The sequence below is a fragment of the Glycine soja genome, chromosome 7, assembly GCF_004193775.1.
Source record: "Glycine soja cultivar W05 chromosome 7, ASM419377v2, whole genome shotgun sequence".
Taxonomy (NCBI): Eukaryota; Viridiplantae; Streptophyta; class Magnoliopsida; order Fabales; family Fabaceae; genus Glycine; species Glycine soja.
The window spans coordinates 3,481,619-3,593,471 of record NC_041008.1 but is presented as its reverse complement, the minus strand read 5'-3'; the positions used below and the strand labels follow the sequence as shown (position 1 = coordinate 3,593,471).

Sequence of the window (111,853 nt, the reverse complement as noted above, 5' to 3'; positions counted from 1 at the left end):
TTGATTAATAGTTAAATTATAAATATTTATTTCTAAAATTTAAAAATTAACAAGAAAGCAATTAACGTTTTGTTTTGTGTATTTCATAAATCTTAATATATACTATTAATAGAGAAATAAATAATTTTAAATTTAGGTATGATTGTATGGTTATAACTTTCATGATAATTTTTGTTACTGTAATGATGAATTTTAAAATAAAATTATTCATGATGTAATAATAATTTTAGCTTAGAATCAAGCCCTCCTCCTCTTGTTTTGTATATAAAAGGAAACCAGTCAATAACACTTGTAGAAATTTATGGTAAACTAAAGCAAAACTACGAATAAGTGGTGTTTCATTTTGAACTACGGAACTGAAAGGGACTAGGTAAATTGATTCTTATAATAAAAAAGGACCTCCTGTGTCACACTAAAGCCACTTGACAGTTAATTGACTATTCTTGCTGCAACTTGCTATTTCGTATTGTTTTCATTTTCCATTCTTTGCATTGCATCATTACCAAAGTTGGGAATGTGATTAAAGTTGATGGGACCACATAATTAACTAAACAAAAAGGGCTGTATATTGGCTGCGTTAATCTGGCAATTGGTGTCTCTCAACATGCAACTTGTGAAATAGTTGCAATTGCCATAAGTAGTTAATTCCACGTTGAGTTATTGGTCAAGTTTAGGCAGCTGAAATGAAATAATTTTCAAAAAAATATTGGGCAAAATGGAGTGCCCCACAAACTTTTTTGCGATTAATATGACCAAATGGGAATTTTATAGACGTCGTGGGCAAATGCCTTCCGACAACACAAGCAAATAAAATATATGACTTTTCTTTTCCTTCCAAATACGATAACCTAATTTTGAAAAAAATTAAAAAATGGGACTGCTGCAGATAAACTAAAACTAGAAAAATAGTGAGACTATGTGCAGGAATTTTATTTTATTTTTTCATTTGAATAAACTATAAATTGTTAGTGTGCTGATATGACTAAGAACTCCTCCAATCTTATTACGGGAGTTGGAGAAAGAGCATGATGAAAATTGACAAGAAGGATTCGGCATAACAAAAGGAAAAAATTACTTAGTATCCCGTGCAGGTATAGTTGGTGTAATATATTTTAATTTGTTTATGTAAGGGCAGACTTTACTGTAGTAAAATAATTAATTTTTATTTATTTAAAATATACACATTTAATTTATATATACAAAAAATAGTCATTTAACTCGTTTAACATATTGAATATTTTCATTTGATATAGACGTACGAATATATTTATTAAATCAATTTATTCTTTTAAATATCAAAGTAGTATTAATATTCGTTAGCATATTTATAGTTCAATTTAACCATTATAGAAAAAAATAAAAGGATTAGAATGATAACATGCAGATATACAATAATGAAGAAAATATTTTATAAAACACACACAAATGATCTAAGACTACGCATTTAATAAGTGCTGTTAATTTTAACTGTTTATATTAGATATGATCAAAGTTAGCTATTTCTTTATAGAAAAAATTAACTAATTTTAATCCTATATAAAACCATGTTAAGTTATAAATGTTGATTACTTTTTCTTATATAAATGGTCAAGATTAACTCTTCTCATCACTCAGAATACTTGTATATACTATTTTATGTTATTTTTTTAGATTTACATCTGCTTAGGGTATAATTAAGGAGATGCCCCAACCCTTTTGAGCACCAAAGAGGGCTTTGTTTTTCCATAAAGGATCATGTGGACAAAAATGTTTGTTGGCCGCTTGAATCTTTGGCTGTTCACCATTATACAATTAACGAGCAAGATTGTGTCTTATAATTAATTTTCAAATCACGAATTCTAGTTTAGGGTGCAAACTGGTTTCATCCGTGCATAAAAATTTGGAAAAAATAATATTATAGTAATTGAATTGTATTTAAACATCATTTTAAATTTTAAAATATTGTTGAGTATTGATCTTACAATAAAATAGTTTTTTGTTGGGTCGAAACATGATATACAAATTAATATCAAACATTCTATACGAAGTCAAATGAGAACTTAATATGTTGAAATTGAAAAAGCATTTAATTTCCTAATATAGTGATGAGGAATATATATATATATATATATATATATATATATATATATATATATATATATATATGTGTGTGTGTGTGTGTGTGTGTAAATGGTTAACAACTACTTAATGTGATAAGAAAAACAGTTCACATGAGCATCGTATAACGCACTAGTTTCATATAGGAGCTAGATACTTCATGCAAGCTATGGCTATGAGTGGTCCACGATTCACATGTGTAACTTTTCCTTCTAGTTACAAAACAGTGTGAACGAAGAACATGGTGGTATCTTGTTCAGAATTCAGCTTAGAGGGGTTTCTACTAGTCCTACTTGGCCATATGGGCACTTCATGGGGGACCACCACCCTAGAGTAGAGAATAGATATATGTATCCAAGGACTATTGGTCTTTCTTTGTCATTGCCATAACTCTCTTGTGCTTCAACACTTGCTGGTCCCACGGGATCATACATCATGTCTAGCTTATTACATCACATCACATGAGGGCGTCTTATAAGCCAATACTTTTCAAAATATCACTCTTATTCAAATTATACATAAAAGAGTAATTTGATTTTAGTTCCATTTTTCTAAATTCGCAATCTTTTGTGTTGAGAGTTATCAAGTGCCTGTTTGAATTCCCATTAGAATAATTTCAACTTACATTGTAAAATAATATGACCTTTGATACTTCTACAATGAAGTAGCATTATTTTTCTAACGTCAATACAAATATGCACCAAACGAACTTGATTGTTTGTAGTAATTCAATTACTAAATCAACCAATCAACAGATAAAACTATAAAAGTGAATTATATTTTTTATACATCATTTTTAGTTTATTTAATATTGACCCATTTAATTGGCTATTCAATTTTACAACATAATAGTATATGAATTCCTTCTCAAATTTTCAAGTCTTTAGTTAGTGTAAAAAAGCAAGTACTTTCTTATTTTCTTATGAAAAATGATGAAAACAACCATGCCACAGTTTGCCAAGACAAACAAGGACAAATTTAGGTGACAAAATTACTACACGGAAAGTACTGTAAATGCTAGTATTCTGTTTTTTCACCTTGCAAGCAATGGATGCTGACTACATTTCAGTGTCCCTACTTCAGACGTTCAAAGTGCTAAGCCTAATCTTTTCTAGGCTTGTAGCCCATGTTACTTTTTTTTTTTTTGTTAAAATTTAAATTTAAATTCTGTCAAAAAAAAAATTACATTGAAATATATATTTTCCTCAAACATAACCTATTTGCAAAAGTGAGCTCCACGTACCACTTTTTTTTTTCTCTTTCTGTATCAGACACTGACAATTTAGAGCGAGCAATCAATTCTCCAAGCTGTTAAACAGCCTGACAACACAGTGGGACCCACACTCTCATCTCTCTCCTTTCAATATTCAGAAACTCACATAAAAGGACTTTCACTTTCACAAAGAAGCTTCTGGACACACCATCCCATGAAATATCTACGGCACCATGGAATCTCAGCCCTACATCACCACCCCTAATCCTTATACCACGCTCAAAACCAACAACCTTGGTTTAATTATTAAATATCATATTTGATTTTAGAGATTCATTCTACATTGACTAGAGAACAGAGACATAATCAAAATAATATATATATGTAAAAGACGATTTTCGCCTTATAAAATAGTTTTGTGAGATTTACTTGGACAATAACTCAAATTTTATGTGTTTGTTTACTTTACTGTTTGAATGGACGATTTCAAGACACCATTTTGTGAGAAGTAATGTTTTTTTTTTGTCCGAACGTCCATTTAGGAGATACATAACCATACACCATACACATTATAAAATGGTTAAATTTAAAATCTTTCTATTGTTGTTATCCCCACAAATGTTCAATTTTAGAAATTAATTTTAGGTTCAAGACCTTCATTCAGTCTTGCGTGTTGAAAATCACATAATAATTAGTGAATCAAATTAAAATATATAAATGAACAAGACAAATCTTTATCTTATAAATCATTGAATTAAGTTTAAATTCACTTTTCAAGAACATGTTTGAAGATATGTTATAAAATTAAGATTGAGATAAAAATAATTTTGTCATCAAAATTTTGTTTTGCATTTATTTTGCTTTTACATTAGAATACACATTGCAGCATTTTCAACTGGAAATCAAGAGTGGATTAACACTTTATTCCCAACGTTGATTAAAATAATGCAAAAATAAAATAAACTATATAAGGTGCAAGGCAGGGTCCGGGGTTCTGGAGTGTTCATGAGGCCTTTTTTGTGCTCTTCACCTTTCACTCCACGGAATCAAAAGCAAGTGCTAAGAAGTTCCGTGTTCCTATTCTCAAACCTGTAGCACCAAACCCAAGTTGTCATCCAAGTTTTATAATACTACATATATTATTATTATACGATACATAACAATAGTATTAATATTGTTGTGATTGTGTGTGATTTTTGGTGTAGTCCTTTTTTCTTATATTAAGGTGGTACGGAGCTTATATGTGTTGATTCAATTCGTCGACAAGAAACCTTAGTTTGATATTTGATTGGTTCTGTGGAGAGTTTTCCTTTGGTGTGGTTGGTTTGTGCTGTTTTTGGTTGGGAATAGGAATGGCTAATGAAGGAAAGAAAAGCAATAACTTCTATTCGATCTTGGGCTTGAGCAAGGAGTGCACTGAATTGGAGCTAAAGAATGCTTATAGGAAACTTGCAAAGGTTAGAATTGAATCCAAATGCTTCTTTTTTCTGATTTTTTTCTTTTCTTCTCAGAACCACGTTTCTTCAAAATTCACCCTTTAATTTTAATTATGTAGTAAGAAACAAGTTTTGTTTGTTTGATGGTACAGAAATGGCACCCAGATCGTTGTTCAGCCACCGGGAATTTAGAGTTAGTGGAAGAAGCTAAGAAAAAATTTCAGGAAATTCGGGAAGCCTATTCTGGTAAATGCCCTTAGAATGCTTCCACGATTGAACATTGACCCATGATTCACTTGCTCATTTTCTCCTCAAAATTGAAGAAAAATTGGAATTTTTACACTTGTTTGAAATTTCATCTATGTGCTGTTTATTTGGTCTAAATGGTGTTTTTCTCTGTGACAGTTTTATCTGACGCCAACAAAAGGTTAATGTACGACGTGGGAGTCTACGACAGTGATGACGACGAAAACGTAAGTCACTTACCTGACACCATATCATGGCATACCCTTCTGTTCATCCCTCTGTTTCAATATGTTGAAGAGAAGCAGCATTAGTTTGACCCCGTTTTTTCCACAGTAAAGTAACCAATTTGGCTGGGCATCTATCTATCTTTTTAATTTTGTTATTCTTGGTGTTCTAAGGGTAAATCTTGCTTTTTTGTTCATTTATTCTTTCAATGAGGATCTGAAATTTAACACATTCAGTTAATCAGAATAGTAATATATGTATTGAGAGTGTAAATGATCTATAAACAAGATAAGTTTGTTGTTTTTTATAATAATTATTTAAAAGTTACACCAAAAATCATTTCTGATTGTTTTTTTGTCATGGTGCATAGATATTAAGTTCTAATTAGAATAGGTGAATGAAGATAAGAATAGTCATTTGATTTTGTTAAACCATGTTTAAAATATGCATCCGACATTTGAACAGTCAGGTTTTCATCCAATGGCAATGATTCATGAATCATGATTGTGTGAATGAATGAGTGTAGGAAATCCAGGTCAGGGGTATTTTTGTCATGCAGTCTTGTCACGTTTCTGTTTTCTGCACCGTCCATGTTTTTTTTTTCTCCCTAGTTCATGTGAAAAGAGGTATCTTCTTAGGGATTAATAAGAATCCGATCTGTCCTACAAATGCTTGGCTCTATTCATTGGGATTGCCACAAAGGCACAAGCTTTTTTATAAGTCAAGTCAATTTGTGTGTACAAATTTACACGGGCATGTTGCTTAAAGAACTCAAAAAGAGGGGAATAATTCATGGAATCCTGTTTGGTTGGGGGGGTGGAATTGGATCTTGTTTCCACCATAGGGAGGAGTGTTCTTGATCCAATAACTTTGATGACCTAATCATACAATGAATTTCCTTTTGCAGGGCATGGGGGACTTCTTGGACGAAATGTTAACAATGATGAGTCATACCAAATCAAATGTGAGTCATCTAGTTAGAGGCGTGTTTGGTGATAAAGCTATGCAATTAAAATGTTGTTTTATATATATTTTAGTTTAGTGGATAAAGCTAGACATAACATAGTGTCCGCTTTTGTCAAATACTATGTGAGTGTGTAGTATGTAGTTTATAGTTTTTCTGTTGTCCTGAATGGACCATTCCAGGGTCATGACTCATGAATCCACCTTTTTCTTTCTAGATTTGGGGCCAAATTAGGTATTTTGTTGTTGGTCCAAATGCTACGAAAGTTGGAAGGCTATTATTGAAGTTTCTTGTTGAACCATATCATACCAAAACAACAAAAACTTTGAATAACAACGTGCTTTCCATATTGGTCGATTAAAATTAACTCTTCACATACTCTTCTAGGAATATTTGTAACTATAGGTCTTAGAATTCCATACAGTTTGCTAGTTTTGAAAGGAACATCCTAGGTCTGATATTCTGCTGAACAGTTTGTTAAAAAAGTTTATTGGGGGCATAGACAATTGATAAATTTATGTGTAAAATAACAGGAAAATGGAGAGGAGAGCTTTGAGGAGTTGCAACAGCTTTTTGAAGACATGTTTCAAGCGGATATTGGATTGGATGGAGGCCCTTCTCTTGCTTCTTCTGATTCCTCAACTTCATCTGCTTACATGACTTACAGTGAAAGTTCTAGTTCAAATAAACGCAATTCCTCTGAGATGAATTTCGGGAAGGCAGAGAATTCTTCTGTCTTTGATGCCAGTTACCAGAATTTCTGTTTTGGGGTTAGTATATGCTGCATTTTTCATATTTTTCTTTCAATATATCATATATCATCCATGGCATATACATATTGATTATGAAAAGTGAAAGGTTACACCAACAGTATATAGAAATTAAACTCAACAAGTATTTTGCATGATTTGTTCGGTGTATGTAGCTATATGCCAAGAAAGTGTTAAATTGGTTAAGGGAAAAGATAGGGAAAAGATAGTTTATTCATGTTGAATCTTTAATTAGAGTCTTTTAATCAGTGGTGTCTTTTATGTTGTTCATGTCATCAAGGTCGGTCATGTAAACTATCATTACCAATGAGTGAGGATACAAAAACAATGGAATCTGTGTGAGGTATGTGAAAGTGGTAAGTGATTCCCTCTAATCTTCTGCTTATACTACAATGTCATTTATCTCGGGTTCTTTGGCTGGTAATGAAGCAATTCATATGTGCATCAGACATTACATTACATGGCATACATAATATTTCATGCATTATGATGCGGCTTTAAGTTGACTCGGTATTTTCTTGATCTTGGTGTGAAGACAGGTGAACCAACTCCAAGATATAAAGAAGGGAAAGGGGGGAATTCTAGGAGGAGGAGGTAGAAGTAGACACAGAAGTGGCAGAAAGCAAAAAATGTTCTATGGCCATGATGTTTGATCTAATGACTACCCTGGAATTTCCACCAAGTAATGACCTGCAACTAAAAATTTGGGGGGGGAAGGACTAAGGAAGAGCATAGTTTATACAACGGCCATTGTAACTTCCTGCCATACCATGCAAAATCTATGGTACTGGCACCTTCAATCTCTTGTTCCCAAGGTTGCAATTGTACAATCATGCTAGTGCTTTAAATTGAAATCAATTGAAAATCCATTTAAGCCTCTTTCATTTATGCAAATTGCCACAGTTCAAAAGTGCAATATTAACCATTTATTGAAGTAATTAGGCACAGTTCTTAATGTTAACTTCTATTTGAAAGGAATATTCTTTTTGTTAAGCCTAAAGTAGACAAGGGAAAGAAAGGATAAGGAGGATAACACAACACAACCGAAACTAATTCACTTTGATGTTTGACCAAGTCACCATTTCATAGATGTAGAAATGCATTGTATTAAAAGATATTTTCCAAACTTAATGCAAACATGTGGAACTAATGAAAAGATGAATCTAAGCAAAGGAAAATGGCAGGTGGTGGATATTAATTCTATAAATGGATTGGGCCTACAGCACGTGGAGAGAGACCCCACATGGAGCTGGGTACAAATAAATTGTCAATTCAAAATAAAGCAGATATTCAGATAGACACTTCTAGTTCACTTTTGGGTTTGAAAGCATTTGGGGACCCCAATTCCTAGCAAGTAGCCAAGTATTTTTCATTGCCAGAGTTGTGATTTGTGGGTCCTTGATGCACAATAATTGGCTGGCTTTTGTTACACAAGTTGTGTAACTTGTGCTTAACATAGAATCTGGATGGGCGTGCATAGTTTCCAAGTATTTGAGCAAAAAAGGGAAAACCACGGCACCCACAACTTGTAGTGTTGTCATTCTCGTTGATTGGTATTTGGTAGATGTTACTTAATGCTATGCTCTGGATGTGTCCAATGAGGGAGTTCAATTTTTTTAACTTAAGAATCACGATTTCAAAAAGGAAATTCCATGTTTTAGTGAAGTTTTTTTCATCTAAGAGAACTAATTCTTTTTTTCTTCTAAATAATAATTCTCTCAGAGTTAATAAAAAATTTTCTTCCTTCAAAATCACTATTAAGATGTATTGCAATAAAAAAAAACTACTAACAAGTCATCCCCTAGTTGTGGCAGGGGAACACAGTTTTAAAGACCAAAAGGGATCACTTTATGAAAGAGAATCCTCCGTACGGACACAACCCACAAGTTGAATGCTACCAACATTGATTGGTGGTGCCAAATTGCTAGAAAATGATCGACCCCAGCAAGCAAGAGTGGTTGCTATTGCGATTGTCCCTTTATGCATTGATAAATAAACCCTTTACATTACTCAAAATGTTTTTTAATTTTTAATTTCGGTCAGGTAACTTTTAAGCCAACTTGTGTATTCTTCAATCAAATGATTTCTCTTGTATGGTCAAAGACAAGTCATTCAATTGATAAAGAATTTTTTTTATATATATAATAAGAAAATATTTGGAAATTATATTTGACACCTAAGTAATTTTGTTCTCAATGGATCGGTCCATTTAAGATAGAATGATATTTCAAGTTACCTTCATTCCTAAATTGAGGATCAAACCTTTGTCATTAGTTATCGAATTTCAATTATGATTGATAAGGATTTTGCTAATAGTTAGACTCTGAGCCGTTGACACGGTTATGATAAAAACAAGTGATTGCATGATTAATTATAAGATGCTCATATATCACTAAAACAATCTGATGGGTTGTGATAAGTGAAGTTTGAATAAATATCTTAAATTTCATTATTTTTTAGTAGGATATATAAACTTATTTTACAATATAAAAGCAAAAGCTTGATCGTAACGAATTAAATGTTCTCTCTTAGATAAATTATTATATATTTTTAAGTTTAGTCACTCAATACCATGTAGTATGACAATTTAATATGATTCGAATAAGTTTAAGTATTCTAAGAGGTTGGTGGGGAAAAAAAAGGATCTTGTATATGATAGGTTACAAGTTCAATTCTTCACTTTGAGAGGATTTTCCTATCTTGAATTGAACGCCATTACCTCTTCCTAAATTTTTAATACTAAAAAAATAATTTTAAGTGAAATGTATACTTTTGGTTTATTTTTCAACAATTATCGGAAAGACAAAGTTTATCACTAAGTTTCTCAATCTTTCCCAGGAAAACATTACGTTTGTTAAATTTTATATGTCCATTTCAGAAGATAGCATTAAATAAGAAATGTAGTTTTTATTTTCATTTATATTATTTTTTAACTTCTTATTATGATTTCTATAATTTTTCTTTTATTTATGACGAGTATGTAAAATATTTAAGAATTTGATAAAGATAAAGGAATAAATAAAATAATAATAATAATAATTAATATTTCCTTAAATGAATAAAAAAAAGTTGGTAGATAAATAAAGAAAAAAAGGTGATATTAAACTTTAAAAATTGGTGCATCAAGAAATACTTTATTCCCAATTAAACTACTTTACTAAGAAATAAGATTATTAGGAAATTTTATAAAATATGTTTGATTAGTACCTAAATTTTTTAAAAATAATAAATTTATTATCAATTAATTTGAAAATATTGAATAAATTTATAGTCAATTATTATTAAAATATTTAATTTTCACCAATAAAGGTGAAAAGGATTTTATTCTTAATTACACGTAAATTAATATTTTAGAATTTTTTTTGAACTCACTAGTCCACATAAGTTTTAAGTGCTTCAAAAATTGGCATCCCGTCAACAATAGGGCACAAGCGTAGTACACACAGTGACACAATCCACGCACTGTAAGCCTTAAGATAGCCCATATTTGATGTGGACTGTTGATTGTTTCTTCAAGTTCCCAGCTGGCAGATAGACCCAAAAATGAAAAGGGTCGTCAGTTAAATTATAGGGCCTGTGCTTCTTGCACCGCAACAATATCAGCCTGCACCCCCTTTTTCTTTTATTATTTTCAAAATTCCAATATTAGCATTTTTGGAATACCTATTCCAAAATATAAAAAAAAGAAACATTTAGGGATTATGCAACCCATAACACAAGGAAAAAAAAACTGTTGTTATGAAAGTTGCCCCGAAAAGGGAGGACGAAGACTTTTTCCTATGTCCTTAAAGTGATAAAATCGGTCAGTCTATTATGCTATATATTTCGAGTCTATTTAAAATGAGTCAAGATGGGTTAACCTATATTGAGTTTACAAGAAAATTTAAGCCTACCTATGAGTAGGATAGCAAGTTGGCTCACTAAAAAAAGAAGAAAAATCAATGAAAAAAATCTTTTTAAAAAAATTATAAAAATAATAGTTTTTGAATTTTTGTTAGCCATTGTTTCTATTATCCGTTCACATAATAGTCAACTTTAAGAGGAGCGCATATTTTTCATCAACCATCTTATAATCTACCATGTATGGGTTGCTAAATCAATTTTTTTAACATATCTTTTTAAATACATCTTTTATTTTTTATGAAAATTAAAATTTATTAAAAACAATATAATTTATGAATACGATTGATTTAAGTATAGAATAAGACATAAATAATTTGATAATTTTCAATAATTTTCAATTAATAATAAAAATGGTTTAAATAACATTTTGGCATGTACAAAATAGCATTTTTTTAATGTGGCCCTTTAAAGATTTATTTATTTTTTGTTATAATTGATTTTAATTTTTAAAAAGTAAAAAGTTATATTTTAGTCTTATGTAGAAGACAACCTTCTTTTACCCTTTTTTCCTACATATGTTAAACAGGTCTGCAGCAAGATGTATGTTATTGTGAAAAGAAACAATTAGAAACAAAATTGAAAACAACCATGACAAGACTTCATGCTAACCTTTCAGTCAAAGAAGAAAACATGTCCGATATATTTTAAGGTTATAATTCACAATTGAACACACATAAGCAACTTCACTAGCAATATTCTCACCCGCTGGGCATAGTCTAACCAGAGTATGAGATGCTTGCACCTCCTAGCTTCACCCTCTTCACATGTTCCTGGCCCTATGGTTCACGACACAAAAACAAAGTCGTCCTCTCTAGACCAACGAGGTTGACGAGTTTAAACATTGAGGACTTTCATATAAAGAGCCATGAATTCGTGATCTCTAGACCAACGACGTCGATGGGTTTAAGGTTTAAGAGGTTTTTTGGTATAGGATGAAATAAAGAAAGCAGGGAAAAAAACAAAACTGAAAGACATCGCCAATAGCACAACTCTTGTAGTTGTAGGGATACTTGAAATAAATATCCATGACGTGTCCATTTACGGACACAAACAACATATCACAAATGTTGCCACCAAAGTTCTACTCGAACTAAAAAAATTTCCTTCTGGAAGAAAAATCCGTGCACTTTGTTTTCCTGCATTTCCCTTTGGGAGAGCACGGAGGACACCCTCTTACCACCTCGGGCATTTATGCTACATTGAGGACTTTCTTACGTAGAACCATATGGAGTCATGCTCTATAGACCAACGAGGTTGCCAGGTTTAAGGTTTGAGAGTTTTGTTTTTGGAAAAAGATGAAATAAAGACAGCAGAAAAAGAATAAAACAAAAAGACATCATTAGCAACATAACTCTTGTGGTTGTAGGTAGACTCGAAATAAGTACCCATGTTGTGTCCGTTTACGAACATAAACACCATATCACAAATGTTGCCACCAAAGTTGTACTCGAACTCAAAAATCTTTCTTTTGGAGGAAAAACCCGTCCAGTTTGTTTCCTGCATCAATATTTCCCTTTGGGAGAGCACCGAGGATGACTGGTTTACACATTGAGGACTTTCTTACGTGGAGTCTAGGGCTGCTAAAAAGAACCAGTTTTGACAAATAACCATAATTAAGAATAACTTGTATTTATAACTGTAACCAGTGTTTATAAAAAGTTATATTCATGTCTTAAGATTTTAGGTCTAACTCAATCCTAAAAGCTAGTTCAAGAGGTAAGGGTTGCATTTCATTTATATGTTTTATTTTTAACCGATGTGAAATTTATGTTTTTTTTTAACATATTCTCTTACATCAAGCACTTCTTGAATTTTTTGGTGTCTGAATAACTAATAGTTGATGAATCTTTTTTAGTGTCCAAATATCATCTTAGAATGTTAAAGTGCATGTGAGTTTAGGTCTTACTCAATCCTAAAAGTTAGATCAAGAAATGAGGGTTATTCCTCACTTATATGTTCTAATTTGATTCTCGTGAAACTTGAATTTTTTTCAATAACATAACCAGATTTTAAAGACAATAATCAGTTATAACGTAGTTATTTATTAGTTATACTTATCGTTATTTTGTAAATGAAGGCTTTTCATGCACCGCTATGTTTCCCTCTCTTTTTGTGAAGGAAATCTCGACCCCTGTAGGATTCGAAAATAGGCTTCTACAGTCATCTACCAAGCCAGGGAATAACTTTCTCTCGATCAGGTTCAATTTTTACCAGCATTGAAATAATTCCAGACAATCAGTGTCATACTTCACCCCTTTCAGGCATAGCTCCTGCACTGTACTAATGGCCAACTTAAAAGCCTCTGCTTCTCTCGTTGTATGCTCTACTTCTGTGAATTTGGTCGCAACAGCTAAGACTTTGCAATAAGCCCAAAGTGTCTTTTGAATAAGTTTCTTTAAAAGCACTTCTAAAATAATAAAATAATTTTTTCTATAAATTAAAATGATTTTTTTATTAGCTAATCATTAATTAGTTTGTAAAAAATTTCTCATACAACTTTTCTTAAAGACAAGAGTACGACTTAGTTGGTAATTAATTAGTAAAAAAAACTCATTTTAACTTATAAAAAAATTTATCTTCTATTTTCTTCTTCTAAAAGTATCTCAATAAAAATTTACTCAAACAAGTCTGATCAAGTCTTGTTGCTATGTTCCTTCTCAGTGACGCATCAAAGTTGATTTTATAGATCCTCTCTAGTGGAGGTCTCCAAACTTCCATCTGTTGAGTTTTGTATATAAACATAGTGATGGATCCATAAAAAATTGGGCAAAATAATAGTTTAATATTTTTTCAGAAAAAAATAATATAAACTTCATTAGAGGAATATTAGAGAAATTGGAAACAATAAAAATTAAAAAAATAAAGTGAGAAAAATTAATATTAATTTATTTTCTCTTTTATTTTTATAACTTTTTACATTCATCTTTTTTTTAAAAATTATCTTATGAGACGAAAAAAAATATTTATTTAATATATTTAAGTAAAAAATTTACTTTGTGGGTAAATCTGGCCCTCTCTCTCTCTCTATATATATATATAATATAAAAGATTTTGATATACTGCAACACAATTCTTCATATATAAAAAGAAAGAAAATATGAAAGTTAGGCTTGTTAACTGGTTTTCAATTCCAAAACCAGTAATTGAGGGCGTTAATTTGATGATGACTATTTAAAAACAGTTATTCCTTAAATTTAATAAAGCAAACTATTATTTATTTAAAATAATTCGAACTGAAACTTGCTATTTTTTTCTTTCTCTAAAGCATTCGAAAGTCTATTATCTATTCAATCTTCATCGTATTTAACATATAATGTTGAATTCATAGTTTAGATATATAATTACAAGAGAATTTTGTATCTCATATCAATCCTGTCATTATTTTAGTTGGGTTACCCTCTCATAAAAAAATACTTGTAATTTCTACCGATATAAATCCAAGAAAACAGATTGAAACTGGTTTGGAAGAAGAGAAGTGTAAAATAAGCTACTATAACAATGACAATAATAGATTATTGTGGCTTTAACGATCATATATTACCTAATTGAGTCCACCTCATTGGAGGAAGCAACGACCCTGAAATGTTACGGTATAGTATTATTATTATTATTATGGGTCCATTCATTGTCATAGACGCAGAAAATATAATAAAAGGCTTATGTGGGGTCCTTTAAGATGGGGAGACATTTACGAGTAAAGCCGGAAGTGACTCCAGCAGACATCAGTTTACTCTATTCTGATGTTAACAACAGACCCAATAGGCCAATACCACATAACAACAAGGGTCGATCCATCCGATTCTGAATGTTTTATACAAAGTTCTAAAGTGAAAATAATGACTTGATGAAACTTTCTTACGCCAGAAATCAACAATCTAGGTGTCCATGAAAAGCCTTCGCTTACAAAAATCAAATGCACTAGATAATGAAAATTTAACGCGTGCTAATCTATGATAAGATCATTAAGGAATCTCGAATTAATATATGACAACTATAACGCTGTAATTGTAAACATGAACACAAGGAAAAGTATTAATAGTTTAATACGCATAGTTTTTATATATAAACAAGAATAATTTTTAAGATAATTATTATAAGAAAAATAGGAGAATTCTCTTTAATTAATAGTATATTGCTAGCACTTTTCTTATTCTAACAGCATACAAACTCACGTAAATATCAATTAACGATGAGTAGATAACACTCCTAACAAAACTTTTATATTATAAGTGCATATTATTATTTATTCATTAAATTTAACACTTTACGAGTTTACCTATTTAAAGTGACAAGTACATAATATTTAGGAATTGTTTGAGGATATGATAAGATTATGGTGCGAAGGTAGGATAGAGTTATCTCACTTACATTTCGTGGGAACTTATCCGATTGACGTGTAGGTGTAACTCAAATGTTCAGTTGAAAATTAAACGGGCCCCATCTGTTTCTACTTTCTTGGTACTTCACTTGACTCAGTCTTCTTAATTTAATATTTTTACTGTCTTCTTCCAATTATTTTGGATCTAATTTGTTGGCGGCTAGATAGGCTAGTTCTCTTCTTCCAATTATTTTGATATTTCACAAGTCTTGAGTCCATTACAAAACTAATATTTGATTCGAAATTTAGTCATTTATTTAATTTTTTTTAAAATATATTATATGAGAATTAAACCTAGATTATTTTTATATTTCACAAATTGAAGTATATGGATTGAATCCTTGGCTCAATGCTTAAGACTATTGAATCAATTTCACTATTTGTTTTAAAGTTATTAATTAATCCTTATTATGAGAATTCTTGTGGCAATTTCCAAGTCCTTTCCTTCCAATTTCTCTTTCAAACCATAGCATATATTCTATTTAATTTATTTCTTCACATGCTTCCCAAATGCATGTGATGAAGTCAAAAACCAACGTATGCTACACGTAAGTCTCTCAAGAGCTTTATTATAATGTCAATAATATGAACACAATTCATCAATTATTCACAAAAAAGAAAAAAAGATCAGAAAGAAAACACAAGTCATAAAATATAAATGCATATTTGGGATTATAGATTAATTTGCAATGTACAAAATTAGCCTGAGCCAACATAGCAACGGGTATATATTTTGCTGGCTGAAAAGAAAGCCGTGTTAGCCGGAGCTAAGTTTACACACTAACATATATAGCTGTCAATAATTGATTAATTAATTCCAATTAAACCTATTAAGTCTTCGTTCTCATCCTCATCCTTCTGTTTCTCATTATAAGTACCTTCACACGCTTGCCAAACGCACACTAAAAAAAAAAAGAAAAAAAAAAGTCTTAATTTGTTTCTGGTTTTCTCTGTCGTTTCGTTCCCTTAATCTTTGATCTCTGAGTTACAAGTTATAACAAAAGAAATAAACAACACATATAAATATTTGTTAGAAAAGATATATATGATCATGGGTTTTCTTCACAAACTATGGGACGAAACGTTGGCGGGTCCAGCACCGGAAACGGGTCTGGGGAAGCTCCGAAAGTACAACTCGTTCTCCGGCGGAAGCTCCGTCCGGTCAACGGTGGCGGAGCATGTTCCGATAAGTCGCAGCATCACCATTGTTCGCTCCCAATCTGGTTTCGGAACCACCACCACCACCTCTGCTCCTTCTGCGCCTACCACCCCTCGCACCCCCTTGACTCGTAACACCTCTCTCTCTCTCTCTCTCTCTCTCTCTCTCTCTCTCTCTCTCTCTCTATATATATATATATATATATATATATATATTGGTGATTGTCTTCTCAGAATGTTTCTTTTATTTTCTTCTTGTTTGTATTAGGCTTTGTTTGCATGAACGGACAAAAGACAAAGAAACTGAACCTTTTTATGATCATTTTAAACGAAACACAAACACTAACACAATCTTTGATATATATATATATATATATATATATATATATATATATATATATATATATATATATATATATATATATATATATATATATCATTGTGACATGGAAAATATTGATAATCTGTCTCCATTAAAAGTGGATTGAGGCCGAGAGAAGAGAGAAATACAAAAAAAGAAAGAAAAAGACAAAAAAAAGTGATAAAAAGAAAGAGATGCAATGGAAGAAAAAAGAAGAGAGATACAAAGAAAATAAAATAAAAATATGATCGAAATTAGAGTTTTATCTCAATAATTTTTTAATCAAATGTTTATTTGTCAAGATAAAAACTTTAATTCTTCTTATTAGATAGCATCACTAAAAGCAAGGGAGTGTGTATTTTTTATCATCTAGTTTAGTATTTACAAGAAAATAAGAAATTATAATAAAACCTTTTTTACAAGTTAAAATAATATATTTTTATAAATTCTCTCAACTAGTTTGCGAAGCATATAATCTTCTCACTGTAAGTATTGTACATTTTGGGAGAAAAAGTTTATGCATGATGAAAATATTTTTTTCCTAAACGCAAACCCTTACTTTGCAATCTTATTCTCTTTCTTGTTTGTCTTTTTTTAAATATGTATGTTAAATTACCATAAGTATGTATTTGTAATTTATAGTAATAAGAAGTAGTTGAATTTGGCAAAAAAAAAAAATTGTTGAATTTCTTCAATTAAATCATCCAGAGATTAACGTAACTTTTTAAGAATTTACTTTTAGTAAAATAGTTATGATATCATACCATGAAAAAAATCCATTATTAAACTTTTTGTGACAATTTTTTAACAAAAGAACAAAATAATTTGCAGCGGAGGCACCAGGCGGTGATTTCAAGAAGCTCACGAGGAGAAAATCGTCAACAGTGGAGAGTGCCGAGAATAGAAGTCCGACAATTTACGATTGGTTCTCTAATTTTTATTTTTATTTTTATTTCTACACCCTTTGAGATGACACATATGCCCTTTGCATTTACATGCCCATTTCTTTTGTGTCTAAATTTTCTTCTTGTTTTATGGTCTGCAGGGTGATTATGAGTGCTTTGGATCGTTGTTGAGAGGGGAAATGAGATGTTTTGGCTTTGAAATTTGAATATCATGAGGCAGAGGCAGAGGGATTACGTTTAATTTCTGTACAAACGGCAACACAGATTCTAATTTCCAAAAGGGAATCATCAATCATATCATAATATGCATGGCACCTTATTATTATTATATAGTATATGTAAATATGAGTACCTACCAATAAAATGGCTCGGATGATGCAGGGTCTTTTCAGCAGATTGAACCAATGCTTCATGGAATTCTGAGGATGTAAAGGAGTAGAAATCCAGCTTCTGTATATTAGTATATATGGTTTTAACTTGTTTTTCCTTTTGAATTTTTTGGCTGTTGTAAATACGAATTCTGTACTCTGAAATCTCTATGATCAGTTGAAATCGATGAAGCTAGAAAGTAGTTATTATATTTGTTAATTTCTGCTTTTGTTAGTCCTCTGGTGCTTACTTAGTGCTTTATGTTACAAACTCAAAATATAACTACTTTGGATTAAAGGCTATTCTTCCATATTTTATCTTTCCATTTGGGACCTATGTAATGTTTAATTTCATGAGAAATTTCAGCGAAATATCTTCATGCATACATACTTGACACTCCAAAGGTTGAGCATGTATAAGCTATAAACTCAAATAGATAACTGTTAAATGAAAATTTATGGCCTCAAGCAATCAATCTTTTCAATTCAAAAGACTTAAGAGCTAGCCACTTTTATTCGAGGAAACTAAGTAAATGTGGAGATGTGACAACCCACTTGAAATTAAGCATTCTATTGAATCAATTTTTGTCAAAATCTAAAAAGGATAGTGATGAAAGCTATGATGTGAACGCAGCTTGGCTTAGGTTGAAGCATTCGTCACCTTCTCAATCAGATCAGCAGCATCTTGAACGGTGGAGATGTTCTCAGCTCCACCCTCTCCAATGGAAATGTCAAATTTCTCTTCCAAAGCCATCATGATTTCAACCTGTTCAAATACAAGCATACCAAAACATATATGACAATGCACTTTATGCACAGATTAATACTTATTTTATATCATACATGAGACACAACTATAGAGTAATGTTAGAATTTGAGGCCTCACGGTGTCAAGAGAATCAGCACCCAAATCTGAAAATTTAGTTTGGGGAGTCACAGTGGCTTCATCAATAGAAAGCTGCTTCGCAATTGTGCTTTGTACAATTTGCAGAGTTTCTAGTTCAGCCTTCAGCCAATAAATGGAACACATTAATTAAAGGAGCCTACAAGAGACATTGGAAAGAAGTATTTAATATCATAAAATGAGTGAAATTATTACCGTGGAGCACGAGATTATAGTGTTAATGCCACCAGAGAGTGCAAATGACGTTTTTGTTGCCCTTTTTAACTGGACTTTGTTCACAAGTTTTAGCTCACCAAACATAGAGCTTCCCTACATAAGGAAACAAATTATATGAACCACTTATGATTAAAAAAAAAATATTTCCTACAAGACCACATATATCTTTCATGATCGATTCTAATCAAATTAGAATGGATCATTATGAGTGACAACTCTTCCTTCAAATTTTTGAAACATTTGCATATTCAGAACTCAAACTTTAAGAAAACTAATTTGAACCAATGATGATCGACTTGCCCCTGCAAGATAGAAACTTGTTTTTGCTAAGTAAATGTTTATCTTACCATTATGGATAGGTTCTTAATTTGGTGAGTGGTTGTTCTTCTGACCCCAGAATTGAAGGAGAGAGTAGCCAATGAAATTGACGAAGTGGACAGAACAGAAGCCATGACTTATTTGGGATAAACTAGAAAAAATGTAACTCTAAAGAGGCAAGAACCTTTTTGGCTATATTCTAATGCAGATGTTATATGATTCATGCCATTGAGATTATATATAACAATTTAGCTCCAACAGCTAATAGCTTATGAGTTAGAATCGATGACTCCAAAGGAAAATTGTTTTGAGGAGCCAAGAATTAGGCGGAGTGCACCAGAAAATGTGTCTTTTACAGATGGGGTATGGATGATTGAATTAACCAGGCCATAATGCTTTATATAACTACGCTAAATACTAAAAAACCAAGAAATTTCCTTTATTGGTGTTTTCATGGTGCATGCCGGTGCTTCTAATTTGTCTGCTTTGGAACTGATCAACACAATGTCAATGTGACAAGACAATCCAAACTTCGTATTCCAATTATTTTGAACTCCTATTTTTTTCATTTATTCCTTTATTATCCGAAAAGTCACAGTAGTCCAAATTAATTTGAGTAAGTTTGATGAAATTATTTAAGGGAATAGAAGTATTTAAGTTTTTTTTTGGTGGGTAGGTATCTGAAGTTCTTAACACTTGTTTTTTCCTGTACAAGTGTTAACAACATTACCTTAGGTCCTTTCAATAAAAAACAAATAATCAATTAATTAAGAATAATAAAAATAATTTAGTTAAATTTAATTAGAGTTTAATAATGACTATACACATTGTAAAACTATTATACATTGTCGTTCAATCACAAATTATCATTGATATATGACTAAAGTATATAATTATTGTCAAAATTAATAAATTTATCATATATAATAGTTTGTGATCGGAGACAATATAAAATCATTATATAATATTTTAAGATACTAGTATGTACCAAAAAAAGTAACAATGTATAAAAAAGAGAATAAATAATCAATTTAATCCCTAAATTTGTATCTTATTATCATTTTAGTCTATGAAATTAAGAAAAACTCAAATAAGTCCAAACCACAAAAATTAGTTAATTTTGTGGATTTATTTAAGTTTTTCTTAATTTTAAAGACTAAAATGATAACAAGAGAAAATTATGGAATAAATTGACCATTTACTAAAAAAAATTAACACACTTATTTTAAAAAAAAAAATGTGTCTTATTGAAGGAATAATTTGTCCTCTGTAATGTAACTTATACATGGTTAATATTGAAGACACTTAATCAGAAAGAAAAAATATTGAAAACACTTGATGAGGGATGAGTGTGTGTTATTAGTAGACTTTACACTAAATTAAAGGTGTAGAATAAAACTAGTAATAATATATTTAATAATGAGTCTATATTTCTTGTAACTAAGAAATAAGAATTACATCTCTTTGTTTCTTATACAAAGGATAGAAAGATAATATATATTTTTTTAAACAAACTTTATTATTAGCTTAAATTTGTTAAAAATTATAAAATTATGTAATTTTTAATAAATTTTAATCAATAATAAAAAATATATTTCAAAATATGTTAGAAAGCATATTATTACTTACTAATATTTTTCTTTTCATTCACAAAATTTAAAATGTAATCTTTACTTAAGAAAAAATAGCTCTTAACTCATCTTTTCAATTTATTTTGATGTATAAATTAATTTCTATCAAAAAGGCTTTGCTTAAAGAATTGAAGTCCAATTTCACTTGAATCATTAATGGTGAGTTTTATTTTAGTTTTGTTCTATATGAAAATTTGATTGTTTCCTCTCTCTCTCTCTACATATATATATATATCATCTTTGAAGGAAAAAAAAAAGGTTGTCTTTTCCATGCATTGATGCAGACCTCACATCCACTTTAAGCTATTGTACAATCTCTGTGGGATTCTGCTGTTGGAAAAACAAATCACGACTCAAACGGTGGACCTTTGTCACATAGTGGGCTTAATTATAGGTATGGATGTACCTGCGTTGGTTTTAATTGAGTTTGAAGAATTTTATCATTCAACTTAATCAAATTTAATTTGTTTGTCAATAATTTGGATAAAGTATAATTTAAATTAATTTGTTTGTGAACGATTTGGGTTCATGAATTAAAACATTTAAATTTATCTTTTATTTTTTAAAATTCAATATTTTTTATAAGTTAATTTTTTTATTAAATAAAATATAGAATATATTATTTATGTGTAGTCAAATTATAAAAAAAGTTCAATAGAAGAATTATATTATTGTCGTTATCATCATCTAAGTAACATGCTATGTTAAACATGAATTTAAAATTAAAATATAATAAACATGCTCAAATATTACACCTATTAAACCTAATCATCTAAAAACTAAAATAATTATATCATAGTTTAAAAATGTCAATGTTCTCAACTAGTTAAATGGGTAATACAGTTAAAACTTAGGTAAATCTAAAATAGTTTAAAATAAATTAAAAAATTAAATAAATATTTTATAACTAACTAGGAGTTGAATCCATTTTGTGAGTAATTGAGTGAAATCATGAAAACTCAAAAAATGAGAGGCAATCTTACTCTTAATTGTTAAGCAAGATATAATAGTAATTTATTTTTTAAAATTAAAAAACATATATTACATATAAAATTAAATAATAAGTTAATATAAATTACGAATTAATGGTCCGGATTCACATGTCAGCCCGTTTAATATTAAAACCTGTAACATAAACTAAAACTCAACAAATTTAAATAAATTGGATCAAATTTGATCTAAACACATAAAATATGTAATCTAAACTATTTAAATTTGTTTAGGTGAATCTAAATTTACTTATAATTTATACCCATAAACACTCTAATTATAGGTCACCACGGTACCTCTTCTCAGATCAGAGATCCTCGTCTCGTTACATATTTTTCTTTTACTATACCATGAAACAAAATTAAGTAAGTAAAACTCGTCATTCTTTTTTGAATGATAAAAACTTGTCATGCTTGTCGGTTAGTTTTCTATTATGGCTATATATTTCAACTTCAACAGTATATCATCTTCCACCAGACAGTGTATATGTTCGTATACCTCGAGACATTGACCACAAAAACAGAATCCTCGGTAAAGAACCCAAATTTTATGGGAAACTAATGAATTGTGTGTGCATTAAACTATAAAATAAATGCAATTGAGAAAAATTGTAACACAAGAATGAAAAGTTAATGTCACCAAAGGAAGAAAACTGAAGAAACGTTATAATATTCTTTATTTTTTTTAACGATGCCAACATTAAAAAGTCGTGTATTTTTTTTAATGATGTTTATAAAAATCAAAATCATTATTAAACTCAGTTAGATTTCAACCTAAATTTAAAAATTGATTCAATTAAATTCAGCCTAAACTTATAAACATATAATTTTACTATATGAAATAATCAATCCACTAACTAGTACATGCTTTTTTTTAAAAATGATATAAGATTTATCTTCTTTATTCATTATGTTGGATAAGATATTTAAATTAGTTTTTAGTTTTTCTATTAGCTAAAAAAATTATTTAACTATTGATAAATATTTTTTTAATAACTTCTAGTATTTTTAAAAATAAAATAATATTTTTTAAAACATTATCTTTTAATTTTGTATATTTTTTATTTTTATCATCAATATATTTATTTAATTTTCTAATTATATTTTTTAAATAAATCATAATTTTATTATTTTTCTATCGATTTATATTTTTCAGTTACTCCAAAAACTAATTTTATTAAATACTTATATCTTAATAAAGTAATTTTTCAAATTTCAAATACCAATAACCAATAAATCTTTCACCTTTCAGATAACATTTTAGTTAATTTTACGGAACATAGTCATTTTCTCATTGTCTAGATAACTCCTTATTAATTCTATATAAAAAAGACAACAACTTATTATTCTAATGCGATTATAAGTTTATAATAATTTGCAGTTTGTTTTAAACTTTTTCTGTGTGCTGTGTTTTATGTTAAAAATAAGGTTCAATAAAAAAAAACGAATAGAATGAATAAATAATTTTTAACTGGGCCGTAAAATAAAAAATAATGATTGAATTAGTTTATAATTTAAAAGTATTGAGTGTGATATTATGTAATTTTTTCAATAATTTAGATTAAATTGAGAAATACTTATAATAATTGACTTATAAAATATTTGATACTAATATCTATAATTGTAGATGAAGATAATTATCTCCTTGAAGTACATATTTCTTTGAATAATTTTATCTTTAAACTACTCTTTAAATTTAAATTTTTTTTCTAACTTATGTTAACTTTCCTCTATTTTTATATTATTAGTTTTTATTTATTCTATCATTTTTTATTAACTGTTTTTATTTTTTATTTTTTTATCATTTAAAAAATTTAGAAAGATAGTCCCCCTAGTTGTTAATAATCATAATAATATAATTAGATAAGATAACTTTTATCCTCGTTCAATCATATCATTTTCTAAAAAAAATCAAACAAATTTCAATTTCTCAAATTAACTTGCTTGATTACAAAATATTTATAATGGAATTCACCAAAAAATATTTACAATATTTTTTTATATAGAGTGAGATTTACTCTATGAAACTAAATTGATAAGCTCAACCAACCTCATTCCAATATTCATAGACATTTAATTTCAACCAGTCTCTTTCCATTTGGAATTTGGATGAATCCATACCATTTTATTATCAAAAAGAATCCATACCATTTTCAATTGAGATGAGGATTGGGAAGAAAAAAGAGGTGCAGACACCACTCTACATACTTTTCTTTTTGTTGTTGATTACTCTACACCATAGTTAGGCTTAGGCACACCTACGATACAAATTACTTAACGAGAAACAACTTGACGTCATGCCTCTAAACAACATTCAAAGCTGTTATCTTACCACTTTTCCTACGTCATCTTTTCTTCAACCAGCTACAATTTTCTTTCCTTTCTTATCCTTCTTCTCCAATCCTCATAAATAATTTTAAAAATTCAATTTAATTAACAATTGACATGTTAAAAAATCAACAAAGATTGTGCAGTTGATAAGTAACCAATTCACTTCTCAAAAAAAGTGAATTTAATTTTTAGTGATCTTGTACGTGAGTAGGGACAAATATCTTTATAAAACTTATCATGAATTTTATCTATAAAAAAAATTATCATGTTAAAAACGTTCCATAACTATGAATTTCCCGTCAACAAAATTTCAAAATTAAATGAATTTTGTTTTAAAAAGAAGAGTAATATGATTCCTAAAAAGGGAAATTAATAAATGAAGAGGGTAAATTGGGCATATCGGCGGAGACCACGGAAGCAGGTTAGTGTTGTGTTTATCGTCAAACTCGTGAACCAGTGACACCAGACAATAACAGAGAAAGGTCCACCAACTGAGCCGGTGACGGAGTTTCACCAGCCTCCAATCACATTCCGCCACGTCATCCGCCCTTCCTCAGCCCTCTCCCCACGTGTCGACGGTCACCGTCAACTCACCTCTTCCGTCAAACGAAACCCGAAAAAAGGTTCGAAGCCAATTTTCTCCGAAATTTGTTTAAAATAAAAACCAAAAAAATGAACAATGCACGAAAAGGCGTCGATATATTCTCGCCGGCCAAAATTAAAATTAAAATTAAATTAAATAAAAACCCTAGCTTCGTTTTTCTCTTTCTCTCTCTCTCTCTAACTACTCTGTTTCTCTCTCTACGGTAGATCGGCGGCGAGGAGGATATGGACGACGACGACGAGATCCAGTCGCATCCTTCGCCGGCGAGCGGATCCCCTCCGTCGTCGCCGAGGGCGAACGGTCGGATAACGGTGACGGTCGCGGCTCCGGCGCCTCAGGCGCCGCCACCACCGCCGAACAGTCTGGCATTAGCGCTTCCGATTCAGCAGCCGGCGAAGGGAAACGGCGGAGGAGGAGGCGGCGGCGGCGGAAGGGAGGATTGCTGGAGCGAAGGTGCGACGGCGGTGCTGATCGACGCGTGGGGAGAGAGGTATCTGGAACTGAGCAGAGGAAATCTGAAGCAGAAGCACTGGAAGGAGGTGGCGGATATCGTGAGCGTCAGAGAGGATTACACGAAGGCGCCGAAGACCGATATCCAGTGCAAAAACCGGATCGACACCGTTAAGAAGAAGTACAAATCGGAGAAGGCGAAGATCGCCGCCGGCGCCACCAGCAAGTGGCCGTTCTACGACCGACTGGAACAATTAATCGGTCCAAGCGCCAAGATCCCCGGCGTCGGCGGTGCCTCCGGCACCAGCGCTGCCGGAAACAGTAATTTACAACCGCAGAAAGTTCCGTTAGGAATTCCGGTCGGCGTTCGCGGCGGCGCGAATCAGTTTAACCATCCTCATAAACAGCCACAACCGGTTCCGTTGAAGAACCAGAAGATTCAGTTCCGGCGCCGCGGTCCTCCGGTGGAGTCCGATTCGGAGGAGCGAGACGCGTCGTCGCCGGCGTCGAGCGACAGTTTTCCGCCGGAGAGTTTCGAGAGGAAGAGGCCGCGGTTGATGAGTTCAAACACCACGAAAGGAAGCGGAGAAAGACGGAAGGCGAAGGGTTGGGGAAGCGCGGTGAGGGAACTGACGCAGGCGATTCTGAAATTCGGCGAGGCGTATGAACAAGCGGAGAGTTCGAAGCTGCAGCAGGTGGTGGAGATGGAGAAGCAGAGGATGAAATTCGCAAAGGATTTGGAGTTGCAGAGAATGCAGTTTTTCATGAAGACCCAGGTAGAGATTTCGCAGCTCAAACTTGGAAGAAAAGGTGGTAACCCTAGCAACAACCACCATGGCACCACCAACAATAACAACAGCAATCATAACAATAATAGTGGCAGTGAATGACCGAGGGAGGGATAACTAGGTTAAGGTAGATTCGAATTGCATTAGCTTTGTGGTGTATGAGTTTAGTTGTTTATTATTATTATTATTATTATTATTATCCCTTAATTGTTGCAGTTAACTTAAGAGGGATTGCTATGCTGAACCCTCAACAAAAATGAAGTGTGCTGAATAGTGAATAATCTAATCTCTTTGCAGCAAATGTATCAGTTGTCATGTGTGACACCATTCTAAGTTATATCAGTATGAGGGGGATCATATTGTCATTCATAGCTCTAGTTGGATTTAGATAAATTGTACATAGCTTGGAGATGAATTCCTGACCTGTTTCTATTCTTCTTTGCTACACCCAATTAGAGATACTGTTGATTGACCACACCATCTCAAACTGCGGCTCTTTGAACAGAAAAGGAACTGTCTTATCAAATGAGTGTAGGCCTGATACTAAACTTTTACCACTAAATTTGACTACATTTTAAAGTGAGAGATACACTTTTGAATTCATTAGTCAACAATTGAGATTACAATAAAATAAAATATATGTAAATATACAATAATTAAATGAAATTGTTTAAGTATTTCATCTTTAAGAGTGATATAACAATTTCCATTGACAGTGACAGTTTTTCTATAAATAAATAAAAACAATCTTTCTGTAATTTAACATTTATTTTATTCCCTGTTTTTGTGTTTATCTTCATATTTCTCCTATCATCATAAAAAATTGTTATAAAAAAATAATTTCCCGTTTATTTGTGTGTGTGAAACTGTGTTACTCCTATACACAGTGCATTAAAGTGATCTTTGCCTCGGACATGACCTTCAAATTCAACACAGCATTAAGAGAATACCTAACGCTAAGTCTGGCTAATCTAGGAACATTAAAGACTATTATGAAGGTTTTAATGACTAATTCTTGCAAGTTTAAACTCTTGTACTCTTTGATGTCCCTAACACTATGCCTAATTTCAACGTTTGGATTCTTTTGAATGCGGCCAATCATATCAGTTCGTTGCTCAACGTTTAAGCCCATGTTTTATCTCATAAGTGCTGACATGCAGAGAAATATTGAATGATAGGAAGATCGAAATTGTATTTTTGTGACGAGACCAAAGGTCTTATTCAGTAGGTGAAGTAAAAATAGAAATAAGTAAAAAGATGTCCAAATGACTCGAGTTTATCACATCGTCATGGTTTAATTAAAGCTTATATTTAAATTGGATTCTGGTGGATTCATAAGACCAGAAAAAACAAGTTTCTGAAGTTTTGATGTTTTCTATTGTTATTTACGATCAAAATGTAGGCACTTATTGTAGCTCTAAACTCTCCCATGTAATTTATAATAGCGCACGAGCATCTGTACCAATAGACAGAGTTGTACTTCACACTTCTGACTTCACAGTGCCTCTATGTATTTAAGATTCATTTAGTCTCTGTCAAAGGTGAAAGTCTCAGTACCAAATAGACAACGTTTCTGCATGCTGGTTAGATCAAACAAATTGCTTTGGTTAAGTTGTAGAAAAACCTTCAAATCCCTATCAATGATGAAAATTTCAATACCTATTATGTCCCAATAAAGTACATCCTCATAGCTATATATCCGCATACAAGAAAGACAAATAACTCAAAACCACCAAACTAACAGTAATTTTCTTAGTATTTTTATATAATAATTTATGACTAAACGATAATGTAAACTTTTTTAATGCATTGCCAATACATACGCTATTTACTCATTTTATATTCTTCTTTCATCCTTATTTGAATATTGCCTTAAAAATCATTTTTCTATTTTAAATGTGATTTTTTATAGCACCAATTACCATGCAAAATTATAATTTTAAATAAAGAATAATACTAAGAACTGTACCTCAATTTTGTGTCAACTCAAATTAATCTTTTTGTTTTCTTCTTCCTTTTTGGTTTAAGGAAGAAAATGTCTTCTTGAACCATCTTGAAAACACTACCCCAAAAGCCTCAGGGGTTTAAAACACAAGGCTAAGGCGCTTAGCCCTTTTAGAATAGGTAGGTATGGTCCAACTCAGAAGTTTAACGTGCCACAGTTGAATGACTAGGAGCTCCAAATAACACTTACAAATTTATTAATTTCATCACTGCTACTTTTTATTAATTTCATCACTACTACTAATAATAAGAATATAAGATAAAACTTGAGTATTAGTATATCATCTAGGTATTTGTGATATTATTCTTTGACCAAAATTAGTGTTTTTCTTTGCTAATCCTTGCATTAAAGTTGAATATAAAGTTAGGTGAAAGTGAAAGTTTCTTTTTTTTTTATAATCCGTGAAAGTGGAAGTTATTAAAGTGAAATTTAATTAGAAAATAGCATCACATCAACACTTACCCAACAATTTTAATAAGATGAAACTAGGTATAATACCTTGTGTGTTTGTGATTCTATTTTCCAATTAAAATTAGAGTTTTGCATAAATTATTTTTTATGTGTATTGTAAAGATCCAAAAAAATCACTAACACTTTATAAAATATGATGAACAAGATTTAATTAAGGACTGATTAGACTACGGTTGAACACCATCAATTTCGTAACTGAAAAATTATTTTGACTAATTTTTAAATTATGAGTTGACAATCCATATTCTAAGATCATGAATCACTACTAAGAAAATAATTTTTTATAATGCATTTTCGATGATGATTCTCAAAAATCATCTTAGTATATAAGATGGTGACGATTTTGTAAATAAGAGATTTTTCAATGAAAACCCTTTTGCAAAAACATTCTTAAAAATTAGTATTTGATAAGGATCTCTCAAAACCATCTTAAAATGATTATCATTTCAAGACAATGTTTTAAAAATTATCTTAGAAGGTTGTTATTCTAACACAATTATGTAAGAATTTTTACAAAAATAATAAGTCAATTTCAAAAGTTTAGCCAATCACTTGTTAAGAATTATAAAATAAAATCCTTGTTTGAGTTAGCTTAGGTTTGGGTACATTTTACAGATCTTCAAATAAAAACACCAAATTTTTTATTGCTAACGTAACTCCATAAAATGTTTGGACATTTTGCAGTATCTGCTTAGGACCCTTCAGCAACTAAGGAGTGAAAATGACATAGCTCTTCAACGGGCCAAGTTCGTGTAAATCTTTAAAAATTCATTTAATAATTTTCTAAAGTATTTTGGATGATCTAATTGTGCTATTTTTTTCCTAATGCTTTAAATAAGTCTAGGAGACATTAACTCTGAGATTGAGGTAATTAAACAAATCATGTTATATTTTATGTTAAACACTAACTTCTTAATTACGTCATGTTTACACCAACGTATACGAATTAATATAATCCATTCTTCTTCTAAAATAAAACTTTTCTTTTCATTGCAATTCACCAAATTATTGTTGAAAATCTCTTCTTAATCAGGAACTCCAACAAGAAGTTAATAGGTTATAGGAGCAACTTCAAATGGTCGAGGAGCAAATAAGGTTCCTTGACAACAAAATTAGTTCACACTTAATTTTCATTTTAAAAATATTATTACTAGCTCATATAATATTTGTTTATACTTTTATGCTTTTCAATAATGTTTTTAATGTTGGAAGGATAAATACAAGTTATATGCAACATTAGCAATTATATCAGCTCATTATCTACTGTCATTAACTTGTGCTAACTTTCAGAGTCATTTAGATGTGTCAAACAGAAAACTTTGTAAAATTTGTTAATGATTTCCTGGGTCCTCTATGTATTTTGGTTTTTATCATATTCTCTAGAATTTTCACTATGCATATTGATTACCTTTTTATTATTTTATTAGAATTTGCTCACTAAGATGAGTCAAAAACTTTAATTATGATGAATAAAAATAAATCAAAATTTGACTGCTTATTTAAAAGAAAAACAAGAAAAGGGAAGTTTTTATGTAGGACTCACAAGAAAAACTCCTCCCAAATTGACTTGAAATAAAAATCTTTTTTATTTTTTTTACTAGTTTCTTAAAAAAATTGAGTAAATAATTAAAACAATAATAACTTTATGTCAATAAAAATAACCGAGCAGATGATTTTTCTTTTATACATTTTTTTTATTTCTTTCCTTCACTCTTGTAAGCATTTAAATAAGTAAGTATTTTTTTCACACTTTTTTTTTATCGATCTAAATAGCCTATATTATATTGATATATATCATTTCTATTTATTTTTCTGGTACTTTATTTATTTGTTATACTATATCTCATTCACTTCTAACTTGTAATGCTAACAATACATACAATGACATGTATTGGTATACCCCTACATGGTGGCGTCTAAGGTTTGTGATTTATGATTGCGGTGCACCCTTCAACTTCAATCGTTGGTATAAGATTTTATGATTTGAATTTGCTCACTAAGATGAGACACGTTGCATTGTGATTGGGGGGACAGATTCGTTTGCAAGCCAAATCAATAAGACAGAAGTTCCTCTCCATCCATCTATTCATCCATAAAATCGGCTTTCAAAATAGAATAGAATTTTTCACATTTCACACCTCCATTGCTATTTGGTAGTATTTCAACAAACAACAAACAAAGTTACACGCATCACCATTTTTTACTTTCTATTAAGTAAAAGTCCTTTTCTAAGTGATATATTTTAAAATTCAATCTTAAAATATAAGTAAATTTACTTAGAAATCGAGTTGGTTTTTATCATGACTAGCTTCAAACACGTGGCCAAAACTCAATTTCCCATTTCCATCAAGCATTATGTTACATTGTTAATTACTTCTTCTCAAACTCAGAATTATATATCATCCTCTTCCTATCCCCTAACAATAATGTGAAACACTTCAGGCATTATTTGAATTTAAGAAATGATTACGTCATACTTAATGTGTGAACCGTGATTTACGTGCACCATTCATTATAATGAATGTTAGTAGAGCCTGAATTATTTGATAATTAGCAAGTAAAATGTGATGAGAGTTAAGAAATTCGAAATACGTAAGCGCAGCATTAGTGGATTTCAACAGAAATTATAGTAAGTCATTCATTCTATGATAAAGTTTTGTCGTTTTTCTTTCACAATACGATTTTGATCTTATTATGAAATTATTTTTCCATTTCTTTTCATTTACAAAAGCTGGTTTTCTCATGTTACTTTATTTGTTATTTGAAAAATCTAAGAAGCACTAGTTACATTTTAATTTTAAGTGTAAGGCAGCATTGATAATGATTGTTTTTTTTTTTTTTTTCATTTTAAAGTATCTGTAATTCAATGTAATTACATAGCAATCGAATTATTCAATGATTTAGTTAAAGAATGTGAAACCAATATGATGTGATTAAGATGACCAATAATCAAATACTAAGAGAGAACTTCGTTGTGTATAATCATTTCACTTTGACTGAAGCATTATTGGGAATAATACATGTAATCTATATTTAAGAAAATGATCTTATATCTTAAATATGTGGTTAAAGTTTTGATTCTTAGATTTATGTGTATGAAAAAAAATCTAATTTCTCTCCTCTCAAAAACAAAAATAATAATGAAAAGAAAAAAAAAGTCATGCACCGGTAATATAAAATAATTTTATATAATCACAAACAATTAAGGATAATAAGTTTATAATTGAATGAAAATGTAAAATTATTTTAGATTATGAGTGTATAAATATCAAACTTTAATGAAAATGCTAATTATATGTTATTGCTTCATTTTTCAAATAATAAAATAAAATTATACGAGTTTTATGGCAAAATATTTAAATAATGAAAACACTAATTTTTATGTTATTTATTCTACGAATCATTAAATATTCAAATATATTGTTAATATAATAACGAACGGTATATAGATAGAAGAGGACGTGAAATGGAAGATACTGAATTTGAAAACGGCAAAATCATATCATATGGGTATTAAAGAAAAGCATTTGATTTGATTGGTGGAAGACTTGAGAAGTGTTTGCGAAGTGAAAAGATAGATTATTTACACTTTCAAACAGTCTCAGAAGACCCTGCAATTAAGTTAATTAACGTATATCACTGTCATTTTCTGCTAAAACCAAATTATTATGTAAACACTTTCAAGCAATTCAATACAATACAACAGTGTACGCTTCACACAGTGTTGACCACGGCTTAATCAAAACTACCAAAATGTCCGTTTTGTCCAATACATGCGTCTATTTCAAATACTCAAATGATGGCAACAATAAAGTAATTAAAAGGGTGAAAATGAAACACCCTATGCCACGAAATTGAATGATTATTAGTATTATTATAAAGTTAGTATATGACAAAAATTATGGGAAATGCAACCTGGTTAATGTTGGCCAATGATCCAAGGCTAGGGAAGAGTGTGAATGATTCGTTTTTTAAATTTATTTATTTTTTAGTTACAGTTTTCGTTTTAAAATTTAACCACCAACACCATTACTTGAACAATAAATTATCCGAAGAAAAAACAACCTCGGATATTTCATCAGTCAAGTTGAAGTCTGCCACAGTTAATCATCACCATTTTTTTCATCACAACACAACACTCTTTTTTTCAATTGAAACCTTGTTATCTGCTAATTAGGATTATTACGTTAACGTTTGATTTACAAATTGAAAATGTAACAAGGTCAATGTTTTTGTTTTTATTTTTATTTTTGTCTGAACATTGTCATTTTCTCTTTCTACTGAGAGAGAGGGTGTAGAGAGAGAGTAGAGGGGGATTTGAAACGAAGGATGAGTAAAGCAAAAACCATCTTTTTCATTGTGGGGTTTTCGTAAAACTCAAAAATTTAAAAAACCAAAAAAAAAGAAGAAAAGAAATTGAGAGAGAAAAGAAAGAGGCTCATTTCCTCCACAGTGAGACACAAAAAGGGAAGAACAAGAAGAAGAGAGAAAGAAGAACATAAAAGACAAAGGAGCCAAATGCTGGTGCCCTTTTGAACTCTAAATTGGAGGATCAGGTCACGCAATCGAAGATCTCGGACCTCCATATATACCCTTCATATTCAATTCCACGCTCCTTCCACATTTTCACTCCAAATTTTCCAATGTAAATATGATTAGGGTTTGTTCACTTTTGTTGCTTATTTTGCAGCATGTGTATTTGTTTGTGTGTAACCGTGATAATGTTTTGTTTGACTCTGTTATTTATTTGATTACTGTGTTTTTTTTTTTTTGGGTAAGTTTTGGGGTCTGGCTTAGTTGCTATTGGATTTTGGGTTTATTTGGTATCTATGTAACTTTAGTCAAGTTCGGTCTTTTGCTGAATCAGATCTATTCCTTATAATTTCTTTGTGGCAAATTTGGGTTTCTGCTTTGTTGCAAAAGCTTGAACTTTGGGTCTTGGGTTGGGATCTATGGTGTGCTATGGTTCTGTTAATGGTTGAAAGAAGTGGGATTTACCTAATGTGCATCTGGTTTGTTACTTGATTTTGTTCAATTTTCAACTTGATTGAAAATGTAGATTTGAAATGTAATGCAAATAGGGAAATGACCCACTGAACACACTTGCTCGTCTGACACAGAATTTGGCAAAAGTTTTCTTTTTCTTTTACTCTTTCTTTTTATGTTTTACCTTGCTTATGCAGACTCTACATTCTGATTTTGGGATTTCTTGTGTGCAGTTTTGTTGATTATGGTTGGTGCCAAATGGAAACGATGGTGAAGATTGTGTTTGCTTACGTGAAATGATCCAAAGAGTGATTGAGTGTGGTGTTACCTTCAATAAGGAAAAATGAAGTCTGACACGCTTCTTGATTATGCTGTATTCCAATTGTCTCCAAGGCATTCAAGGTGCGAACAACTTGGGATTTTCTAGTTGTTGTTATGTACTTTTCTCTGTTGATTAGAGTTTGTAATCATGTTTCCTTGCTTTTCTTTCTATTAATGGGGCAGATGCGAGTTGCTTGTTTCAAGTGATGGACACACTGAGAAACTAGCATCAGGATTGGTGAAGCCATTCTTGACCCATTTAAAGGTTGCAGAAGAGCAGGTTGCTCTAGCTGCTTCATCAATCAAGCTTGAAATCGATAGACATAAAAATGCTGAGACGTGGTTTACAAAGGGAACATTTGAGAGGTGAAAAATGCAATGAAATGGGAAATTTATTTATTTTATTGGATTTGATGCCTTTGTATGCACTGAGCATTATGGCTTTCTTTCTGATTTGATTGGTGTTGGTGCTTACAGGTTTGTGCGGTATGTTAGCACGCCTGAGGTTCTGGAAATGGTCAATACCTTTGATGCAGAGATGTCCCAATTAGAAGCAGCACGAAGAATATATGCTCAGGTAATGTCAGAGATATGATCAAACAGAGAAGATTGGTGCAAACAACTGAACAAAGCAACCACTTTTTTTCTTTCTTTTGTTGATATCTGGAATGTCTTTTATTTCAGGGGGCAGGAGATCAGCGTTCAGATCCACAAGGTACGTTTTCTTTGCAATTAGACCTATAACCAAAGACAATTTGGAAATTAGAACTTAATCTTTTGATTGTGTTACCACTTATTTACCTACCACTCCGAGGAATTTGTCTTATCAATATTTACCACTCTTAACTCTAAAGATTAATAGTTGTTTGTATCTTGTATCAAACAACTAGTGTCCTCTTTAGTTATCTAGCTGGCTTTGTCTGCATGGTCAGTAATACGCTCTCTTCTCTGGAAGGGTTTTCATCCATGTTGCATTTCCCAACTGCTTACCATGTAGGCATGGAGAGAAAAAAATAGTGTTTCCTTTTCTGTGTACAAAAAATGAAAAACATTGTACAGTTATGACTTTTAGTTATATTGGCTGGCATTATATTGTCCAAATTTGGAAGTTTCATCATTGCCAAAGTTCATTACTTAATCTTCACATTTCTTTCACTTCTATTTCCCCTTTGAGCATATTAAAGTAAGGCCAGTTGACGAATGCTGGACTTTACATTGTTTAATGTTTACCATTAAATGGAATTGTTATTACCATTAAATGAAATTATTATCATCATAGAGTCTTGAGGCTATATTTATGTGCTAGCTACTGGTTTTAGGTATTTGGGCACTTCCAAAGTGTTTTTCCTTGTCTGTAATACTTTGTCTAATTATAGCCCAATTTGGTGATAGCCTATACTGCATGCCATCCTGATGGAGGTTCTAAATCTGAATAGATAGAAAAATGAAGTTAAGTGTAGCCAGAGAGGAAAGAGAAAAAGTAAAAAAACCGTACTCAGTTCTTAATTGCCCCAACAGAATTGCGTTATCAACATTGTTGAGAGCATGTAAAAATGGGTTAAAGGTTGCAATATTGACACCTAGCATAGAAGTAGAAATGAAGAATGAAATTCATGCTTGAAGAATCGGCTGGGCTTAGACATGGAGAAAAAAGAATGATAAAGTGTCTTAAACAAGAAGAAACTCTATGATTTGTCTAGTCTGAGAAAAACGTTTTTCTGTTTTTACAGGCAATTACGAAAATGTCACGTTGCTTTTACACTTTGGTTCTTGCAATATAGGAAATGATGAACTATTTTCACCATTTCCTAGGCAAATCTTTCAAACAAAATAATTATTCATGAAAATAGAAAATGCTTTTTGGTCATATTATTTCTTGAATGATTGGTAATGATACGCTCACAATATTTTTGTTCAATTTTCTCCAGGTGGGAATGGAGCAGGAGCCATAACAGTGGCAGATGCAACCACGTAACTTTTTCTACCCTCCTTCATTTCATATAGCCACACTACATCATGCACAGTTGAAATAAAAGGAAGTTTATGATTGTTGAAATAAATAAATAATGTATTATAGTTTTGATTTGTTGGTACATATGACTTACTTGCACAGAAAGGAACTCCTAAGGGCAATTGATGTACGATTGAGTGCAGTTAGGCAAGACCTAACCACAGCATGTGCTCGTGCATCAGCCTCCGGTTTCAATCCCCACACCGTTTCACATCTCAAACATTTCGCAGATCGATTCGGTGCTCATCGCTTCAAGTAACTAACTAACTACTACTAACACTTTTCATTTTCATTCATAATCATCTAAGTAGTAATTAATATTAATTATAATGTTATTAATGTGGTTGTTTAATTAATATTTTAATATGTTTTTGTTTTTTTTTTGGCGGTGTAGTGAAGCATGCACTAAATACATGTCACTGTACAAAAGAAGACCGGACCTTATCAGTCACTGGCCAGGTGGCGATGACAGGGAACTCCGTTCATCTGTTAGTTCTGACATGTCCATCGACAACGACGATGGGCCCAACCAAGCCCAGGACCAGGCCCAACCCATCGATCCACCTAAGCCCAAGCCTATTTCCAACTTCGCTTCGCTGCGACGTAGCAACACCAGCGTGAGCTCGAAAGACGAGACCAGCGACACCCCCACCAAAGAGGAGACGGAGTCGCCGGCTCCGGCTCCAACGACTGCTCCGTCGGGGCGGAGGCTGAGCGTGCAGGACCGGATCAACCTCTTTGAGAACAAGCAGAAGGAGAATTCCGGAGGCAGGGCGCCGGAGCTCCGGCGCCTCTCCTCCGACGTGCTGCGCCGGTGGAGCGGCGCTAGTGACATGAGCATCGACGGCAGCGGCGAGAAGAAAGACTTTGACAGCCCCTTACCCCCGCCAGCATCCTCTGTTTCTGAAACCAAGTCCGTTGTCGTTTCTGAAGATAAGGTTCGAATCGACAAATCGGAGAAATTTGTGATAACCGATCAAGGGTCTTCTCAGGAAACAGGGAAAGTTTCAGTTTTTGATGAGGACAAGAATGGGGGGTTTAAGGATCAGGTGGGTGGTGGTGTTTCTGAGGCGACATTGAAGAAGGGTTCATCCGAGGTTGTTATTGTTGGTCCTATGTTGTCTTCTGGGGATGATGATGCGAAGTTTTATGGTGGGATGAAAAATCATGTGGTTGCACCGTCACTTATTAGGGGATCCCGAAGTCATTCTCGATCTCTATCAGCACAGTTCGAAGGTGGCAATGGACTCAAATTTAGGGATGTTTCTGTTCGTGTTGATCAATCTTCACCGAATGAGGTTGAGGACTCTTCTTCTTCTTCATTCCCTAACAAGGAAGAGGATTCCCAAATCCCAAAAATGAAGTACCAGAAACCATTACCTGGTAGAAATGAACAACAAATAAGCACGGCACAAGGTAAAAGGGATGGTGCTAATGAAAGTAGCAAGATGAAACAAGTTTTGGAGACTCAGGATAATGCACGCGCAACCTCAACCCCACCTTTAGAGCAGCAACACCAGAGGGTGAGGCAATCTAAAGGGAATCAAGGGATGCATGATGAGCTGAAAATGAAGGCTGATGAGCTTGAAAAGCTTTTTGCTGAGCATAAACTGAGGGTTCCTGGGGACCAGTCTGGTTCTGTGAGGAGAGTTGAGCCAGCCGATGTGCATGTGGAACAGTCACAATATAGAAGAGGTGGAGTAGGGGAGTCGACTCCTCAGTTGCCTTCCAGAAGCAATGTGATTGAAGTGGCTGCGAGTTCTAGCAATTTGACAAGCTTTGATGCTAAGTTGGTTACTAAGATGGTGGATAGTCAGAATTATGGTGATGCTTTGAGGCAAAACTTCTCTGATCTTAACTTGAGTGAAGATTCTAGAGGAAAGTTTTATGAAAAGTACATGAAGAAGAGGAATGCTAAGCTTCAAGAAGATTGGAGTATGAACAGAGCTGAGAAGGAAGCTAGGATGAAAGCCATGCAGGATAGCCTTGAGAGGAGTAGAGCTGAAATGAAGGTCAAGTTTTCGGGGTCTGCAAACAGACAAGATTCAGCATCAGGTGCTTACCGTGCCGAGAAACTTCGATATTTCAAATCAAATATTAAGAAAGAGCAGGTATTCTTGACTTGTTTTATGGTTTTTGTGATGGCTGCTGAATTTTAATCTTCTTGAATGCAAAGTTTGCTTTTAAATTATAAACATGAAATTCCATTTTTGGACAGCATCCAATAGATTCCCTTCAAAATGAAGATGATGAAGATCTTTCTGAATTCTCAGAAGAGAAGACTTATGGTGCTTCAAGGCAAAGTAGGAAATTTTTTCCCAACAGACATATATCTTCAGGCACACCTCGTACAATAGCTGTGTCAGTCTCCCGTTCATCTGGTGGCAGGCGAAGAGACGATCCTCTTGCTCAGTCTGTTCCAAACTTTTCTGATTTAAGAAAAGAAAATACAAAGCCTTCTTCTGCAGTTAGTAAAACAACCCGCACTCAGGTAAGGACCTATTCCCGTAGCAAAAGCACCACTGAGGAGATACAAGGAGTAAAGGAAGAGAAGTCAAGGCAAACTCTGTCGTTACGGAAAAGTTCTGCTAATCCTGCAGAGTTTAAGGATTTGTCACATTTGAACTCAGATGGGATTGTTTTGTCTCCATTGAAATTTGATATGGGCGAGAGTCATCTAGGCCCTTATGATCAATCACCTAGGTCTTTCCTTAAAAAAGGGAATAACATAGGTTCAGGTTCTGTCGGCAACGCTATCCGGATGAAAGCATCAATGGTATCTGATACTCAGAAAAATAAAGAATTTGATGACCTTGAATTTGATGAGGAAGATTCTTTGCGGATGGCCACAGAGGAACAGGATGACATTGAAACTATGGCTATCAAAGATGTTGCTTATAATAATAATGGAAAGGTGAGTCTGAGCCAGGAATCTGGTAAGTCTGGTAATTCTGGATCTGAAATTGGTGATTCTACTAGGTCTCTTGCTCAGGTAGATCCTATTTCAGGGGGCGAGATGGCTACTGGGTTTCCATCAACATTCAATGGTGTAAGATCTCTGCAGGACTCTCCTGTTGGAAGTCCTGTGTCATGGAATTCGCGTGTGCCTCATCCTTTTTCGTACCCGCACGAGTCATCTGACATTGATGCTTCTATAGATTCTCCAATTGGAAGCCCCGCATCTTGGAATTCTCATTCTCTTAACCAGGGTGACAATGATGCTGCCCGAATGAGGAAAAAATGGGGAAGTGCTCAAAAACCATTTCTTGTTGCTAATTCATCCCAAAATCAACCCCGCAAGGATGTCACTAAAGGTTTTAAGCGATTGCTGAAGTTTGGTAGAAAAACTCGTGGATCAGAGAGTTTGGCTGATTGGATTTCTGCTACAACTTCTGAAGGAGATGATGATACTGAAGATGGCCGAGATCTGGCCAATCGTTCATCAGAAGACTTGAGGAAGTCAAGAATGGGATTCTCTCATGGTCATCCTTCTGATGACAGCTTCAATGAAAATGAGCTGTTCAATGAACAGGGTAATCTATTCTTTCCTCAGATTTCTTTTTATTGATCAACCTGCTTGGTTATTGCTTAGTCTCTAAATATTTAAGTGCAAACCATCTTTTATTTTATTTTATAATTCAGCCAATGTCTTGTCTATCCTACTATTAGGAAATGGATCCTTTTCTATTCATTGATTTCTTTCCATTGTTGGTTGCACATTTAGATAAATGACTCTTATCCATAAATATTGGTCTGAATGAACAAGGAAAATCCCAATTTACCATTTTGGATGGGGAATATGAAGGGACACGTTCTGATTTATTTTGCACCCTTATTTTCACACTTGATCATTTCCTTGGTGATAGTGTATTCAGATGTAGACTGAGGGTTATCTTATCATTGTGGATCATGGTTGAGTAGATGAATTATATAGACAATACTTTTTGTCGATTCCTCCATAGGACCATATCTATATTTCTCTCAGCATGTGTTTATATTACACATCTATACTCATACATACACAGGAAGGGGCCATTTACTTTAGGAGCAAATCTTATGAGACTCCACTTAATAACTTTTTATAGAATATGAATTTAACAAATCTAACTGAAGGATTGTGTGATATTATTATCTTGATGGTTGTTGCATACTAAAGTTTAGATAAATTAAACATTATTGGTGTATTATCTTATAGTGGGCATTTACTTATATTTTTAAGAGTAGTCGGTGTCTTTTGAGCATGCATGTTCATGTCTGCTCTTTATAACTTTCATTTTTGTTTAATGGATAAAATAAAAGTACAGTCAATTTTTAATTGATAATTTTCTTAATTCCTGCAGTCCAATCCTTGCAAAGCTCTATCCCTGCACCTCCTGCTCATTTTAAACTGAGGGATGATCATATATCAGGAAGTTCATTAAAAGGTGATCCCTGGGTAACATAATGACAATATATTATAGGTCATTTTTTCATCCATTTTTGGTATAGTTTCATGTGTCAGGCTGATGAAGTAGTTGTGCAAGTTGTGAGGAATTCTCTAAAAGTGTCCTCTTTCTTTGCATTTGATTGATTTTTGTAGTTCATTCTGCATTAGGGGGCCAATATCTTGGAATTGTTCATTGTGTCTTGCTAAGAATGTAACCTTGACTCAAGGGAAAATAATCTTATGCTATTGTTAATAAAGACTTGGGATTCACATATGCTTTGGATTTCTTTTCATTGATTTCAAGAATGATAACCGTTTATTTTGCTATAGATTTAGTATCTTTTACACGATATTATAGTTACAAGTTAACTTCAATTTGTGCAGCTCCCAAATCATTCTTTTCACTATCAACTTTCCGAAGCAAGGGTAGTGACTCGAAACCCAGATGAAATTTCACTGAGTTGGCCTGGCAAGTAATTTGGATCATCCTCAATGGTAGGGGGGTGATATTAAATATGATACAGAAAAGAGAGGTAGGCTCGATACAATGATCTATATGAAAGATATATGAGATGGGGGTTATGTATATTTTCTTGGACTCATGAGGTTTTCCCCTATGATTTAGTTAGTCATGGTTGTGTTGATATATGCTGCATACTGTAGTCAATGAAGTGTCGCCTATTGGTGCAGTGTCATTGTAATTTTGGCAGTAGTGGCACTCTTTCGCTCGTTTATTTTGATTTACTTGTGTGATGTATATCAGAGTTGAACTCATGTTAGAATGAATCAGTACAGTCAGAGTTAAGAAGAGTAATTTGATTGCGGAGTAAAACAGTAGCTTTCAAAAGATTATTTCCCCCTCCCCTTGAAAAGAGCAAATAAGAATGATAGGCTACTTATCCTTTGCCACTTTACTGTTACTTTTAGCTGTATGAACTTTCAGCTATTAATTAATGCTCATTTTCATGATATAGTTACACGTTACTACATGTTAATCATCACACAGTAAATAAAATTTCAGCTATTAATTAAATACACGTTACAATGTGATTCTGCATCCATTACTTTTTGCTTTGGGTCTTGTGATTGAACTTGTGAACATGGAACTATCCGATAGAAGTAATGAACAAGGAAGAACAATAATCGCATTCCTTTTATTATATTCGTTTTTGGATACTTAAAATCAGCTTCTTTCTTTTTTTCCTCCCACCCTTTAGATTTGGTCCCAAAATTTAGAACCGGTTTTGATTTTGATGTTCTTGCACGAGATGGAGTGATATTTACTTGTAAACTCTTGTAATGTTCAGCTCAAACTTGCTTTTAGTAGTTTAGGTTGCTCCCCCATGGTTTTTTGTTAGTCCTGTTGAGTTAGATATACCCTACGTTTGAAATTGTGTAAATAACATTACGTGGTAGACATCAAATCATTGTTAACGGCACATTTCTATTAACTTCTTATTCTAGTTTTACGATAACAAAGACTTAAAAGTACAGCTGACCTCCGAAAAGAAAGATACTTTGGCTTGTACTTGACGTTAGTTTGTGGCAGTGCATACATGAATTGAATCATGCACAAGCCAAATAATTCTGAGAAAGTGCACAAGGCTTCCAGTAAAGTAGTTCTCTTTCTTTTAAAGCGAAGTTTGTTACGAAATAATGTGCATGTTGCTGTTTCAGGTAGTTAATACTTCTAACTAGTAACTATGGATAGGTTATTGGTTAAACAAAAATAAAAATGAATAGGTTATTGGGAATTTATCAAATGTTTAACGGCAAAGAAAGAGAAAAAATATGATCATGGCTCATGAGAAATGCAAGGACATGACTGTCGGGTTAGTTCAAATTGGACAAACATTATTTACCACAAAAAAACAATAGCCGGACCAACGTTAGCCGGCACAATCTCTCTTCTAGGAAGCATTTCGGCCAATCAACAACAAAAAGAAGATACCAATGTGGTTATTTGATTTTCTTGGACTATACGTACTATATTACTATTATTTATGCAGCAAAATAATGCACTTGGTACACTACCTTGCTCTCCAAATTCCTCTCCCTACAGTACATTTGTCCAAGTTAATTTTGACTTATCAGATCTGCTGGCATCGTGTGAAACTTACAACAAAACTTATCGTCCCTGAAAAGTATACTATCCTTTGGAAGTTTCACTATAAGTTTCATTATAATAACAAGAATAATAGAATATAGTTGACTTTCCTAACACCGTGAGTCAAGAGAAGATGTTTATCAAACTCACGAGTTAATTCACTAACTCTTACAAGTTTACTTATCTTCTACGAGTTGACTCGTGTGTAAATTTTCTTCTTAGTAGACTTTGAATAAACTCTAAGTAAATTCAGTAGATTCTTGAGTTTATCACCAAGTCAATGAGTTAACATGTTAAAAAAATTAGACTGAAATGTAAGTTGTGTTGGGTTATTTTATGTTTATTTAGTACTCAACATACCTTCATGTGTCGATTTCAAATAAAAAAAATTTCACATTTAATAACATCAAATCCTTGTTCTCTAATAACATCAAACCTTCGACAAGAGTTATCTATAACTTAACATTTGCTAGTTATTATCTAGTAGTGATGTATTACTAGACTTAGTTATTTAAGTATTGTGAAATTTATAATTTATTATTTTATTTTATTATATTGTTAAAACGTTTAATTGGTATGTCATTTATAAATATTTTGTTATTATCACGAGTTTACATAAACTCTCGAGTTTGATAAGGTACAACAGAATGCTAACATAGTTCTATTCTATGCTCCAACTTTGGTTGACACTAATACTTACATGCATTTTTTTTTTGTTTTTGTTTCTGGCACTGCAGATGGCCCACTTCATTCATCATATATTTACATTCATATGTGGCTACGCAGTTGGGTTTAAAAGATCATGGAAAGTCTCTCTGGTGGTATTCTCAGTCACTCCATTGACTATGTTCTGTGGAATGGCTTACAAAGCACTTTATGGTGGCCTAACAGCAAAAGAGGAAGTAAGATATAAAAACACAGGCACTTTTTGATGTTTTATGTCTTAACATTTTGTTCATTCGATTTTTTTATTTATTTTGGATAAAGGCTTCTTATAGGAAAGCTGGTAGCATTGCGGAACAGGGCATCGGTTCAATTAGGACAGTGTTTTCATTTGTTGCAGAAAGGCAATTGACTGGAAAATATGCTGAGCTACTGCAAAAATCAGCTCCAATAGGGGACAGAGTTGGTTTTGCTAAAGGTATTGGCATGGGTGTGATCTACTTAATAATGTATTCAACATGGGCATTGGCTTTCTGGTATGGCTCTATATTAATTGCCAGCAATGAACTTGATGGAGGTTCTGCTATTGCTTGTTTCTTTGGTGTCAATGTAGGGGGAAGGTGTGGCTTCTTCTCTCTTTAACTAAGTACAATATACACTTGATTTGGAAACCAATACATTTAACTATACTTTTTATACAAAGAAATGATTCTTCAAGTAGTTTGTTAAGGACTACATGGACTTCCTTTGTTTAACTAAAGTTTATGAGTAAACAATATATGACTGTGTAAAGAGGTTTTATATTGTTATCCAATTACAACTCATCCTGTACTATAAGTTTGTTGGCTTTTACAACAATTACCTTAAAAGTCATAGCAATGATGATTTTTGATTGATTTATGGTGTAAATATTTTACACTGATATGCAAATTAAACTCACTTTCTTTAACTATTTTTTTTAATTGACAGAGGGTTGGCACTGACACTTTCATATTTTGCACAATTTGCTCAAGGGACTGTTGCAGCTAGCCGTGTATTCTATATCATAGAGAGAATCCCTGAGATTGATTCCTATAGCCCTGAGGGAAGGAAGCTTTCTGGTGTTCGTGGAAGGATTGAGTTAAAAAGTGTTAGTTTTGCATACCCATCTCGTCCTGATTCTCTTATATTTGATTCCCTTAACTTGGTATTACCATCTTCAAAAACTTTGGCAGTGGTTGGTGCCAGTGGTGGGGGAAAGTCCACTATCTTTGCTCTCATAGAGAGGCTTTATGACCCTATTGAAGGTAAACAAAACTATATGATGATTTGCAAAAGATCTTGTGAAAGATAAGGAAAGTTAATTGTACTAACTTTGTTGAATTTCAATATCTTTGTAGGGATTATTACCTTGGATGGTCATGATTTGAGGACATTGCAAGTAAAGTGGCTAAGTGCTCTTTGCCACATCTATTCTGGACTGCGAGTGGACAACTACTCTTATGCCAAAGCTAGTAACATGCTTCTGGTGCAGTCTCAAACATAAGGACGGTTACCACATTTTCTGCTCAGGAGCAGATAGTTAAGTCCTTTGAAAGAACCCTGTCAGAACCTAGGAGAAAATCATTAAGTTCACAACTTCAAGGTCTTATGTTTGGGTTGTTTCAAGGTTCCATGTATGGAGCATACACATTAACTCTTTCGTTTGGTGCATACCTTGTAGAACACGGCAAGGCAAAACTTGGAGAAGTGTTTAAGATCTTTCTAAATTTTCTGTGGAACAACTTGCTGGCTTGGCACCAGATACTTCTATGGCGGCTACAGCAATTCCTGCAGTTCAAGATATCATAAAACGTAGGCCACTGATTGGCAATGATAGAACAGAAGGTAGGATAGTAGACAGATCGAAACCGTTCAACATAGAATTCAAGATGGTGACATTTGCATACCCATCTAGGCCAGAAGTGACTGTGTTGAGGATTTCTGTTTAAAGGTCAAAGGTGGAAGCACAGTGGCCTTGGTGGGACCAAGTGGATCAGGGAAGTCAACAGTCATATGGTTGACCCAGAGGTTCTATGATCCTGATCATGGAAAGGTGATGATGAGTGGTATAGATTTGAGGGAGATTGATGTGAAGTGGTTGAGGAGGCAAATAGCTTTGGTGGGTCAAGAACCTGCATTGTTTGCTGGGAGCATAAGGGAAAATATAGCATTTGGGGACCCAAATGCTTCATGGACTGAAATTGAAGAGGCTGCAAAGGAGGCTTACATCCACAAGTTCATCAGTGGCCTTCCTCAAGGATATGAAACTCAGGTAATAATTCTATGCAGAGGTAGAGTTTTCTGATGCTAGTAATACACTCTCTAACACATTTCTTCTAATGTATTTTTTACTATAGGTTAATATAGTGAAAATCATTAAATAAGTGAGACCTAACAAATTTAGTAATTTTCACAAATTTCAGCCAATAATTAAAAAATGTGTCCAAAAGAGAGTATTGCTCTAAATCATAATTTGTTATGCTGCATCACTTATTACTCAATATTTATTATGTACTCGTTGAATTGTATTAGTAGCTTTACTCTAAATCATAAGTTCATACTAAAGTTCCGCCAAAAAAATAGTCCATACTAATTTATGCTGCATCACTTTTTTACATGATTTTTCCAACACCTTTTCCTATTAGCAAAGCATATGATTTATTTTTTTAACAGTAGGTTGGTGAAAGCGGGGTCCAGTTATCAGGTGGCCAGAAACAAAGAATTGCTATAGCCAGGGCCATATTGAAGAAATCAAGGGTGCTTTTGCTTGATGAAGCAAGCAGTGCCTTGGACTTAGAATCAGAGTAGCACATCCAAGAAGCCCTTCAGAAGGTTACCAAAGAGGCAACAACCATAATAGTTGCTCACCGTCTTTCCACAATCAGAGAAGCTGATAAGATCGCAGTTATGAGAGATGGGGAAGTGGTGGAGTATGGGAGCCATGACAAGCTCATGGCTTCAGGTCAAAATGGCTTGTATGCTAGCCTAGTTCGAGCTGAGACTGAAGCCAATGCCTTTTCTTGATCCTAATAATATGAGCCTGTAACATTATTGTCAATATATATAGCAAGTCTGACACAACACAATGGCCCAATGGCCAAAATCAATCGGATAAAAGTAGAAAAGAAAGAACCACTTTAATTGGTTTGGGCTGTTTTGAAGAGTGGATCGTACAACAATTTATTCTATGGATCAGCTTTCTTCTTTTTCAAATAAACAAAAAAAAAAATGTACCATGTGCCACTTGATTATGTAAATTTCAAAAGAAAATACCTAAAAGTCTTTATTTACTTTCTTTTATAGCACTCTTTATTGATTATGGTAAAATAATGACAATGCACATGCAATTATGCATGCTCAATATGGAGGGGGCTAATAATGATGCAAGTGAGGCCACGCAATAAATGGGCATGAGCGTATTCTTAACTCTTTCAGTGGTTACATTGCCTCTAACTAAAAACGACATATGACCAGATTGAGCCCCACCAACATCATGTAGTCTATAATATCCATTAAATTGCTAACCAGGTTAGCAGGCATAATTCTTTGGTAAAGAAGCTAATTTATCATTTCATGTCTCACAAAAAGTGCATCATATTTCCCACGCTAAAGTGTGTTGTTGTTACATGATTTTCAAGCCAAGAGAATTTGATGTTAACGTGCCTGCAATAAAAGGTATTTATATAATCTTGGTTAAGCCACAGGAAAAGCAATCAGAAGCATTCTATTTCCGAAGCCTACTAGTTGTCCTTTGTCCTTTCTGGGTTTGCAGAATTTCTTACAACCCTGTATCAAACAAGGCATCTTTGATTCTTCTCTCTCACACTTCTTTTGGCACTTCATGCTTCAACTCTGACTTAGGTAACATAATATATGTACATATGCAAACACATACATACATATTCACATGCAAACAAACACACATGTATATTAAACTCTTTTTTCCCCAATGTTTTGCTGTGTACTTTTTATTTTATTAGTGAGGTGAAATCTTGATGCTTAATTTTCTTGTTTTGAATATCACATGATAAGATTGACAATTTCAGTTAGCTACATCTTTGCAACAGTATTTGGACGTTTAAGAGAGTTAGAAAACTAAAATTGGCTGGATTTGTCTACTTAAATAATAGGCTTACAACCCATATAAAAAATGAGTCAATTTGCACAGAATTATAGAAGTGTCTACCAAAATGTATTAATTTTATTTGATATGCAGCTCCTTGCCTTCAATATACCAGACATGCAATTTTATTGAGCCCTGAATAATATAATCCATAAGACAGAAGAAAGTGAAGAGGCATGGCATCCCTCATTCCTGGAGTTCTACTGAAGCTTCTCCAAAGTATGGATTCTGATGTGAAAGTTAATGGGGAATATAGATCAGTCCTTCTGCAAGTGATCAGCATTGTGCCTGCAATAACCGGGTCTGAATTATGGCCTAACCAAGGTTTCTTCTTGAAAGTCTCTGACTCTTCTCATTCAACTTATGTCTCACTCTCAAAGGAAGACAACGAGCTTATCTTGAATAACAAGTTGCAGCTTGGTCAATTCTTTTATGTGGACAGGATAGAGGCTGGAACACCAGTCCCTATTCTTGTTGATGTTAGACCGGTCCCTGGCCGGCACCCTTTTATTGGAAATCCTAAGGATTTAATGCAACTGTTAGAGCCATCAGAGGGTCCAGTGCAATCTGATCATAATCATAGAGTTAATCGCTCGAAATCCATGAATTCAACAAAATCCAAAGAGAGCAAAAGTCCAAGGCAGAAGATTGTTATTAAAGAGGAAAAAGCTGCCGTTGCATCCAGGTACATGCGAGGTGTTAGAAGTCCAACCTCAAATGTGAATGTGCAAGATGCTAATGAAGAAAGAAAAGGAAATGATTTTGAGAATGGTGTAGATAGTAAGAAGGTGGCATCTGCAAAAGTAAAACTTAAGAAATTACAGGTCAGGTATGATTCTTATCTTGGATTTGCATTTTTTAAGTCTCAAGAATTTATGGTTTTAGAATTTGGCCTTTATATAGTTATAGTGTGGTCTGGATTTAAAAGCAGCATGGCAACAACTATAACTGGCCCCTAGAATGAAAATTGTAAAGAATTTAAATAAACAGAATAACAGATGACTTTTATAACCAGTTGAATAAATTATTTGACCAAATACTATACTTGTTTTAACCAATAACTTACCTATTGTTAGCCGCTTAACTACCTATACCTAGTTGCAACAATGTCATAAACCTTGTTCATTATAAGCAGATTTCTAGTTAAATAAGTTTGACATGTTTTTTGGTGAATAAATAAGTTTGACATTTATAATGGAAAGTGATGTACAGTGTGTCTCTAGCATTGCTCTCACAAGTAAGATTTTTCTCCAACAATGATTAAATAAGTCAAAGCTGCGGAAGTACACATTACCATAAAGGGAATATTCAGTTAGACAAAAATGTAGTGTGACATAACAAACATATGAAGAATGAGGATAGAAAAAGTAATTCCATTATCTTTATTTTTTGTTTGCCCTGGAACTGAAAACAATTCAGCTGCAAAGTTCAATGCTGAATTGTATACTATGCTAAATAGGTAATAATGAAAATTAAGATATTGATAATGATTGGTTTTAGCATCACAGACACTCTCAGTGAATACAACTCGTAGTCTACAACTTGAAATACCTTCACCAAGGCAAAGGGTTGCTCAATCTAACATCCAGGAGAATGTCATGTCACCTAAGCGCATATCTGCCAAACGTAATTCTACTAAACAGGAAACTACAAACTTGAATGTTTTGTCCAGCAGTGAAGATAAAAGCTATAGCACAGAGGCAATTCCATGGTCCTCTTTGCCAGCCAGCCTTCTGAGGCCTGGAAAGGTGCATTGCAATTTTCTCTCTCCCTCTCTGAATGATAAATATTATTATCAGCATGCTAACTAACATCCCTATGTTGAACAAATTAAATCAAATTTCATCTCATATGTCTTGTTTAGTAATGCAATGCTATCTCAGTCGTTAAATGAATTTTTGTTAACAATCATACAAATTTCCACATTTTACTAGGAATTGCTTAGAAGGAAACATCTAGCCTCACAGGTTGCTGTTGAAGCTCAAAGAGAAGTTACTGCTACTGCAGTCCTTGTCAAGTTTTTGAGGTATCTTTTAAACTTTCGGTCTTAATTTTAGCACATTACTTACTCAAAATTTAGCTACTTAAGGAATTAAAAAATTGGTTGCCATATTTACTGATATATGTTGATACCTTGGGATCACCCAAAAATTATAAAGATAGTGGTATTAGACTTTTGCTGACCTTTGGCCCTACATGGCACTATGCCTTCTCAGCAAAGGTAATATAGACAACTCAGCAAAATCTAACACAAACATAATTTTGGCAAATAAGTCAAACTGATTTGTAATTTTCTTTTTATGTAGGAACTAGAATATAATTTTTTATAGGGATTAAATTTTAAAAAAATGGTGTCAAATACAATGCCTCTTTCTTTTTCAGTATGTTTGCCAACATCTGCGCTTCAGCTGCATCAGAGAACCCTCATGGCACACTGAATAAGTTTTTTTCCTTCCAAGAACTCATGGACCAGTCAAATTTTACAAGTACAACTCCACACAAAGATAAATCACTTCAACTATATAAATTTTCTTCTCCTACAGAAACAGACAAAACTGACAAGAAATCAGATTTAGTGCCCGGTAAAAGTTCATCAAAGTCTCCAAAATACTCACCTGAATTATCCGAGGCTGAGAAACAAGAATGGGTAACAGGAAATGGTCTAAAAGAGATAAATGAGCTGAGAGAAGCCCTTTTGATTGAAACAAGATCATGGTTTTTGAAATACTTGGAAAAAACATTGGATGTCTGGTTTTCCACAAGCTCCCGAGACAAGAGGGGGAAGATGAGTAAGGACAGTGCAGGGAGGCAAATGGAACATGCCAATAATATAGCTCTCACCTTGTCACACCTTAAGCAAGCAAATGAATGGTTGGAAAAACTGAGAAGCACTTCAAACTTGGAAAATGATGAGCTGGTGGAAACTGTTGACAGATTGAAGCAAAAAGTTTATTCTTGTTTGCTTCTACATGTTGACTCTGCTGCATTTGCTTTGGAAAACCGAGCTTGATTCTAGGACAGTGATATGTTTTAAAGCAATATATTCTATTTAATGTTGTTTATAAGTTAAATTATCTTATTTGGTTGAACCAGGCATGGCTAATGGAAGCTTGGCCGGCTGCTATTCAAAATGTAATGTGATATCATATCATATATGGCCAATGGAAGCTTGGCCGGCTGCTATTCAAAATGTAATGTGATATCATATCATATATGTATACCATCTGTGGCAAGAATAAGAAAGACTATATTGAAGTTAATATCAATTTGCCTTATAATGACAAGAAATAACAGGCGTTCAAATAAAGCCTAGTTGTTACATGATTTACTGATTGACACACCTTGTAAGATGAAATCAGCTACTTGGATCATACAATGTTATTAGACTTGGTTAAAAATCAAAGTTTCAGCGAGGTTATTTACCAGAAATCCCTCTTGACAACTTCCTCTCAAGTGTTCTCTTGGCCTCTTTCTCCTCTTCACATGATTAAAACCCATACAATCTACTTTTTTTTTACTAGTGACAATGTTTGAATTAAAAGTGGGAATCCAGAAATCAAACAACATTTGCTTCCAATTGGAATCTTAATGCATGCACACATAGCAATTGGAAAATATTACCTTGTGGCTGACAAATTGATTTATATAGAAACATGTTATGTACTTCTAGCAATAGATATTTGGGTAAGAGAAAGAAACCATGCTGGAGAAGTAGGACACAAGCTCAAAACTTACATAAATCAAGCATGTGCCCTGCTTCTCCAGCGTGGTTCGGCCTCCCTCATTCTTTTATTCTATGAGCAGTGGCTTAGAGAGTTGATCTGAGAATATAGAAACATGTTATGTACTTTGATAGATATTTGCATGATAATGTGACACACAAGTTTATGTTGGATTTTATAAACAGAAGAGGTAATGATTTTATAAAGTTGAGTTTGTCATGACTTGTATATATATTATTATGTTGGTTGATAACCATTTTCTTGATGACGAGGGTGGTTCAACTTGTAGTTTTCTTATATTTAAAAAAAAGTTTATATTATATCTCACGCTAATCATCACAGTTTAGTTCATTCGTTGTTGAAGTTTGGCAGCCAAATAAGAGTTTTTTGAGCGCTTATTTAGTTGAAAGGAAAAAGTCAGATGTACCAAATGCCAGCAAAAATTAGCCTCCCTACAGTGTGACAGACCTACCCACTAACGCCTTACAACAGATGAATTCTCAATTACACATTTTATTTTATGGCTGACTAATAATATACATGAAAATTAAGAAATAAAAACCTTCAACTGAATAATATACATGAATGTTAAAAAATAAAAACCTTTAATCAGATTTTGTTAACAAATAAAACTGAAAGAACACAGAAAATCACTGCATCGTCTTTACTATCTGGTAGTTGTAACTGAAACTTACAAAAGGGAAGAAAAAATTGGTCATTTGCATGCAAAGTTTAATATCTACAGCCGCACCTGTCTTTTTTGTGAACGAAGAAAACTTAAATACAAAATTTTAATACAAAATTTTTAAAAACATTTTTATTATAAGTATTAGATTTTTTTCTTCTAATAAAAATTAAATAAATTTTTTTTAAAAACATTTATACTATATTCTCTAGATGTGAAGATTTTAATCATATATTCTTTTTATTACTATTTTAATTATGTATTTTTATTCATTAAATATTTATAAAAGTATTTTGTGTTAATAGAAAGAATATGTTTATAGAAGTATTTGTTATATTAAAAAATACTTTTATAATGGAAACGATATATATAAAGGAATTAAACGGTAAATAATATGAGAATAATTAATACTATTAATTAATATTTATATAAATGCTAATATATTAATTATACTTTTGGTTTTGTTAAAGTGTATGAATTTTATCATAAGTAGTAAAGACTAAAACGAAAAATTGAGTGTGTCGAGTTACAGGAAATTTGTTTGTACTTGCGTTGAAAAATACTCAATTTGTAAATAAGAGAAGATGAAGTAAAATAGAAATAAGAAGAAAGAAAGAAATTAAATTTAAAAAGGCAAGAATAATAAAATAAACAAGAGAATAAAAATGATTTAAGGATGTAATTATCCTGGGGACTAGCATCTCCAACTATCCTTGATCCAATATTAATGTTTTATCTATTAACTGCTTTCTCAATTTTTACCCATGTTTGCTAATATGTTCAAGAGTGATCCTTCATGATGAAGAGTCTAACTTATGTATTGTCTCCCAAATCTATTTGCAAAGATTAAATCATAAACCACATTAAGTATGAAGATGTATGCAGAGGCATAACAAAGTTACTTTATCCTTAGTAATGTAATGTTGAGATGTTATTTTTCAATTTTTTAGACATTACCATTTTCCAATGTATAATCCCTAAAAACATATGCATGAATGGCCAAATCACATAGAGATGGAGAGAAGAAAGAGACAATAAAAATTAAAATTGCATTAATAGATAAGAAGAACATTTACATTACAAGCGCATTGGCTGCTAGTAAGAAAAGGAAAAATGACTAAGAAGGAGAGTTTCCCCCAAGAGAAAGACCCAGACTTTGGATAGCTTTAAGACTCGGTGTGTCTTTTACTTCTGCTTTCTCCTCCTTATATAGACACCAAATAACTTAATTTTCACACTGACTTCGTACTTAATGTGGACTTTCGCACTAAGCGTGTGTTTGGGCTTTGTGTTGGATTTTTTCGTGCGCTAAGCGAGCTGTCCATTTTTTTTAAATTTTTCTTCAATGTTTTGTCTTCCATTCTTTGCCTCAAATTTTCTTCAAAGCACTTGAATTCTTCTTTTCTTGACTTCTACTAATAGAAAATAGCAAAAATATTAGTTTTTTCATTATTTCATTAAAAGCAATAATAAAATAAAGAAATTACACTCATTTATTAGTCAAAATTAACTATCAAATTAGTTTATATTTCGTAGTTATCAGATTTCTCTATTTGGAAAATTTTGATATTTCAATTTTAAATTGCTTGATTTTGATCTCTCATAATTTTAAATGATACTTTTGGCTTGTCCTTTAACTAAAATATTCTATAAACTTGGTACATATGTTTAACTTTGTGCTTTTTTGTCACCTTGCATGACTAACTCCGATCAAAAATTGATTGATCAGTTTTATTGAGATACTTTCTGACGATCATTTTTTTTTTATCTATAAAACTAAAATTCAAAATTTTAGTTAAGCATTAATTAGCTTAATTTCACTCTGATCAATATCATATAGACCAACTCTATCCTTTTGCATAGGAAGTTGTCTTATCACTCTAGTTGTAGCCTTTTGTCTTTTTAGCTAGGTTGGAGAGTTGGACCACTTGGTAAATTCTTCCTTTTTAATTTGTTTCTTCAAACACTTAATGAAAATTCAAGCTTGTTGCATTCACCATTTTACTGATATAAATTTGAGATTCTTCGAGATCTTTTAAAACATGTTTGTTACAACTTTTTTCATAGAAAGACAGTTTTTTTTATTATTAAAAAACACTTTTAAGAAAACATCTATATAAAATTAAAATTACTCTTTTTATTTTATTCTACTAGCAATTCATTAGTTTGAATGAAATTGAGTTTAGTCGGAAAAAAATGTCATTAAAAGGAAAAATTCTACTAAAAATAGTTAGTAAAATTTTTTGACAAAAAATAATTATCAATTAAGTTGATAAATACCCCCACACCAATAACATAGTTAAAAAAATATTAAATTTTTATCAATATAAGTTATACATAAAAAGGAATAGTATCTCATTAAATCATGAATCTATTAATGTTTTTATAAATATATTAATAGTATATTCTTCAAATGTTAAAATTTTAATTATATATTAATTATATTAACGATTTAATTAATTTTTTTATTCTTTCTACTCATATTATTTCTAACATTTATAAATTATTAATTGATATTTTGTTAAAAAAATTATCAATGGAAATAATATATTAAAGGAATGGTATGTAATTAAAATATCATTCTATTAATGCCTTCATACATATTAGTAGTATATACTCTCTAAATGTTAAAATTTTAATTATATATTATTTCTATTAATATTAATATTTATATAATAAATAGTATAATAGTATTTTATGCATATATCTCACCATAATTTCAATATTTTTTTAATCTTTTAATTATCACTTTAGAAATTAAAGTTAATAAAATTATATTATTATTGTTGTTGGAACAACAAGATCCAACTACAATTTGGATTCTCTCTAATAAAAATGAAAATTATGAATTTTCACTTCATTTTGACCGGATTTAGAGGAGGGAAGGAGAGAAAAGAAAGAAGAAGGTAAAGAGAACAAATAATAAATGTAATAAATAGCGTGTGATTGCTTATGCGTATAAAACATGATATTATAATATTTTTACCTTCAATATTGATGAAATACACGGAAGTTATACGATAAGAATTGTTGATTATGATTTTGATTTTTGGCTTGTGCGTATAAAAAATAATATATTGAAATATTCTATCAGTATTCTATTAGTAAAAAATGTTCAATTGTAGTTACAAATATATAATATGATAGAAAATGCAAAAAAAATAAAGAAAAAAAAAGAGTTATTCAATTGTAAATGAGTAAAATAAATATTTATTAATTAGAACTCAGTCAAAATCTGAATAGTCAATTATATTCTCTCCCTTCATTAATTAGTGTTAAATGACCAATCAGCAGTTGCAAATCTGATGCATTGTATTGCCTTGACTGGGAAAACGCTAAGCTACACTTGAGAGCTTCCCAGCTGTAACTTGTTCTGCTGCCTATAAATTTAACTCCAATGCACTGTAAATCTTCACACCAACCAAAATCACTTTTCTCTCTCTAATTTCTTCATAGTAAAGCATTACTCAAATTATGTCTGTAGAAGCAGATTCTTTAGGCATGGAAGGAGACAATGACACATGGAAGGAGACACCACAAAATCATCTCATGAAAGAGAGAACAGACTCTCTCAATCTAGAGGCTGGTAGAGTTTCTATGACTTCAACCCATTTCTCCAAGGTTAATTTTTTTTCTCACCACCTTTTTCTCCCTATCATTCTCTCTTTTAGCATATAGTACATTATGTATACATAACTTTTTTTTTTAATATAAAATTATATCATCTGTTTGGAAATAGATTCCGTGCATTCACACGTTCATGAATCGAAACGGTTTACTGAAAATGAAATAATTTGCATCTCAAATATATATTTTTAGATTTATCGAAATACAATAGGTGTCATTTGAATAAATTTCGATCCTCCCTTGTTCTCAAATAGTTGTTCAAGTCACTTTTGTCAATTGTAATCAAGGAATGGATCCTCTCACTTAGAAAAAAAAAAAAAAACTTATGGTCATGTGTTATGATGCCAGACCATTTAATCTCTCATCTATATTATAGAAGCATAATTATATTTTAAAAATTTATTGAAGGAGTAGGAATTCATGGAGTGGAAATGTCACTGCAAAGAATGCATTTCCCAAGAAGTAATCATGACATTTTATAACTATTTAGATAATAAAAATCAAATTTTGTGTGGTACTGTGTACAACTTTTGTATCCCATATAATCCTAAGTTTCTGAATGGTGATTATTAACAGTTGGATTGGAGGACTACTCTGAGTTTAGCCTTTCAAAGCATAGGAATTGTGTATGGTGATATTGGCACATCCCCACTTTACGTGTTTTCAGGCATCTTCACCAATGGTATCCATCACAATGAAGACATTCTGGGGGTTTTGTCTCTCATAATCTACACCATTGTGATCATACCCATGATTAAGTATGTCTTCATTGTACTGCATGCTAATGACCATGGCAATGGTAAGATAGAGATACAGGACAAAATTTTCACAATTGATGTTTATTCACAAATTAAAATTTAATCTTTAATTTTGATAATTGTTCTCATATGGATGTTATTCACAAATTAAAATTAATATTTTACTCAACTCTTTTTTTTTTCTTTTTAATTCTGGTTAAAGGGCAATGACTTTTTTCTTTTACAAAGAAATGATGTTGAATATTTCTAATTCTAAATAATAAATACCCTCCAGTCAAAGGTGGACCCAACTACTTTCTATTTCCTTAAAAAGCTGCCAATGCTATGTACATTTTCCTACGTTTTCAGATTTGGGATTGAAATTTGTCCTTAACCTATTTAATCATAACGCGGTTTCTTTTTCAAACTAGGTAAATGACAACTCAGTTCAAAATAAATACTAACATGATTCCCTTGCATTAATTAGGTGGGGCATTTGCACTCTATTCGTTGATATGTAGGCATGCCAAGGTGAGTTTAATTCCAAATCAACAACCAGAGGACAAGAAGCTTTCACATTACAGACTAGAAACACCATCTCATAATCTGAATAGAGCCCAAAAGTTAAAGCAAAAGCTTGAGAACAGTTATTTTGCTCGTGTTGTGCTTGTACTTGTAACCATGCTGGGGACTTCCATGGTCATAGGAGACGGCATTTTTACTCCATCAATTTCAGGTTAATCAATTATTTGCTAGCTTTCATTAATTTATTATAGTATTATTCATTTATGTTTGTTAAATAAATTGAAGTAGTGAATTACTAGTATTAAATGAAGTAAAAATCAAGACAAATGGATCCTTAATTAACGACAAATACTAGTGTGAGTCACATTACTCACATAATGACGTGTTTGTATTAAATTCATCTAAATAATAATAAAAAATAACTTTTTACACAAAAAAAGTGATATAAAAACAGTATAATATGAAAACATATTTAATGACATTGACCATTTTGACCATTTAGATTTTGAATGGAGACTTGTCATAAACATATTGTTCAAATGTGTATGCAGTTCTTTCTGCAGTGAGCGGGATCAGTACCTCCTTAGGTCAAGGTACTTGTATTATTAACCCTCTACCCTTTTTTTTTTTTTTTTAAGTTTATTGTAATTAATGATAATCATTATAATATTTTAATAATTTATTTTTTCAGAAGTTGTCGTGGGGATCTCTATAGCAATATTGATCGCCCTTTTTTCTCTGCAACGATTTGGCACTGACAAAGTAGGATCTTCATTTGCTCCAATTCTCTTGGTGTGGTTTTCATTCATTGCCGGAATTGGCATCTACAATTTATTTAAACATGACATTGGAGTATTACGTGCTTTCAATCCAAAATATATATTTGACTTTTTCAAACGGAACGGTAAACAAGGATGGCTATCATTCGGTGGAGTCTTACTATGCATCACAGGTGAGTAGGCAGAGTAGCATATTGAACCATCTTTTTTCATTAATATTTTTAATTAGTTAAGTTGCATCATTCTTTAAGTTTAATTCTAACTAATGTAAATGTATGCATAATTATAGGGTCTGAGGCAATGTTTGCTGACTTGGGTCACTTTAGTGTGCGAGCCATTCAAGTAAGTAAAAAATTTTGGAATATAATATACAGGACCTTCAGCTTCTGGCATATTAAAGGTTAATGATTGTTGCACGTCATTTCCTTTATATTATATATCTGTATTTCTTAGACAAGGATTATTAGTAATAGAAAAAAAATGTTATGCAACAGTTTTTGCTAAAATCACACAAACAGTGACTTGTCAAATCTCATTTTATATTTTTCTAATTTTTAATCAATGAGTCGAAAATTATAAAAACACCCACATGAGTGAAATTGTGCAGACACTCTTCTTACTGAATAGCCAACCTCTCATTACTATTTGTTATTGTTGTGCAAAACTCACATGACTTTTAAAAGGAAACAAATAAACCATGACAAAACAGTGTGCTTTTTCTATCAAAATAAAATTATATTCTGAAATTCAGTTTTGTTATAATTAGAATTAAACTGATATTATAATGTATGTTGCAGATTAGCTTCTCTTTTGTTGTATTTCCTTCAATACTGATTGCATATATTGGACAAGCTGCATATCTACGAAAGTTCCCTGAGAAAGTGTCTAATACATTCTATGCAAGTATACCTGGTACATCTCTTAAATTTAAAAGATCTATTGATACATTTTTTTATAATATAATCCATGGTTTAATTGGAATTTCCTTTTTTTTATTCCCTACACTGTCAATAAAATGCAGACCACTTATATTGGCCAACATTTGTTGTTGCTGTTGCTGCTGCCATCATAGCCAGTCAAGCAATGATTTCAGGAGCATTTTCTGTTATATCCCAAGCACAAAGTCTGGGTTGTTTCCCAAGAGTTAAGGTTGTGCATACTTCCACTAAGCACAGGGGCCAAGTGTATATTCCTGAGGTCAACTTCATGTTCATGATTGCATGTATTGTAGTCACTGCTGCCTTCAAGACCTCTGAAAAAATGACTCATGCATATGGTAACTACACTCATAATCTCCCCTCTCTCACACACACTCACATCATACATTTGTGTACTTAAAAAAAAAACTCTAAGCTTTGTTGTATTAGCACAACATGACAAGAGGCGAAGTTTTATGTTTAATGCAGGGATTGCAGTAGTTTGTGATATGCTAATCACAACAATCTTGGTTTCCCTTATAATGCTGGTTATATGGAAGAAAAGTATATGGGTGGTTGCTCTCTTCTTGCCAGTCGGTTGCATTGAGCTTCTTTATTTATCATCACAACTGACTAAATTCACAAAGGGAGGGTTTGTTCCTCTTCTATTAGCTTTCTTCTTGACAATATTCATGGGAATTTGGCACTACGTGCAAAAGGAAAGGTACATGTTTGAACTCAAGAACAAGGTTTCCTCCGAGTATGTGAGACAACTGGCTAACAACGCAAACATAAATCGCATACCCGGAATTGGACTTTTGTATTCTGAGCTTGTACAAGGCATTCCCCCTATATTCCCACACTTCATTGCTAGCATTCCATCCATTCATTCAATTGTGGTATTTGTTTCCATCAAGGCTATTCCTATTGCAACAGTTGCATTGGAAGAGAGGTTTCTGTTTCGACAAGAATGGCCTAGAGAATATAGAATATTTCGTTGTGTTGTGAGGCATGGTTACAGGGATGTGCTTGGGGATCATGTGGTGTTTGAGTCACAGTTAGTGCAACAACTGAAGGAATTTATAAGACAAGAGAGCTTCATGGTTGAGTCTGAGGGAACAACAACTGGTGAACAAGAGCCTATTCCTGCCAACGAGGATGAGATGGCTGACATGCAGCAAGGTTTCAGTTCCACTATTAATGTTACATCAGCTCAAGAAGGAAAAGCTAGGACTAGTAGTTCTTCTGCTAGTGCAAGAGTAATCCCAGATCAAGGTGCTATAGTTGTGTCTCGTGCCTCTTCAGATTCAGTTCAACCACTTGGGGTGACTAAGGGAGTTGAAGAGGAGATCAAGTTTATAGAAAAGGCAATGGAGAGTGGTGTGGTGTATATGCTGGGGGAAGCAGAGGTAGTGGCAGACCCAAAATCATCTATCTTCAATAAGATAGTTGTCAACTATGCTTATAGCTTCCTGAGGAAGAACTTTCGCGAGGGGGATAAATCGATGGCAATCCCTCGTAACAAACTTCTCAAAGTTGGAATGACATATGAAATATGACATGACATACTCTATTATAAATAATTAAGATATAATGAGTAAGAGGGACTACTTGCCTCAGCTTGTTGCAGTGTCTAACTAAATAGTTTGTATTTGTTTTTAAATGTTATGGTGTATGGCAATGTTTTCTCAACTCCATGTGAAGGCCTATATCCATTTTAAGATTCTAGTGTGAGTCTCTGTAGGTAAAACATTTTAAAACCACCACTTAATTATCTCATTAGAAGCTCTCTAGATACACTTGACTGTGTTAATTAAGGTTTATGTTGAAGTCTAATCCTCTATGGCGTTCCTTGTATAAATTTTTTGTTCTTCTTTTCTGTCTTTTAGCATATATGTTAGAATTTGGAATTTTTTCTAGATGTCATTTTAGATATTTCTACATTCCAGTAAATTTGGTTAAAGTTGCGGGTTGATGATATTTACTTTTGCAGCTTAGTCATGATTACTTTTTGCTCTACCCGTTACCCAATAAAAGAGTTTTTATTTTTATAGCTTGTGTTGTAACACTTCATATATATGTGCAAAATTGAATATATACAAGAGCCCGGTTTCACTCATTTTTTTCTTTGTATGTGTGTAGTTGTTGGTTTCTTTGGTTTCTTCTGATAGTTTGATGTTCAGTTCGATGTATAGTTTGTTTGAATTTTCAGTCTAATAGATGATATTGAGTCTCGTAATATGATATCAAGAGTTTCATTGATCTTATAGGATTTGTGAAGGAAAAACCATAGACTATAAGGGAGAGAAAATAAAGTGAGGGAACCAATAAGGAAACCCATAAAAAAAAACCCACTCAAACATAAAAATGGCTTCTACCCGTAATTCTTTGCCTCCGCCTCCTATACATATTTGCAAGTAAAAACTACCATCTGTGAGTTGTGAAAATGAGAACTTAGTCTCAGAGCTTAGAGTTTATGGGATGCGGTGGAAAATGGTAGCAATTCACCTCTTTTACCAAACAGCCCATTCATAGCTCAGATAAGAAATCATCAATGGTGAAGTGGTGGAGGAAGGGAGAGCACTTACCATTAAACATATAGCACTAAGTGATGATGTATTTATCAAGGATCCTGAATCTTGAGACTGCAAAAGAGACTTGGGACAAATTGAAGGAGTTCCAAGGAAGAGAATGAAGGGAATTAAAATACAATTTAATTAAATTTAAATAAAGTAATTACTTTTTTCATAATTCATATTTTATTTTAAATATATTTTTTTCCAATTATATTTTGAAAAAAATAATTTTTTTAAACATGCATATCAATAAGTTAAACTAAAAACATTTTAAGAAAAATATTATTTAAACAATGAATAACTAATTCTGGTTGTGCAAAATGCAATTTCTTATAAATAAACATTATTTTTCGTGTTGAGAAGTAAATATATTTACTTAACCAATTAAACATTTAAAAATTGCAAATTAATACCATTGAGTCATAATTTAATTCTAGTGAACAATATACCCTTTGAAGACCACATGTTGGTCAAAAGGTGACAATTAACTTGATCCTCCTCAACTTTAATTTTTAGACCTACAATGACGGCCTTAGAACCTTAATCCTTGTGCATGTTACTCCAACAGCAATTACTAGGCCAATCTAACTGGGTTTAACTTGCTCCACAATTAGCCGCCACATGGGATAACCCATAATAACAACAAAAAAATGCAGCACAATTGCAACAATGAATAGTTGCATAATGATGAAAAATGTTGCCTGCAAAAATGACAATCACGTAGGAGAGAGAGAAAGAGAGAAGAGAGAGACGAAAAGCGAGCAAGAGACAGAGAGAAGAATTATGAATTATTTTTTTTTTAAGAAACTAGGAGTATATCAAGAACATAGGAACATAGTCCGGATAGCTAGCAGATCTTATAATTAATAATTCTTAAAAGGGTATTATTTAGAATATTTGAACAGAAAAGTAGTACGTATTTGCATGCATACAATTGAAAACCTAAAGAAGACGAAATATTATTCTACTAATTTTTCTCTTACGATCATATATATAAACTTTCAATGCGGCTCTGGCCTCTTAACAGATCTTTCTCCTTCTCACGAATCTTCTCAGTATCGGCTTTGAAACTTTCAACGGCAAAGCTGAAAGTATCTCTAAGGGTTCGTTCCCTGAACAGCAAATCCTTCAAGGCTTTAGAGTTGAGATGGGAATTAACAGTGGTGAGAGAGTGCTCGAGGGATCGAATCCAGCCAAGAACCGTCCACAGAAAATCTGCCAAGTTCATGCAGAAGATCCAAAAGTCGTCTATGATTTCCGAAACAATATATGCAACGCTTCACAATACGCAAGACGAGTGCATGTAGGCGAGTTTGGCCTCAGTGTCGAAAGAAACATGCAAACGCACGTTGCGCTGGGCCGTGTTCTTGTTCTTGCTCACAGCTCAGCCTCAATCATAAATCTCTCGTCTTATATATTCCTCTTCAATTGTTGCACTAATTGAAACTCAAACACCAATTGATCCCCCAAGCACATTTTGGTAACCTATGAAGCACGGACACCCAATCCTTTGTCGTGTCCGGTGTTCGGTGTTCGGTGTCCGACACGACACCGACACCGACGCCCATGTCCGGATTGAATTTGATGTGTTTGACAGGTGTCCACATGTCCGTGTCGTGTTCGGTATCCGTGTCAGTACTTCATAGCCCTGTTAACAATATAATGCGGCAGTGTGCCTCACAACACAACGAAAATATTCTTTAAGCATTATCATATTCGTTCATAACCAGATGGGTTGGGTTTTGTATTTACTCATCATGGATGCGGAATCTGGGAAGCGACATCGATGGCACCTTGACGATGATGATGTGAAACCAGCGATCAATGACAGCAGCAGCACTCTATACGTTTGTTAACAACTTCAAAGAGTTATCCTAACAACATGAATACATGACCCATGGAAAATGTGTTCACATGGATGGTCTAATCAGGTGAAGTTATAGACGTGTGTTCAGTTGTTCTGCAAACATATATGATCATATAAAACTGTCTCTCCATTATAAATTAAAAAAATTACAACTAAATTCAGCAGATATACATTGAAATATTGTGAAACACTATATATTGTGAGTAATATGATATATAATTATATATTATATAAGTCATTAAAGGATATGTATAAGTTATATTGTGTTCTGTGATTTAATTTAAAGTTATATAAATCACAATATTTTCTAAAAGAATTTCACGTGGAATATATATAAACTCGTCCAATAATATGGTTTTTATAAAGTGAAATAGAAGAGTTATAATGAATGAATTTGTTAAAATAACTGAAAGAGGTTTTCCTATAATCTCGACAAATAAAATGTGCCAATACTTAACATTTGCACACGTTTGCTGTGTTTCTGGTCAAACATTTTCTTTTTGAATAAACAAAGTGCTCGAACACATATCAAAAATTGCCAAACCGTCCAGATGCAATTGCAATCACATCAAAAATGTCTTTGGCTACGAAGACAACCAAACTCGATCCACCCCAATAGAAAAAGGAAGACATTCGGGATGATCGAACGACGAATTTTTTTACAAAATTAGGTGTTTTTGAATAATTATTTACGTGTAATATAAAATTTATTTACATGATAAGAGTGATTTTTTGTCATTAGTTTTTCGAGAAACACTACCTTGAGTGGTGTCATTATTTTCTACTTTTTACATCTGGTTATAATATAAATGATGTAGGAAATATATTTATACAAATATTTATAGAGACAAAAAAGAAAAGGAAAAAAAATGGATAATAACACGGTTGATACCATAAAAAAATAGAAAATACTTTTGTGATATATTATATAAATAATATTATTCTAAAAATAAATAGCGTATAATTAATGATAAAAAAATACAAAAATAAAGACACAATAAATTGTGTTTGGGACAATGCTCTTAAAAACAAAACTAAACTCCGTTGATCATATAAACAAAACTATTCCACTTAAAAAAATGCATGTATTATTCAACATATTTCTTGAGAAATAATAATTTTTTGTTCTTTTTTTTACAATATTTGAAGAAATTTTTTCTTCTTCTCAAACGTAAGAATAAGATGACTGTTTTATTTATTTTTTTATTGTTGAAAGTCAGAGCTGAATTTTAAACTGGTATCATTTACGGCGTACTGTTTTTCCTTTAGATTTAAAACGACGTGGCATTTGCCCAAATTTCTAACACGCCATTCTCCTCCTCTTCAATCCTCTGTTCATCCGTCGATCGGCTCGGCTGGACCATCCTTGCCGCCGTTTGCCGCGGCATCTCCGGCCACTCTCTCTCATCGCCATTCAGGTTTCTCTCCCTTCCATTTACTCCAACCAATTATTCTTTCTTCTTTCGGAAATTCAAAATAAAGAAGAAAAATATAAAACCTAATGTCGTTGTTTCCTGCCTAGGACCTAATTAGATGATTTAAGCGCGCAAGATCTGGTTGTCGTATTTTAGGTTTCCTTGCCTTTTTGTTTTTTTTTATCGCGATTTGATAGATCTAGTTCGTGGATCATAATTGCAATGACGATATGTTAGCTCAATTGGCGATGTGAGTTGCTACATCGTGCGCGGTGCATCGGTTTATTCTATGAATTCGTTTGGTTTAGGCAGCAATCACCTCTCATTGTTGCACTGCATGCGTTTCTCCAATTTTTAAAGGTGGATTGGTTATGTTGTTTCTTGTTTGATATTTTTGAATTTGATGAATATCTTTAGAACTGTGAAGTTCTACCCCGAAAGGGAAATAAATTTGAATTGTTTGATTTGATTGCTTATGTTGACGGATCAAACTAGGCTAGAAATTGTGGTATTGTGATTTAGTGGGCGTTAGGTGCTACTAGTATATGAATGGGGGTTAATTATTAATTATATTTTTAGTGGTCTATTTAGTATTCAATTATTGGATGAAGGGAAGGAAAATAAGGCTTGTGTTTTACAATTATAGTTTTTATCTGGCTCGAATCTGACTGACTTTGATTTGTCTCTGTCTCTTGGTTTGGTGTTGTAGTGTATTTTGGTTTAGTTGCAAAGTTTTAGAGTTGGATTGGAAGATTGTGAACTAAGAAAGATGGTGAAGTTGACTATGATTGCCCGTGTTACTGATGGTCTTCCACTAGCTGAAGGACTGGATGATGGTCGTGATCTTAAAGATGCAGAATTTTACAAACAACAAGTCAAGGCTTTGTTTAAGAATCTCTCAAGAGGACATTATGAAGCATCAAGGATGTCAGTTGAAACTGGCCCTTATGTTTTTCAGTATCCTTATAGAATCATAGATATTGCATAATGCCATAATATGTAGGTGGTAGTAAAATTAGAACTTGCGTACATATTTCCCTTATCTTGTTTAAATACAATTCAGATGGTGCTTTTATATATTATATGCGTGTGAAAATTGGGATACTATCTTGTTGATCCACAACCTTTCTTCCTTAGCAAGTTCATTAGTTACTTCCTTGTCTTCAACTGTTTTTTGGGATCTATCATTTATGTGAGTTACATTTATTTTTTAGAAAAATTGGCATTAACTTTATTTGGAAGAGTTTCATAGCCTAAATTGACCTTAACAGAGCCTTAGTTATATTATAGAAGGACGTGTCTGTTACTTGACAATGTGTGATCGTGCATACCCTAAGAAACTAGCCTTTCAATATCTTGAAGAGCTGAGGAATGAGTTTGAGCGTGTTAATGGGTCTCAAATTGAAACTGCTGCTAGACCTTATGCCTTCATTAAGTTTGGTAAATATGGCTTTCTATATTGTCATATACCATTATAGCATTATTCTCTTTTTCCTCTGGTGCTTAATCTACCTTTTTCTTTTCTTTTCCTTTTAATTGTTTAAAAGATACATTTATGCAGAAGACAAAGAAACTTTACCAGGATACACATACTCAGCGCAATATTGCAAAATTGAATGATGAACTCTATGAAGTCCACCAGATAATGACTCGGAATGTGCAGGAAGTTCTTGGTGTTGGTGAACAGTTGGACCGTAAGATATTTCTTGAATTCTCTGAATAATTTTAGTTTTATCATTGTCTGCTGATTGCTTTGAATGTAACATCCAAATTTGTTGTCACAAACTACCCTAATTTGAATATAGTATGGGAATTGAGGCCTCTATTATGTATGCATCCATTGTAGTTGGCTTTGCTTGATTATCAGACACTTGGCTGGAGAAGAGATAAAGTTGCTGAAGTTTACAATGTCCAAGCTTCTTCTGTCCTTCTAAACTTGCCTATTAGATTTTCTGATAGAAATCTTTATTAGTTATCTCACAAGTTGCGGTTATTATCTTCACTTAAGGGATGATTGCTGCGTTAAATTAAATTAAAGGCTAAAGATGTATTTGGCCTCTTGATAATTTGGGAAAAGCTTCTGTAATGGAAAAGCAATCAAAGTGTGCCCCATTTAATGTTAAATTACAACATAAGAAGATTTTGAATAGGATATTAGTTTTATCCTTGCAACATTAATTTCAAATGCTTGCAATCTCCTGCTCCTAGTTTCTTAGCCTGGACATGAGGATCTTATAAAGATTTTTCTCAGAAACTTCTACTAAGCTTTCCTAGTTCCACACTTCCACCTCCATTATTCTGATAGATGATCTCCTCTTATTTCCACTTCTAATGCAGCTTAATTTTTGTTTGTATGTTGTGGTGTATTTGATGGTTTAACTTGTGAAGTTTGAAATTTATATTCTATTTGATTTCAAATTCTAATTTGCAGAGGTCAGCCAAATGTCCAGTCGCTTATCATCAGAATCTCGCATATATGCTGATAAGGCTAGAGATTTAAATCGGCAGGTTAGTCATTTTATGTTTTCCTTCATCATCCGCATGATATCTAATTTTTTTGCATTTTTTGGTAATCTACCTTTTTTTATATTGGATTATGACATGTGTTAATTTGACTTACCTCTGAAATACCATGCTGCAATTGGAAATTGCTTCCATAATTTAGATAGCATCAAAGAAGCATGCAGTGTGTGGATTTTTTTGTCTTAGTTAGAATGTCTGCTGTTATGCATTTTCTATTGGCTTTTGCCTAAATACAGCAACAAATTTGAAACACGACACTTTCTGTACTTTTTGGTGATAAATCTTTCCATTAACTTGATGAATCATCGTTCACGTACTGGGGCTGTATTTTTGTTTTTTAAAATGTTCAACACTTTGAAATTTAAGCTTTTTTTGTGCTATTGTTAGTTTGTGTAACCTATGGTTAATATGTAGTATTTTGTTGTCAAATAGAATTATTATAACCAGATGGTCTATCATCAAATGACATATATTGGATCAGTTGATGGTCTTTTTTATTTGTAAACTTTCATGAACAGGCGCAGACTGCCTATCCCTGCAGATAATGTATAGGTTAATATAGTGAGTATCTATAGGGTTTGTAAATGCAAGTTAGAGATATTCCTATATCACTATAATTTGGTTAAGTCATTCCTTGTTGTTTACCATTTCTCTGAAATCCCGATGATATTGTGCAGTGTGCATTTCTTTAATGCAAAACATTAGTTATTGTTAAATGATAAGTTGATGATTTTGAAGCCAATATAAGTATAACCCTGCGTAATGTTAGGAAGTGATTATTTGCGTTGAAGCTTCTGGCTTATATTTGGATTCTAGTTATATTCAGCATTGTGAATATATAATTTAAAATCAAATATTTGCTGTAGGCTTTGATTCGGAAGTGGGCCCCTGTTGCTATTGTTTTTGGAGTTGTCTTCGTACTTTTCTGGATCAAAAATAAACTATGGTGATCGAGCTCAGTATGACATTTAAAACATGGATTGCGATGCTGTGGCTTCTTGCTTTTCTCGCATGATTGTCCAGATTTGCACAGATTGGTGAGAACCCTTTATGCATAAGATGATGCCGACCTTTTCTTGACAACTTTGGTTTAGAAAAAACAAAAAAGACTATCCTTTGTTACATCTGGATCAGTCTTTCTGGAACAGAAACCTTTGACCTTTATAGTAAGGAGCCAGGATATGAGAAAACTTTATCCCCGTGGGGATGCATATAGGCATTTCTTCTTTATAATTCTCAATTATTTTCAGGATTATTGCGTTAATGAATTACCTCTTGGATTTTATTGTTTCCGTTTGAGCCGCTGAATGAGTATAATGATAGTGAGTAGTGTGGAATACTTGTTCTAAAACGGGGAAAGTCTATTTCATTTCGTTTTTTTACATTTTACCATAGTCAGGATCTGAGCTTTTAGAGACAGTTTGAATGGAAAAATTTAATAAGATAATTCAATTTTTTAAAGAATTTTAATTATTTTTCAGTGAAATAAGATGTTTTGATAAAAAAATTTAAAAGAAATTAAGATTTCAGTATTTTGTTTAGATATTTTAATTAACTTAAATAATAGGATTTCAAATTCTTTCAAAAAATGAAAGAATTTGAAATTCTGTTGTGAAAAGGAACATGTTTTCGCACACCTTCATCATTTTCAACTGTTTTTCCCTCTTCTCTCTCTTGCAACATTTAGGATATGACGTCTTGACGAGCTCTGTCAGTATCGTCTCAGGCTTCTCGACGCGCATGATGAGATTGGAGCCGCCTACCTATAGGTTGCGGCAGAGGTTGAAGACGGAGTCGATGAGGAAAGCGACACGGTAGGGGCCAGTCTTGTTGAAGTCGGATGCCGACTTACCATAGTCGGAGGGGTTGAAGCAGTATACGAGAAGGATGGAGAGGGGAGTCGTTGTTGGCGGCGACGAGACACTCATTGTCGAGGAGGTGGAGGTCGTTGTGGAACCATACGAGGGCAGCGATGTTGGAAGGGTTGCAACGGCGGTGGGGAGAGAGGGACGTGGAGGGGATTGATGGAGATGGTGGATTTGAAGGAGGTTTTGGAAGAAGCAGAGGTGGTGGAGAGAGAAAGGTGTGTGAGGAATGAGGCTTGGGTTGGGACTTTGAGCTTGCTTGGTTGAAGGGTGGTTGATGGGATGTTCTTGGTTGGACTAAAGGAGAAAATAGTGAAGAGAGAGAGAGAGAGTAGTTGCTTCATGCCCTGTTTCGGAATCCATTTTAGTTAACTCAACTCAACTCAAAGCTCTTCTTGACTTATGCCTTATATGCTATGTGGCTTCCATGAATTATACCATTATCATACTTTTTTTATTTTTTATATTTTTCATCTCATTTTTTAGTCTTATTTATAGATTAATTTTCATTTTTAAAATTGTTGAAGTGTATCTATTTTAAGTTTCTCCTTGTTAAATTATTATTATTTTATTTTCTAAAATTACTAAAATAAAATAAAAAATTATAACTAATTTTACTTCTTTTTTTATTACAGGCTCAATCTTGTAATACAAAATTGAAACAATTTGTTTTTCTTCATTTTTATTCAAATATAAAATTGAGACTGTAATAAAAAATTTAATAGGCTCAATTTTTTAAATTGTTTCTATCCTATTTTTATAACTAATTTTGCTTTTTTTTTTATTACAGGCTCAAGCTTATTTTTACTAAAAAATTGTTTTATTCAAATATAAAATTTTAAAAAATAATGCATTTGATTATTTTATCAAAATAAGAAATGTTAAAAATGAAGAAATTTAATTTCTTTCTTCAATCATAAAATTTTAAAAATAAAGAAATTTAATTTTTTATCCAAACACAGAATTTTAAAAATGAAAGAATTTAAATTGAAATATTTTAAATTCTTTAGAATTTTAAATTTTCCCATTCAAACACACTTTTAGTGTTTTGTTACATTTATATAAAAAGGTAAGTTCATCAATATTTTTTTAAAACTAATGTTGATACATTTAAATGAATTGTTGTAAGATTATGGTTTGAATCATGCACTAATTATAATGAGTAATGTGGAATACTCATTAAAATTGGTACGTTATATTAATACTTTTCCTCTTTTATTTGTACAAAATTTTACATTTATTTTTTTATTGTTTTTAACTATTCAAATGAAGAAAATTAATATATTTCTTTTTTTAATATACTAAGACAACAAAATGATACATATAATTAATAAATAAAAAAACAAAATGATGCATAAACACTTGTACAATATATATACACCGCAATTTTATTCTTAATTCTTTTATATCTCTGGCTTTTTATTACATCTTAAATTTATATTTTTTTATCTCTATTTCACTTTAGGTGTTTAATTACACATTAAACTCTTTGTCCTTGCAATTAAAAAGTAACAACAAAGCCCTAAAGTCAAGACCTAAGATTCAAATTCTTTTTTAAGTTATATTTATTTATATTAATTAAAGTATAATAAGTTTTTTGTAGTCTGCATTTCATGGAACCCTTTTTTTAATCAGCAAAAGAATTTCATTATAACTAGGTGCCAAAAGTAATAAAATATTACAAGAATCTATAATCATAGCACATAAGTATTTATGTATAAAGTTTCGAGATAAAAAGAACAAAAAATATATGTAATAAATAATATGATGCGACAAAAAAAATGATATAAAAAGAATATAAAGGATTCGCAGAATATTGTTTGTTTTGTGTGAATGTCTAACAATCATAACTCTTTATTTATTCAAATAATACGTCTTTTACTTTATTTTCTTTTTCATTTTATCTCTCATATTTCTTTTCTCCATATTTCATTCTACATTTATTTAGTATGCATCGGTAATCTAATATTTTTTACACTCTCATATAATTATAAATTATGTATACTAAAATTAATGACTTTTGTAATGATTATTTTAAAGGTGATATATAGAATAATTTTTAATTAAATAACTATGTAATTTATTTACTGAGAACATATTAAAAGCAAACTCTTTCTTTTCTTATTAAACATAGCATGAGTTTTTTATTATAATTAAAAAAGCATTTCTTTAAGATGAAAAAGAACTTTTTTTTTATTTACTACCTCGAATCCTAAAAGCTATGTGAATAAATATCGAAGACAGAAGAGATAGATTATAAAGTTTAATCGAGGCTTTTTAAATGAAATCAGCTATTTAACTGTATAATAATAATAATAATAATAATTAACAATAAAAATAAATAATAATATACTACATATTATATTATTAATTATTAATCTAACTAAAATTTATTTATTTATTTATTTTTGAATGTCTTGGCAATTTCAAAAACCGTGGCATTGCAACACTTTTCTATTGTGCTCCACCTTTACATTGCTGAAACTCTGAACAGAGAGAGTTTCATTCATCAAGGACGACCAAATATTTACCTCCGGAGCTGCACGAAATCACCACCGAATCCGACTCGGATTGCGACTGGGACGATTCGGAAGAAGACCCCGATTTCCACTTGCTCGAAGAAACTCAGCAAGTTCTCAAACCTCTCACTTAAGCACAAGGCAAAAGCGGGGTAATCTCATGATTCCTTTCCACCCCATTTTTAAAAATCGGATTTTTTAGCCTTATTTCGTGGCAATTTGGTGTTTGCATTGTTTTCGAAGATAAGGATCTAGGTGAGGAGGTGAATGCATCTGCTCATGATGGAGACACTTTTGAGGAAGTTCAAAAATTAATCCAACGTTAATCATCTTCTTCATTTTTAGTTTTAGTGTGAAGAGGGAAATAATCTTTAGCCGTTTTTTGCTTCAAGTTAGATACATACAACACCTTTAAGTAAACAAGATTTCTCTTAAACCCTTTGTGTTGTTACTTAAAACTTAAAAGTGGAAATAGAATATTATGTCTGTTTTTTACTGTGATATATTGTATGTGTTTAAGCTTTTCTATTAAACATGTTTATTTCTCAATTGTTTTGGTTGGCAGTGGGACGGTTAGAGAAATTGAAAGTGGATGAATGCAAGTTGTATCCGAGGAAGAATGGTCTTAGGCTAACTGGAAACAAGGACACACTTATACAACGCATAAAGAAGCATTTAGAGTAATTAATATTTTGTGTGCAATGAGTTTTTTGTTTTTGCTAAAGAAAATTGTACGATTTCTCTGATTCTCCTTGGGATTTCAGGATTTTAAATGGAGGGGTGAAGAAGTATCCACCTTCAAGCTTTGTGTTGAATTGTAAAGGTGAGCGTACTTATTTTTTAAAAAATATGTTGATGTAAATTATGCATTTCAAAAAATTAAGATTACTTGTTCAGGTTAACATAATAATTGACCAAAACAATATTCATTGTCCAGTCCCACTCTACTAGTATTTTTTTTTAAAAACATTTTATTTATAGGTCAAATTTCTAATTGAGTTCTTTGTTTTACAAATCTATTAAGCATTCACCAGGGGATGCATTTTTAATAATATTAAATATGTGTGTGTTTTTACTTGTTTATATTATTTACTGTTCTGATTTCTATGATCTGTTTAACAGTTTTTGCAATTTGCTACATCCTTTAGATGTGTAATCACTATCTCTTGTTTATGTTGGCCTTTTATTTTTTTATTTATTTTTATAATCTTAGGCTGTGGAAACTGAAAAATTGCTATATACAGGTGATGCATGCACCGGTGATGTTGTTTTGTTTGAGCAAAATGTCTATGAAATGTTAGCTGTTCTTTTTTACTTTGTTCTTTCTCAACGCATGATAAATGGCAGAGATCTCACATGCTATGTTTTATAAACTGAAATTTTTTGAAAGGCATACATGCATACATAAAGCTTGACATTCCCAGTATTGTTATGCTTACTTCACTAATATATGCCATTGGATATATTGTCCAATGGATGAATGACTTCCAAAGGAGAGATTAATGATGTTGGTGAAGTTATTGCTAAATTACTCCCATCTTCCTGTTTCCTTATCAGAATTGGATTTCCCAGCAAGTGGTCCACCTTGTGGCAAAAGGATTGGTGCAGGCCACATAGTGCAAGAAAGTTATGGTGCTACTAAACAACAGCATACATTTCCGGTGAGATAAATTAGATCGCTCTTTTAGATGGATTCTTACCTAATGATTATTGTATAAGGAATTAATGCCTTCAATACATTTGCAAAGTAAAAGTATGCTACTATTATGCAAGTCGGTGTCGCTCACTTGTTTACCAAACTTCACAAATCTTTAGAGCTGTGGTCTCCATTTCTTGAATGATTTTTTGTTATCTTTGAATCACTATTTTGTTCTTCCAGTAACAATATACTTTTACTCATCTTGTTCTTGTACAGATTTTAAGTACTCTAAAGCAAAGGAGAAAAGCCTCTCCCTCCCCTTTACCCCCTACTGATTAAGGGTCGAAACCTTTTTATAGGTTAAAGACTTTGAGACAGCTTCCTTATATTTGGCTGCATTCCTCCTTCTGTTATCAATGAGTTACTCCGTATTATTTAATGATTATTATGTTCCATGTCTTTAATTTTAGATATGGGAGGATGAATCACAAAGGCAGAAAATATTGATGGAAAAACACTCAAGGGGATCTCTTGCTAGGGAAGATAGAGAAGCAAGGATACAAGAAAAGGAGAAGAGGAAAAAAACTAAGGAAAATAGGTACTTGATTTCAGACTTAAAGAGTCTTCTAACACTGTAAGTAGTACTAACTACTATTTACATAATAATTACATTTACTTCTGCATTCTACACGTTCAGGATCTCAAAAAAGGATTCAGTAAGGAACCAAAGTCATTCACAAATTACAAGGCCACAATATCAACCTCAAAAAACAAATGTGCCCATTAATCCAGAAAAGCCAGAATTTCCATCTCAAATTCAGGTTTATCTGCCAACATAAAGGAAAGAAACATTCCTCTATTGTAAATAAACCAGCAGCTGTAACTGGACGACATGGTGATTCTAAAACTTTAGGAAGAGCATCATTTACTGTTCACAATATGCATAATCAGCAAGCTTGGAACCGCACAGGTGACTGTAGGAATATTTCTGATATTGGTCATATGAGGAGGGGAGCTGATCTTAGTGTATGCTACAACTATGCTGACCCCCATTTCAGAGATAAACCAACTATTATTCAGAAATACCACCCTTTCATGGATGAGACAAGTGGATTTACAGTGGGGACTCATCTTCATCATAGGATGCCTTTGGCAAATGCAAACCACTCTCAACCGGTGATGCCAAATAGAGAAAGCTATAATAAGCAAAAGCAAGTGTGTAGACATTATGCCCGTGGGAAGTGCTATTTTGGGGACAACTGCAAATTCTTGCATGATTTGAGAGACAAAAGAGAATGCGTGAATTTAAAAATTTTGTTGTGGCATGTTTTCATTCATGTTGTGGAATTAAAAAGGCTTGGGGTTTTTGGTTTGCCTGATATACAAGACTTTGTGATGTTTCCCTCTCTAAGTCCCTTCTCTGTAATTCCCAATGGTTTATGTAGAACCTATAATCTTGCAATCATATTAATTTTCTATCCTGACCTCCTCACCTATGAATTGAAAGGCATTTTAGCTACATCTTTGTATTCAGCCAAAAAAAACCTATATCTTTCGTTGTGTATGTTCCTTTAACTTCAGTCTTGTCAAAAACTATTCACTAGTATTAGAAAGAAAATATATGAATAAAATGTTGTTGTTCTCTCTATATAATTTCATTGACAACTACGTTAATCTTTTTTTGCCACGTCAGGATTTTAATTGACGTGTCATAGGTTTAATACTTGCCTTTTCTTAATTACTTTACACTTGCATCAATAATTTCAATTTTTAAAAAAAATTCTCAAATAAATAAAAGTCAATAATTATATTCAACAAATAAATATTTAGTTACTTAAAATAATTTTTGGCTGGCTTGCGGCTGCGTTTGTTGGTTCGATGGTGAAACGCCCATTGATGACGATCCCACCTGTGGGGGAGAAACAACTGCCTGCAATTGTGAAGTTGTTTCTTGTTGCTGCTGCATGCTGTTGTTGTTGCTGATTCATATAAAAATATTCGTCAACACCAGATCGAAAAACTCCAACGACAACAACACCAAACGAAAAAATACCCGCACTTACCTCTCCGATTCCGATCACACGCTCCCACCAGCACCGTCGTAACAACAACCACTCCCATTCTCTCCTCCATCGTCAATGAGGAAGACAATCCGCGCGCTACTTCCATGTGGGAGACTATCTCGGCAAAAGGAGACAGCCAAGTAGAGAAGAGAGAACCTTGCCGGACATTGTGAAGATCTCGGGTAGAGAGAGAAGTTGGGCTGGGACTTAGGGTTCAAGGAATAATTGGAAAACTGAGAGTAAAACAGAAACATTATATTTGTTTTATTATATTTTCAAATTAAAAAAATATAAATAGTGATGACAAAAAACCGTTTGTATTTATAAACAAAAACCATCCAAACATACAACATTAACGGCATCAATTTAACTGAACGGAAATAACTTTATTGATGTATTTTTAAAAATTAGAAGACTCGATTGAAATTTTTTAAAATATGAAAACCTAATTGGACGCTTTAAAATAATTCAGGGACCAAATTGAATATTAAGCATTAAATAAAATAAAGCAGACAACCGAGCGATGCACAAATACCCGAGAAAGAGATTTTTCTTTTCTTTCACTTATAAAAAAGCTTGCTACTGCACTCCATAAAGTAGCCATAGAATAAATACACGCTAATCTTAGCTTAAATATCCTAAAAACTTACACAGACGTGCTTAATGAGTGAAAAAGAAAACAAGAAACTATTAACAACTGGCATACATGTGATTCCCCCTAGAGTTACAAAGAGTAGCATATTTATTCAATATGCTTTGTTTATTTATAAGTAAATAATTATCATTTTCTGGTGTAAGTCTATGCACCCATATTCAACATTATTAGCTTCAGCAGTTTCCAACAACTTATGTGGCAGGGGCACTGATTTGGACATTTTACGTTTTGTAGCTTCATTGTGCATTAGAGTTGCTCTTGTTGACACCTTGCATGTCCATAGGGGAGTTTGTTATGCTACTAACAGAGCCAAGGGTCTGAGAGCTCAACTGTGGACTGGCTGGACAAGCTTCAGGATTACCAGCATTCATGGCATGAATCGCACCTGAGCTCATCTGTGGACTCATAGGGGTTCGTTGACTCATTTGCTGAGGGCTGGCTTGCTGCTGCGCTTGTTGGTTCATTGGTGGAATGCCCATTGATGGCGATCCCACCTGTGGGGGAGAAACAACTGCCTGCAATTGTGAAGTTGTTTCTTGTTGTTGTTGCTGCTGTAATTGCTGCTGCATATGCTGCTGAAGTTGCAATTGCTGTTGGTGTTGCTGCTGCTGTTGTTGGGGTTGGGGTTGTTGATGTTGCTGCTGCTGCTGCTGACTCATATAAAGATTCATCCCAGCCATAATCTTCGGTGGACCCATAGGTCCAATTGGTCGCTGCATTGTATTAGCCCTGCCCAACATTGAAAGACTTGGAGTACCACCAGGGTGTATTTGTCTAGCCCCTGAGATGCTAGCTATGTTAGATTGAGAGGACCCTAGCATGCCTTGACGATTCTGATGTACCAATCTAAGCTTTGATAAAAGGTCAGCAGATGCTGCTGCATTTATCGATCCGGACCTGAACTGTTGGCTTATGGAATTAGTAATATTTGAAGTCTGGCTAAGATTCATTGGGTTCTGACCCATATTTCCCATGCCAGCAATAGATGTCATTGGTGCTGAGATTCCACTTCCTCCTATTCCCCTGACACCTCCCATCCCCATAGGGTTACCCATGGGTGCAAGCCCAACTAGGTTATTTCTCAAGTTACCCATTCCCACAGCTTGTCCGAGTCCCATCATCATTTTCCTTTGCATTTGAGGCTGCTGCTGCTGCTGTTGCTGTTGCTGTTGTTGTTGTTGGAACATCTGAAGCTGGAGAGCTGAAGGCCTGTTCAGCATGTGATTACCTAATGGCATGTTGGAGTTTTGTCCAACTGGATTTAAGTGTGAAAGCTGATTTGTCCCAAGCATCATAGGAGACCTCTGGAACTGGGGATTCTGCTGTTGAATGAGTGTGTGTTGATTTTGTTGCAGCTGCTGCTGTTGTTGTTGTTGCTGCTGCTGCTGCTGCTGCTGCTGTATGGCTTGTTGTGAGTCCATTTGTTGTGGTCTTGAAGCCATCGAAACACCAGAGAGAAGTCCTTGGGACATCTGTAAGGCTTGGGGGTTTCCAGGTGGCAGCATCCTTGGATTTGTTACAAGATTCTGAGAGAGGTTTACAGGTGCATTACTGCCACTAGTTGGTTTTGCAACTTCATTGGATGATTGACCAGGAATGGCTTCTCCATATTGTTGCATTTCAACTACAGCATTATTAGGGGTAGTAGATTGATTGCCCAATGGAAGGTTCACCCGGTTTGGTTTAAGTTGGATTCGGTCATCTTCTTTCACAAATCCTTCGCGTACCATCTACAATAGGCAGATTAAACTATTAAAAAAAAACATATTGACAAAGATATGTTCTTTATATGGTTCCATCTCAGATATAGAAACATACCAGTGAACAGAACTGTTGTACAAGCAAATCTGCAGAATGCTGATCCACAAAAGGTCACATAAATCAGAACGGAAAAAAATGAAAGAGAAAGTAGCATGGGAAAAAATGGCAACCGAAAATGAATTCCCCTGAAGGGTCTCAAAGCCAAGGTTTAACCGGGTGATGAAAAAGAAACTATGATAAATATAGATAGAAAATGAATATTTGAAAGGCTTAACATAGGATAATATGACAAAAAGTGAATAATAGATTAAAATATTAAATAATTTAAGCAGAATACTCTCAACTAACTTCAGATGTAAATGCTTTAGTAACTGTGTATATATTATAACAAAAAAAAGTCTACACTAAAACTTACAGTATTGGGTAATGTGAGGAGATGATCCTGTGCAGCTACGTAATCAAACTATGATAAATATAGATAAGAAATGAAGATTTGAAAGACTTAACAGATGATAATATGACAAAAAGTGAATAATAGATTAAAATATTAAATAATTTAAGCAGAATGCACCCAACAACTAACTTCAGATGTAAATCTATATAACAAAAAAAGTCTACAATGAAACTTACAGTATTGGGTAATGTGAGAAGATGATCCTCTGCAGCTACGTAATCAACTTCTTCAATCTCCCCACAATGCATAGCGACAGTACCATCAGATTTCTCAAATATTATCATCCTAGTTCGCATCCTCGGAATTATAGTAACAACACTTCCTGTATAGAAAATGGAACGTCAGAGAAGGAAGATAAACTATATATTTCCAAAAAAACGAGAGGCAAAAATTGCTACAAACCTTGAACTACACGCTCAGGCACACAGAAAGTTAAGATTCTCATTTTACATGCATTCATACTCCCACCAATAAGCGACTTTGACAAAGAAATTGACTCCTCTGGCAATCCCTCATTATTAGTTGCATTGGCAAGAAGTGCAGCTAGATTATTTTGTGCATATGGATTCTGCTTCTTAATGGGATAGTCATCAACCTTATTCTTCTTAAAGTTAAGTTGATGCCTGATAGAAGTCCATACCATATGTAAGAACGGGAAACATGACACTATCATTTTGTTTCAAAAGCAAGAGCAAAGGCTAATCCATTAAAATAAATCAGATTATCAGAAAAAAGAAAAACTAAGATGATAGATTAAATACTAATCGAAGCCACAACACCACAGAATATATGTATTAATTTAAAAAAAATTGTGGAATACCAGAAATATTAGATTATAAAAAACGAAGAGATGCAGTTTTAAAATTTAAAAAGAATACCTCATTGTCACCATTTCAATTTTTGAGAACCTTTCAAGCATATTTTGAAGATTTTGGTCAACTAAACCCGAGGTCACAACTGAGGGACTATTTGCATTCAGTGGGACACTGGTTGTACCAACACTAGCGGGAGAACCAACTCCATTCATTGCTGGGGTCTTGGGAAGAGAATTAGATCTCCGCTTTGCGGCTAGTTGTGCATGTTGTCTTTGTGTAGAGTCATTAGATGGAGTTCCAACAGTAGCAGGAACTGAGACCATTGCTGTCTTGTCTTTTTGTGATGTCCCAGGCACAGCAGCCATTGCAGACTGTCCAAAACTTGGTCCTACTGCACCATTGGAAAATTCACCTGATTTCGAAGACAATGGGGAGTGAGGTAATGCCCCGGTGGATAAGCGAGGACTCTGTACTGATTTCCTTTTCTGAAGCTGGTCCTCTTTTTTTGTTTCTTTCTCCATAGGCTGACCCAAACTGTTCCAGGCTGCCTGGGGGAAATTAGACCTCATGAATGCATGCTGTGACAATCGTTGCTGAATCCGTAATTGTTGTGGATCTAAATTGTTCATTTCCATTTCCATCTCACTTTTATTGCGGTTTATCTCTGCACCATCTAATTTTTCCATTTCAAACTGTTCTTCCTTGGCAACCAACCTCATGCCCTGCTGCTGACTAGAAGCAAAGGGAATAGCCCCTGTCTCTTGATTTGCCCCCCCTTCAAAAGCCTGCTGAGGAAACTTTTGAATGCCACCACTTGCATACTGAATTCTGGCCATTGCTTGTTGTTGCAATGTATTCTGCCAATTCATATCTGATCCTTGAAGAGCTTCAACATGTGACCCTATTTGCTGATGCTGCATTGCATCAAGCACAGTGGAAGCAGGCCTCATTCTTTTAGCAATATTGGACAAAGGTGATGCTTGTCCATCTTGATTATCCCTTTTTCCAAGAAGAGAGGCACCCGAGTTTGCATTTTCAGCATATGAAATCATGACATCTTGTGTAGCAGGAGAAGCCCCTAACGAATTAATGGAAGGAGTTGGTCCCTGCTCCTGCAAACTTCTCTGAGTTCCAACAGCCATTGAATATCTTGATTGATGGGACATCATAGGAAAGTTAGGGATGGAAGAATCAGGTATAAAATTCTTAGATCTCAAGGCCATGGCAACATTCGGACTAAGATTCTGCATGGCTGGATTTTCATGGGTCTGCTGCACAATAGCATTTGATGCAGTGTTTCCTACATCACCTAATCTGTTAATTGAGCTTTCCTGCACTCTATCTATGCATACTTTCTTCCCATGAATTTTATTAGTAGAAGTAACAGCAAACTCTGGCATATTTTTTAATCGCTTTCTTGGCAAATTGAGCTGTAACATGAAGTTCAAAATCATTAAGATGCAAGCAACACAACTACATTCATAAAGGGGGGAAATAACATGTTTATACCTTCGTTGGAAGCGGACTTTCACACAGCCGATCTAACTTTGGAGTAGGGTCTAGATGAAGTTTTGGTTGTAATGCTTTCAGTATCTTCGATTCAACTTCCTATTATCAATGTGAACATAGCCAAGTGAGATCAATACCCAAAAAATGATAAATATAGAAATTGGTCATTCATGAATGATAGATCATATTCACCATTAGATCACCATATGTCCAAGACTTGTCAGTAATCGATGGGATGTCCTTTACAATATTTTCCAACGACATCTTGAGGCATACTTTGCTAACAGTAGGAGAACTTTCTGCAGACACACTACCCCCTTTTTCAGAAGAGCATCTTCGATAATCATGCACCTGGAGAGTTACAGGATCAATATAAAGCTCAATCTTATAAACAGTATGCATCATTAAAAGTCGATATTAAATAGCAATAAAATTTGGAAAGTGTTATTAAGAAGAAACAATTTGCAAAGAGGGAAAAAATTGAAAGAGTGCATATTGGCACATAAGAAGCTCTCTACATTGTCTACAATCAATACAAGGAAAAGTAAAAGAGGAGATATCAATATAATTATACAAAAGAACTCCTCTGGAACAAGGAGTATCAATCAAAGGTATTCCTCAATGATCAGTTAACATTTCAAACCAATTAAACAAGCTAAAGCACATAAAAAAAAATTGTACCCTTTAATAAATTTGCATAATAAATTGAAATCTAAATGTTAACCTCAAAAGCAAAGCATTCCAAAAATGAAAAAGGCTCACCTCACATATAAGTGCTCCATCAACATACTTGGCAGGTATATCATCAAGAATATCCCCAGGCAAGTGACCTGACTCAATGGCCTCCAAATACATCATTACAAAAAAAAGCAAGGTAAGTACATGAAATTCTTAACATAAACAGACAAACTGAATATGATAACAAAATTAAGAAAAAGTAATTGTTGAATAAGCCACAGGACGTGAAGCTACCCAAGGAAAGGGCTCAGACAAGCAAAATTCTGGTTCTATTTCTATTTCCAATCAGTGATTAATAGCATGTAATAGCAATTCTACAATGTCATCATATTGCAGAGCAGAAGCAGGCAGCTACAAAGATGCCATCATGTGCTTTTTTGTTGTTGGGGCTAAATAGTGGCCCAAATTGCAGGTTTGTCACACATGAATATGCATCCCTGCGTGCACGCAAAGTTAGCCTGCTCCAGTATTGTTTTGGGGCTTTTTGAGGGTAAAAATGGCATTTACTTGTGTGTTTTGCTTAATACCTGTGACTTATTAATTATTATGAATATGCGGAATTCTGAGTATTTTTTTAGCATTATACATGTAATTATGTATATAGTATAGATTATAATCATTATATATGTATAAGAAAATTTTGAAATAGCAGTCATCCTGCTCTGCGCTATCCCACTAAAGTGTTTTTGGGCTCAGCCCCTATCCAGATTGATAATAATGTTTCCAATTTTCAGGTACACAGAATAAAGAAGGTGAAAACAATCAAACAAATATCAAATCCAGCAGCACTAAACTCAAATTATGAATCTCAATTATGCAAGTCTTTAAAAAATGATTGAATCAAGCCAACAATCTTGAAAGCCTAGCATGAGAATTTTGATACATGCATAAAGTAATACTTATAATACATATGTAGAGAGTGTTGAATCTACCACTCAATGATCCTTAGAAAATATAAGTTAAAACTGAAAGAACAAGGAATTATAGAGTTACAAGACAATTACCAAGAAAAGACTCTCAGATGACCTATCATATGGATGTAACAACTTGGGAAAATCTTGGTATTTTGACTGATTAGCTGCTTCATTCTGAAAATTCGCAAAGTAGTTAACTTCATAAGAATACATATAAGGTCAAGCTCCAAGAATCTTGCATATTTTTGGTAATTCCTTCAACTATAGCAAAATATTAAATGATGTTTTAAACAAACCTCGGAGGGTTTTCCAATAGAATAACCATCTGGAAACAGGTTCAATGTGAAAGAAGCCTCCCTATCTGTCAAAACAAGTAACTAAGTAAGCACCACAGCACTCAGGATTTATACGCAAGTTAAGTGAGCAATATACATTGATGGCTGACCTGCTAATGAAAGAGTTTCAGATGACACAGATGACCTGGGAATCTGAGCAATGTTTTCACCAGCCTCAACAAGATCACTCTGTATAAAAAAGATACTTAAAGAGATCAAGAAAGCAACACAAATTCCAAATATTTAACAATTTCCATTGTTTGCATTGATTCTTCAATTAAACTTATTCAAACTACAGGTACTATGCCGGCAATTGAAATGTAAGACAGAGCTTAAGGAAGACACATGTCCTTTAAAAGAAAAGAACAAGATACCAATCTAATGTGCAAATCAAATGCCGAAAACTCAAGGCTTTCAATTCTTATAAACTGTCCCAGAAATTGGAAATCACAAATAACAGAGACATGAATTAGTTGTATGCATTTGCCAATTCAACCAACTGATGCAATTTATTTACTTTTCTACATTGTAAACGGCCGTATTCATATCGGCTATAAAAAACAAAAAGACTTTAATTTTCTTATTAGACAATGGTTTTCAGATCTAACCTCCTTCTCATAAGTTCTCTAACACAACTAACAAAAGACATCATCACTTTGGTGTGTAATAATCTCAGTGAAATGGAAAATAACATCGGCTGAAACCTCAATAAGCTTTACTGATAAATACCGACAATAAGAATTCCGCACAAATCACCATCTTTCTATTTTTTTGGTTTAGAACCAAAAAAACTCAGTTGAGTTAGGCACATTAATTGTGAACGAACACCTCTTCCAACGGGAATTCGAACCGTGGTTGTGAGGGACTATTTTTCTATTTTACTAGTGCGTTAGAACAAAAGCACCAAATTAAAAAAAAAAAAAAAAAAAACATAACATGTTGAACAGGAACATCATGCACATAAAAAAAACACAAAATTGCGAAATAATCGAGAGACCCAGAATTCAATTTGCGATTTTTTTGGCGAATGATGAATCGAATTGTGGTTGCGCATTGGTGATCTTACCTGGGGTTTGGAATTGTCGGATGCGCCATCTTGAAGTTGGGGAATGCACTTAGGGCGAAACCTAGTGCCGGTTTTGGACACCTTGAAGGAGACCCCCATTTTGTGGGGATTGGGGAAGGGCAAAACCCTAGAAATTAGCAGAAAACAACGAAGGAAGGAGAGAGAAAGAGATGAAAGTGTTGAGTTGAGTTTAAAGGTCTCAACTCAACACATATAGAAAGAGACGAGCACTGTCGCACACTACATGCTCCTTCGATTTGTTATGCTGCGTTTGCTTTGGCCTCTCGGGGAAACAATTTTTGTGTTTTCACTTTTTTTTTTTAAGTACTGATTATCGCACATCTCTAAATTGTCCACGTGGTGTTCACTGGACGGATATGATTAATCACGTATAATTATGAATTATGATATGATTAATCACGGATTTAAATAAGTTTATTACACTATCTAAAAAAGAAAATAGACATATGTATATATAGAGAGAGAGAGTTGTGTTTTTTAGTTAACATAACATTGATTATCAATTTTAATGAAGACTAATTTTTATTAGATAATTTATTTAGTTATTATTAATTGAATAACTTATTTTAAGTATATTTTTTTTATCTACAAAACATAAATTTAAGATCTTTTAAATTTGAGACCTTAAAATATTGAGTCTAGTTTGAGCAACATGATGGTAGAAAGAATTGTGTTTGAAATTAAAATAAATTGTATAAGAATTTCTTTTAATATGTTATAATTTTAAAATTATATTATAATAAAATAATTTATTTCATTCTTAAAATATAAATATAAATTTATATTATAAAATTGTGATGAATTTTAGAGTTATATTTTACTTAAATGAAATGAAAATAATGAGTATATATAGTCACAAGAAAAGAGAATATAAATAATTTATTTCACTCTTAAAATTTGAATTTAAATTTATATTATAAAATCGTGATGAATTTTAAGTTATATTTTACTTAAATGAAATGAAAATAATGTGTAAATAAAAAATAGATGGTAAGTTCTGTAATTTAAGTGTTACATGAGCCAATATTTTTTTACTTTGCCAAATAATTTAGTATTCTACTTTAGACAGTTTGTACAATAGAAAAACATTACACCGTGTTGCCTTGTAAGAGAGGTTAAAATGTTAAAAAAAAGAAAGAAAAAAAAAAGAGATATTTGTGGAATTTCAAAAAAATTCAGAGATGATTAATGTAAAAAAAATGCCAACTTCAAGAAAGGCCGTTGAGCTGGATAATTTTATTTTATAATTATACATTTGAATTGTTATATCAATGTCAATAAAAAAATTCACAAAATTGTTATTTCATGTAAAATTAATTTGCATATCGAGAATCTTGCTCCTTAGATGATAACCTATTTCGAATAAGAAAGAACATTAAACAAATATATAATTTTATATGCATAACCTGAAGAAGAAGAAAAAAATCAATGATATGCATGCATTATAGGCTTGCCCAATGATTACGGCTATATGCAAAGAAAGGACAAAAAACAAGCAGAGCGGAAAAGCGTAACATAATGATATAAAAAAAAAAAAAAAAAATCTGAATAGAATAACGCAGAATTATATACAAAGGGTATTTTTACTTTGAGAATAAGGCTAAAAAAAATTCCCAATACACTCTGCAATATTTTTTTGAATAGGGGAATGCTCGAGTCTTGAACCTGTGTGAAATTATGGTTACACCGTAAGCATACAGTTGCACCAGACTCTCCGGCCACTTTGTGCAATAAGCATCCTTGCTCTTTCTTCTAAAAGCAAAGTAACAACTATAAAGACGAAAATGTTAGCGTTTATAAGGCATTACATCCTTTCAAAATTTAAAGCTCCAGAAGAACACCGAACCAAGCTCAGCTCAAGGGGCAATAATCACTCCTCTGTAATCTCCATTTTGCAGATTGAGTATTCCCTCTCAAACAATAAAAACTCCTACAAGGGAAAAAAGAACAAACATCCAGTCAGGCCTCAAATTGACAAAAGGCAATTATTTTGTCGCCAAACGACAAACCCCATCTTATATTTTTCATTGACATCATAATCCAGTCAGTGGCTAAATGACTTAGATACTTGAATTGAGATATACGGAATGGACAACTAGGTGTTATGGTGTTGCTATTCCTCAACAAGTTATCGCACTTGTGATAGGGAAATTAATAAAAAGACTATTAAAATGGGTGTCTCAATAATATTAAAAAAAAATGGCAAGAGATGTCCTGTCTGTCTCCCTGACGTACTCCTGTGTTGAAGCCAATAATGAAAAGAATGCAGCTAGGTCTCATGACTCCACGAAAACACAATATAGGCTAATACGCAAAGGATGAAGTTTAAATCAAAGCGCCTCTAATGTTTCTTTGAGAAACGTGAAATTATAATCTTGCCTGTAATTGCTGTTGACTAAACAAGTGAAGAAAGTCGGTTTCAGGACTGCCAACCAGTTCTATCAAAGTATCATGACAATCAGGCAGGACTCCCGATCCCATAAGAGAAACAGAAACCTGTAGATAAGACAGAAATTGCACATAATCAATCCAGAAAACTCCAAAGAGAATACTTTTTTAAAATTACTTTGTGAGCATATTCTGTTTAGAAACAATTGACCACTCAACTAATTAACAATACCCAAAAGTGGTTACTGGCCACTTGATTAACTACTCCTGAGTGATTGAATGTACTCGCATTGAAAAAATATTATCAAGACTTCGATTTTACTTTTAGTAGTTTTCACCCACAAAAAGGTAAACATGTCACTACCATCTGTTGGCTTACTTGCATGCAACGAAGAATGACTTCTGGGAGACAGCACCTACGACAAAGTCCTTTCACAATGTATGTTGCCGGGCACTCTAAGGTACCATCTTTGTCAGAATACCATGCATCCAAACAGGATATTTCCATTGTAACTCCAGCTTGAAACCGAGGAAGCTCACCTGTGATAAGGAAATAAAGTTACAGTATCTTCTACCCATTTGTCACAGATCTCTAATAGTAACTCAAGCTCAAAAATGGTATGACCTAGTCTTATATTCTATGGAAGCCAATCACGAATTGCCTAATATTATCTCAAACCACCTAACAAATGACCAAATATTGCACATCGGCATGAAAATTTAACCTCTTTAATTCTACCCTAGCTACTAAAGCTAGTAGCCAGAATATGTTCTAAAGTATGCAAAGGCCTAAAGGAAGTGTATACCTGTGAAAAACTTCCCAAAGGCAAAAAATTAAACGAGAAGCTTATACTGTTATATGCGACATCCCACTCATTTGGATCTAAGCCAAGAATACCAGCCATTAATTAAATAATATTGCTACCTTTAAAACCAGCAGCCATGATGGTGCCAAGAATACCACCGTCATTGAGATCATGTGGTTCAAGTCCATCACCAGCTATTGCTAAGCAACGAAGAACAACATCAATGCAATAACTGTCCCTTGAAGATATGGAAACATTCACCTGCAAAATAATAGACCGTAAACTTGGCAAAGCCAGTTCATATAACAATTATTATCCCAAGGTACCAACAATCACCAATACAATTAGACACATTAAACAAATTTAGTTTTTGACCCAAGCAAATCTTTGAATTGAATTCTTTGCTCTTCAGTTATTCTTTTCTCTCCTTGAAACAACAACCATTCACTTTTTAATTTACAGAAAATCCTGTCCCATACCCTTTAATTAATCTACAAGTAATTGTACTATATTATGTGTTTATTGTTAATTGTATCTGTTGACACACAAGTAATCCTTTATTTATAATCAATAAGATAAAATTACAACATATGGAAACATTATAATGACTAATAATGAGTATAATCCCTAATTATCAGCGGTACATATTTCTCTATTTACAGATATCAAATCATATATTCAACATACTATTTGGAAGTTTTTAAATAGGTCCTTTTAGTTTAAAACCTATAAATAGATCCCTATATTTCCAAGGAAAAAATTCAGGGACCAAACAATAGACTGGAACTGAGGACCCCATTGAAAGAGATTTTGAAATTATAGGGGCTCATTATATATTTTAAATCATATAGGTACCTATTTAATAATTCCCAGAAGGTACACGAACAGGCATAGTTTTGAAATAGCTCCCAGATCAGTTAACAAATATAATTAGGAATTCACATCATGCATAAAATTCAGATGGACAAGAATATATAGACTATTCTAACAGGAATGAACTAGAACTTTTATAGCCATTCAAACAGGATTGAATAGTTGACGAAACATTTGTATATTTGCTGGCTTAAGCTGAATGGTTGAAAAAACATACCATTAGTTGTCGATTTAAGACAACCTCATCACCAGCCGAAGAGTAGAGGGCACTCGTCAGTGTAGTACAAACAGTAGCATCTGGACACAAACACTCTCCAGATGGCAAGCAGAGCATTGCTGTTGCATGAAGTTCAAGGAAAACAGGTTCAGCTGATTCATACATACAATCAGTCGAAGCCAACCAAGGTGTTTCTTTTCCTACATAAAGAAGAATTACAGGTCATTTATTAAAATGTCAATGTACTAATTAATTTTGAAACACAAACAGAAGTTTCACAATTGATATATTGCTAAAATGTTTTGGACATTTGAACAAGATTGTCAACCAACTTACTTTTTAGTAGTGAAAGGGATGCACTCAGTGTTTCCTTGGCAGCTGAAATGGCCCTTTCCTTTTCCTCTAGTGACAGTTCCGAGATAGGAACTTCTGCATTCTCTACTTCAGTTTTTAGCCAATTGCGGTAGGTTGCATCACAGGAGTAATACTCACGCTAATGCAGGGCAAACATAAATGTTAAGTGCTGCTCTCAAGCCAGAAATTATGTGATTGAGGTTTCATGACTAAATTAGGAAAGCTTAGTTCAGCATACCCAGTCTTGGAACTCCCTCAGATCCTCAAAAACATTATAATCCTCAGAGGTCTCAAGAGTTTCTGCAAGCTGTTTTAAGGGTTCAGCAAGAAAACCAAGTACTGTGTGGGCACCTATAGGCATTGCTGGTACTCTCCACATAGAAATCAAAGAAAACTCCCGGAAGAGTATGTTGCTACAGGGGGAGAGAGATTACAAATTTCAGAATGAGGGCAAAATTAAACTGCAAGAGCAAATAATGCAGGGATGGATTGAATATTCCATATAATGTAAAGAATATGTACAACAACAGCCTACAGGAGGATTGGAAAAATCAAGTTCTTAATTAAACCTAGGAATCAAATAATAATATTCAAAAATTACAAAAGCCTCTTTGCCACTAGGTGGGTTCAAGTATTGAATACAAAATGGGAATAGGCACTCAATCTTGACAAGATAATGCAAACATTTGTATTTTGTACAATAATTGGGGGCGAAAGGTCAAACACCATTCCCAGGTTTCAGTACGTTTTTAAAACCAGAGACCAGTCACCACACTGGTTCCCAATTGAACCGGCCAGTTCGATCCAGTTTTCAAAACATATTCACCATTTTCAATTGCTTAACTTTCACAAGCATGATTTATCAGAAAATCCAATATGATGAGCATATAATAGGATGCATTACTTACCTATGAATCAGTGCTCGGAGAAGCAGCTTTTTACTGACATCTTTGACATTAGTAATTGTTGATGGTGGTGTAAAGCAAAGCCACTGGATGACTTTAGCTTTTTGAAGACTCTGCAGTCTGTGTTGTTCTGCAACATCTGACAGGTTATCGTATTTGCCAACCTTGATCTCTCGGGATCTCAACAAAATTCTGTTCAAAATGGACTTATTACAAAAAGAAAATGCTTCATATGTACATGAAAATTTTAGATTCTAAATCAACAGCTTATATACCTCTGAATAATGTCTTCAAAATTTCCCTTGGAATCATCCATAGAAGAAAATGGCAAATATTCCATAGCGGAAAGGAATATCTTGTATTTGACATGTACACTGTTTAATTAAAAGATACATCATAGTTGTTAGGAACCAACATGGAAATAGAGGGGGGAAAAGATATTATTGCTTGACTGACAATGAACATAAAAAGAAGAAAGATCTTTCCTCCAATACAAAGGATTCCCCTTACAAAAGTGATCACTTGCTCTATTCTCTCAACACAGTTCCCTGAATAATCCTCCTCCCAGATTTCCCCCAATTTATTTATCTAACTAATACCCTCTAGCTAACTAACTATTCTAATTCTAACCAAGACTAACTACTGCATCGTCCCTTTATTCTTCCAAGCAGGTTACCCTTCTGTCTTGATAGAATTACAAACATTTTACAGGCATAATTTATGGATAGTGTTTGGGATATTTGGATGGTGTGGGATACCATAATATCATTATTTCAGCACTTTTTCCATTCACCTCTTTTATGTACTCAGGTTTGTTTCTTAGTCCTCTTGGGGTTCCAACTCATGGCCTCATTTAAGTGGTTTCATCTAAGCATTATTAAAAGGGACTGGTTTGCTTTTTTGACTAAACGCTCTTCATTGTTGCTTTTTTCTGCTTTAGAAAGATCCCTTCAGCCATCATTCTTTACTTCTTTTCCCTTGCAAGTAATGAATCCTTTGTCTACAATTGTTAAAACAAAATAGATAGACTTTTATTCTTCCCAAATAAACTGAACGGCCAAAGCATGACTTCCATACTTGTAAGTCATGAACTTCATGTTATACTACATGGTCACATAATCATCTGACAGCATATAATTTTACTTTGCAGCAAACAACCAATGTAGTTTACTTTAGAGAATCACCATCAAGCATACAACAAATACAGAGATTACAACCACATCAATAAAAATGAAACTAGATTTACAATCAGACATGGTGAAATGATTATTGCAAGAGAAAAAAAAAGGATAACCAGCGGAAGGAAAGATTCCTAATACCTGTTGTGCAGCCTAAGTTCCATCATGTGCACAAAGAGATCAATGCAACGGTGGCGTGCAAGCTGAGAAGCATATATGCCCACCAACTCCTCATGCTCCTTTGAAAAGAGAAATAGGGCATACCTAATGTTTTTCCAATGCAATAAATGAATATAGCAAAGCAAATTTTCATTCAACACAATTTTTTTCTGCTTCCATCATATACTCAAAATTATGTTAACACGGTCACAGACTAGAAAGTCATGAAACAAGCAGGAAAGCTTAGGCAATCTCTAAGTACAGCGTGGCCATCTTTTCTCTCTAATAATATTAATTGAGAGAAAAGGAGTGGAAAGAACTTCATATAAAATTACTTACAAGTGCAAAATATTATCACCAACACTCAGAATCTTGTCCTTGAAGGTGTCCTTCATTTCCTCGGCAAGTAAATATCTAAGCACAAGCACTAGGTGTGCACCAAATCGTATCATTTGAGGATCTCCACTAGGCCTGTGAGAAAGCACAAAGAATTTAGGTGAAATGATTCCTACAAACTGGAAGGTTTTCTCAAAGAAAACTACAAAACAGTTAGATTTTTTTAGAGAAGCTCAAGAATCGAGATACACTGCAATCATTCACTGATGAAATAGGGATATAAACTAAGGGGTACAAGTATATCAACTGTATAAACTGAAAAAGTGAGAAAGATACAGCATCCTTTCAAGGGTCTGCTAGCCTCCCATCCCAACTTGTTTTGAAATTAAGTTGAAAAGTCAATTTAAGGTTAAAGTTGTTTGGTAATTTAATAATTTTGTTTGGCTTATATGTTACTTTTAAGTCAAAAATTGTTGGGTAGTGTGCCTTGATTTCTTGGGTCAAGGGATTTGGAATAGAGATGAAGTGGAAGCTTTTAAAATTAGCATACTGAAAACCACTCTGGCACCGGGGTACATTAGTTAGTTATCTTCATAAAATAAAAAATAAAAATAAACTCATTTTATTTTGTATTGGCACAGTTTCTTTTAAGCAGAGAATTCCAATATAAGCTAGGCCAAACACTACCCAAATCTCAATTTGGAAACAGTGTTTAAGAAAACATTATACATTAAACATTTCATGATCTAAATTCCATAATTATCATAAAGAATTAGCTTCACCCATGTAGTTTGCAGTAACCAGTTGTCAACAATCTCTCCTAGACTGTTGTTTTCAAGGCAAGACATTTACTTTTTGCAAAGCTACAGTGTCTGACATTCAAGTACTATAAGCTTATTTTTCCAATAAATAGTCCAGTGCCCTATGGACACCAAAATTTTCAGAAAATCTGGAACAAGTTTTTCAGAGATTCCCCCAGGAATATGGATGTCCAAAAGATTAGAGGGTTTTGCAGTATTGATTCTTGAATTTGAAGAAGCATTTAACGTCTTTCTTTTCCTTCATTTATTTTCTTCAAGAGGAAAATTTTGTAACTTAGAGAAGCGGTTAGCTAACAGGAACAAAACTCCTAGTGAACGCTAGCCAGAAGAAGAGGCAAAGAAAGAATGCACCCCATACTCCAACCAAATGGTCCAAACAATTGCAAAAAAAGCATACCTTTATAGTACCTTCTACTCCGATAAAAATACTCCCATCATCCAATGACTGAAATTCTCTCCTTTCTTCTTCAATAATTTTATAATAATTACAATAAAACTTAATACTTTCTATAATATATCCATTATTCCATTACCAGCTCAAAGTACACATGTTAATGATGTTATTACAGCAATACTAATTTAAAACTGAAAAAAAGGTTATAGACATGCACATCTCCAAATGTGGCAGTTCAGAACCCATTTGGATAGCAATCGGAAAAAACTTCTAAAATTTGTTTCATATGAAGATTTTACCAGGTTTATGTTGTTGTTGTTTGTATCTGGTGAGGAAAGAACTGTAACAAAACTTACCTAAATACATTCTGATTATCTTCAGTAGGTGCTATCCATGACCATATAAGATCTAGTACACGCGGTATGTCCCCTAGCATTAAAGTCATCTGTGAGGCATTATACAGCTTAGGACATCAGTAAACAAAAAATATATAGGTAGTTAAAAGAGAATTAAAAAGTAATATTATTCTTTCTGTACCCAAAGTAGTTGCACCATTGAGTTTCTTTTCTGTAGTTAAATTAAAATTAAAAAGAAAGAAAAAAAAAGGAAGCTAAAGATCATATTTGTTGAGTAAAAGACTGTCTTCTCATGAGCTGCTACAGATTTACATATAGTTGGAATTAAAATCCCAAGTTCTCATTCTCTTTCTTTCCTTTTCTTATGATAGATAGCTGAAATGCTATAAAGAATAAAATGTTTGAATATGAAACAGATTAAAAAATGACGATAAAAAACTCCATCACAGCAACCCTACATTTCTTTGAAAAATACCTGAATTTGTCGCTGTTGCTCCTTGCATTGTCGGGTAACAGCTTCATGAATCATTTCCCTAAAATGGAAAGGTAACAGATTTGTAATATATAACAGCATAACAAAGACAACAAATGTGAAAAGAATTACACAGCTACCCTGAATGAAGTTTCTGAAGAAGAGATGAGAGTTGTCGAGGTTGCTGATTCAAAACTTGAATTGGCCAATTTTCAGGTCCATTAGAAGGCTCAAAGGAACCATCAGCATTTCCAGGGCTTCCATCAATTACATCTCCAAAAGTTCTAAGCTGATCAACTCCCCCTGGCAGTGAACGAGTGATTTCCAAGTCCACCTGCACATCTAGCCAAGACTTTGCCATTGCCCAGCATGCTGACTGCAAATGTTAGGTATCATTACACTGTAAATCAAGTTTCCAACAATGACAGTAGGATGGAAAAAATAATAAACATAATAGTTCTTCGGATTTATGGGGAGTTATACACATTAGAATCTAACAATTTATACCTAACTACCTCTACCATTTAGGCTTAACTTTCTCTACCATGTCAGTATGCATCTAGAAGGTATATTCTTCATATTTATGGATGAAGGAAAAAAAACTTCACAACAATTAAAAGAGAGAGAGAGACCTCCCAGTCGTTGCAGAGTGGAAGCATCCGTTTTAGGTTGCTACACTGGGCTGCATATACAGCTGCTTCACATTTCCCACCTTGGTCTGCTATTTTCTGCAAAACAAAAGTGCAAATAGAGGTTTCATTTTCTAGGAATGAAAAATAGTTTTGAAAATGTCATAACAATGATATAACTTCAACTAGTAAAAAAAGCCTAAATCTAAGAAAATCCACAGTAAGAATAAAATGGTGAAAAATGGGAGGAAAGAAAGTTTTTTTGAGGATATGTTATCCTCTCCTTAATGAATCCTTTGTTTATAAAAAATAAAAAAATCCAAGTACTTCATGGAAGGAACTTTTAGCAGGCAAGCAGGGATTGTACACTAAGAGCATGTTTGGCACACCATTTAAAGCATGATTAGATAAGTTAAGACAATACATTACGACTTTATTAGTAGTTTGGCACAAGCACTGTGTTGTATAAGTTTATCCATTGCTCTTATATGTCAAAATGATGAATAACTAGATGGATCAGATTAGGCTTGATTAAATTATGTGTAATGCTAGAAACACAGTCTTCCCAGTACATTCTCTAATTGTGACTAAAATTTATTAAAAATTATAAAATTATGACAGAAACCCATTAAATAGTAAGTAAAACCACATTATTTCGTATGTCCCAGTAATTTTCAACTAGTAAGAGTCATTTGAAAGAGTGCATTGTAAGCATTATGCAAAAACATTTTAATCAGTTTTATTTTAAATATAATTAATTTTAATTATTTTAAAGCAAATTAATTTATTTTTTAATAAAAATTGATTAAATATTATCAAAAATTAACACATTTAGACACTAAATGAATAACAAAATATGGCCAACAAACCTGTTGAATTAAACACGTAAATTTTAAATAACAATTTTTACACATAATCAATTATACATATAAATTATATAAATAAAATAATAGAATTAAAACTTAACATAAAATTACATTAGTGCATTAAAAAATAGTGAAGAAGATTATTTTAAAATAATATTACAGGCACTTATATAAATACGATTTTAGATCATCATAAGGATCCATTACTACATCTATCCCTATGTATTTTCAGTACCACTGGTACTATTCTAATTATATAATATATATTTTTTCAGAGCAAAAAATAAAGGATTCATTACTACACATCTACACCTCAAACCTGTCAGGCTGTCACTAGCTATAGGATTTAGACTCTTTTTAAAATTTTGTGAATTATCAGTATCCAAAATATGATTTTTATTATTATTATTGAATGTCAATGTATATTCCTGAGCAACATTACAAAATTTTATTAGTATTTTTTAAGTAAAAAGTATTTTTATAAAAAAATAATTCTTGTCCTATCTAATACAATACTATCTTATATTATCTTATACAATATATTAACCTTATACATTGTTACAACAAATTATGTATAGTATTAGAATTTATCAGACTTTATCAATCAGGATTCAGGCCTGATTCAAGCAATTCAGATATATACATGCTTTTTTCTAAGAATGTTTTGAGGAAGAAGCAATTCAGTTATATACATGCTTTTTTCCAAGAGAACGTGTGTGGCATAAAACACTCCATTTCCAATTATAAAACTTTTTTAAGTGAAAAGCTGGAGAGGAAGGTGTCAATACACAGATTAACATATGCATCAATAAAAAACACGAAGAAAATCGTTCAATTAGTATTAATATACAACCCTACCTCTGATGCACAAAATGAAGCCCATTTCCAAAGATGCCACTGATGACCAATGCCACTTTCAAATTCAACAGCTTGCAAAGTTCTATTTTTACCATTCTTCACCAGAGCTTCAACAGAAGGAAACGTGTTCAAGCCTCCAAATGGGCAAAGAGAAGAAGCTCTCCATGGCTGCCAAAATAACAAGATGTTAATATGGGAAGCATAGATCAATGAAGTCCAGAAACTTATCATGGTCAAAGTTATGGCGACCTGTCCAGCGGACCGGCAAAGTCCACAAGCCTCTTCTAGCCTTCCAGCCCTTAAAAGAATCCATACATCTTCTAGAAGAGATTCATCTTGTTTCTGCATCCAGAAAAAACAAAGCATTATTGACACACTACATTATGGACTAGCCAACTAGGAGTGTGCATGCAGTCTCACTATTCTGTCATCATCAATAAATAAAGGAAATTACAACCAAAAACAAGTGCAGACTCAGGAAATTTGCCATCCACCTTAGACATTGATAGGTAACAGAATTTTTAATATAACCAAAACAATTGAAAAAGGGTCCATAGAAAGAGATAGACAAGACAAGAGTACAACAGGAAAACATAAACAAACAACAGCATAATAAACAAATCCTAATAGTTAGGCCTTCCTACTATCATCTGAAAGTGATTGTTGAATTTAGAGGGTGAGACTTAGAGTTTTGCAAGCAATGAATTGCACAGTACCTTGTCATCAGGCAAAAGATTAGCGTTTTCACGGGTTGGAGCATCAAAGTCCAAGTGATGAACAACATTCATGTCAAGATTTCCTTTCTTCAGGTAACGCTGAGTATGATGCCAAACTCCACAGCTGGGGAGATAACTACCAACATGAGATCCACGCACCTGCATGAATATAGGAGGAATCCAAAACTACTATTGTTTAATGAAACAAGAATATGTGTGCAGATAAGGTAAAGCAATATAAACTATTAAATGGGGATCATGAGTTTCACTTAAGGAAATATCCTTTATTTATTTCTAAAAAGACCGAAACTAAATTTGCAACTGATACTCCAATATTTAAAGGTGGACTTACCATAGTACCATACCTAGCATGTGTTAAAAATAATTCTAAAAAGGCCACTAAGTATATCAGGTGTAATTTTTATCATAAACAAACGGTTTCCAACCCTATACTCACCATAAGACATGCCACCAGTTAATTCTTTTGAAATATAAGTAAATTCTCTTATATTGTCTAATTTTTAGTTTAGTTCAGAAAAGTGAGGTAATGATAACCTCACAATTATTGTTCTTGTATTTTTTCACAAATACAGGGAAGCAAATTTTTTTTGTGGTAATGTTTGGTTTTTACTAATAATTCTTTAGTGCATTTGGATAAAGTGGAATGCTTGCATTTTTAAGGTTTCTCTTTCCACTAAAATGAACAGACTTTTCCAACAAGCAAAGTGACTGGGTAATCTGGCAGCATTATTTTGTTTTCCACATTATGCATTGTTTCTTGACTTAATATCTTCACATCTCCCTAATTATACTTCCTTGTTAACTACCTAATGTTTTTATAAAAAAATTATCAAAACCAGCATCCCACAACATTTAAGATGATTAAATTTTTATTCATGCCATCATTTGAGAAATAAAAGAGTTTAACTTTGATACACTATTATTGTAAAGATTTTTACACTGTTGACCAATTAGAAATCATCATAGATATGGTTTTTTAAGTAATCACTACAAAAGTCAACAATTTTCAATTATATGCCAATCCATGATTGGATGACAGTATAAAACAATTTACATTATTAGTGTATTCTAATTAAATTCAGAATAAAAATAAAAAATATTTGTGAACAAATCAAAATTCCATGCAGAAAGCATAGCAGAAAACCACCTTTGCTTCCAAGTCAAGTGCTTTAGAAGCTAAACCTTCTAACCACTGGACTATCCGAAGGCATAATTGAGCTGTGTGGTCCTCCACAACAAACTCACAAGCCACCACATGTGAGGTTCCTGACACCTGTGATAAGTAAATAGATTTCAATAAGCCCATTCCAGGGATGTCACATAGAGTAGCATCACACATATTACCAGTATTTGATCTTTAGATAGTTCTTCAGTCACTGAAAAATAAAAGCAAAACTGTCAGGATAGAAAACCAAAAAAATGGGGCAACCAAAAAATCCAAAGCAAATACAACAATTAACATGTGCTGTAGAGCCACTCCATTTAATGTCTCTCCTATAACGATTCAGCAAGTATTTATAGGAACTTACAGACCATTTATATATGGGAGAAATGATTTCCTTTGGAGTAAACTTTGGTTTTTTTATCTAATTAGTGGTGAGTTACTTACTGATAAATAGAATAGGTTATCCCAACATGCAAATTATGGCTATGTTCAGAAAAACTAGCTGAAAAGCTAGTTGGTAGCTGAAAGTTAGAAGCTGGTAGCTGAAAAGTTGGCTTACTAAATTATTAGTGTTTGGTGAAATAAGCTGTTGAAGCAACTGAAAAGTGTAAAATGAAAATAATAAAATCATGATTTAGTTAAAAAGGGTAAACTAGGAAATCAGATAAATATATTGAGGATAAAAATGGAAGAAAATATAAAAGGCTAAAAGCTAGCGTTTCAAAAAACGCTAGAACTACTAAAAAAAGTTTATTTACTAAACAGTCAAACAAACTTTTCAGCTAGTAAAAAAAAGCTAGAAGCTAGCTAAAATACCTTTCCAAACATAGCCTATATCTCAAGATTGAGATGAAAGTAACATCAAAAACCACAGAGTTTTCCTTATATTTTAAATTCAAAAGTGTGACGATCAACATGGGAACCCTAATCATACGAAGTGTTGATTCAGTCAATGAGATGAATGTGGGCCAATAAATTTAAGGAAATAGATTGGAATAACCAAAAATCATAACAGAATTTAGGAGAGACTAAATTGATCCTTTAATATATGGTTAGAGATATATTTCCTTTCCCATAAAGGAACCACAAGAGAGACCATGTTGCCGCCTCATCAAGCAAGAGCTGAGCCTTCTGCCTCATCAATTTGTCCTCAACAACTCGATGCCTTATATTCAAACCATACCTACAAGAGAAAGGCCACAAAAATATTATAATCAAAGTAGTTTTGTAATACAAGTACTCGCACTATACTTCTTCAATCTATCCACTGTCTAGTGTAGTTTAAAAGACCAGGTTAACTCTCATTTTCCCCACATATTTGTAGGTAGGAATTCATTAGGGAAAATAAGAGAAACACAGACGGAAGGAAAACAAGAGTCCTCCTAAAACAGCCAATACAGCAAACCAAAGAAGTGTGTTCTAACAATCACAACAAAATTTCCTCTTCAACTGGTAAATAATGAGTTTGCACTTCAAGTTAAACACAACAAAAATGCAATCCTATTGTATATCATGCATGTTTTCAAGTACAGCTACAAAATAGCATCAACACTAGCTGCAATAAGAGAATAACAACAGCGAGTATCCTAGTTTTGGAAATTTTACTATGCAATGTATATACCTATCTATACCCCCATGCAACCTAAAAATTAAATGTACTGTAAGCTTGCCGACTCAAGCTACTAGTAACCGATAATAACCAGTTTAAATTAGTAGACTGAAAACTGTAATGACTACCAACAATAAATACCTAACAGATCAGCAACTTATCTGAGACTAACTATAAGTTGTAGCTATAAAACTAATTACTCAACACTGAATATACAATCATCATTAACTCCTGATAAATAATATTTTCTAGTTTTTTTATTAAATGTATGTCTCTATAGTCTATAGCATTAAGAAAAACGTCACAATTTACTATAACAAGTTGGCAACATTATGAGACAACATAAGTAAATACTGCTACAGAAAGACATAGCTTCAAACCAGTCCAAGGCATCATTAGCAACATAAGGAAGTAAAAATAAAAGTAATTCATAAATTATATATGTGTATATATGTACAACACTCCATTAAAAGAGAGAAAGACAGGAAAAGAGATGGAGGACCGGAAATCCTCTTAAAATATTCAAATAAACAACAAAACAACCAAATCCAACAAAAAGAAGACCACCCAAACGAGCTCTCTAGTTTCTCCACAAATTCATAATTAAAATAAATCTTGAATAAATATGCAGAGAATTCTCCAAAGCACACAGTAAACCAACTACTCATAGTAAATACATAAGCAAATAACAAATTATAAAGCCACAACAACCTAAAATGAAAAAAGAATTTTCCATTTATCAATCCCCAAGACAACAAGCACACATGTCAATATGTAGAGCCTTATATAAGAATAAAGTAATAATATTACTTATATGTATATACATCTTGAATATTATAAAAATTCACATACAGATATCTATGCCAGCTAATAACAAACAAACCTTATAGACTCTGAAACATTTCGGCATGCATTCTCAACTCTTAGTATCAGATCAGCAATAGGCATCAGTCCTGTAAAATAAAATAAGATCAAAATTACACTATTTATTTTTTCTGCAGAATAAAAATGCATTTGCACCAACAAGATCCATTCTTCTGCAAGGGGAAAGAGAATCAACTAAAATGCTATGGAAATACAGAGAAGAGTTTTTTTTTCGTTGTTAACAATACAAAGTTTGATTACTAAGAGAGAATGAAATAGTCTTCTGCTTAAAGCCTTAATGCAACAAGCATTATGCTCCAGCATGCAGATTCCAAACAATTAAGACCAATACAAGGTTCCCTTATGTGGAATTTCAAGCTTCAAAGAGATAATTCTGTATCCATATTTACAGAAATGGCAAAAATGAAGATGAATGAAATAAATCTTTCTGGGTACTGGGGTATATAAATGAACATGCTTGCATTACCTTGCAAAGAAGAATCAAGCAGAGATGCAAATAAAGTGAAGATTGTTTCTGCACCATCTCCCAATGAGTCACCCTCTGTCTTACAAGCCTTTAATGAGTAGCGTCCAGAGTCAAAACCAGCATCCACCCCAGGGACTCCATCAATAACGGCAGACAATTTCCTTCTAGTGGAATATGGTGTCTTCTCTTCCAGGTAATCAGCATCAAGACTCTCAACCTCTTGTTTAATATTTTCAAGAACAAGTGCTGCATTAGTTGGACTATGGATGCTTTGGCCATCATATAACAACCCAGTTTCACTTAACTTAGAAGCCGAGTTGTCGTATTGGATTGAAGCACCTGAACTTGAGTGTCTCTTCCTGAAAAAATTGCAATATAGAAAATTTACACAGAATTTTACAAAATGCAACAAAACACAAGCAGGAAAGTTATTTGCAGTTGAAGTAACAAAGAAAATCACCAAGTTCTCTCAATCTAAAACAGTGTTATAAATCCCAGATAGCGGCCAGCCCCGGAAATGCCATAGCAGGATGGCCGCTATTCTGAAAATTTGTATAGTTTATAAAACGTTAACTATATTCAAAAAGAATTCCAATGGTTCCATATAACATCTAATACGCCAACCCTCCATCATACAAAAAATGAAAGGTCGGCAACTCAAGTAATGTAATGCAACCACAACAAATGTAGGGGAATTTGACGGCTTCATATCAATAAGTCTCACAGTCGTTCTCCCTACCAACTCTATCCCATTCAAGACCATTATCAGAGAGGCATTATAAGCCTCCCTCTACCCAATCCCTCAACCCTAACCTCACTGTTTTATTTTCCAAGACTGCCAAAGACAAAAACAGAAGAACCTAAAACTATTTCAAGCGTTCAGATTCGCACAAAAATTAACACAAGCTCCTGATTTGAAATTTTTTTTCCCCAATTTTTTTCAAATTGACAAACTTAAACCCTGGTTGATTGGTTCGAGCATAAACCCTAATTGCACAAAACCCCGCGCCTCCGATGCAAAAGTAAAACATGAGGTGATTGATGATACGTAAATGAGGAATATTGAAGCTAAGAATTGGATAATAAGAGCGAAAAATTGGAACTGGAGTGAATGGAAAGAGTGGAATAGGATAGAATACCCGTATCTGCGGAACTGCTGTCTGGAGGAGAGGTTGTGAGGGTCGAAGTAACTGGGAGAAGTGCCCATCGCCATTTCGTCTTCCATTGGAGCTTAGATCCTCACTCACTGTCACTGGTTTTTCAGCGCGGGAAGAAGGTAATGGACTATGGTTGATTCGTTTGATTAAAACCCTTCGCCTTTGTTTTACGTTGCACCTCACGGATTAAAGTCGCGTCAACTTCACCGTCTCACTTCTCATTCACGCGCCAATCATTTTAAAGACCTAAGTCATAATTAAATTTTTTTATTAATTTAATTTGGGACTTTTATTGTCTAGGTATGTATCTTCCGGTGGAGGCACGCATGAGTAGGAAGAAATGGGTGATAAAATTCTCTTTGAATATCTAATGTAGTATTTATTTAGAATTCGAATCCAAGATGTCTAATTAAGTTAAAATAATCATATACTAACTAATTCACTTGTTTAGTGGTTAATTTAGGACGTAAAGTTCGACGATATTAATCTTAATATATATAAATCTATTATCAAATTAGTTGTTGATTTGAGTAATTTTAAACTTGATCTCATTAAATAAGATCTCGAGTTTAAGTGTTGTGTATGAAAAAAATATGATTGAAATAAGAAACTCACATCTAAGACATGTGTATTTTTCTAAACATTCATATTAGTTGTAGTCTATCTTATTAAATTTGTAACTTCCTACCATATTAAAATAGTAACTCCTTATATATGTCTTACTAATAGTAACTCCTAACCTTTTGATTCCCACCCAATCATTCCTTAAGGGTAAGTTTACTACCAATAAGTCTTAACTTCTTCATTATCTTTCCCATTCTCTCCATCTTTCTGTGTATAAGAGTCTATGATTCTAACTAATTTTTTTTATCCACCTGTTTGTTTTTTTAAAGTCACATGTTTCTTTGTGTTAAATATAGTTTTATTTATTTTTTATAAATATTTCATTTATTTTTTGTTCAACTAATTCATAGTTCATGAATTTATAACATTAGTTTCATGTTTCATTTGCTCCCATACTTTAAGAATTAGAATTATATTCCCTAAAGGGTAGCAAATTGATAAAATTAAATAAGTTTTACATTCCTACTTTTCTATACTACCTATAACTTGTTTCTTATCCATTATTTTCATTTTCTTTTTACACATTCCTACTTTTTTATACTACCTATAACTTGCTTCTTATCCATTGAAAAAAATATATGTAAGTCCACTTACATCTAAGATGTGTTCATTTCTAAACCTCCACATTAGTTGTAGTCTATCTTATTAAATTAAATAAATTTCACATTTCTACTTTTTTATACTACCTATAACTTGCTTCTTATCCATTGAAAAAAGAAATATGTAAGTCCACTTACATCTAAGACATGTGTTCATTTTTAAACCTTCACGTTAGTTGTATTCTATCTTATTAAATTAAATAAATTTCACATTTTTACTTTTTTATACTACCTATAACTTGTTTCTTATCTATTGAAAAAAATATATGTAAATCCACTTACATCTAAGACATGTGTTCATTTCTAAACTTCCATATTAGTTGTAGTCTATCTTATTAAATTTGTAACTTCCTATCATATTAAAATTGTAACTCCTTATATATACCTTACTAATAGTAACTCCTAACCTTTTCATTCTCACTCAATCACTCCTTAAGGGTTTACTACTAATGACTCTTAACCTCTTCATTTTCTTTATCATTCTCTCCATCTATGAGTCAATGGTTCTAACTATTTTTTTTATCCACCTATTTATTTTTTATAATCACGTGTTTCTTTGTGTTAAATTTAGTTATATTTATTTTTTATAAATATTTTATTTATTTTTTGTTCATCTAATTTATAGTTCGTGAATTTATAACATTAGTTTCATGTTTCATTTGTTCCCATACTTTAAGAATTAGAATTATATTCCCTGAAAGGTAGCAAATTGATAAAATTAAATAAGTTTCACATTCCTACTTTTCTATACTATCTTTAACTTGCTTCTTATCCATTATTTTAATTTTCTGTTTACACATTACTTTTTGTTATTTCCAAAGGAGACAAAACTTTGAAGTTGTGGTAATGGAACATCTAAAACTGAATGACGCATATTGGGGATGGATTGCTATGGATCTTCTAAGAAAGTTTCATACCTTGATTGTTGATAAGGTTGTTTCATGGTTCATGAATTTTTAACATTAGATTCGATGTTTTATCTTATCTCATACTTTGAGAAATAGAATTATACTCTCTCAAAGGACAACAAATTGATAAAATTAAATTAGTTTCACATTCATACTTTTTTTTATTACCTATAACTTATTTCCTATCTATTATTTATCAAGGTTTAAAATAAAAGTAACTATAAAAAAACATTAGTTTCGATAAATTGATCTAACCACATCTTAAAAATGTATTTGCTTATCAAAAATACTTAAACCATATTGAATTCTTCTATAATAATCTAACGGTGAACTCTAAAATTATACCTGTGCATTTTTTATATTATGTCACGGTACTTTAGTTTTATGCATTATTAAGTATCCATGTTGTTACAAATTTAAAACTAACATATATTCTATTAGTTTTTGGAATTATTCCATTCGTTTATATATTTTATTTTCCCTTTTTTTTATCGTTCTAAGTGTCTTATAGCATAATAGGTGTTGATGAAATATTTTTCAAATAAAAAAAAAACTATTATCTCTTTTGAGGGTGTTTAAAATTCTTTCTTCCTCCCTCCCTAGCTATAATATCTCCTCTTTTTATTTATAATATTTAAAACCTCTAATAAATCAAATAAAAAAATTACACAATCCGTAAATGGCAGATGTCCAGGTCCAGCAAGTAATAAAAAAATAACATCTTAAAAAATAAAAATAAAACATAAATCCTTAAACATTGGTACTTTTTTAAAAAAAACACTTAAACAGTGGTTACTTGTTGGCATGAAGTTTTGTACAATTTACTCTCTATACATGAAAGTACATGAATAAAGATTGAGAACTTAGTTTTTTTTTATAGATTGAGGGCTTAATTTGATCTACTTTTCACTTTTGTTTTAAGAATTGTTCTTTAAAACAATTTTATCGCAACCAATTTCTTATTCAAATTTTATTATGTTTTAAAAATTATTTATAACACAAGTATTTTCAAAATAAAAAACAAAAATAACTTAGAAATGTTTTCCCATCCTCTTTTTCAAATGTTTTGTTCAAGTAGGCACACACAAATATCCTCATGGGACAAACAAACTCTCATTTATTAACTTTAACAATTAGTTTATTATATATCCTCTTTTCTCTCATTCGAGCATTTTTCACTTGCATTTACTGAGAGTTTCCTCTTAATTTCCTTATCTCCGTACGTGTGACTTTTTAGTTCTAATTCAATTTTAAATTACAAAAATTGTATCAATAAAATGTTTTAACTTTTTCCTTATCTAATGGTATTTCTATCATTTTTTTATATTGAATTATAATAATAGTACAGTATACACCACTATCAGTCAATTGAAACTGATAACTTCACTCAATTGGTTGAATAGCTATTTGATATCCAAACAAAATTAACAACTCGAGTATACTAGTAGTCTAGCTAGTATTGTTCCTTCTCTGTTTTTCTGGTATTGATTATCACAGTGAAACAGAAACACTTAAAACACTTTTTTAGTGAATATCTGCTAATTACAAAGTTCTGACTCGGAATCATACAGCATTTCATATATATTAATCAGCAGAAAACCATTTGTGTGAGTCTAAAAATCAAAGCATGACGAACCACAAATAGGCGAGAGTTGAAAGAGTAGTGACCAATTAACCAAGAAACTTGATGTCCCAAAAACAGTACCCCGCATTGAAACTGTTGATAAACACACATCCACTGCTCTTTTGGCATGAAGATTCCCATTGTATGCAATGTCCAACGAACTTCCATTAATAACTGCTTTATCAGCAATCTCACCATTCACCATGATTTTCTTCCTACCAAATGTGGCTTCAAATGCAATCTGAAGTTCTGGAGATCCAAACCAAGTGAGTAAGATTCTCGACAGCAAACATGCTGATGCTATACAGCAATTCTGCCTTGCAATTTCATGTAATGGCAGATAGAACTAATTGGTTTCAAGTGGTGCTCATAAGGTGTCATCAAGCTTCAACATTTACTTGCTATCAAAAGCCATATAATAACGTCAAAATTCAAAACAATGGAAAAAAGGTATGGTACATTGACAAATGAGCACTACCCTAACCTGTATATTTCAAGTGTATGAGCACACTCCACAGATACACAGTACAGGACAAAGGTTAAGCTTGGATATCAACATTTCAGTGAAACCTCCAAGGCACGCTTGGCCTCAGGCAGCATATGAAAGCTTGCCAAACTCCTCCTCTCTCCACCATAACCAGTACTAAATTATATGTGCCTTTTTTTTAGCTTAGCAAATTCTTGCCTAACAACAGTTGCCTCAGCGCTATTAAATAGTTGAATAATACCAGACAAAGACACAAACTAACAAAATATAATTAAACCCTTTCTCCATTGTCTGATCTAAGCATTTCACCTTGTGCAACAAAGGTACTACTACGTACTATAATCATATAACAAAAAGCATTCCTTGATCCTTGTCACATTAGCTTAAACATATCAAAATGTTGATGCCATTCTTTTTTTGACATCAAGATTTCTGCCCTTGGAGTTGTTCTCCACTTGTTCTTAATTTATCATTAACAAGTAATGCAAGAAATTCACACCAAAAAGCTTTCTCTTAAATGCAAAAGGAAAATCAATTAATTCTTTTAAGTATCACATTGAACAGAAAATCAATAAAGACTCTAGAAAGTGCCATATGAAAAATAAAAAAATAAAAAAGATGGAATTCAAAACTAAAAGGTATGTAAAATCCCAAACTAAAAAAGGACTTGGATTTGAATGGGACACATTTAGAAGTCCAACCATTTCTGATAATATTGACAAGTTGTAGGGGAGATAACACCATCGGGTGTACAAGAATTAATCCTAGGACAAACCCCACAAGGAATAGAAGCCATGGCACCAACACCAGCAGCCTTCTTCACCAATCTATAACAAACTTCACCAACAGGAACAGACTCAAAATCCCCAGAGCCATCACTAGTCACTTCCTGCACCTTATTCTCCATAACCAACTTCTTCAAAATCTGCTCCATCTGCCCTTTACTGACTCCACCACCCGCCTTCCTAATCCACTCAAGGATGCCCTCACAAGTCGCGACCTTCAGGCGACGAATACTACTAAAGCAAGCCTCAGACAGCTTGTCAATAAATTCTGTGTCGAGTTTGCCTTCGGTGTACCACTCTCCACCACTGATCTCATTGGAGGGTTCGAAATCCGATGCCATCAACAACTTCTTGGACCTGTTCTGCACGTTCACAACCTCCTTGACGAGTTTCTTGGTGATAAGCATCTTGATGGATTTCTTCAACAAACTATCGGGGATGTTGGCTTCTCGTTTGATGTCCCCTTGCCATATCCCCATCTCCTTCCTCCCGCGAATGATGTTGTAGACACGACCCTCCTCATTATTCATTGAGGCCGAGAGCCTTGAAGCCAAGTCCTGGCGCTTGCGTTTCCCTTGCAAAACGCTGCTCATTGTTTTGTTTTGTCCCCTTGGTGCAATTGCAATCTTAATTGTTGTCAGTCACCTTGAAAACATTGTATATAAAAAATATTCTGATTGTGCAATTGCAATCTTAATCACTGTCAGTACTATCACCTATGAATAATGCTGAGTCTGAACATTGTATATAAAGCATTCAAATTCAGAGATATGATGGCAAGTATTTGATGATTGTGTTTTGAATCAAGGAAATAGAACATAAAGATGAAAACAAAACAATACCTCGTAACTGTTTGACAAAATGCCGTTTGTTCCGATGGTCGTTCTGTTTGGGAAGAGAATAGAAATGAAAAGAGTGGAGGTGGGTGGGGGAAGGGAGAAGAAAAACGTTGAGCAGGGGAAGAGAAGAGACAATGAATAGGCGCAGGTAGCGAAGCGTGAACGTGAACTGAAGCAGATTTTGGGGGAAAAGGAGAGAGGCACATGACACGTTTAGTGGGCCTTGTGGTGGGTGTGGGTATTTTTTCTTTTTATTCTGTTTCTGCTAAATTACAAAAACTACATCAATTGATGTATTTAATTAAGGTGAATTAGGATACATTGATACAAATCATTTATAATTTGGTACAGTAAATCAATACAAATTAAATTTTTTAGTTTTGTTAAAATAAAAATTCACATCTCACGAATTAACCTATCCTAATTAATTATGGGGTCAATTAGTGCCTAAGTTATTTAACCATTGATTCAATGTCTTGATTAGATTAATCACTCCGTCGATCTTTAACATATGTTTTCTCTTCCTTCTTCTCCCTTAGGCCTTAACTATTTGTTAAGTCAAAAAATATTTATGTCATGAATCATGAACCTTAATTATTTTGATTAGATACAAACAAATAAAAAGATTAAGAGTTACTTCTTAAGTGATATTAGAACATGCTTCATGATTATGCGTTTAAAGTATCATATGATAGTTAGCTAAACTCGTGATCTGATATAGCATTTATGAAATGACATTTAAAACTTTATTTAATACTATATATCCTAGATCTACTTTGCAGAGACATTCTTCTAGTTTGTCGAATCATATGAAGAATAAATAAAATTCAAAATTTAAAAGTCATCAATTCTCGTCAAAAGACGTGTTCTATTGTGCAAATCTACTCTAGCACATAAGGGAGTGGTTTCATATTAAAGTGTTCAGCACGATAACTAACAAAAGTGATTTTTTAGCATGAAAAAGTATCTGCATTTAGTGTTCCAACAATCACATTCTACTTACATAAGCTAGAGTGAAGAAATCCACCCGTTTATAGACAATGAACACTTGTTGAAGAAGACCTATAAATACCATAAGTTTTGAAGACATGAAAAATCAACCTATTCACTTATATTTTTAATTATTTTTGTAAAAAGTTCTTTGTATAATTTTGTAAAGTTCTCAAAATACCTTGAAAGAAAAAACTTAGTGTTGAGATTGTATATTCATCTATAAGACGATTGAGTGTTAGTCATTATGCAAGCTAAATCACAAATCCTTTGATTTGTATTAGAGTCAGCAATGACTTGGTATGATAAACAATACCGGTCGTAACAAACTTTGTGTAAAACTTAAGTTGTAGAGTCAAGAGTAAGTGATTAATACTTGTAACTTGTTGAAGTTATTAAAACTCACTGGTTTGTTAGGAATTTAGTGTAGTCAATGTGGTTGAGATGAATCAATATAATTTCTTATGTCTTATTTTTTTTTCTCTTTTGTGTTTTAAATTGACTTGGGATTCTAATTTGACTTCTGTTTTTGAAAAACTCTTTGTTTTACAAAGTCTAAACTCATTTGCGAAAATCTAATCCATGTATTTACACGCTTTATCACCAGATGGTAATGTTGTTGTTTATAAACAAGGTTTTAAAATTTCTAAATATCACAATTTAACTTTTTTTTATATATATATTTCTTTACACCATCAAACTCACCTCACCTTATATCTCCCACATGCTTGTGATATTTACCCTTACACCATTAAACTAACCTCACCTTATATCTCCCACATGAGAAGAGTGTAAACATGTTCCTTGATTGAAAAAAAAATAGTTAAATAAAATTGTAATTTTTTCTAATTTAGATATTTTTTTAAAAAATATTTCCATTGACTAAGTCTTTTATTTTTAAAAATTAAGTAAATTTATTTTTTATGAAAATTTCAAATTATCATTTTCTCTGCAAAAGTTCTACGTTTATAATTTTAAAATAATAATAAAAATCCTTTTTGAAACATTATTATTATATAAAAAAGAAAAGTGCAATATTTGTATATAGCTCAATAGGATAAGTAAAGGCACATATTTTCATATGAAAATCATGAGCAAGATCTAAGATAATAAACAAAGATTTAGAGATAATGCACTTGTAGTCCTTTTATGAAAGGAGTCTATGTTATAAGAATTTTTATCATTTTTTTTTGGTTATGCACATATGTTAATGTTTATAGTCTTTTTTTATTTAAATATCAAATAGATTTTATAATTTTTATATAAGTGAATCTAATGAAATCTAATAATAACTTATTATGTATGATAAATTTATTAACTTTTAAAATAATTATACACATAAACATTAAATTCTAATTTTTATGTCTCAAATTAATAAAAATAATTAAAATCATATTTTAAAATTAAAAATAATCATTATTTCACTCGCTTTATAAACATAAAGAACTCAATTCAAAATTCTAAAATATAAAAGACCAAACATAAAAAAAAACACTAAAAACATAAAGAATTAATCTTAAAATATTAATGTAAGTGTAGCGAGAGAGAATAGAAAAGGTTGAAGAAGTCCACCTAGGACGCACATAGTAAGTTGTGATTCAGCACACAAAGACAGACACAGATTGTTATCCCAACGTTTTATCCTTTCAGTTACAGCTTTCAGCTCACCGAACTAACTCAACTCATGGCGGTGCTCATCCGTTGCTCTTGTTTCCTCACTCGCCCTCGCTTCTCACAACCTCAATTCTACGCCAACAACACCAAACCCGTACTCCCAGGTCAGTTTTCTTCCGCACCCCATCTTCAAACGGATTTCAAAATCGTAACTTTCATGATGTTTGAGCTTTGGAAACACTGTTGTTGAGTCTTTGGGTCTTGCAAAACTGTGACAAAATTCATTTTTTTTCCAATGAATCAGGAAAATTAGCTTGTCTTTCTCTAAAACGGGACAAGGGTGTTCCACACTTTGTAGACACGTTTGATGGATCTTCTAAGATTCCGAGTTTGCTGCACTGCTCAAAGTGTAAGGTATGATGGTGAGTCACGGCATTCTTGCAGCTATGCGCTTTGAATCTTTTGATCTATGTATTTGTTATTGTTAGTTTTTACTACAAATGTGTTTCTACACAACACACTGTGCATTAGTTGTCAAATATGGAAGTTATAAGATAGATTTTATTGTTAAATATGGAAGGTATGATCTTTTTCTTTTTATTGGAAAAATTGACCACTGTGGATACTGTTTGTTACACTAAATTTCTCTTTTTTGGTCGCTTCTGTATGTTGGGATAATGCTTCTGTCTCTACATTCTGTTGATTTTCAGTTGTTATTCTCTTTTGCATTTTGGCATCTTTCTCTTTAACTTCTGATTAAAATTGTTTGCCTTGCTAGGAAGACATACACCAAAGGTTCCCGTCACTGATATTTGTAGCGAGCAATATTTTGATGTTCTCTATGCCTAACACAGCCTTGGCTGAAACGTGTGAGGCTGATACCTCTGTTTTCAATATGCCTATACTGCTGGCAGTAGCCCTTATTGGAGCCACAGTTGGAGGTAAGGTAGTGAGAGATTCCCTGTACAGTTATTCTTGCTTGTGATCAATGTTACTAATTCTAAGAGCTTGGAGAGTAGGAAGTTCATTTTGTTGCAAGATGTTTGTGTGGAAATGAGTTTTATTTGTTGCATTAGTTCATCGGTTATAAGATAAAGGACTAGCATATTACTGAAATATGTTTTGTATACAACTACAAATCTTAAAATACACGAAACTCATTCCAAAGTTAAATCCAGCTATGTGAAGCATGAATGCCTTTTGAAAGCTCAATGTGTTTACCTATTGTCTTCAAGGTTTCTTGTATAATATAAAACAACAGACTTTTTATTATCACAAAGGGAACACTCACTGATATATGCAGAAACTTTTTTTAATCAAAAATGAAAAAAGAAAGGAGAAGATTAGAAAGCAAAGGAGTAGGGATCCTCCTTAAAGAAGAAAAAACAGGAAAGAAGTTAAGGGGAAATTGAGATATATCTGCAGAAAATTTATTTCTCTAAGTACAGAAATATGAGTTAGTAGAAACTTTAGCAAAAAGTAAAAGATGTAAAAAACATAAAGGCAGCTAATGTCCTTGAATATCTGATTTCTGATATCACAAGTTTTATAATTTCTGCTTCTACAAGAATGTGGTAGAGGTGTTTCGAATGTACTTCTACAGATGAGTGATATACTTTCCTTGTCCTGAATTCACTGATCATATGACAGGGTTGCTCGCTCGGCAAAGAAGGAATGAATTACAACGGGTAAACGAGCAATTGATCCAAATCAACTCAGCTTTAAGGAAGCAAGCCAAAATTGAGTCCTATGCCCCTAGCTTGAGTTATGCTCCCATTGGCGGTGGTAGGATACTTGATAATGAAATTATTGTTAACCCAAAGAAGCAGGAGCTAATTTCGAAGTTGAAAAATGGAAAGAACTTTCTAAGGAATCAACGACCAGATAAAGCATTCACGGAGTTTAAGAATGCACTTGAGCTTGCCCAGAATCTAAAAGATCCTATTGAAGAGAAAAAAGCTGCTAGAGGTCTAGGTTTGTAATCTTCCCTATTTTGCTTATTAATCTGTGTTTTTTGAGAGGGGCTCATACACAATGACATTGTTCTTTGTGTGTGTGCGCACATGTGTGTTGAATGAGTGAAGGATTTTACTAGGTGCTTCTTCAAAACAATTGAAATGTTGCATATTACAGGAGCCTCACTACAAAGACAGGGAAAATACAGAGATGCTATTAAATATCATTCCATGGTTCTGGCCATCTCTGAACGGGAAGGAGAAGACTCAGGGAGTACAGAAGCTTTTGGGGCAATTGCTGATTGTTACACTGAGCTTGGAGAGCTTGAGAAAGCAGGCCAATTCTATGACAAGTATATTGCAAGACTGGAAAAGGACTAATCTTTGACACGTTTAACATTTCTGAGAGAAATAACCAGTGTTGGATTACTAGACTTTCATCATGGCTTGTCACCATCTGTTCTTCATGCGGATTTTCCTTTTTCTTTTTGATCCTCTCTTTGGAACTTAAGATTATTCAGTTCCTATTTATTTTTTGGTTGGAAATACTTAAAGCATATGTGTTTCCAAGATTGCGAAATATTAGTCCTTTAGATGAGTAAGGGAAATATTTGTGTGCATCTACATTTCTATTGTGCTTCTCTTACACCAGTATATTTGGCCATTATCAAAACATTAACA

At 32.8% G+C, this 111,853-nt stretch overlaps 13 protein-coding genes, 1 long non-coding RNA gene and 1 pseudogene across 24 annotated transcripts; 10 read left to right on the top strand and 5 right to left on the bottom strand.

Annotated features, from left to right (window-relative positions):
- The first annotated feature begins 4,297 nt into the window (after positions 1–4,297).
- LOC114418206 (chaperone protein DnaJ-like) lies at positions 4,298–7,845 on the top strand. 5 transcript variants are annotated; one of them, XM_028383443.1, is made up of 7 exons: positions 4,298–4,767; positions 4,899–4,992; positions 5,152–5,219; positions 6,125–6,181; positions 6,715–6,951; positions 7,232–7,294; positions 7,487–7,614. In XM_028383443.1, exons 1-6 carry the CDS (start codon positions 4,663–4,665, stop codon positions 7,259–7,261), a joined length of 591 nt encoding a protein of 196 aa, XP_028239244.1. In that variant the 5' UTR covers positions 4,298–4,662; the 3' UTR covers positions 7,262–7,294; positions 7,487–7,614. The 5 variants fall into 5 exon arrangements, with proteins under 5 accessions (XP_028239244.1, XP_028239240.1, XP_028239242.1 ...); XM_028383441.1 differs by having other exon boundaries at positions 4,299–4,767; positions 7,232–7,307; positions 7,487–7,845; XM_028383442.1 differs by having other exon boundaries at positions 4,299–4,767; positions 7,232–7,307; positions 7,491–7,607.
- An 8,282-nt stretch (positions 7,846–16,127) lies between these two features.
- LOC114418205 (dormancy-associated protein homolog 4-like) lies at positions 16,128–18,244 on the top strand. 2 transcript variants are annotated; one of them, XM_028383437.1, is made up of 3 exons: positions 16,128–16,521; positions 17,583–17,657; positions 17,797–18,244. In XM_028383437.1, the coding sequence occupies exons 1-3, from the start codon at positions 16,278–16,280 to the stop codon at positions 17,799–17,801; spliced, it is 324 nt and encodes a 107-aa protein (XP_028239238.1). In that variant the 5' UTR covers positions 16,128–16,277; the 3' UTR covers positions 17,802–18,244. The 2 variants fall into 2 exon arrangements, with proteins under 2 accessions (XP_028239238.1, XP_028239237.1); XM_028383436.1 differs by having other exon boundaries at positions 17,583–17,676.
- A 197-nt stretch (positions 18,245–18,441) lies between these two features.
- Positions 18,442–19,820, bottom strand: LOC114418204 (acyl carrier protein, chloroplastic-like). Its single transcript, XM_028383435.1, has 4 exons — positions 19,492–19,820; positions 19,124–19,237; positions 18,911–19,030; positions 18,442–18,790 (listed from the first exon to the last, which is right to left on the bottom strand). Exons 1-4 carry the CDS (start codon positions 19,594–19,596, stop codon positions 18,665–18,667), a joined length of 465 nt encoding a protein of 154 aa, XP_028239236.1. The 5' UTR covers positions 19,597–19,820; the 3' UTR covers positions 18,442–18,664.
- Positions 19,821–24,818: 4,998 nt separating this feature from the next.
- LOC114418203 (trihelix transcription factor ASIL2-like) lies at positions 24,819–26,700 on the top strand. The gene is made up of 2 exons (XM_028383434.1): positions 24,819–25,036; positions 25,224–26,700. The coding sequence occupies exon 2, from the start codon at positions 25,242–25,244 to the stop codon at positions 26,355–26,357; it is 1,116 nt and encodes a 371-aa protein (XP_028239235.1). The 5' UTR covers positions 24,819–25,036; positions 25,224–25,241; the 3' UTR covers positions 26,358–26,700.
- Positions 26,701–33,019: 6,319 nt separating this feature from the next.
- Positions 33,020–41,444, top strand: LOC114418201. 2 transcript variants are annotated; one of them, XM_028383432.1, is made up of 11 exons: positions 33,023–33,376; positions 33,951–34,119; positions 34,222–34,404; positions 34,516–34,615; positions 34,723–34,753; positions 35,967–36,009; positions 36,152–36,304; positions 36,444–38,160; positions 38,268–39,582; positions 40,390–40,473; positions 40,860–41,444. In XM_028383432.1, the coding sequence occupies exons 2-11, from the start codon at positions 34,061–34,063 to the stop codon at positions 40,922–40,924; spliced, it is 3,750 nt and encodes a 1,249-aa protein (XP_028239233.1). In that variant the 5' UTR covers positions 33,023–33,376; positions 33,951–34,060; the 3' UTR covers positions 40,925–41,444. The 2 variants fall into 2 exon arrangements, with proteins under 2 accessions (XP_028239234.1, XP_028239233.1); XM_028383433.1 differs by lacking the exon at positions 40,390–40,473 and having other exon boundaries at positions 33,020–33,376.
- Positions 41,445–43,195: 1,751 nt separating this feature from the next.
- On the top strand, positions 43,196–46,556 carry LOC114419735. The gene is made up of 6 exons (XR_003668289.1): positions 43,196–43,484; positions 43,570–43,865; positions 44,259–44,374; positions 44,460–44,531; positions 44,625–45,538; positions 45,940–46,556. It is a non-coding gene; the product is annotated as an uncharacterized LOC114419735 (long non-coding RNA).
- A 257-nt stretch (positions 46,557–46,813) lies between these two features.
- On the top strand, positions 46,814–50,649 carry LOC114418200. Its single transcript, XM_028383431.1, has 5 exons — positions 46,814–47,127; positions 47,483–48,213; positions 48,898–49,137; positions 49,324–49,415; positions 49,772–50,649. The coding sequence occupies exons 2-5, from the start codon at positions 47,566–47,568 to the stop codon at positions 50,397–50,399; spliced, it is 1,608 nt and encodes a 535-aa protein (XP_028239232.1). The 5' UTR covers positions 46,814–47,127; positions 47,483–47,565; the 3' UTR covers positions 50,400–50,649.
- A 4,474-nt stretch (positions 50,650–55,123) lies between these two features.
- Positions 55,124–60,238, top strand: LOC114418862 (potassium transporter 5-like). Its single transcript, XM_028384401.1, has 9 exons — positions 55,124–55,417; positions 56,000–56,222; positions 56,648–56,896; positions 57,237–57,278; positions 57,377–57,637; positions 57,754–57,806; positions 58,262–58,376; positions 58,486–58,740; positions 58,871–60,238. Exons 1-9 carry the CDS (start codon positions 55,271–55,273, stop codon positions 59,938–59,940), a joined length of 2,415 nt encoding a protein of 804 aa, XP_028240202.1. The 5' UTR covers positions 55,124–55,270; the 3' UTR covers positions 59,941–60,238.
- Positions 60,239–64,087: 3,849 nt separating this feature from the next.
- LOC114418199 (25.3 kDa vesicle transport protein) lies at positions 64,088–68,099 on the top strand. Its single transcript, XM_028383430.1, has 6 exons — positions 64,088–64,242; positions 64,949–65,196; positions 65,519–65,679; positions 65,787–65,933; positions 66,671–66,747; positions 67,629–68,099. Exons 2-6 carry the CDS (start codon positions 65,009–65,011, stop codon positions 67,710–67,712), a joined length of 657 nt encoding a protein of 218 aa, XP_028239231.1. The 5' UTR covers positions 64,088–64,242; positions 64,949–65,008; the 3' UTR covers positions 67,713–68,099.
- On the bottom strand, positions 67,893–69,307 carry LOC114419307 (annotated as a pseudogene).
- A 478-nt stretch (positions 69,308–69,785) lies between these two features.
- LOC114419304 (zinc finger CCCH domain-containing protein 62-like) lies at positions 69,786–74,263 on the top strand. The gene is made up of 7 exons (XM_028384955.1): positions 69,786–69,789; positions 71,122–71,298; positions 71,712–71,826; positions 71,911–71,969; positions 72,704–72,807; positions 73,256–73,383; positions 73,483–74,263. The coding sequence occupies exons 1-7, from the start codon at positions 69,786–69,788 to the stop codon at positions 73,622–73,624; spliced, it is 729 nt and encodes a 242-aa protein (XP_028240756.1). The 3' UTR covers positions 73,625–74,263.
- Positions 74,264–75,380: 1,117 nt separating this feature from the next.
- Positions 75,381–83,383, bottom strand: LOC114418198 (protein PHYTOCHROME-DEPENDENT LATE-FLOWERING-like). Of its 2 annotated transcripts, XM_028383428.1 has the most exons (13): positions 83,096–83,383; positions 82,140–82,218; positions 81,991–82,055; positions 81,785–81,868; positions 80,805–80,885; positions 80,235–80,393; positions 80,043–80,141; positions 78,597–79,963; positions 78,121–78,341; positions 77,895–78,040; positions 77,680–77,727; positions 77,322–77,360; positions 75,381–77,233 (listed from the first exon to the last, which is right to left on the bottom strand). In XM_028383428.1, the coding sequence occupies exons 1-13, from the start codon at positions 83,192–83,194 to the stop codon at positions 75,740–75,742; spliced, it is 3,981 nt and encodes a 1,326-aa protein (XP_028239229.1). In that variant the 5' UTR covers positions 83,195–83,383; the 3' UTR covers positions 75,381–75,739. The 2 variants fall into 2 exon arrangements, with proteins under 2 accessions (XP_028239229.1, XP_028239230.1); XM_028383429.1 differs by lacking the exon at positions 77,680–77,727.
- A 1,259-nt stretch (positions 83,384–84,642) lies between these two features.
- LOC114418197 (nuclear pore complex protein NUP107) lies at positions 84,643–100,977 on the bottom strand. Its single transcript, XM_028383427.1, has 24 exons — positions 100,730–100,977; positions 99,591–99,949; positions 99,123–99,192; positions 97,698–97,813; positions 96,810–96,841; positions 96,613–96,738; positions 95,445–95,603; positions 94,978–95,070; positions 94,729–94,896; positions 93,008–93,103; positions 92,516–92,751; positions 92,379–92,436; positions 91,904–91,992; positions 90,336–90,467; positions 89,979–90,101; positions 88,935–89,033; positions 88,663–88,851; positions 87,993–88,167; positions 87,737–87,893; positions 87,401–87,600; positions 86,430–86,571; positions 85,884–86,044; positions 85,496–85,612; positions 84,643–85,046 (listed from the first exon to the last, which is right to left on the bottom strand). Exons 1-24 carry the CDS (start codon positions 100,813–100,815, stop codon positions 84,987–84,989), a joined length of 3,243 nt encoding a protein of 1,080 aa, XP_028239228.1. The 5' UTR covers positions 100,816–100,977; the 3' UTR covers positions 84,643–84,986.
- A 4,525-nt stretch (positions 100,978–105,502) lies between these two features.
- On the bottom strand, positions 105,503–106,849 carry LOC114418196 (DNA-directed RNA polymerase III subunit RPC6-like). Of its 4 annotated transcripts, none has more exons than XM_028383423.1 (2): positions 106,617–106,849; positions 105,503–106,508 (listed from the first exon to the last, which is right to left on the bottom strand). In XM_028383423.1, exon 2 carries the CDS (start codon positions 106,365–106,367, stop codon positions 105,678–105,680), a length of 690 nt encoding a protein of 229 aa, XP_028239224.1. In that variant the 5' UTR covers positions 106,368–106,508; positions 106,617–106,849; the 3' UTR covers positions 105,503–105,677. The 4 variants fall into 4 exon arrangements, with proteins under 4 accessions (XP_028239224.1, XP_028239226.1, XP_028239225.1 ...); XM_028383425.1 differs by having other exon boundaries at positions 105,503–106,419; XM_028383424.1 differs by having other exon boundaries at positions 105,503–106,400.
- Positions 106,850–109,178: 2,329 nt separating this feature from the next.
- On the top strand, positions 109,179–111,802 carry LOC114418195 (protein FLUORESCENT IN BLUE LIGHT, chloroplastic-like). Its single transcript, XM_028383421.1, has 5 exons — positions 109,179–109,381; positions 109,522–109,631; positions 109,996–110,158; positions 110,868–111,191; positions 111,351–111,802. Exons 1-5 carry the CDS (start codon positions 109,288–109,290, stop codon positions 111,551–111,553), a joined length of 894 nt encoding a protein of 297 aa, XP_028239222.1. The 5' UTR covers positions 109,179–109,287; the 3' UTR covers positions 111,554–111,802.
- The last annotated feature ends 51 nt before the right edge of the window (positions 111,803–111,853 follow it).

Bases quoted from the DNA above. Each gene is read 5' to 3' on its own strand.
- LOC114418196 (XM_028383422.1), bottom strand. From the start codon at position 106,819: ATGTGCCTCTCTCCTTTTCCCCCAAAATCTGCTTCAGTTCACGTTCAC. The intron at 106,384-106,616 runs GTATTGTTTTGT...AATTGCACCAAG, and splicing joins TTTTGTCAAACAGTTACGAG to GGGACAAAACAAAACAATGA.
- LOC114418205 (XM_028383436.1), top strand. From the start codon at position 16,278: ATGATCATGGGTTTTCTTCACAAACTATGGGACGAAACGTTGGCGGGT. The intron at 16,522-17,582 runs GTAACACCTCTC...AATAATTTGCAG, and splicing joins CCCTCGCACCCCCTTGACTC to CGGAGGCACCAGGCGGTGAT. The intron at 17,677-17,796 runs GTTCTCTAATTT...TATGGTCTGCAG, and splicing joins AGTCCGACAATTTACGATTG to GGTGATTATGAGTGCTTTGG.
- LOC114418201 (XM_028383432.1), top strand. From the start codon at position 34,061: ATGAAGTCTGACACGCTTCTTGATTATGCTGTATTCCAATTGTCTCCA. The intron at 34,405-34,515 runs GTGAAAAATGCA...TGGTGCTTACAG, and splicing joins ACAAAGGGAACATTTGAGAG to GTTTGTGCGGTATGTTAGCA. The intron at 40,474-40,859 runs GTGATCCCTGGG...CAATTTGTGCAG, and splicing joins ATCAGGAAGTTCATTAAAAG to CTCCCAAATCATTCTTTTCA.
- LOC114418206 (XM_028383439.1), top strand. From the start codon at position 4,663: ATGGCTAATGAAGGAAAGAAAAGCAATAACTTCTATTCGATCTTGGGC. The intron at 4,768-4,898 runs GTTAGAATTGAA...TTGATGGTACAG, and splicing joins CTTATAGGAAACTTGCAAAG to AAATGGCACCCAGATCGTTG. The intron at 4,993-5,151 runs GTAAATGCCCTT...TCTCTGTGACAG, and splicing joins AATTCGGGAAGCCTATTCTG to TTTTATCTGACGCCAACAAA.
- LOC114418200 (XM_028383431.1), top strand. From the start codon at position 47,566: ATGGCATCCCTCATTCCTGGAGTTCTACTGAAGCTTCTCCAAAGTATG. The intron at 49,138-49,323 runs GTGCATTGCAAT...ACATTTTACTAG, and splicing joins GCCTTCTGAGGCCTGGAAAG to GAATTGCTTAGAAGGAAACA. The intron at 49,416-49,771 runs GTATCTTTTAAA...TTTCTTTTTCAG, and splicing joins GTCCTTGTCAAGTTTTTGAG to TATGTTTGCCAACATCTGCG.
- LOC114418204 (XM_028383435.1), bottom strand. From the start codon at position 19,596: ATGGCTTCTGTTCTGTCCACTTCGTCAATTTCATTGGCTACTCTCTCC. The intron at 19,238-19,491 runs GTAAGATAAACA...TTCCTTATGTAG, and splicing joins TTAAGAACCTATCCATAATG to GGAAGCTCTATGTTTGGTGA. The intron at 18,791-18,910 runs GTGAGGCCTCAA...GTATTTGAACAG, and splicing joins GTGCTGATTCTCTTGACACC to GTTGAAATCATGATGGCTTT.
- LOC114418198 (XM_028383428.1), bottom strand. From the start codon at position 83,194: ATGGGGGTCTCCTTCAAGGTGTCCAAAACCGGCACTAGGTTTCGCCCT. The intron at 81,869-81,990 runs GTTTGTTTAAAA...GCGAATTTTCAG, and splicing joins CTATTGGAAAACCCTCCGAG to AATGAAGCAGCTAATCAGTC. The intron at 79,964-80,042 runs GTATAAACATGT...TTCATGTTACAG, and splicing joins AAAGTCCGCTTCCAACGAAG to CTCAATTTGCCAAGAAAGCG.
- LOC114419304 (XM_028384955.1), top strand. The intron at 71,827-71,910 runs GTAATTAATATT...TTGGGATTTCAG, and splicing joins CGCATAAAGAAGCATTTAGA to GATTTTAAATGGAGGGGTGA. The intron at 73,384-73,482 runs GTACTTGATTTC...CTACACGTTCAG, and splicing joins AAAAAAACTAAGGAAAATAG to GATCTCAAAAAAGGATTCAG.
- LOC114418195 (XM_028383421.1), top strand. From the start codon at position 109,288: ATGGCGGTGCTCATCCGTTGCTCTTGTTTCCTCACTCGCCCTCGCTTC. The intron at 109,382-109,521 runs GTCAGTTTTCTT...CCAATGAATCAG, and splicing joins CACCAAACCCGTACTCCCAG to GAAAATTAGCTTGTCTTTCT. The intron at 109,632-109,995 runs GTATGATGGTGA...TTGCCTTGCTAG, and splicing joins TGCACTGCTCAAAGTGTAAG to GAAGACATACACCAAAGGTT.
- LOC114418199 (XM_028383430.1), top strand. From the start codon at position 65,009: ATGGTGAAGTTGACTATGATTGCCCGTGTTACTGATGGTCTTCCACTA. The intron at 65,680-65,786 runs GTAAATATGGCT...ATTGTTTAAAAG, and splicing joins TTATGCCTTCATTAAGTTTG to ATACATTTATGCAGAAGACA. The intron at 65,934-66,670 runs GTAAGATATTTC...TCTAATTTGCAG, and splicing joins TGTTGGTGAACAGTTGGACC to AGGTCAGCCAAATGTCCAGT.
- LOC114418203 (XM_028383434.1), top strand. From the start codon at position 25,242: ATGGACGACGACGACGAGATCCAGTCGCATCCTTCGCCGGCGAGCGGA.
- LOC114418197 (XM_028383427.1), bottom strand. From the start codon at position 100,815: ATGGAAGACGAAATGGCGATGGGCACTTCTCCCAGTTACTTCGACCCT. The intron at 90,102-90,335 runs GTAAGTAATTTT...GAAAAACATTAG, and splicing joins GGTGATAATATTTTGCACTT to GTATGCCCTATTTCTCTTTT. The intron at 87,894-87,992 runs GTATGCTGAACT...GCCCTGCATTAG, and splicing joins TGAGGGAGTTCCAAGACTGG to CGTGAGTATTACTCCTGTGA.
- LOC114418862 (XM_028384401.1), top strand. From the start codon at position 55,271: ATGTCTGTAGAAGCAGATTCTTTAGGCATGGAAGGAGACAATGACACA. The intron at 56,897-57,236 runs GTTAATCAATTA...ATGTGTATGCAG, and splicing joins TTTTACTCCATCAATTTCAG to TTCTTTCTGCAGTGAGCGGG. The intron at 57,807-58,261 runs GTAAGTAAAAAA...TGTATGTTGCAG, and splicing joins TTAGTGTGCGAGCCATTCAA to ATTAGCTTCTCTTTTGTTGT.